This window comes from Chenopodium quinoa, unplaced genomic scaffold, assembly GCF_001683475.1.
Source record: "Chenopodium quinoa cultivar QQ74 unplaced genomic scaffold, ASM168347v1, whole genome shotgun sequence".
In the NCBI taxonomy this organism is placed as follows: domain Eukaryota; kingdom Viridiplantae; phylum Streptophyta; class Magnoliopsida; order Caryophyllales; family Amaranthaceae; genus Chenopodium; species Chenopodium quinoa.
Genome location: NW_018744718.1, coordinates 3,617,147 through 3,731,028, shown reverse-complemented (window position 1 = coordinate 3,731,028; position 113,882 = coordinate 3,617,147). Strand labels below are relative to the sequence as shown.

Below are 113,882 nucleotides of genomic sequence, written 5' to 3'. Positions count from 1 at the left end.
CTACTAGGCGACTTGTAGGTTTAAACGGCTTCTCACTTTTGCTAAAAGTGATCGTTCGGTTTATTGTGTATGCCTACCCTTTCTTGGTTTAACTTTTGCTTCAACCTTCTATAACAAGTTAGTTCCCTCTATTTGTTTTGTCATGACTAGTTTGCTCGAGGACGAGCAAAAGCTTAGCTTGGGGGGATTTGATTAACTTGCTATTTTATGCGGTTTTAGGGCGTATTTGAACCTAGTTTACCTGAACAAATTTGTGTTTTGGTTCACTTTTACCCTATTATTATGCAATTTTTGTGTATCCTATGCTTCACGGGTTGTTAGTGTTTTTGTTGAGATTTTAGGTCCAAAGACGACCAAATGAAGCCCATGGTTACCAAACCGAGGTTAGAAGCAAGGAAATGATGGAAAGAATCCAAGTACAAGAGCATCGTAGAAGAAAACACGAAGAAAAGGGCCCAGAAGACCCTGCACGGCCGTGCAAGATGTTGCACGTCCGTGCAGGAGTGCAGACTTGAAGCCATCTTTCTGCCAAGGCCTGCACGGACGTGCCAAAATATTGCACGTCCGTGCAGATGATGCAGCACGGACGTGCTTCCGTGATTATGAGGCAGCACGGCCGTGCAAGATGTTGCACGTCCGTGCAGGAGTGCAGACCTGAAGCCATCTTTCTGCCAAGGCCTGCACGGACGTGCCAAATATTGCACGTCCGTGCAGATGATGCAGCACGGACGTGCCAAAGGTGCACGCCCGTGCTGCAGCAGGTCGTCTTAAACTGAGTTTCTGCCTTGGTCTGCACGGACGTGCCAACTTCAGCACGTCCGTGCAGACCTACAGTTTACCCGTTTCTTGTTTTCACCGTCCTCTTATTTTAGGGGGTAATATAAATAGCCCCTTTGGACCATTTTAGAGGGGTTCCCAATTTTTCCAGATTTTCATACTCCTCTTAGTTTGAAACACAAAAATCCTCAAATTAGCATAGATTTTAGTTCTTGTTTTGAAGGTTTTTCAATCCAATCATTGTAGAAGACAAGTTCCACCATTGTTAGTCAATTATTGAAGCTTCTAGTAATTTTTTCTTACTCTTTCTTTCTCTCTTCTATCTTTAATTCTTGCTTTTTATTAATTGTTTGGTTGTTCTTTGCATGTTTAATTGTTAGATTCTACTTAATTCTTAGTTTTAATTTGTTCATGAATTCCTTGAAATCTTTAATTGCTTTAACCTCCATGGATTGTGAGTAGTCTAAAATTCTAGGGTTTGGGTGAACCCTCAATGTATCACCAACACTTGTTGCATGAACTAATTTGTTGTGGGGTGTTAATTAGTTGAGTTTAAGTGGTTTCATTGTTAATTCTTGTATTGGCCATTGCTTGAATTATTTATCTAGCTTCCTCAACGAAGGATCGAGAGATGAACTTGAAGCTCCCTTATGCTTGATTGACTTGATTTGCCATGAGAATAGGAATTTCTAGTCAAGGGAATTTATGTTATCGTGAGGATGTTTTAACACTTGTTTCTTGCCATAATCACGAGAGTAGGTTATGGTTTTGATGTCAAGTAATCCCTCTAGCTTGAGAGAGTAGTTGGGTGCATTTGATAACTTCCCCTAATTTATCCCCTAAATCACCATTTCTATGCATGCTACTTGTGGTCCGTGATGAAGTTTAGTGGTGTAACCCATGCCCTAGGCCTTCTTAATATTGTTAATCACCTCTTAGAATTAGTTGATTTGAATTAGAATAGTGTGACGTAATACCAACTTAAAACCCCCGACTTAATCTAGCTTGTTTAAACAATAACATTTGGTGGTTGATTCAACGCCTCTCATGGGTTCGACCCTTTCTTGCCCTTGCTACTAGTTGAGTAGGATCGAGTTAGGTCTTATTTCTTGATAGGTTGACGACGTCCTATCAAGTTTTGGCGCCGTTGCCGGGGAGGCAAAGTCACATTGAATAAGTTATTGTTGAATGAGTCTAGATTTGTGTATATGTATATAATCTTCTTATTTTGTTTTTGTTTTAAGCGTGTTTTACTTTGTGATAGTCATTGCTAACGTTTTTCCTTAGCTTTGTTTGACTGTGCATGACACGGAGGAGTAAGCAATCACCGCTTATCCCCGTAGATCCGGAGTTAAATAGAACTTTGAGGAACGTAAGAAGGCTCCTACAAGGCACGCCGGATATTTTCTCTAGCTTATACGGATTCCGAGTCGGAGGATAATCTTGACAACGAGCAAGAGATGGCCAACCCACCGCCTCCTCCACTTCTACAAGACTATGACCACCCCGATGCATTCCAACTTCGGAGTGGCATACTTCTTCCCACCACCAATGCAAACAACTATGAGTTCTCTCCTCAACTCATAAGGATGATCCAAAGTGAACAGTTTGGGGGAGTGCAAATGAGTGCCCTCTAGCTCATTTAGACAACTTCCTTGAGTTGTGCACTACCATCAAGCAAAACAACCTCACGGAGGAATTCATTTGGATGCATATGTTTCGGTTCTCTCTTAGGGACAAGGCTAAGTGTTGGTTGAGGTCCGTGAAAGAAGGATCCTTAACAACATGGGAAGAGGTTACCAAAGCATTTCTTGGGAAGTTTTGTCCGCCTGAAAAGACCGCGGAATTGAGAAGGAAGATTACAAGCTTCACTCAAGAGGATGATGAAACCTTAGGTGAAGCATGGGAAAAGATTCAAGGATCTAAAGAGGAAGTGTCCACACCATGGGTTGCCTTTATGGATGATTATTCAAAGCTTCTACGACGGTCTCACTCCTACCTCAAGGGCCAATCTTGACAACGGAGCCGGTGGTAGTCTTAAAAAAGCTACCGGTGGAAGAAGCCGAGAATATGATTGAAGAAGTTGCAAGGCATTACGCCTATAGATATGATAGAAGAGAAAGTCAACCGAAGAAGAAAGGTATGCATGAGTTGAGTGCAATAGATCTCATTGCCTCAAAGTTTGATATGCTAGCTCACAAGCTAGACCAAGCAACCTCCTCAAGCGGTACCTCCTCTTCACAACCACAACCACAAGTCATGTCTTGTGAGACTTGTGGGGGTAATGATCACATGGCTTCATATTGCAATGCTACTAATGAGCAAGTTGCGGCCATGAACCAAAGAAATGAGAAACCTTTCAATCAAGGTTGGAGGCAACAAAACCAAGGGTGGAGACAACCCAATCAAAACCAACAATCCAACTACAACAACCCTCCTCAAAACATCTACAACCAAAATCAACAAAATCACCAAGCCCCATACCGCCATCCAAACCAACAAAGACAGCAATTCAACCAACAACCTCCTCCACCCCAAAAGACTTCCCTTGAGGCCGCTCTTGAGTCTTTCATAAATCAACAAGGGAAGAGCAATGCAGAAATGAGCTCCAACATCCAACAACTTCAAGCGCACAACAAAATAATTGAGAATCAACTAGCTCAAATTGCACAACAAGTTGGGAGTTCTACCTCCAATGCTAGTGGTCAATTTCCAAGCTCAACGGTTGTGAACCCAAAGGAGCATGTCAAGGCTATCACATTGAGGTCCGGGAGAGGGTATGAAGGTCCGGTAATGAGTGAAGATGTGCCACAAAAGAGAGATGAGGGTGTGGAGGTGAGAAGTGAGAATGATGTTGAAAATGAGGTGGTAGAAGTTGAGAGAAAAGAAAAAGAAAAGAGTGTTGAGGGAGACACAAAGAAAGGAGAGGGAGTTGAAGTTGAAGTGGAGAAACCCCCAATGAGAGTCTACAAGCCACCTATTCCTTTCCCTCATAGGTTGGTAGAGAAAAAATTGAATGAGAAGTTTTCAAAGTTCCTTGAGGTCATGAGAGGGCTCCAAGTGAACATTCCCTTTCTTCATGCTATGTCACAAATGCCTACATATGCGAAATTTTTAAAAGATCTCTTGTCCAACAAAAGTAGGCTTGAAGAGAGTGCAACCATCTCCCTTCCAATGGAGGTGAGCGCAATCATTCAAAACAAGCTTCCCCGAAAGCTTGGTGACCCGGGTAGCTATGCAATTCCGGTGAAGATTGGAGATATGGAAGCCATGGATGCTCTTTGTGATCTTGGGGCAAGTGTAAGCTTGATGCCCTTATCAATTGCGAAAAATTTAAAAGTTGGTGAGATGAAGCCAACAAGAATCTCAATACAATTAGCCGATCGTTCGGTTAGGTCACCAATGGGAATACTTGAAGATGTACCGGTACAAGTGGGAAGAGTTTTTGTACCTTGTGACTTTGTGGTGATGGAAATGGAGGAGGACAACAAGGTTCCTCTCATTTTGGGAAGGCCGTTCTTGAACACGGCGGGAGTGGTAATTGATATGAAACAAGGCAAGCTAACATTGAATGTGGGAGATGAGAAAATTTCTTTCTCATTCTCGCAAGCCATGAGGAAGCCTATGTATGAGGATATCAATAGAATCGATACTCTTGACCGAGAAGTGGAGGAATTGAAGATGATGAACAATAGCAAAGATACTCTACAAGCGATCCTCACGGAAAGTTTGTACAATGATGATGATGAAGCTAAGGGGTACAAGTTGTTGCTAGACCAACCCCTACATGGCAAGGCAAGGGAGTTTGAAGCACTTAAGGTGGAGGTAAAAGAGGAGAGGTCTACGCCTCCTCCTAAGGTTGAACTTAAACCCCTTCCCCCTTCACTTAAATACGTTTTTCTTGATGATAATGAGACTTATCCCGTTATTGTCAATACCAACCTTGATGACACTTCCCTTGAGAAACTCCTAGTTGTGTTGAGGGAGTATAGGAGTGTCATTGGGTATGCCATTGATGACATTAAGGGGATAAGTCCCACGATATGCATGCACAAGATTTTGCTTGATATTGATCATGACTCCTCAATTGAGCACCAAAGAAGGCTCAACCCCAACATGAAAGAAGTTGTTAAAAAAGAGGTTTTGAAACTTCTTGAAGCGGGCATAATCTACCCTATCTCCGATAGCAAGTGGGTTAGCCCGGTTCAAGTTGTTCCAAAAAAAGGGGGCATGACCATTATCAAGAACGATAAGGGTGAGACCATTTCTACAAGGTCGGTCACCGGGTGGAGAATGTGCATAGACTATCGAAAATTGAACAAATCCACTCGGAAGGACCACTTCCCTCTCCCCTTTATCGATCAAATCTTGGAAAGGTTGGCATCACATAGTCACTATTGCTTCTTGGATGGGTATTCGGGATTCCTCCAAATCCCTATCCTACCCGAGGATCAAGAGAAGACTACATTCACATGCCCTTTTGGCACCTTTGCTTATCGAAGGATGCCATTTGGATTATGTAATGCACCTTCTACATTTCAAAGGTGTATGATGTCTATCTTTTCCGACATGCTTGAATCATCAATCGAGGTATTTATGGATGACTTTTCTGTTTGCGGTTCATCTTTTGACACTTGCCTAAGTAATTTGATTAAAGTGTTAAAAAGATGTCAAGAGGTGAACCTTGTGCTTAATTGGGAAAAAATGTCATTTCATGGTTGAAGAGGGTATTGTGTTGGGACATGTTGTTTCTAGTAGGGGCATTGAGGTTGATCGTGCCAAAATTGAGGTTATTGAGCGCCTCCCTCCCCCCACTAATGTGAAGGGTATAAGGAGTTTTCTTGGACACGCGGGTTTTTTACCGCCGGTTCATTAAAGATTTTTCCAAAATCGCTAAGCCGCTCACTCAATTGTTGGTAAAGGATGCCCCTTTTGTGTTTTCTAATGATTGTTTGCTAGCCTTTGATAGGTTGAAGGAAGCTTTGATCACGGCTCCCATCATTCAACCACCGAATTGGGAGCTCCCTTTTGAACTCATGTGTGATGCTTCGGACTATGCCGTTGGATCTGTGCTTGGGCAAAGGAAGGATAAAAAGCTCCATGCCATCTATTACACTAGCAAAACTCTTGATGAAGCACAAAGAAACTACACAACGACTGAAAAAGAGCTCCTAGCCATCGTCCATGCTATCGAAAAGTTTAGGTCTTACTTGGTGGGCTCCAAAGTTATAGTCTTCACCGACCATGCGACTTTGAAGTACTTGCTGTCCAAGAAGGACGCTAAACCAAGGTTGATTAGGTGGGTCTTGCTCTTACAAGACTACGATATAGAAATTCGGGACAAGAAGGGTGCCGAGAATGTAGTAGCCGATCATCTCTCACGGCTACCGATCGTAGAAGGTGAAATTGAAGCTTTGCCAATTGATGATTCATTCCCGGATGATCAATTATTCGCAATCATTCAAGCCCCGGCCCCATGGTTTGCGGATATTGTAAATTACTTGGCTTGCTCCATCCTTCCTCCCGACCTCACCTATCAACAAAAGCGGAAGTTCCTCCATGATGTCCGCCAATACTTTTGGGATGACCCCTTGCTCTTCAAACAAGGTGTTGATGGTCTTTTTAGAAGGTGTGTACCCGACGATGAAATTCATGAAGTTATCACAATGTGTCACTCCTCACCTTGTGGAGGACATATGAGTGCTAACAAGACATTGGCGAGAATATTGCAATGCGGTTTCTATTGGCCCTCTATGTTCAAGGACGTATGGGGAGTTGTTAAAGCTTGTGACCGGTGTCAAAGGACCGGTAATTTGTCAAGAAAGAATGAAATGCCTTTGAATAACATTTTAGAGCTGGAAATTTTCGATGTGTGGGGAATAGATTTTATGGGACCTTTCCCATCCTCTTTTGGGAACAAATACATTTTGGTGGCCGTCGACTATGTATCAAAGTGGGTTGAAGCGGTTGCATCTCCTACAAATGATGCTAAGGTAGTAGTCAAGTTGTTCAAGAAAGTCATTTTCCCTAGGTTTGGTGTGCCACGTGCCGTAATAAGTGATGGAGGATCGCACTTTGCAAAGCGATCTTTCAAGGCTCTCCTTGAAAAATACGGAGTGAGGCACAAGGTGTCATTGGCTTACCACCCTCAAACAAGTGGTCAAGCTGAAATTTCAAATAGGGAGATTAAGTTGATACTAGAGAAGACGGTGAATAGGTCAAGGAAGGATTGGTCATCAAGGTTGGATGATGCTCTATGGGCCTACCGCACCGCCTTCAAGACTCCTATTGGCACCACCCCTTACAAGCTCGTTTATGGGAAATCATGCCATCTACCGGTGGACCTGGAACATCGTGCGCACTGGGCTATCAAAACCTTGAATTTTGATATCCAATCCGCCGGAGAAAAGAGGATGCTTGACCTCCATGCCTTGGAAGAGTTGAGGTTAGATGCATATGAGAGTGCAAAGATCTACAAGGAGAAGACCAAAGCATGGCACGACAAGCACATCAACAAGAGAGAGTTCAAGGAGGGTGACAAGGTCTTGCTATTTAACTCCCGGTTGAAGTTGTTTCCGGGAAAGCTAAAATCAAGATGGAGTGACCCTTTCACCATTACAAAGATATTCCCATATGGCGCCATTGAGATTTCCAACGACAAAGGTGAACCATTCAAAGTTAATGGCCAAAGGTTGAAAGCATACTTCGATGGTTTCGTGCAAGAAGAAACAAAGGTAGTTCATTTAGTTGAATTTGATATCCCTCGTGATTGAAAACGTAATATGGTCAAGCTAGTGACAATAAAGAAGCGCTTCCGGGAGGCAACCCGAGTATTTTATTAATTTTACTCAAAAAAAAAAAAGGAGAGTAAACGTGCCAAAAGCAGCACGTCCGTGCCGATTATGGCACGTCCGTGCTTTTACAGGCAGAAAGTTGAGAAGTATTCTGCCAAGTTAAGCACGTCCGTGCCAAAAACAGCACGTCCGTGCCAAAAGCAGCACGTCCGTGCCAATAATGGCACGTCCGTGCTTTTACAGGCAGAAAGTTGAGAAGTATTCTGCCAAGTTAAGCACGTCCGTGCCAAAAGCAGCACGTCCGTGCCGATAATGGCACGTCCGTGCTTTTACAGGCAGAAAGTTAAGCACGTTCTGACTTGAGCTGCACGTCCGTGCCAATGCTGCACGTCCGTGCATACCAAGTATTTAAGGCCGAAACTGCTCGAAAAAAAAGAAAAAAAGCCACAATTTTTTGTTCTTCCTCTCAAACCCACGGTTCTCCTCCTTCTCTCTAACCCCTCTTACTCCTCCTCTCAACCCTCAAACACTCAAATTCTCACCCAAAATTCAACATTTCCCACCATAATCAACACTCCTTTTCAACAAAAACGCAAAATACTACTTCTTTCTCCAATCTTCAACCCAAAAATCACCCATTAACCGAAACCCTAAGAAGAAAAAAAATCAATTTGGGGGTTTTCTTTTGGATTGAAATTTTAACAATTGGTTGAAGGAAAAGGTTCAAGCAAGGGAAAGGAAGGCTAGGAAGGTTCATTTGCGGGTTTTACACCCACGTTAAGCTCGGTATAATCGTTCCTTCCACTTACTATTTCCATACTTGAAACTTGTTGTTTTGTGCTTATTTTTGCTTGCAATCTTGGTTGAATTGATAGTTGTTGAGTATTTGTGCTTTATGTAAAGCATTATGGGTTTAATTGAATATTGTGAGGATTAATTGTTTAGGTTTTGTGAGTTTTTGTGATTGTGTGGATTATTCTTTGTGGTGTCCTTTGGTGTGGCTAAGTCTTGGGTTTTTGACCTTAAAATTACTTGGTGAATTGGTTTAGTGTCTTGATCTCTTTGTGTGGCGGGTTTAGTCATTCTAAATAAAACAAAATAAAAACAACCATGCCAAGAAGAAACCAATCCCGAAACACCTCTTCCCTTAGATTTAGGAACCCATCGCCTCCTCCTCCCGTTGATCCACCGCAAGTGGACACAATGGGAATAGTTTTCGCTGACCAGGCCTTTTCGGCCAATTTCCTTAAAATCAGTAGGAGGCGGGTCAAGCCCACCAAATTCTATGATAGTGAGGTGGCGGACGCCTTAGGGGTAGGAGCTGACATCACAATGTTATTCGAGGGAGCCGACCTAGGTTCTTGGCTAGAGTTACATGCCTTAACCTATAGGAGACTGACCCTAGAATTCCTCTCCTCCCTTTGTGTGCACCGTGACACCACAAGATCCCCCCGTTACATGACCTTCCAGCTCATGAATGCCCAACATAGAATGTCCGTAGCGAGAGTTAACCAAGCTTTCGGGTGGCCTGTTTCTGGAACTATGGGGCCTAAGGATAGGCAACCCCGTAACTATATGGCGGGTGAATTTTGGAGAAGAATCACAGGGCTGTTTGGGTATAACCCTAGAACTGATAAGGCCACAGCCATTATTCACCCTGCCTTTAGGATCACCCAGCGTACCATAGCGAACACAGTTTTTGCTAGGGGAGACAGTTCAGGGGTCGTGTCTACTCGAGAGCTTTACTTTCTATGGAATCTGAGTGAGGGTAGTACGAGTTTAAATGTGGGGTCTTGGTTTATGGACCACCTAGAAGATGTTGCCATAGGATCAGGCAACATCACCATAGGTGGTATGATTACTATAATTGCTGCTGCTCTTAACCTTGATTTTGCAGAAGAGCAGGTTGTTCCAGGTCCAACACAGTTGGATATGCAGTCGCTGAGAGCCATGAAATGGCTCACGGATGTAGAGGGGAACCACCCCTATTTGTGGTTGGTGAGTAGGCGCCCCTATGCCTACTTACCCGACCCCGAGGCCACCGCCATCTACAACCAAGCGAACTGGATCTTTGAGAGGGACTTCCCTTGGGCTCCCGGTCAAGAGGGAGAGGAACAAGGGCAAGAGCAGCAAGAGCAACAACAACATCATCAACAACAACAATTTCAGCAACAACCAGAATTTCACCTGCAGTACGAGTTCCAACAAGGGTACCAAGAGGGGTACCAAGGTCAGGGCATGGGTGAAGGCAACCCATTCCTCACCTTCGAGCAGCAGATGGCTAATATAAATGCGAACTTCGCCCGCATGACTTTCGAGTTTGAGACAATGAGGAAGTCAAATGAAGACTTGAGGACTTCTTTTGACGGAATGAGGTCAAGCTTTGAAGGTCTTCGAACGGAATTGGGCGACTTCCGCAGTGTATATCACCATCTCTACCCCGGGGGTTCGAGCTCCCAAGGGGGCCCGAACCAATGAGTTAGTATCTCCTTCCCCTTCTCTTTGTGCTTATATTGTTTCAACATTGGGGACAATGTTTATGATAGCTTGGGGGGGGGAGTATTTTCTCATTTACCATTGGTTCATGCTGTGTTCTCGTACGTATATGTTGATTTGCATGCCCCTATTCCCATTTCCCTAACATCCAAACCCTTTGAATCCAAATTGCTTCCTTTGAAATCCAAATCCCTTGAATTGTGAATACTTCTCCTATCCCTTATTTAGATGTATAGTTATTTTATGCCTAGTAAAAAAAAAAAAAAAAAAGAGAGAAAAAAATGAAAAAAAAAATGATGAAAAAGTGCCCAAGGATGAAACTCATATGACGATTATATGTTTTGCTTGCTTGACTCTTGAGTGATGAGTAAAAGTTTTTTTTAGAAGAGTGTGTGCACGAGTTGAGGGTCATTTAGAGGTCTATTAATCTTGATTGCATTGGAGTATATGAAATGAAAGCCAATGAATGCTCAATTGCACGCCTAGTATAAGATATTGTCTAATTTGCTCAAGTAGGATATGTTTGAATAAATTTGTGGTCCCTTGTGCCCTTGATGTGTCCCCTTTCCTCCCCGAAATGAAACTCTATTAGGGAATTGGTTCTACTTGTATCATGTGTAATAAGTGGCGTAATAAGCCACACGTTCTCAATAAAGAAAGAGCCGCTCACAGTTAAAAGAGGCGAGGGCATTGAAAATTGAAAAAAAAAAGAAGAGCATAAAAAAAGGGGAGAACAAAAACTACCCCAAAACTTCTAAAAAAAAAAAAAAAAAAATTCTCTTCTTTAGAGGTCAACTCGTGGATGCCTCCCACACCTTGTTTGCATTGTTGTTTCTTATGAAATTCCCGAGTTAGAGTGTAGTTAAGGGGCCTTGGGTGTGCATTTTGGGAGGTGGACTAGCATTTTGAGATTTTATAACCGAAAGAGGGCTTGTTACAACTTTGGAATATCTAGGTGTGCTCTAATGAAATAGTAAAAGGCCAAAGGAAGTATCCTAGTGCAACCTTGTTTAGTTCTCCTCTCTACCCCCAACTCATGTGTACATTTGTATGATTGGTAATTCTTGAAAGTTGTTCACTTGTCTTGCTTTTGAATCACATCCCGATGAGTTGACTTGGGCTATAAAAAAAAAAAATCGTGTGTTGTGTTTGTGGGAGTTGTGGGTGATTCTCTTTGGAAACCCTCACGAGAGATGGACTCGTCCTACTAGGCGACTTGTAGGTTTAAACGGCTTCTCACTTTTGCTAAAAGTGATCGTTCGGTTTATTGTGTATGCCTACCCTTTCTTGGTTTAACTTTTGCTTCAACCTTCTATAACAAGTTAGTTCCCTCTATTTGTTTTGTCATGACTAGTTTGCTCGAGGACGAGCAAAAGCTTAGCTTGGGGGGATTTGATTACTTGCTATTTTATGCGGTTTTAGGGCGTATTTGAACCTAGTTTACCTGAACAAATTTGTGTTTTGGTTCACTTTTACCCTATTATTATGCAATTTTTGTGTATCCTATGCTTCACGGGTTGTTAGTGTTTTTGTTGAGATTTTAGGTCCAAAGACGACCAAATGAAGCCCATGGTTACCAAACCGAGGTTAGAAGCAAGGAAATGATGGAAAGAATCCAAGTACAAGAGCATCGTAGAAGAAAACACGAAGAAAAGGGCCCAGAAGACCCTGCACGGCCGTGCAAGATGTTGCACGTCCGTGCAGGAGTGCAGACTTAAAGCCATCTTTCTGCCAAGGCCTGCACGGACGTGCCAAATATTGCACGTCCGTGCAGATGATGCAGCACGGACGTGCTTCAGTGATTATGAGGCAGCACGGCCGTGCAAGATGTTGCACGTCCGTGCAGGAGTGCAGACCTGAAGCCATCTTTCTGCCAAGGCCTGCACGGACGTGCCAAATATTGCACGTCCGTGCAGATGATGCAGCACGGACGTACCAAAGGTGCACGCCCGTGCTGCAGCAGGTCGTCTTAAACTGAGTTTCTGCCTTGGTCTGCACGGACGTGCCAACTTCAGCACGTCCGTGCAGACCTACAGTTTACCCGTTTCTTGTTTTCACCGTCCTCTTATTTTAGGGGGTAATATAAATAGCCCCTTTGGACCATTTTAGGGGGGTTCCCAATTTTTCCAGATTTTGATACTCCTCTTAGTTTGAAACACAAAAATCCTCAAATTAGCATAGATTTTAGTTCTTGTTTTGAAGGTTTTTCAATCCAATCATTGTAGAAGACAAGTTCCACCATTGTTAGTCAATTATTGAAGCTTCTAGTAATTTTTTCTTACTCTTTCTTTCTCTCTTCTATCTTTAATTCTTGCTTTTTATTAATTGTTTGGTTGTTCTTTGCATGTTTAATTGTTAGATTCTACTTAATTCTTAGTTTTAATTTGTTCATGAATTCCTTGAAATCTTTAATTGCTTTAACCTCCATGGATTGTGAGTAGTCTAAATTCTAGGGTTTGGGTAAACCCTCAATGTAGTCACTAATTACTTGTTGCATGTGCTAATTTGGTTGTTGTGGGATGATGATTAGTTGAGCTTAAGTGGTTTAATTGCTTAGTTCTTGTATATGGCCATTGCTAGAACTATTTATCCAAGCTTTCCTCAACGAAGGATCGAGAGATGAACTTGAGTTAGCTCCCTTATGCTTAATTGACCCGAAATGCCATGAGAATAGGGATTACCGGTCAAGGGAATGTTTATGTCATCGTGATTATGCTTTAACACTTGTTTTATGCTATGTAACACGAGAGTAGGTTATGGTTTTGATGTCAAGTAATCCCTCTAACTTGAGAGAGTAGTTGGGTGCATTTGATAACTTCCCCTAATTTATCCCCTAAATCACCATTTCTATGCATGCTACTTGTGGTCCGTGATGAAGTTTAGTGGTGTAACCCATGCCCTAGGCCTTCTTAATATTGTTAATCACCTCTTAGAATTAGTTGATTTGAATTAGAATAGTGTGACGTAATACCAACTTAAAACCCCCGACTTAATCTAGCTTGTTTAAACAATAACATTTGGTGGTTGATTCAACGCCTCTCATGGGTTCGACCCTTTCTTGCCCTTGCTACTAGTTGAGTAGGATCGAGTTAGGTCTTATTTCTTGATAGGTTGACGACGTCCTATCAACTGTCTAATTGGGTGAGCTTTCATTTTATATTAGACGTTAAACGTATTATAAAAATATTGTTTTAATTCGAATTTGTATTATCAAGATATGAAAATCAATTACTTTCATTGAATTATTAATCATTATTAGAACTTATTTTATATAGATTGAAAGATATGCTAAAAAAGATTATCGAGATCTTAATGTTTGTCATAAAAGTCCAATTTCTTCTTAAGGGGTGCTATTCCAGAAGTTGACTTTGGAGTATTGTATAGTTGTACTATGGCTTATGGGAGAGTCCATTATGTTTTGCAAGGTGGGTTTATTCAGGAAGTTGACATGGGAGACCATTTTGTTATCTTATTATCTGCTCTTATTAGGAGTGCACTTTTAAATTTTAATAGATGATGTAATAATGCTTTTATATAACTTTTGTCTTTTTAACAATATATAATTGGAAAATAATTTTCTGTAGGAGCATTATCGCAGGCATATTGTGTTTGTTCCTATCTTCCAAGTCCTCTTACATAAAAAACATGTGGTAAAAATGCAAAATGCACCCAACCTAGTTATCAACTAATCCACATTAGTACAAACTACAAATGACATTTCCCTTTCTCTCTTCTTGATTTGATTGCTAATATCAATTTCTATCTGATGGCTCAAGTTATTACATAATTGCCAACTTATCGTGCTATGGTCCGAAGTTTAATAGTTATATTGTACGGAGTATTTATTTTCATATACGGTATATTTAGATTTTTGAAGTGGAATACTGTCCTAGTAACTCTATCACCTTTATATCATAATCTCTTATTTCATGCTTACTCTCTCTTTCATGTCATGTCAAATTTGCATCCACATTTCTTTAAGTTGTGACTTTGTGTGGCCTACATTACAATTCAACAACGCACTTTCACTCTCTTTTTGCACTTGAGTTTTCTGTCAAATCATACCTTCTCGACTAGACTATTTTGCACTTGAGTAAAGACACTTTCTACAGTTTATTTTTAATTTATATTCACTCATAATTGTCTTGCATTAACTCTTCCCCTTTATTTCCTTTTTAGAGGATTTTATTTTATTTTTAAGCCTTTCCTCTCCTTTTCATATTTCCTCCTGATATTAAATACAGAATATACTTCACTTTCTGAAATTTAATTACTGTGATGTCTATGAAGCTCTGATTAATAAATATCTCAAATCTAGCTACTTGCTATTTATGGTAATGTATCTAACATTTCTTTAAGGTTCAGTATTTTAATTTTTTTTTTTTTAAAAAAAAAGTTTTATGAAAAGTGTTCAAAAAAAAAAAAGTTTTATGAAAAGGTTATAATTCGGAAACATGCATCTGGTTTAATTTTGAAGTAATTGAATTAATAAATGTTTGCATGAGTTGTTTATTCTTCTTGTCTTATAATATGAACTTTATCCCTTGAAAATTAAATAAAAATTTGAACTTTATGCATTTATTCAGTTTGCTGGGTATTCTAAACCACGTGCTTCTCTGCTATCATTTCTCTCAGATTTAATAAACTTTTCTTTTATTCCTGCAAATAATAACTGGGTTTTTATGAGGTTTAGTGATTTTATATAATTGTCTATTTATTATTCTTATTAGTATTGTGCAAAAAGGTGGATAGATTTTTTGCTGATCCACCATGATTTTTAGGGTGCTTGGATTTTTGATGTTATTTAGCTTATTATTATTGCAAAATGGGCAATTTTCTGCAAATGGGGTTGATACAAATCCTTCTACAAGACCTGAAATTGTCAACATTGGTGCAATAATTTCATATAATTCCACAATTGGTAAAGTTGCAAAACTTGCAATTCAAGCAGCTATAGATGATGTAAATTCCTCCCCTCAAGTTCTTCAGGGAACAAAGCTCAACATCACAATGCATGATAGCAAACACAGTGGATTTCTTGGAGCTGTTGAGGGTAATCTACTAAAAACCCTGTTAATTTTAATTATTTATTAATATTATTTAATTATTTTTGTTTTTGTAATTACTGTTTTTGTTGCAAAATTGTTTGCATTTTACAAGCATTGATTTTGATTGGAATTGTATATTTGTTGTTGTTTATATTGTTTCAGCAATGACCATTATAGATAGTGGTGTAGTGGCAATAATAGGTCCTCAATCATCTGTGATAGCTCATGTAGTATCTCAGGTTGCAAAGGGACTTCAAGTCCCTTTGCTCTCCTTTGCCGCCTCAGACCCAACCCTTAACTCACTTGAGTATCCTTTCTTGGTTCGAACAACCCAAAATGATCTTTTCCAAATGGCTGCAATAGCCGACATTTTAAGCCACTATGGATGGCGGGAAGTAACTGCTATTTACACTGATGATGATTATGGGAGGAATGGGATTGCTGCTTTAGGTGATAAGTTGGCTGAGAAGCAATGTACTATAAGATATAAAGCACCTATGAGCCCTGACTTTAACTTAGAGGACATAAGGAATGTTTTGTTTGAGGTGTCCTTACAAGAATCTAGGATCCTTGTTCTTCATACTTACAATAACTATGGCCTAGAGGTGCTTGAGGTTGCTCGCTCTCTTCGTATGTTGGAAAAAGGCTATGTTTGGATTGCTACAAATTGGCTCAGCGATATAATAGATACAAATTCACCTCTTTCTCCAAGTGAACTTAGCAATGTCCAAGGGTTACTTACCCTTCGTGTGCACACTCCCAGTTCGCAGCTCAAGAGAAATTTTATGTCTCGGTGGACACATTTGGTTAGGAGAGAAAATGGAAGTGGTTCATTTGGGTTAAATAGTTATGGTCTTTATGCCTATGACACTGTTTGGATCCTTGCTCATGCATTGAATGCTTACTTTGATCAAGGAGGAAACATATCCTTTTCGAATAACTCTCTATTAAGGCAGCTGAAAGACCCAAACTTGCACCTTGATGCAATGAGCACCTTTGATGGTGGAGATCTCTTGGTCTCCAGCATATGGCAGGTCAAATTGAATGGGTTAACAGGTCGCATACAATATGACTCAGATAGGAACCTGATCAATCCTGCCTTTGATATCATCAATGTGGTCGGTACAGGTCATAATACTATAGGATACTGGTCCAATTTTTCGGGTTTATCACTTAAGCCTCCAGAATCTCTACTCTCTGAAACACCTAATCAGTCCAGCTCAAGTCAAAAGCTGTCTGTGGTGATTTGGCCTGGCCAGACCGTAGAGAAGCCTCGTGGATGGGTTTTCCCCAATAATGGTAATCAGCTAAGAGTTGGAGTTCCAAGGCGTATAGACTACCGTGAATTCATTTCATATTCAGACAGCACAGATTCATTCTCAGGCTACTGCATCGATGCGTTCGTATCTGCTGTTAATTTGCTTCCATACGCAGTTCCTTATAGGTTGATCCCCTTTGGAAATGGGAAAAATCATCCAAACATCAATGAGCTTGTTGAGAAAATTAGAGCAGGGGTAAGAATAGTATGTTTTATGTCTTTTAACCTTTTGTTACTAAAGCATGAGAGGTACTACATGCTGATATACACCATTTCTTTGCCTTTTCAGGTATTTGATGCTGTTGTTGGTGATGTTTCAATTACTACTGACAGAACTAGGAATGCAGATTTTACACAACCATATATTGAGTCAGGTCTAGTTGTTGTAGCCCTTGTTAACACCGAGGAATCTCATGCCTGGGCTTTCTTGAGACCTTTCACTCCAATGATGTGGTGTGTTACTGGTGCATCTTTCGTCGTTGTGGGAGCTGTAATTTGGATTCTCGAGCACAAGTTTAATGATGAATTCCGGGGTCCACCCAAAAAGCAAGTTGCAACTATGTTATGGCAAGTGCTGTTTACTTCTTTACTTGCCTTAATTTACATGTTTGGGTTGAATGTTTTTTAATACAAGTATATGATTATTCTTTTGCAGGTTCAGCTGTTCAACTTGGTTCTTTGCTCATAGTAAGTGAGACTTGTGCTAGTTAAGCAGTTATGCAGTTTATGCCTAACAATGAGTGTAGTGATAATGATTTTGATGATTGATACTTTTTTATCTTTTACAGGAGAGAATACTGTGAGCACACTGGGCCGGCTTGTGCTTATTATATGGCTGTTCATAGTTTTGATTATCAATTCTAGTTATAGTGCGAGTCTGACCTCCATGCTAACAGTGCAGCAGCTTACTTCACATGTCAAAGGAATAAATAATTTGATAGAAAGCAGAGAACCTATAGGATACCAAGCAGGTTCCTTTGCTGTAAATTATTTGAATGAGCAGCTCCATGTTCCTATGTCCCTTCTTGTCCCTCTTAATTCCGAGGACGAGTTTGCAGAAGCTCTGAGAAAGGGTCCCAAGAATGGCGGGGTTGCTGCAGTTGTTGATGAGAGGGCATACATGGAGCTCTTCCTTTCATCGAGGTGTGAATTCACTATTGTTGGTCAAGAATTCACCAAAAATGGCTGGGGATTTGTAAGTATTTCTTTCGATAAACTATTGAGTTTAGAGGATATGCTAATGCTATATGCTTGTCATACCTCTGCTGATGTACCTAATATAGTATGCTAACTACACTAAAATGCTTACAGTTAACTGCTAGTGAAATTTGGCAGGCAAAGCCTATGCTAAACCCATCACTTGTATATGATACATTGATACTGTCACAATTATGATCTCGACTAGCTTGTCAGCTTGTTCAGGCCCTATTTATGTTCCCAGATATTAGTGTCCAGAATTGCCTATATAACTTTCAATTCTTTTACTCCCCAGGCATTTCCCCAAGACTCTCCTTTGGCAGTAGACATGTCAACGGCCTTACTGAAGCTCTCGGAGAATGGTGACTTACAGAGGATCCATGACAAATGGCTTAGAAGAAAAGCTTGCAGCTCACAGGACACAAAACTTGAAGTAGACAGGCTTGAGCTGAAAAGCTTCTGGGGCCTTTTCCTTATCTGTGGCATAGCTTGCGTACTTGCCTTGATCATGTATTTTGCCCTTATCGTGAAGCAGTACCTCCGCCATTACACTCCTGAGGAAGAAGCCATTGGCCCGAGTTCATCTAGCTCAAAGTCTTCTCATTTTCAGACGTTCCTGTCATTTGTTGATGAGAAGGAAGAGGAAATCAAGAAGCGGTCTAGGAAAAGGAAAACCGAGAGGAAATCAAGGAGGGGTTATGCATCAAATAGAAGCCTTGCAGAATTGTCCATGAGTGCTTCTAGGATTAATCATATGGAATTTTCCCCTGGTCGAAGTAATGGTGGGAACACTGAAGTGTAGATACATAACCGAGCTATTGATATCAGCAGAAGGGAAGTTGGGTAAATATATGCATATAACTTCCTCTGTTGAATTTCTAGCCTCTTTTGCAGCTTTTGATCTAACTGTACTCATATAACTCTTAAACTGATGTTGACAATCAGCAAAGGTAAGTGCAGCAGTCCTAACTATTATGAAATTGTTTCATATGGGAAAAACTGTTGAAAAAAAAACTAATGTATACCTAAATTGATTTGTAAGTTTTTCTGAGTTTACGACTCTAATGTCAATCCTGCACGGCTGCACCCACTTGTAATTACATCTGGGTGTAGGATGAAAACTGTATTATTTAGACGTAACATTTTTTTTTTTCAATGAGAAGGAAAGTAGGTATCTCTCAATGTAAAAGCCATCCTTAAATTACATAATGTATATTTTAAACGTAACTTAAAAGTTGTGTTTGCCATTATATAATTGGTCGTTTAGCCTTAGTGTCTCTTGCATATTCGCTTGTTAAGTTGACAAAAGGTTCATATTATTTCAACCTATAAAATCTAGGTAATGATATCTTTTTTATTAGTCAAAGGTAATGATGATGATGTCTTAGTCTAATTGTTCAAAACTGAGATCACTCACTAGTAATGATCACAATTCACAATGCATGAAGTTTATCACTGTGTATACTGTGGTATGGGACAAACCAAGAAGGAAATTCTGTAAGTCCGCAATCTTAAAAGGACGGAGAGAGTACGAGTTAGTGTGGATAAAAAATTCCAGTCTCGATTTTTGACATTTGATCTGCTACTTAATCGTCAAGTGCCATTTAAATACTAGAAGTATTTAAGAGTAGCCAAACGCTTTTCCTAAATCTTGGGTTTTGTTCAGAAAATGAATTCTTCAGAGTTTACAAACTAAAAAGATTGAAATAATTAACTGAATGTCTGTTGTCCCATGTGATCTATGGCCTATGGGTTATGGAAAAGCAGATTAGCTTTAAAAAAAATGTTAAAGTAAATAAAAACTTAGTAAAGTCAAGTTTTGGCAGGATTTCTATAAACAAATCAACAACAGAGTATGTCAGTATTAAGAATTAACAAGTTGAAGACCTGGTGATTATAATTCTTAATTGAATGATTTTTTATTAGAGAATAGAGATCCTTTACAAACACCTTTGAGGAATAGTGTTAAAGGCAGACCTAAATCTCAATGCCAAAATTTCATATGAGATGGCATCTCAAAAGTACCTAACAATGAAACTACTAAAATATCGTAATTATTTCTATCTCTACTAAGCTACTGTAAGTCTATAACTCTTTCTATCTACTAAATCGCTATAACCCTTTCTATTTAAGGTGACTTTTACTGAGTTTAAATGACAACTTTTAGTATTACCATTCATACAAATACAATCATACCTTGACAAAAGATACATCAAAATCAATCTCGATTTAGCCTTCACTCAAATGACCGAAGTTGACCATACATAAGATGAATTATAGGTGTATGTGCAAAAGAAAATTCAACGTGAACTATTTTGTGTACATTTGTATGAGATGCAGGACCATATACACAATTACATCTGGAAACCTCCAAAAATTTGAATGTGAAGGAGGAATTTTCAGCTTATAATAATTTGAGTCATGAATGACTCTAATAATATGCATTGGTATTAAATTATATGGAGTACTTTAGATGGTATTATCATGATATCAAAATACTTATTCAGTGATACCAACAAATACAAAAATATTTTATTAGTATTGATATAATTCCTTTTTGGTATTTAAATCTAATTATTAGAGGTAGAGGATCCCACAGCGTGAAGTTAGTGCACACCTAATATTTCCAAATATCTTATGTTATTGTACTACAAGTCAATAAAAGTCATCCACCCTAAAAAAAAAAAAAAAAAAAAAAATTGTAAATGATTTATTACACATTTAAAGCTGGAGGAGTATCAAGAACAGTACAAGATGCTCTGCTTCCTTTCTTCTCCCTTCTTCCACCCGAAGTCAAATCTAGAATTACAATCTTGAAATCCAACATCATATCAATGTGGAAGTTGCTTTCTTCCAAGAAAAACACTGTTGTGCGACAGCGGAAGCAAAGGTCGAAAACAAACAAGAAAACAATAAAGAAATTCAATGCAAACAATAAGAACAACACCAAGAATTTACGTGGTTCACTATCGATGTGATAGCTACGTCCACGGGCACCGAGATCGAATGATTTCACTATAAACTGCAAAGATTACAAAGATGATTCTTGTATTTCTCAAGAACGGCTCTCACTCTCTCTCTCTTAACCCTTATACTAATATTAGGGAGGTTTTATATTAATCCCTAAAATAAAAGATACTTGGGCAAAAAGATAACATAAAAGATAACTTTAAATCGTAAAATCCGCGTCTCCGCATTTTTCCTTCTCCGCCCGGTCAGACCGGGCAAGGTCTGCCCGATCGGGCGCGAGAAGAAAACTCCATACGAATGCTTCAACGTATCCAACCCCCACCGCCCGGTCAGACCGGGCAATGTCCGCCCGATCGGGCGGACAAAGCTACGAAGTACGAGTCACCTAATACTTATCAACAATCTCCACCTTGACGAGAACTCGTAGTCAGCAAACGACCCCATCAAGACATAGTGGAAAAACATCTCAAGCCAAACCCGATGCAAGACTCATGCATAAGCCATACATCCCGATAAGTCTTCAACCAAGACCCATCACATACTCGTCTCCAAGTATAACAACTCATAATGCTCCACCTGCATCACAAGCCCCGGGCAAGCTCCACCTTAAGGCCAACACACCTACACCAGGAGCTCCCCAACTTCGCCCCTCAGGGCCTACTACATCACGTAGTAATCAATATTTAGCAAGTCTAAGCAATGTTTAAACTTGCTAAACGGAACAGGCTTAGTGAAGAAATCAGCCGGGTTGTCAGCAGTCCCAATCTTCTTCACCTTAATCCTCTTGTCAGTACGCAAGAAATGATACCTGACATCAATGTGCTTCGTCCGATCATGGTGTACTTGATCTTTAGCTAAGCAAATCGCACTTAGACTATCACAATACACTGTAGCAAAATCCTGTGCAATACCCAGTTCACCTACTAGGCCTTTGAGCCAAATAGACTCCTTAGCTGCAGAAGTTAAAGCCATATACTCAGCTTCAGTAGTTGACAACGTAACTGATGACTGCAATGTAGACTTCCAACTAACCACAGAACCACCCAAAGTGAACACATAACCAGTCACAGACCTCCTGGTATCCACATCAGCTGCATAATCAGAATCACTGTACCCAGTGACCAAGCATTCCCTACCATTCCCGTACACAAGACCAATATCAGTTGTCCCTCTCAGGTAGCGAAAAATCCTTTTCACCCCTTGCCAGTGTTCCCTCCCAGGTCGAGCCATAAACCTGCTTACAACACTAACAGCATGCGCAATATCCGGCCTAGTACAGACCATAGCATACATCAAACAACCAACCGCGTTTGCATATGGAACTCTAGACATATAAGACAACTCCTCCTCTGATTGAGGTGACATAGACAAAGACAACTTACAACTAACAGTAGTTGGCGTACTTATAGGCTTCGATTTTTCCATCCCAAAACGAGACAAAATCTTTTCAATGTAGCTTTTCTGAGTCAAGAAAAGCTTACCTCTAGCCCGATCCCTGTAGATCTCCATACCCAAAATCTTCCTAGCTGCACCCAAGTCTTTCATGTCAAACTCCGAGTTAAGCATCTCCTTTAATCTAGCAATATCAGATTTATTCTTTGTGGCAACCAACATGTCATCAACATATAACAAAAGATAAATCATGGAACCATTATCCAGCTTACTATGATACACACAGCAATCATATGAATTCCTGTCAAAACCTTGTGAAACCATAAAAGAATCAAACCTTTTGTACCACTGTCGGGGGGATTGCTTAAGTCCATACAATGACTTTAGCAATCTGCAGGCATAGTGTTCCTTTCCAGGAACTTCGAATCCTTCGGGCTGCTTCATCAGAATCTCCTCCTCCAAATCGCCATGAAGGAAAGCCGTTTTAACATCCAACTGCTCCAGCTCAAGATCAAAATGTGCTACAATTGACAATAACACACGGATAGAAGTATGTCGAACCACAGGTGAGAATATCTCAACAAAATCAACCCCTTCTACCTGACTGAACCCCTTAGCAACTAGCCTAGCCTTAAAACGTATTTGCTCAGTTTCCGACAACCCTTCTTTCTTCTTGTAAATCCATTTACAACCCACAAGCTTCCTCCCTTCCGGTACCTTTACCAGTTCCCACACTCTGTTCTTGTAAAGAGACTGCATCTCTTCACCCATTGCGGCAAGCCATTGCGCAGACTCACTACAACTAATTGCTTGTTTATATGTGGCAGGTTCAAATGACTCTACATCATCAGCTACACTCAATGCATAACCTGTCATCGCATCAACACAGCAATTTCTTCCCTCCATCTCTTCAATCAATCTAACAGGCTTCTTGATAACTCGTTTAGGCATCTCAAGAATGGTGTCAGGTTGACTAGATGACCCCTGATTAGATTGCTCCACCTCATCCCCAGAGTTAGAATGAGTAGGAGTAATCTCAGGTTCAGGAGTACCCGGCACTGGAACATCAGCATCATCATCAATATATTGTACCCGAGGTAAATCAGCAATGGTAGACTGATGTACCTCAAGTACCCCATCTGTCTGTAATAAATTGTCTCCTTCCCTTCTCAAATCTGAAATCTCTGCATTTTTAATTGAATACATGGTGTTTTCATCGAAAGTAACATCCCTACTAAGAATGACCCGACCCTCCGAAGGTGAAAAAATTCTAAACCCCTTCACACCATCCCCGTACCCAACAAAACACCCCTTCTTGGCTCGTGGATCCAGCTTACCCTCAATAACATGATAATAAGCAACACAACCAAAAATCTTCAAATTCGAAAAATTAGGCAACTTACCACTCCAGATCTCAAACGGAATTTTGGAATCAATTCCAGAATGAGGACCCCTATTAATGACATAACAAGCTGTTAACACAGCTTCACTCCAGTACCTCCTCCCAAGCCCTGCATTAGAGAGCATGCATCGAACTCTCTCTAGCAGTGTCTGATTAACCCGTTCTGCTACACCGTTCTGCTGTGGTGTCTTCCTGACAGTATGATGCCGACCTATACCCTCATCTGCACAGAACTGATTAAACTCGTCTTTGCAAAACTCTAGCCCATTGTCCGTTCGTAGCTTCTTGATCTTCCTTCCTTGTCGATTTTCCACCAAAGCTTTCCATTGCTTGAAAACTTTGAAGGCCTCATCCTTTGACTTAAGCAACCTAAGCCATGTGTATCGGGACTTGTCATCAACAAATGACACAAAATAGTGGTAACCTCCCATACCTTCAACTCTAGATGGACCCCAGCAATCTGAATGGATGTAATCGAGCACTGCATCAGTAATGTGAGCACCCTTGCTGAACTTTGACCTGTGTTTCTTACCAAACACACAATGCTCACAAAATTCAAGGTTGGCAACCTTGACCCCGGATAGAAGACCCCTCTTGGACAATAGCTGCATCCCCTTCTCCCCCATATGACCAAGCCTCATGTGCCAAATCTTAGTCATCTCCTGGTGAGATACAGATGCGCAAACCGCAGAACTAGGCAGTGTAACACCCTCAAAAACATAGAGGGTGTTCCTTTTGATACCCTTAAGTACCAACTCAGAACCTCTGAAAATACACAACTCCCCATCTGAAAACACACCATTGTACCCCAAGTCATCCAGGGTACCCAATGAAATCAGATTCTTTCCTAAAGCAGGAACATGCCGTACATTAGTCAAAGTTAACCTCCGCCCATCAACAGTCCTCAACCTCATGGAACCAATACCTGTGACCTTACATGGAGCATTGTTACCGACTATAACCATACCCCCATTGCGAGGTTCATATGTATCAAACCAATCTCGACGTGGACACATATGGAACGAACACCCCGAATCTAGAACCCAGTTATCAGATAAATCATCAGACCTAGCAGAACTGACTAATGCTAAATCTTCCTCTGAATTATAGCTCTCATTCGGTTTCTCTTCAACTACAGCAGCCTGGGACTTGTTTTTCCTCACCGGACAATTATTCCTAAAGTGACCCGGTTCTTTACAGTAATAACATGTTTTAGTAGTAGTTTTACTAGATCCATCCTTGCCGTTTCCAGCACCCGACCCAGCATTGTTCCCCTTGTTAAACCCCTTATTCTTTTTAGACTTTCCGGACTTAACAAACAACCCACTACCATTATCCCCATTATCACTCGTAGCTTTCATTCTGAGTTCCCTAGTATGAAGTGCTGCCTTCACTTCTTCTAAGGTTATAGAATCCTTACCAACAACAAAAGACTCTACAAAATTCTCAAAGCTAGACGGTAGAGATACAAGTAAAATCAACGCAGCATCCTCATCATCAATTTTAACATCTAAATTACGTAAATCAAGCAAAATAGAGTTAAGTTTTTCTAGATGTTCCCGTAAGGAAGTACCTGACTGCATCCGGAGGCTAAACAACCGCTGTTTCAGTAATAATTTGTTGGTCAACGACTTAGTCATATACAATGACTCCAGCTTCAGCCACAATCCAGCCGCCGTTTCCTGATCAGCCACCTCCGTGATGATTTGATCATCAAGACTAAGTAATATGGTAGAGTGTGCCTTCTCTTCCATAACTTCTAACTGCGGGTCAGTCGGTCCATCTTCTGACTCCGAAGTAGTACTCTTTGGAGCCAACGGACGCCATATCTGCTGTTGTTTTAACAGAGCCTTCATCTTAATTTGCCATAGCCCGAAACTATTTTTCCCGGTAAACTTCTCAATTCTTATTGTTGAATCTCCTGCCATTGTTATCTTCAAGAAACTCTCCAAGGATTGAACCTGAGCTCTTGATACCAATTGTTGTGCGACAGCGGAAGCAAAGGTCGAAAACAAACAAGAAAACAATAAAGAAATTCAATGCAAACAATAAGAACAACACCAAGAATTTACGTGGTTCACTATCGATGTGATAGCTACGTCCACGGGCACCGAGATCGAATGATTTCACTATAAACTGCAAAGATTACAAAGATGATTCTTGTATTTCTCAAGAACGGCTCTCACTCTCTCTCTCTTAACCCTTATACTAATATTAGGGAGGTTTTATATTAATCCCTAAAATAAAAGATACTTGGGCAAAAAGATAACATAAAAGATAACTTTAAATCGTAAAATCCGCGTCTCCGCATTTTTCCTTCTCCGCCCGGTCAGACCGGGCAAGGTCTGCCCGATCGGGCGCGAGAAGAAAACTCCATACGAATGCTTCAACGTATCCAACCCCCACCGCCCGGTCAGACCGGGCAATGTCCGCCCGATCGGGCGGACAAAGCTACGAAGTACGAGTCACCTAATACTTATCAACAAACACCTTTTGTTGTTTTACAACTTACAAATATTCCACCACTTCCTCCATTACTGGACCCACTTTTATATGCCCTTCATTATTCTCCAATTTTCTTTTGCTTTCATCTTTGCAATCACATGTACTTAGAATCTACTTTACTTGTTTAGATTTTCTGAATTAAACTTTTAACCAAATTTGGCAATTTTTTAAGGTAAATGTAGCAATTTTTTCTTTTTTATTTGGTACTGGTACTCTATTTATTTGGGTTTTTTTTTGTTTTTTTTTTTTTTTTTTTAATTATTTATGTATTCTTGGTGATGGTATTCCTCTCTTTTCTTAAGTCTAATAAATATGAAAAATTGCAGGTGAAGAACTTGATTTTTTTTTTTTTTGTTTTTTTAATTTTCATTTGTGATTAGATTAGTGTTTAGCTATATTCACCAAGATTATGAGGGTATTGTGGGTGTTTTTGCTACTATTGGTGTTGAAATTGGAGCATGGGTTATTTTTTGCAAGTGGGGTTGGTACTAATTTTTCAAAAAGATCTAAAAATGTGAATATTGGAGCAATTTTGTCCTATAATTCTACAATTGGTAAAGTTGCAAAAGTTGCAATTCAAGCTGCAGTGGATGATGTTAATTCTTCCCCAGAAATTTTGAATGGAACCAAGCTCAATATTTCAATGCAGGATTGTCAGAGTGGCTTCCTAGGGATTGTTCAGAGTAAAGTTTTTATACTCAATTTGATCTTTTGTTGGGTGTTTGTTTCTTGTTTTATTTTGATTGTTTATCATCTGATGTTTTTTATGTGTTTTTTCAGCAATGACATTCATGGAGAGTGATGTAGTGGCAGTAATAGGTCCACAGTCATCTGTAATAGCTCATGTAGTTTCTCAGGTTGCAACAGGACTGCAAGTCCCTTTGCTAACCTTTGCAGGCACAGACCCGACCCTGTCGTCTATCGAGTATCCATTCATTGTTCCGACTACCCTGAATGATCTATTCCAAATGGCTGCTATAGCAGACATTGTGAGCTACTATGGATGGCGGGAAGTGACTGCAATTTACACTGATGACAACTACGGAAGAAATGGGGTTGTGTCGCTAGGTGATGAATTGGCTAAGAGGCAGTGTAGGATAAGCTATAAAGCACCTATTAGCCCTGAGCCAACCATAGATGACATTAGGAGTGTGTTGTTTAAGGTGATCTCAGAAGAGTCTAGGATTCTTGTTCTTCATACTTATGACAAATTCGGTCTACAAATACTAGAGGTGGCTAGCTCTCTTGAGATGTTGGATAATAATTTTGTTTGGATTGCTACACGGTGGCTCACTGATGTCATAGATACAGATTCTCCCCTATCTGCCAATGCACAGAATGATGTTCAAGGGATCATTACCCTGAGACCTCACACACCCATTTCACAACCTAAGAAAAACTTTATGGCTCGGTGGAGCAATTTGGTCAGAAAAGCAGATAGAAATGCCTCCTTTGGATTGAATACTTTTGGTCTTTACGCGTATGATACTGTTTGGATTCTTGCCAATGCTCTAGATGCATATTTTGATCAAGGGGGAAACATATCATTCTCAGATTATTCAACCGTTAATCATCAGAAGGGCAACATCAATTTGCACCTTGATTCCATCCGTAGTTTTAATGGTGGAAACCTCCTACTCTCCAGCATATATCGAGTCAATATGACAGGGTTGACAGGCCATATTCAGTTTGACAAAGACAGATATTTGATCAATCCTTCTTTTGATATCATCAATGTGGTTGGAACAGGTCTTTACACAGTAGGATATTGGTCAAACAATACAGGTTTATCAGTTAAGCCACCAGAAGATCAACACTCTAAACCACCTAACCTAAGTCATCGGCTATTAAGTGTGATTTGGCCTGGGAAAACCACCGAGACGCCTCGTGGATGGGTTTACCCGAACAATGGGAAGGTTCTCAGGATTGGAGTTCCTCGTCGTGTTACTTACCAAGAATTCGTATCATGTTTAGATTCGACGGAACGCACAAATTCATGCACAGGATACAGCATTGATGTGTTCACTTCTGCTTTAAATTTGCTTCCGTATGGTCTTTCCTATACTTACATACCTTTTGGAGATGGGAAGAATAACCCAAAAATCGACGATCTTATTGAGAATTTGGCTAGAGGAGTAAGTGCAAAATGTTTGATTTCTCTTAACTTTATACCAATATACAAAAGTACATGGTCTTAAAGCCTTTTTTATTTTGTCTTACTGCAGGTGTTTGATGCTGTAGTTGGTGATATTGTAATTACCACCAAAAGAGCAAGAATAGTAGATTTTACACAGCCTTTTGTTGAGTCAGGTCTTGTTGTTGTGGCTCCTGTTAAGACCAAGGACTCCGATGCCTGGGCTTTCTTGTGGCCACTAACTCCAAGGTTGTGGTGTGTCACTGGTTTATCTATCATCATGTTGGGAGTTGTCATATGGATTCTGGAGCATAGGTTCAACGATGAGTTCCGTGGCTCACCTCAAAATCAAATAAAAACAGTGTTATGGTTAGTGCTATACAATGTTCCAAGTACTTCTTTTTAGGGTTATTGAAGTCACTTTGGGAGTTGTCTCTCAATGCCACTGTTAAACAATATGTTTTGAGTGGGAAAAGGCTTGTTTTGTTTCCACACAAGGGAAATGAAAGTAAAAAAAAAACAGGAATGAAACGAAATTAAAGGTCTTTTTATGTCTTGCATGTTTCTGTTATATGACCAGAACTTAGTAATCAAATTGGATTATGCTTTTGAATGCAGGTTCAGCTGTTCAACATGGTTCGGTTCCCAGAGTAAGTGAAATAATTTGACAGTTTAGTAATTATGCCTTTCAGATATGACTAAAATAAGAGCCCAACTAACATATGCTTATATTCTACCTTGTGCAGGGGAAACTGCTCTAAGTGTGTTGGGTCGTATCGTGCTATTCATATGGATGTTTGTAGTTCTAATTGTCAAGTCAAGTTATACTGCAAGTCTGAGCTCTATACAAACAGTGCAAAAACTTGATTCCCCTGTCAAAGGGATTGAGAGCCTAATGAGGAGCAAAGATCCCATTGGATATCAAAATGGTTCATTTTCTGAAAGTTATTTGCATGATGAGCTTCACTTTCCTAAGTCTCGGCTTATTGCTCTTGGAAATGACGACGAGTATGTGGAAGCTCTCAGAAAGGGTCCTAAGAATGGTGGGGTTGCTGCAATAGTTGATGATATGACGCGCATAGAAACCTTCCTTGCAAAGAGATGTGATTTCACTATCAGAGGTCAAAAGTTCACCAAAAATGGAAGGGGATTTGTAAGTAACTTCTCCAATGACCATATACCAAAATTGCTAGGAATAGTCCCTCTGTTCTTTCTTAAAAGGCAAGCACAGTTTTTAAAATACTTTGATTACTAATAATTTTGAAAGTATGTCAATGAAATTAATTAGTAAAATTGATATTATTAGATCTTATTTAATTAGCACTCCATAATATATCTTGTAGTTTTTATCTATTTGTGTCAAAAAAAAAAAGTTCTGATCTGAGTTAATGACTTAATGATATTGAGAATAGTTCAACCTGAGAAACAGTGCTTGTCTTATAAAAGGATACAGATTTAATATGTGCTAGACAAAACTGCTTATTTCTAGTGCTATCTGTTGGATGTGGCTAAATAAAATTCCTTTTCTCCCCTCAGGCATTTCCGCGAGGCTCTCCCTTGGCAGTAGACATGTCCACGGCCATATTGAAACTGTCAGAGAATGGTGACTTACAGAGGATCCATGATAAGTGGCTGAAGAAAAGTGCTTGCAGGTCACAGGATACTAAACTTACAGTAAACAGGCTAGACCTGAAAAGCTTCTGGGGTCTCTTCCTCCTCTCTGGCTTAGCTTGCTTTTTCGCTCTCATTTTATATTTTGGGCTTCTAGTGAGGCAGTACATGCGCCGTCAGCCACCCAAAGTGGACGAATCAGTTAACCAAGTGGACCACATCCAACAGTCCACCTGTCTCACGACGTTCTTCACATTTGTCAAAGAGAAGGATGAAGAAACCCAAACCTGTTAAGAATAGCTAGGTAGACAAAGGCAGCAGCAACAACAGGACCCTGGTACATATAATCATTAATGTATATACCTGATATTCTAGCTCCTCATTTTTTGATTCTACTGTGATCATGTAAAGTATGAATTATCTAAGAGAAGGTTTGGCAAAAGTCAAATAACAAAGTAGTAGCAGCAGTTATGTATTATAAGATGCAAATTTTTCATGTGAAAGAAACTGGTGCAAGAGATGCAGCCATGTATATCAAATTCGAGTTTATTAGAACAACACACATGACATTAAGTCTGATCCATACTCTTTGAGATGCTTCTTTCCTTATCATACCTCATCAGAGAAAGAAGATATCCAATAGTAGAGTTTTGTAAAGAAGTAATAAAGCTATCTAGCTGACTATTACTCTATTAGGCACCTCTGAGAGTAAAATTAAAGAGTTCGTTTATTTCTTACATACCCTTTACCTTTTGGCCATTCTTGGTCAATGAACAAAGACGATATATATAAATCCAAAATTTGTTGGGGGGGTGGGGGGGGGGGGGGGGGGGGGGGGGGGGGAGGGGTAGTATTATGTTCGCATGTAACCTAGGACAATGACAAGATGTACAAGTTAGATTGGTTTAAAACGCGAGAAAAGTTTGTGAGCCACAAAATTATATGTAATGTGGAGTAGCATTTCTATCAGTTGGCCTATGAATTATAAAATTATTCTTGTATTCTACTTGCCCTGATATCTTAATTTTATGCAGAGGTGGAGACAAAATAAAACCACTATACTTGCCCTGATAACTTTGATTTTATGCAGAAGTGGAGACAAAACAAGTGGAGAAATTGAGAACAAGTGACAAAGCTCATCTTCTGTCAAAAAATGACCTTTCAATTTCTGAAGAGCTCAGCTCTTTTTCTTGTTTATTATTGTGTGTGTGTGTGTGTGTGAGAGAGAGAGAGAGAGGGAAGAGCAGGAGAGATCTACTAGTGCAATCCGCAGATTTATAACAGATTGTTATGTTAGTCGTCAGTATTACACGAACAAAGCCATTTTCCGGGCATCAGCTATAATACCCATGCCCTTCATCAATTATACGATTAATTTCCCTGTCAAAATTCTTTTACTTTCTGCATTGTTATTTAGAATTATAATCCATAAACTACACAGAAACACGTTTTCTGAAACATACAAATACACGAAATTCTCTTTATACAACAGAAAGGGCCACAAAGAGCTCATACTAAAAAAATCAAGTAATCAACTAATATACACATGACAATGAGATTTAAATCAAGATAACATAAGAATTAACACACTATAAAAGAATTAACAAAGATAATATATATGAGAGCGTGTATGTTAAATGGATAGTCTGATTAAAGAGTGAAGGAAACTGCGTACCTGCAACTAAACTGACTGGAAAGTGAAAACTCCTGCAGAAGACCTGATGCTGCTTGCAAGATACAAATTTTGCACATATAGCAATTACCTTCATTTTTACTTTGCTGACCTTAACATTAATTAGAGGCACTAATACAACCATAAGTCCATAACTACCGAGCATGAATCCCATCACTGCGTTTATCAATGGGGTATGTGGAAGATAAGACGTACACAACCTTACTCCTTACCAAAAGAAGCTGATTGAGAGAATACTTATGAGAAGAAACAAGAGTTCTGAAAGAGAATTGGTTTTAAAATAATGACTAAAACAAGCAAAATAACAGTGAAACAATTTCTTCAGGGGTTGCATATGGTCGCCTAGAAATGATAATTTTTTCATAACTTCAAAACAAGGGCTCCAAAACAACTTGAGTGGCAGATGGCAGAAAGAGAAAGTGCTGATCAGATGGTCCAACTAGCAAAATGGAACACTCTTTCAAGTCTTCAGAAAACAGATAACAAAAGGAATAACAAAAGAATAGGTAAAGGTTGTACTCCAAATTGACATAAATAATAAAAATAAACCATTACATTACATCTGCTATGTAAATAATGTATTAAGGCGTATACATTAAAGGGCAATAATATCAGGAATTTCATTTACATCTGAATTGTTTAAAGACAGTTGAATAAACACACTGATGTGGGCATGTACAGGCTACAACACTTGAATCCACTGTAATGCTAGGCAGCTCAAAGCACACTGTCTTGAATATATTTCTGAAACCATTTCTCAGATCTGCAGAATTTACTAGCCACCTTATAAACTTCAATCAATAGTCTGGGAAATCTGTTCATGAAGTACTCATCAAATCCATCAGGGACTGATCCCAGAAGTCCCTGAAATATCAATTTAAGAAGAAATAAGTACCAGAAAATATTATAGAGGAGCAGAATTTCAGAATTGCAGAGTCTATTCAGTAAACAGATAAGAACTGCAAACCTCTTCAAAAAAAAAAAAAAAAAAAACACTATGAGTATCAAAAGGCAGACAAGGCCACGAATAAAGGTGATCAAAAGGCAACTTTCACCATCTCAAAAATGAACAACCAATGCAATTCTATCTGAATAATGCTTCAGTCCCATCTATGATCAAATCCTTGATTTGTCTTCACAACTGAACACAACTACTCCACATGATCAAAATCCTACTAGGGTGTGTAATCTAATACTATTAATTTGCTCACACATGACTGCATAAATTATTTTACTCTGGTATTGTAAATTCATAAATATATTATAATATAGCTAATATCTCTCTCTCTCCCTCACCCCCCAAAGAAAAAAAAAATGATGCATGAATAGACATCAAGAAAAAAGGATGAAAACTATATTTCATAAAGTGGAAGCTGTACCTGAATTTCAGCAGGCAGCTCTCGATAATGATTCAGCTTATTTCGTATGACACGCAGCAGGTCTCGGACACTCTCATACTTGTAACGTCTGTAACGGCCAATATCATTGATAAATTGTGGCTCCAGCTTTATATTCCATTTGGTACCTATAGCTGTAGGAGCAATGCTTTCCAAATCTTTTAAGATACTTGAATTTGCCTCTCTGTCTTCTAGTTCAACTCTATCACTAGCGTCATGTAGAAATGATAAGCGCATTTCACAATTCCAAAAAAATGGATGGTGTAGAACCTCTGATGCTATAGGCCTGACAACAATGAGAATGTAACTATGTAAGAGAAAGATCAATCAAAAGATAAAAAGTAAAAGGGGATAAGACAGGTCCAAGATAAGGTTGATTTACTAATTATCTTCCAGCTTTGTACCCTTGTATAATTCAAGAAAGAATAAACAAGATCTGTGTCTAATTTGGAATCATTTAGGAAGCTAGAAACGAGGTGAGAACAACACATCCCTTCTTTGTGTTTGCTTAAAATTTTGTAAGATCTTACTAGGTCATAACCCATTACCATAAGTCCTACCACATTCCCCAAAGTTCTTCACCCCCACTTTGAAGTTTGGGCTGAGGGAACCCATCATCGCCAAGGAAGCCAGCACCCATCACAACTAAGGTACCACTTCCACATCTCAACATTATAATCACCTAAAACCACAGCACTACCTTAAGGAACCACTATCCAATCACAATCAGTGACAAGTGACAATCACTACCCAACAATCCAATCCAATCCCAGCTTCAACCCAAGATTTTTGCATGAACTTAGGAGTTGGAACCAACAATGATTAGAGATAGTAGGTGGATTCCATACAACATCTACCATGTTGGATCCTTTCAGTAAGTTAAGTTGGATCTGAAAACTTCTTCTCCCTCTAACCAGGTGGACATGGCTGTGAAGAGTATTGATGGACATGCAGAATGGGCAGGGTGGTATGAGGAGGTGGTTGGACCATACAGGATGTGTGACATGCTTCTCTGCTATCATCTATGGTGTTGGTCCTGGCGGCTGTTACACTAAAGATGAGAATTATGAAGATGGGAAGGCAAGTAGACGGGGGGGAGGGGGGAAAGAGTTTTATATCAGTATGGGTTGGTGTACAAAAAAAATCTCATAAAGAATAAATAAGGGTAAAAATATTAATAATTATTAACTGCTCCCCCATTTGTTACTGAATTCAGTTTTTCAACAGTAAAAGCATAGTACTGAAAACCAAGTTACTGATGCAAGCTTGAATTTACTTACTTTCAATGTCGAAGCATAGTATCAATGTCAAAAATTTACTTACTTTCAAGGCAACTTTTATCTAGAGATAGCAATCTATTTCAGATAAACTTTATATGTGGAATATATATGTACGTCACGAGAAAGGTAATTGTAAGGTCAAAAGACATTGATTGCCCACAACAAAGTGAACAAACAAAGGATTGTAAGTTAGGCACATGTTAAAATCCCACCATAGTCAATAGAAAATAATCCAAGGAATACATGTTTGGTGGAAGTGCTAAACCAAATTGAACTCACCTCATTTGAGGGTTTGGTTGCAGTAAACGAGAAAAGAGATCATGTGCTTCTGGCATATCCTCCACCAGATTAAAATCCACTCGGTTCCTGATTATATTGATATCACGTTCAAGTCGATCACCGAAAGGATGTCTGCCACCAGTAACACAGTAAAAGAGGACACAGCCTAAGCTAAACATATCCAAAGCCCGTGTTTGGCGTTCATGAAGTAACTGTTCTGGAGCTTGCCAACCGGAACTTCCATTACCTAGTCATTAGGCATTAGTCAGAAAAGACTCAAGTAAGTTTACGAACAAATGCTGGATATGCAACATAGTTTACTCCTAGAAAATCAACTTAGATACAATCCATATAGATTCAAGGGGAATTCCTCCTAAAACCTCTACACGATTATCAAATTCTTTTCAATCCGGGGCATGCTGAAAAAGTATACAATAAAGGTCTCCAGTAGCACCATTAAAGATAACAAGTTGAATAAACATGTTCATATAGTTTGTAGAGCTAACATTTCATGCAGTAAATACTCACAACAGTGCATGTGTGGATATTATGCCAAACACATTATAGAGTTGATCAACTGGCTCTATGACTTCTAATTGAAGTAAATGGTAATGATAATGAAATTCCCAAGTAGATAGACCTATCCCACAATCTTTTTTGGAGATGATGCATGATACATATAAAGCAAAGTCAATGCAAACACTACAGGAGCAATAGACCAGACTTCCTACCAGTAGCATGATGACCTAAAGAAGACATATCTGCAGGAAGCCTCTTGCTAATCCCCATATCAGAAAGCTTTGCACAAAGGGCTTTTTCCTTGTTTATCAGTACATTTTGTGGTTTTAAGTCGCGGTGAATTATTCCCAGTTCATGCAAATGAACAAGCCCAAAAACCACATCCCTGCATTAGAAACCAACACATAACAGAGAATCCAACGTCAAAAATCAAATAAAATGCAAAGATGTCGGAAAGTTACTAGATCACACCAAACTCCTAAAAAACTTGATCCAAATTTCATTATTGAGCTAATGCATCAAATTGCAAATCTGTTGCACAATGGCTTTCTCAATTATCCATGGTATACAAAAGGTGGTTATTGGTAGCAGAATCCTCAAAATATTATGCAATAAGTTTCAACTTTCAGTTAAGATTAGGTTCTTAGAGCTCCTTAAGGTGAAACAAATATCAAACCAAACACTTCCTATTAATGAAAAACTACCACTCATGTCTAATGCAAACCAATTAATCGATACTCAATATATGACTGAACTTCGCACGGATCACAGCATTTAAATATGCATAATAGGCAAGAGTTAGTTCCAACCTCATTAGTTTTATCAATAAGGCAGAAGGATAGCCATTGCCTTTCCACAATTTAATGTCTTGCATGGTCGCCTTCACGGAAATCAACTTGGCTTTGTACTCTGCCCTTCCACGCAATGATTTGTCATAGATAGACATAGAGTGATAGGAGGGATCCGTATATGACTCAATAAGATCATTTAAACTGCAACAACAAAATTCGAGAGAAAGATACACAAAATCATGGTCATGCTCCACGCCATGCCATCGAACAATATTCGGATGATGGTCAGATGCAATAAAGTTTTGAATTTCTTTAAAGGCCACATCATGATGAGCCTGAACCAAGCGCTTCACAGCCACTTTCCTTCCTTCATAAGCCCCCTCATATACAACAGTACCATTGCTTCCTATCGCAATTTCTCTATTAGATACAAACAATTTACCAATTTTGTGTCCATCTGTCTCATCCTGCAAAAGATTATTGAGATTCGGCCAACATCTAACAGTCTTCTCATAATGCAGACCTTCCTCTAAGCCCGCTATGTTCTTCACTGATTTACGAGATCTTTTCTTTTTGGAAGATACCGGCTGAGGAATCAAACTAGACTCTACATCCAACTCAATATTTCCTGTTGCCACTGCAAATATTTTATGGTAAACAAATCCAAAGAAAAGGAGAGCAAGAAAGACACAATACCATAGAATATATCTCCCTTTTAGTATCCATAAACTGTCATGCCTCCCATGAGTTCTCCAATTAGACTCAAGAACTTCACGCGATGAGCGTAAATGGCTACGAGTTGGTAACAAGATCCCTTCCTTATGAGTAGATGAGAGTTTATCATCATTAAGCTGTGAAGGAAGCATTTGACTTGGAGCACCAACTGGAAGCATATTATGATCGTTTATGGGACCAGATAAGCCATCTAGTCTAAGAAAGTACTCAAACATACTCTGCTTGCGAAAACGGTGTACGGGAAATTCATATTCGCAAGGAAATGAGACAGTCCTAAGAGCATCAGAACCAGAACCCAGTTTACGGTCCAAATTCATCAAAGCTCCGTCAAGCAACTGATTAGTCCCCCTACATCGAACTTTGGCTTTAAAAAAGCCAACCGTTAGATTCCACAGTAGTTTGTCAAATGCTTTAGTTGAAAGTGAATAATCTATTCTTTCAACGTATAGCTCCACATCAGAACCTTTAGCACTTGAAGAGCTAGAAGTTTCTAAATCACTTCTTCCCTCAGCAGAGGAAGTCTCTGCACCCCATTGTGGCACCTTTCTGGATACAGATTTTCCATAATCATGAATGAGTTTTCCAGACCAAGGATCAACCTTGAAAACTGTAGAATGCATGGATCCTATAGTAACTTCATCATCCTCATATATTGGTGTTTTATTCACATAATCTTGGATAGTACCTTCAAGTTTCTGCACAGAGAAAAAAACTTTGGCTTTCTGTGTGAATTGATCAGTTATGCCATGATATATAAGGTACAGTAGTATACAAACAACAAGAAGCAGTAAAATTTGAGAATTGCAAAACCTTATCAACAATTTATGCTTCACTTATATCTGGGTTCTTGATTGGGAGAAATATTATTACATAACACATTGTTGGATTGAGAGAGTTGGAGGGAAAGGAAGAGAAGAGAAAAAAAGGGATTCATCCTCCCTTCTTTGGATAACTTTTGATAGGAGGGAAGGGAAATGGAAGGAATCATTTTCCCTCCCTCTTTAATATACCAAATCCTTCTAATGTTGGAAAGATTTGGAGGGAAAATGTAACCTTATCTTCTCCCTCCCCTTCCATTCGTCCCCCTTCCTTCTTCACCCCTCCCTTCCCTCTTCATCCCTCCTTTCCCTTTTTCTAGACAAGTAATCCATGCTTTGATATCAGATATTAAATAAGGAAGAAACGCCTAGTAGAATTTGGGTCTTCTCCTTCCCATATATCTCTATCTTGAATTTCAGTTTGGATTGGAAAGGCTAAAGCTTTTCAAGACCTTTCAATTGCCAAATGTTTGGCAGCAATAGGGGCATTGTAAAAATTCAATAAATTCTCAGCAGCCACCTTTGTATTACTTTGAAGATGCAGAATTGAATGCGGTGATGCAATTTCCTTGATTCATATAAATTCGCACATTCTGGCTGCCGCTGGTTCTTCGTACTATTTTCCACTGAGTTACATAAAGAGAGATATAACCTTGAGACCTTAATTACTATCATAAACCTCACCTCAAACTTCCCAATAAAATAAATAAATAGATAAAAACACGAGTATTTTTGCTTGCAGAATAGATCTTTGGCAGCCATAGCGTCATCATCATCATATTATAAAAGTTCAGAGCAAACGAATGTACAAAGCTCTTCAGTTTATATCGCTAAAGAATCAAGTACAACTACAAGCATTTACCATCAACCTAGAAAAAGATTTAAAGTGAAAATCCATGTGACATACTATATGATATATAACTGGGGATGCCATAGTGGTTAAACAAGCACATTTATATAACATGAGAAGGCTAATGAGGGTTAGAAAATGTGACCAACCAGTTTTCCATAGTCATAATTCAGATACAATTCCCAGTCATCTCCACAGTCCATAAAAGAATATCTACTGCGTCCCACTGCTTTATTGTTTTCACCATCTTCTTGGATCGGAGTGTGATAAGACACATAAATAGGAGGCCCTGATAATAAAGACCAAAGAATTTTTCTAGAATCACTATCTATCAAATAGACAGTGCCATTAAGGGCAGCTACTAACTCCACATCTTGTGTCCTGCAAAAATATGATAAAAAAACATAAGAGATATTTGAGGAAAAAAAAGTAAAAGGAACTACTAGTATTAGATGGTGAAAAATTTCCGTTCCCATTCCTTTTGGTTGTCTTTTAGGAAGGGTTCAATACTAAATGGAACACCATACGGGAGGTATTTTAATTTATAAGCCCGGGAAGAAACAGGTTTTCATTTAAGTGTTCTGCTGAAACAACAAGTTAATTCAGCATCATTGCAAAAATGTCAACGGATATAGTAATGCTAGTTATACTAAACATAATGGCAAGTGGAAGAGAAGCAACAGTAATAAAAGGAAGCAACAGTAATAAATGGAGCCTGGTCATATGTTAAGAAAATTGTCATGATAAACTGTGATGATTTACAAACTAACATGACTACTGAGATGTTTGTAGATAACAAGTAGAACCAAACAACATATGCAGATAGTCTCCTTGTTCTAGAGTTCTTATATTACCAAGAGCATTAACCTATTTCAATTTCCAACATGCACTTAGCCTCATCAAGAATACAAGTACAAGCATCACGTTTGCATAAGCCGAGACCCTACCTCGTTCACTGATATAAGCTAAATAGCTATACTACATTTCAGTGCAGTATGTTGTCAGCTAACAATCACTTGATTAGTGAATAGGGTGCAGCCTTACTTGCAGCTTGTAATTTCGAATCACAAACCATCAGTTTGACATACTGATCACAACTCGCACACCCAACTGACAGCATATAACAAGAAAACAACTACTTCTGTTTTCATTACAATTCCCTAATTTCTCCAATGAAATAGACCTGACCACGGTAAAATGTAATCATAAAGCCGAAACGACTTATATATTCAATTCCATCGTCGATCATGTTCAAATTACACCGAAAAAGTCACTCCTAAGCAAAATTTTATGATCAACCATAATTACTCAACCTCTATTGGGTTCATATAAAAGGGTTTGTCTCAAATTTTGAAATTGTCCATAATCACCCCCACATAGGATGATTAGGATCATATCACAACCCTAATCACAAAATTCATTCTTAGAAAAACTCAATTAAAAATATAATGAAACTATTTAATCATGCAATATTCTAAAATACACATACATATAGCAATAAATCAGATAATAATCAATACTAGAACAAAATGCGAGGAGAGAGAAACTAACGGAGCAAGAGAAAGCGGTTTGCGTCCGGCAGGACGGTGGAGGGATAACTCATTAGCAGAAGAGGATAAAACGACGACGGTTGACAAAGAAAGAGCAACGATGAAGAAAACGAGGAATTCAAACCTCTGTTTCATTGAAAAGGGTTTAACACTGATCAATGTTGGTGGGATTAGAGGGATAATTTACGGAAATTTTCATAGAATTGGGGGTTTGGTGGGGTTGAAGAAGAAGGGGGGAGAAAAGAGATTCGAAGCTTGATTATAAAATTCAAAGGTTGCCTCGAAATTCAACGATTCAAGGTTGCCTCGAAATTCAACGTTTGAAGGTTGCCCTTTTGTGTTAGTTGTCGTAGCCAAAAGTTTCCTGTGTTTCTTTTGCGTTGCTTTGTTTACCTTTGGTGTTTGGGTTTAAGTTTTTTTGAGAGAAGACAAGCACGTAATTTCATTCAAAGATTCTTAATTCGGATAACGTCTATTGAGCTTTGATGGATTAATTGTTAGATTTGTTACATATATGGATTACGACTAGCCCCGTTTTTTGCTGTTGGACGAGGGGTAAATAAGGTCTTGTTTTATTGTTAAGTCATCTTGGGTTGATCACTTTGTAATTTCGGTATCGTACTGTTAAATCTTATGTGCTTTAGGGTGAGGATTCATTACCCCCACTTTCACTTTCAATTGTCTAATTTTATATATCCGTATTAATAAATCATAAGGGTTGATGTTTGATCAGACATGTAATTTTAACTTTTTAATCAAAGATTGTTAATTTGGATAACGAGTACCGAACTTTGATGGATTATTCATTACGTATATGGAATATGACTCCCCGTTCCTTGCTATGAATCTTATGTACTTTAGGGGGAAAATTCATTACCCTTCACTTTCACCGTTAAAAATCTAACTCGCAAATCTAGTTTTATATTGTATTAATAATAAAATCATACGGATTAATATTTGATGTTTTTCTTAACAAAATAATCTGTGTTATAAAAAATAATAATACAATAAATTATTGTTGTCAACATGGATCCTGCTTGATTTTGGGCGGACCAAGGGCATAAAATTGGGTTAGGTCCAGCACGACAACACGGGCTAAAATTATTATTTTTTTGGGCGGGTCTTGGACAAATACAATACACATTTTTACTAGTTTTTTGGCCTGGCCTGAAATGGCCCGAAAAGGCTGCTAGCTCCGCCAAAATTTATGAATTTGGACAAACATTTTCGATCTAAACCTTGGTCTAGTCTAGTGTTAACTATGGCTGATTTTTAGTCATAGGCCCAGACCGGCCAGTCTAATGATCACCTTTGAAAAAAGTGATATTCTAGAGGTTTCTGGTGAACACTTGGTATCAGACAGTTATAAATAGGAAGGGAAGCTCCAGATAATTCCAGATTTCCTCAATTTTGTAGAGAAAGAGAAAATGTCATACTTGCTGCCGCACTTGCACTCAGGCTGGGCCGTCGATCAGGCCATTCTCGCCGAGGAAGCGCGTGTTGTCATCATCCGTTTCGGCCATGATTGGGATGACACCTGTATGCAGGTAATTCCTCTCTTCCATTTTTCTTTTCTTTTTTTTTTTTTTTTAACCAAATTTTCTAGAAAATTAGTTACTAATGTGATCAGATTAGCATGTTAAAGTATTGAAATCATAGTTTGTTATTAGTATTTCACATCAATTTTGTTAATTCTAAATTCGTTCGATTGGTGTGACAAGTTTGATTTGTTTAGAGTTTGAAAAAATTGATTAATTAAATGTAAGCTAATTTGGGTATACTACTACTACAACAACAACATCAACAAAGTTAGGGGTTGTTAACATGAACCGTCGTAACACCCATTTGCAAAAGCTATAATCTAATTTATACGAAGTACTTAGTGGTTGAATTGGGAGAATACTAGAACAGAGCAACCTGATTGCAAAAGATGAAATTTAGGTTTAATAAGTGGAGGAGTTTGTTGACATGGGCATAAATTAAACCTGAAATGTTGATTTGGGCATTTATTAACATTGCATTCTTTGTTGCTAACTTGCACAATTATTGTATATTGATCATGGTTATGAGTCTCATAGGATAGCTGCCTAATTGTCCATATTAAGCTGGTATTTTCCGATAATGCAATACGAGAATGAGATCGATTTCATGGGTATAAATGTACGATATTAAGTACTATTGCTGCTGGTCTTGTTAAAGCCGTCTATTGATGTCTTTGTGGACGTTTTTATATATCTTATCGTTTCTTTTTCAGTGGCCTTGATTAAAGAGAACAGCTGATCTTCAACGGAAGGTAGACTCTTTATATATGTTTAACAGTGTTGTTATAATTTGGGGAATTGTCTGGTGGTGTTACATGTTTCTGAGGTTAGTAGAAAGATACAACATTAAATCATTTTGTTGTGTGAACTTATTTGGCCTTGTTTCCAGATGGATGAAGTGCTGGCTGCTGTGGCGGAGAAAATAAAGAACTATGCAGTGATTTATGTAGTGGACATAACAGAGGTGCCTGATTTCACCACAATGTATGAGCTCTATGATCCATGCACTGTCATGTTCTTTTTTAGGAACAAGCACATAATGATAGACCTTGGTACTGGTAACAACAATAAAATCAACTGGGCTCTTAAGAACAAGCAGGAGTTCATTGACATTGTCGAGACAGTCTATCGTGGGGCAAGGAAGGGTCGAGGATTGGTGATCTCACCCAAAGACTACTCAACCAAGTACCGCTACTAATTTGGTTAGGTTAGGTGCGCATTGGTTCTTCTGTAGCTTGTAGTGATCAAAATTGGGCTTTGTTTCTGTAGTTTAGGTTCAGAGGCTGGGGGTTTTGTAACCTCACAAACTGTTACGATTGTGGTGCTCTAGTCTCCATTCTATATTTTTTAATTATTGTAATTGCTAATCAATAAGTCAAGTTTATCGCATAGTATACTTGATTTAGTTGGCAAAATTTGTGTACTATTTATGGAAATTAATATTTCTCTCCTCTCGTTATGACATGTCGTATGGCTGGCCATACTCTTGAGGAGTTTTTTCCTTGTAAACAAATAAGCAAATTTCTGATTCAAAGTATAAGGTTGATTTATTTGGTAGAAAAGGCTTTGTAAGTAATATTTTGAAACATTAAATAAAATGCCTAACTCAAATTCAGTAGCATATGGCAAGTGGAAAGAGAAGCAACAGTAATAACTTTATTAATCGACTGAAGGATCCATCTTAACTTGATTAGAGGATAATTACTTGCAAAATACTGAGGAAAGAAACCCTACAACTTTGAGATTGTAGCCTTGTAGGTTCAATTCTTATTCGGGCAACTTTCAAGTGTTTCTTATTTTTTGGTGCAACTGATTCCTAATACTCTACGAGTATACAACTTTACATTTTTAATTCGATCATCTAATTCAGAGCTTGTTATAAATCTTATAATCGTCTAATAAATCAGAGAGCTTGTTATAAAATTACAAATACTGTATTAGAGTTTGTCGTGTCTCGCCTTCCACGTCCACCCACAAAAACATTCAAATACCGATTAATACTTAAATACTTTATAGTGTGTTTGGATAAAGAAAGGGGAAGGAAAAGAAGGGGAGGGAAAAGAAGAGGAGGGGAGGGAAAGGGATGGGAGGAAAGAATGGTGAGTTTTCCTTTCAAATCTCTCTATTGTTGGAGGGATCAATTTCCTACAATTTACATTTCTCTTCCCTCCAATTCCCTTCCTTCCTCATTTGTTATCTAAATGAAAGATGCTCAATCTTTCCATTTCCCTTCCCTTCCCTTCCTGTCCCTCCAATTCCTTCAATCCAAACACACCAAAGTTAATACTTTTATCTTACTAAAACTACTAAAACACGTGTGTAACCCAACTTTAAATTAATATAAATTATAGTATAGAGTGTGTAAATGTGTACTAACATAATGAACGTTAAAAAAAATACCAATTAAAAACAGAAATCGGAGGTTTGCAACAGAAGTAACAGAGTGGGATGCAATTAAATAAATTTATTTTTTATTTTTACATTTTCTGAAACCGTTAATAACTGATTCCATTTCTGTTACAAAGTAGTTGTTATTATTTTATTATTATACTACTATTTTTAAAAAATATTAAAAAGTGAAAAAAGAAAGAAAGAGATAGTAAACCCAATTAAGATGTCGGGTGTAACGTGTCTATATATACCTGATATGTACACTTCAGAAAGTGAGATCGAAATTCAGCAAAATTAAAAGAAATTATTAGCAGAAAATACCCAACTAAAGAAAATCGATAACGAGCTCACTGTGATGGCGGATGAAGAAATTGTTAATATCTTTGGTATATACTTCATTTCTTCAACTTCTCTTATATTTATTTTCTTTTTAGTACGCATTTCATTCATTTCTTCAATTCTTTTAGAATTTCATTTCTTCAATTATTTATTTTTTTCTTAGTATTCATTTCTTGAACATATATATTTAATTTCTGTTTCGGGTGAAAACAATGGGACCTTGTCGAAGGTCCGATGAAGTGGAGAAGACTGGATTCGGTCCAAGTGATGTTGGGCCGAAGGTTTCCTGCACAGTAAACACACGTAAACTAGCCTCGGGGGTGTTGCCGAGGAAGGCCCCTCCGATGCTAAAGTCAGTACAGTGTGTAGAAAGAGAACACAGAGAATTAATTGCTTGAGGCTTTTCTTGAATGAATGTACAAATGTAATATTGATGGCTTTTATACCTTTGCATATATGGAGAAGTTGGGCCTTAGCCCAATTGGCTTGCCTTGAGGACTGATCTTTGACTTTAGCACAATTGGAGAGATGAACCTTGACCTTGGGCTTTTAATTGGATCATTTAATGCCTAGGCCCAATTGGACTAAATTGGACCCAAACAACTTGCCCCCCAGACCCGATTTGGAAGGATGACGGGTCGGGTTTGATTTAATCAGAAAAGGAGGGAAGTGAATGATTTAATTAATCCAAAAATTTGAATTTAAACCGTAATTAAACCGTAATTAATGAGATAACAACAGTTAAGGCGGATAATTGTGGAAGTTGGACGGATAATGGGCAGTTTAATCGCAAGGTCGTGTGTTTAACGGTTACTTAGTGGGGTATTTAAGAGAAATTGAAACGCGGACTCCCCGTATTCCCATTTCTGGAGATATAATTAGAGGCGCGTCATCTCTCCTCACTTATTCACCAACACAAACCCAGAATTCTCGAGAGAACCCAAGAACCCGCATCAAAACTTCGCAAATTCCCCGAGCATTAAGCTTAGAAACTGAGACTCGCCACTACCAATTCGTAAATCGGCAACTTTCGCTTCAGATTAAGGTAAATTCCTTTGATTTTAGTTTATTTTTCTTCGAATTTTAACTCCTTCCCCTTTTTTCGACTTTTTTCTTCGAAATTATCAATGGCGAGAGGAGTTAGGGGTAGAGCCCGTGCTCCAAGAAGAGCAAGGCCAATTCCCGATCCCAGGAACAGGATTGGGACCTAGAATGGACACATAGCAGAGTCTGACCCTGCTGAAGGGATTAGGGCGACTCCAATTTCCTCGGCTCCTCCTCAGAGAACGGAGGGGTCGAGCGCTTCTGGGCGGGACGATGAAGTTCCCGCTGTCCTTTGGGATATCCTTCCCGGGTTTTCAGAGTGGGAGGATGTCGAAGTAGCTTCGGCCATGATAAAGAACCGCCCCTACTCCTGGTGGGTGGAGAATGCCGAACAGTATCGGTTTGCCGAACAAATTGAGTTGCATTACGGCATCCTTGAAGCTGATGGGTATTGGTGTCGAATGCCCGTGGCATCCGATAGAATCCATCGTCCACCCCCGGGGTATGTGGGGGTGTACACAAGACAACTTCAGTATGGGCTGAGGTTCCCTTTGAACGTATTCGTCCGAGACTTGCTGATCCATTACAATATTTCCCTATGTCAGCTAACTCCTATTAGCATCCGAAGGGTGATGACATACTTATGGGTCTGCAAGTTCTTCAAGTATGTGCCGAACCTGCACTGCTTCAAAAAGCTTCATCGGCTAGTGCCAAATATTCAAAGTGGGCACGGAAGTCATGGTTCTGGGTGGTACCGGATTGAGTCTCGGCCCTAGTACCTAACCATGTGGCCGAACGACTCTTCAGACAAGGACTGGAGAGGTCAATGGATTTGGGTTAGGGCACCCACGGACCCGGGCCACCCTTGCGTCTTCAGCGCTCCCCGGTACCTTGCTGAGCCTGATCCCGACATGGGAAGTTTAGGTCCCCCCGCAGATAACAGCCCAGATCCGAACCTTAATCAACAGAATATCTTCGGCAAGCTGCCGAACCGGGGGGGCAGCGGCCGAATGCAGCATATCCCGGAGACTTGGCTCCCCGATACGCATTATGTTTTCCAAGAGAACATGCTAGCAGCTGTCGGCCTCAGCCGAAAGTTTAAGGATGGTAAGCTGCTTCGGCTGGGGCCGAGGCCTTTTAATTATCTCTTTTTCTCCTCTTTCACTTCGCTTTTTTATGTTGTGCCAACCTAACTGAACTGACCTTTCCCCTTTTCTTTTTCAGAGCGGGACGAGACCAACGTCAGCATTAACTACGCTCGTCTTGGCGTCAACCGAGAACGAGTTGTAACTGATCGGGCCCCCTCTATCACTGAACCGAGGCATAGAGAAGTTCATTTAGACTCTTCCCACTTCCAAATTGAGGTTGTTGCTCTGTATCAGAGGCAGAAGCCTTGGTGGAAGAAGAGAGATCCCTGGTTTCAGCTGCTGGACGAAGAAGCTGAAGCTGCCCGTACGGCCGAAGAGGTTGCACGGGTTATTGAAGCTTGTGAAGGAGGAGAAGGGTCCTCCAGGGCTGCTGAAGAAGAAGCTGCAGCTAGGGCAGCTGAAGAAGACGAGGCTTTGCTGAATACCTCGGTGAGCTTTCAGACTTAATTTTGTCTGTTTCTGTTTGTTGTTTTGTTGTTTTTGTTTTTTTTACTCACATTCTTCCTCCCCCTGTCTTTTACAGTCTGAAGAGAGTAATAGACACAGAGAAGGGAAAGCCCCTGTTCGTCCCGAAGACCAGATACAAGAAGAGTCCTCAGACTCAGACATGGACGAGCAGCCGCTTCAGAAAAGGCGCCGAAGAATGGCCATCATCGGCCCCCATGACTTTGAGCGGAGGCCGATGATCATCGGCGTCGAAATAAGGGAACCCGAGGAAGGCAATGGATCGCCGAGGGTTCCCCGGCCACCACCTCAATCACCTCCAAAGACCCCTCCGCCACCTCCCGAGATGGAGGTGGATCAGAAAACTCCCGAACCTAAGGGAGAAGTCCAAGAAGAAGTTCAAGAGAGTGCTGCTGAGCACAAGAATGAGGATGCCGTGATGCCCAGTGCTGAGGGTTTCACGGCAGACATTGCAAGAGAGGTTGAGGCCTTCGTCCTCACCCATGAAGAAAAAGAAGTCATAATAATTGACTCTTCTGAGAAGAAGGAGGATGCTGAGCCATCCAAAGTTAAAGAAGCTCCATCGTCATCCTTTCCTTCCTTCCAGACTCTGCAATCTGGAGAAATGGGTTTCTCGGCCCCCCGAATTCCAATCCCAGATCACATCTGGGACCTCATATGGGGTCAGAACCGAGAAGGTGTTGCAGCCTACTTCGGCGATTTTGCTGGCATGTCCGAAGTAGATAGGGCAAGAATCTGGTCGCTGAAGGCCACTGCTGGGATGGGCGAATCCAGCAGATCAGTTCCTGACCCAGCCAGGTCTAACCAACTGCTGATGATGCAGGTGATTTTCCTTGCCTTTATCTCCTTTAAAATTCAGCTCTTTAATTATCATTATTATTATTATTTTTTATTTTAACTTGTGCTCCTGTTTTCAGTTCGTGCACAATCAAACTCTCACTATAGAGCTGATAGATACCCTACAAGATAGGGTGGACGCTGCCGAGCACGACAAAAAGGTAGCCGAAGAGGAGTTAAAGCTTGCTAAGCTGTAGCAAGCAGCAGCTGAAGAGAAGCAGCAGAAGGGTGAAGAATATGAGAAAAAAGCTGCTGAAGCCCTCAAAACCTTCTGCGATGCTATGGAGAAGGAAGTTTTTCCCCCACTGATGGAAGGGGAAAAATTCCTCCAAGAGCACATGGGAGTGGACATCTCCAAATTCAAGGCTACCATTGAGAGCCGAATCCAGGAAGGAGCTGCTGCACAAGCTGAAGTGAAGCAACAGCTAGAAGCTCTTGAAGCCAGCAGAATGGCTGCTGAAGAGATGCTCCAAGCCAGGGATGTCCAACTCTCAGAGGCTGCTGCTGCTGCTGAAGCTCAGAGAGCTAAGCTCCAAGAAATTGAGGATCAGCTGATGGCCAAAAAAGAAGAACTGACCCAGGCTCAGACAGAGGCTTCCCAAGTTCAGCAGGAGCTGAATGAGCTGAAAGGTTCCTCCTCCAAGCTCGCCGGTGAGCTGAAGAAATCCAAGGAAGACTTGGAGGAGACAAAGAAGAAGTTGGCTGATGCTGAGGCTCTACTCAAAGTCCGTGTCTATACCAAGGAAGAATATGAAATGGGTTTCAGAAACGGGTTCAGAGTGTGCCGAAGAGTCTGCCTTCATGCTGAGCCGAAGTTGGACTGGTCCAAATGTGCTGAATGGGTCCAGGATCCCAAAGACCCTCATATGAAGTATGCAACTCCATTCGAAGCTGAAATCCTTAAGGCTGAGGAAGCCGAAGAAGAAGCTGAGAGAATGGAGTTGGAGGCTGAACAGAGGGAAAGGGAGGCTCGGCAGAGTGCAAAGCCTGCTTCTTCTGCTGCTGGGGCTGAGACCACCATGGGGCCCAACAATGCTGACAAGTCTGTTCCTCGGGCTGAAGCATAGGAACTCGGGCAGTCGTCTTCAGAATCTTGCGGTTCATCATGCGCTCAACTTTAGACTTGCCGCTTTCTGAATTTTTGCCTTGTTTGTTTTTTGCTTCAGCTTGCCTTGTCGTACAAAACAGTTTATTTTTTTGCTTCTGTACGTATTTCGGCAGGTGTTATTTTCCGCTTGTGGGCGGCTGCCGATATAGTTTTTTAACTTATTTGAACTTGTAGCTCAATTTTTGAGCATGAATTATTAATTTGATGTTCTTTTCTTCAGCTGCTTTGTTTTTGAATGTTTTACTGTTTCTTCAATTCTGCTGAACATAAACTTGCACTAGTAGTGCTTCTTACCCCCCCAGAAATTGAAGTATGGCTTCAGCTGAATAAACAATTTTTTTATTTCTTAAAAATGGGTATTCGAAACACAGGGCCAACTGAAGGCAATGCTTCGGATAATGGCTTTCTGGGATACAAGGCTCAGTTAAGGCAATATCCCAGAATTGTCCATTGACTCATGCCTTTGGAGAACAAATCTTACTGAAGCTTGACTTCAGCTGAAAGACTAGAGTTCTTTAAAAAGACGAGTTTGTCAGCAATCTGAAACCCAGTTACCCGAAGGCGAAGGTTTCAGACGAGGCTGAATAAACAATTTCCAACAGTTGCTGTTTTCCTTGATTTTCTGTCTATCATTGAAAAATGGATATCCGAAACACAGGGCCAACTGAAGGCAATGTTTCGGATAATGACTTTCTGGGATACAAGGCTCAGTTAAGGCAATATCCCAGAATTGTGCATGGACTCATGTCTTTGGAGAACAAGTCTTACTAAAGTTTGACTTCAGCTGAAAGACCAGTGTTCTTTAAAAAGACGAGTTTTGTCAGCAATCTGAAACCCAGTTACCCGAAGGCGAAGGTTTCAGACGAGGCTGAATAAAAAACCCTTAAAGAGTAGATAGAACCAAGAAAACTTTGAAAGGATAAAAAGTTGCAAATATTTATATAAATGGCGGCTCCAAGGCCTTTCATTAGTTCAAAATGTACTTACAAATATTGTTCTGCCCCAAAGGGTTTACACATGATATTTTTTCAGTACATCAGCGTTCCAGTGATTTTTCAACTCAGTTCCATCCAACTGCCGAAGTCGGTATGTCCCTGGCTGAAGCTCATCACAGACTTCATAAGGCCCTTCCCATGCAGCTGAGAGTTTCCCATGGATTCGGCCTTTCTGAACTGCAGCAGCATTCCGAAGGACATGGTCTCCAATTTTAAGAGGCCTTGCATGGACCCTTCGGTTATAAAATTTGCTGATTCTCTGCTTATAAGCAGCCATTCTGTCTCGGGCTGAGTCTCTTACTTCGTCGAGGAAATCGAGAGATTCCCTCATCAGTCGCTCATTCTCAGACGAGAAGTGGTGCACTCGTAGGCTCTCATGGCCAATTTCCACTGGAAGAACGGCTTCGGCACCATACACCAGTTCAAAAGGTGAATAGCCCGTTGCCTCTTTTTCAGTTGTCCGAAGGGACCAAAGGGTTCCAGGGAGCTCCTCCAGCCACTTGGACTTTTGATCTTCCACCCTCTTTTTGAGGGCATTTAGGATCTGTTTATTTGCAGCTTCGGCTTGTCCGTTACTTTGCGGGTGGCATACCGCTGAATATGCCAGTTTGATGCCGAACTGATCTGTATACCGCTTCAGTGGTAAGTTATCAAATTGCCTCCCATGATCGAAGACAAATACTCTCGGGATGCCAAAACGAGTGATGATATTCTGCCAGATAAATTTTCTGATAGTTTGCTCTGTAATGTTCGAGGCTGCTTCGGCCTCGATCCATTTACTGAAGTAGTCAACACCAACTATCATCCATTTTTTCTGGTACACAGCCTCTGGAAATGGTCCTAGTATATCCAGTCCCCATTGGGCAAACGGGAGTGGATTAAGGATCGGCTAAAGATCCCTTGCTGGCTGGTGGATAACTGGAGCGTATTTTTGACATTTTTCGCATTTCCGGACCAGCTCCTTAGCATCTGCGATCATGGTGGGCCAGTAATATCCAGCCCTCAATGCCTTGTGGGCTAAGGTCCTTTCCCCAATGTGGTTCCCACAGATGCCGAGGTGAATCTCCCGTAGGATATAATCTGCATCTTTTGGTCCCACGCATTTCAGCAGTGGGGCTGAGAAGGACTTTTTCAGAAGTTCCCCCCTGAAGACAATGAACCTTGAGCTGGTTCTCTTCATCTTGGAGGCCAAAGCTTTATCTTCGGGAGTTTCTCCCCGAAGTTTGAAAGCTAGGATAGGGTCCATCCAACTAGGCTCTGGGTCAGCGCAGCACACTTCAGGTGCTTCGTCGACACTTCTCTCTTGACGCACTTCTACATATACAGATCTGTTCAGCTCGGTAAGAGTTGAACTGGCAAGTTTGGAGAGTGCATCGGCTTGAGTATTCTGACCCCTTGGGATCAGCTGAACCTCAAAAGTTTTCAGCTTTGCAATGACTGATTTGGTCTTGGCAAGATAAGCTATCATGGAGGGCTCTTTGGCCTCGTAGCTGCCGCTAATCTGATATGCAACTAGCTGAGAGTCTGTTTTCAGGCAGACATGATCGGCTTCCAGGGAGATGCACAATTCTAGGCCGGCGATTGCTGCCTCATATTCGGCTTCGTTGTTCGAGGCCTTAAAAGAAAATTTTAGTGCATACTCGAAGGATTTGTCTTCGGGAGAAGTTATCACTACTCCTGCCCCCGAACCGTTTTCGGTGGAAGATCCATCCGTAAACACGGTCCAGACTTTCTTTTCATTGTCTAGCGCTTCTTGGTATGAGCATTCGGCCAAGAAATCCTCTAGAGCTTGAGCCTTAATGGCAGCCCTCGGACGGTAGCTGATGCTGAATTCGGTGAGCTCAAAAGCCCACTTGGCTAGCCTACCAGATTTTTCAACCTTGCCGAGAACTTTTTCCAACGGCTGATCAGTTAAGACCACTATCTGATGGCAATCAAAATAGGGCCTCAGCTTCCGAGCAGCTACTACTACCGCGAAAGTGACTTTCTCGAGTAGAGGGTAGCGAGTCTCGGCATCCGTCAGTGTATGACTGACAAAGTAGATCGGTTGCTGACTTTTGCTTTCTTCCTTCAGCAGTACTGCACTGATGGTGGCTGGGCTAACGGCCACATACAGGTACAAAGTTTCTCCTTCTGCTGGGCTAGCCAGCGTTGGGAGTTGAGCCAGATGCTCCCGAAGCTGTTTAAAGGCGTCTTTTTGCTCTTCCTCCCAAACGAGCTCTTTTGTTTTCGGGAGTTTCAGGGCTTTGAAGAAAGGTAACCCCTTATCCGAAGCTCTGGAAATGAACCTCGAGAGGGCTGCCATTCTTCCGGTGAGCCGCTGAACATCCCGCTTTGTTTTCGGCTCAGGAAGGTCGAGCGCTGCTTTGACTTTGGAGGGATTGGCATCAATCCCCCTCTTGCTGACTATGAACCCAAGGAATTTCCCTGACTTCACGCCGAAGACACACTTCTTCGGATTCAGCTTCATTTGATGCTTTCTTAAGGTGGCGAAAGTTTCAGCCAGGTCCTTAACATGGTCCTTAGATTTTTTGCTTTTGACGATCGAATCGTCGACATAGACTTCCATGTTTCGGCCCTTTTGATCGGCAAAAACTTGATCCACCAGCCTTTGATAGGTTGCCCCCGCATTTTTCAATCCGAAGGGCATCATTTTGTAATTGTACACCCCAGCGTTCGTGACGAATGCCGTCTTTGCTCGATCGTCGGGGTGCATGAAGATCTGATGATACCCCGAGAATGCGTCCATGAAACTAAGCAAGGCATGGCCACTTGTCGAATCGACTAGCTGATCGATCCTCGACAAGGGATAGAAATCCTTCGGACAAGCCTTATTTAGGTCCGTGAAGTCAACGCACATCCTCTAGGTACCATTGGCCTTCTGAACCATCACCACATTTGCCAGCCATTCTGGATATTGGCAAGGCTCGATGAAGCCTGCCTCCAGCAATTTTTTGACCTCGGCTGCGATGTCTCGGTTCTTATTAGCAGAGTAATTCCGCTTCTTTTGCTTAATTGGTCGACACGTTGGGTCAACATTAAGCTTATGGGAGATGAGGTCTGGACTTATCCCGGGCATATCAGCTGCCGAGAAAGCAAACACATCTCTGTTGTCCCGAAGGAGCTGAATAAGTTCACAACGGGTGTTCGGATCAAGGTCCATCCCGATTGTTACACATTTCTCAACGTCTCCTTCGGCCAACTCAACTGTTTCAGTCTGTTGGTCCATGTCCATTGCTGATGGACTGGACTCTTCAGAATCTGGCCTACTGCCTATGTTAGCAGGTGTCCCAGTCTTTTTGTTCTTCGGCTGGCTCTCTGAGTCTTGCTGTTCAGCTGAAGAGCTAGCCTTTTCCCTTTCGGGCCCTTTACCTCTGGGTACAAATCCTTGGGCCGAAGCACTTAGGCCTTTCGGCTTTTTTGTGCTTGGCTCTCTTTCTTTTTCTTTCTCCTCCTCATCCTTGTCGTCATCTGGGCGACTACTGGATGGCTTGAGGTAGTTGCACCTTCGGGCGTCCTTTTGGTTGCCCTGTATCCTTTCGGGGAAGCCAGCGTCTGAGACGTAAATCATCAGTTGATGATAAGTTGAGACGACCCCTTGGATCTCATGAATTATGGGTCTCCCCAAAATCACGTTGTACACTAAAGGAGCGTCAATGACCAAAAATTCAATCATGATGTTCCTGACTGCCTCATCGCAGCCGATGGTGATAGGAAGTGTCACCTTCCCATCTGGATAAGTTGAAGCCCCGTTGAACCCGGATACCGGGTAGGGTACCGGCGTAAGGTGCTTGGGCTTCAGCTTGATTTGATTGTAGGCCTTTCGGAACAGAATGTTTGCTCCGCTGCCACCGTCAACAAGGACCTTACTGACGTCGTGGTTGGCCACCGTGGCGATGATCACCAACGGATCCTCGTGAGGGAACGTTACCCCCCGGCAGTCGGCGGCTGTGAACGTCATGTTCGGCACCGGCGATTGGGGAGACTGAATGTCAGCGTTGTTCACCTGGTGAGTCAAAGCCCTAAGGTGTCGCTTGTGCTCCCTCCGAGAGCATATTCCACCCGAGATAACATTGATCGGAGAGAATTTCCCCTCTGGCTTTTTACTGTTCTTCCGGGGGAAGTCGAGGTCTTGCCGAGAGTCCTTTGCTGACTTCTCGAACTCTTTTTTCTCGCGGTGATCCGCGATGTATTTTTTCAAGTATCCCTTCCGGACCATGTCCTCTATCTGGTCCTTCAGTTGGATACACTCCTCAGTGTTGTGTCCCGGAGATTCGTGGAACTCGCACCACTGATTTTTATTTTTTCGCTGATACCACTCTGGGAGTGGTCTCGGCTTTCGGTAACTCTGCTCCTCCTTCGTCACGCTGTAAATTTTGGCGCGTGGAAGAGAGAGCGGAGTGTAGGACTCGTATCTGCCTGTGTATGAGGCAGATTTTTCCTTCTTTGGGTCGCTGGCCGAAGATTGCTCCGAGGCCTTTGAATTTCCCTTTGCCTTATGGCCTTGGCCTTCAGACAAGGGTATTTGTTTTTGTTTCCCTCCCCCGAATTGAGGTTGGGTTTTCGCTTTGTTCCATTCTTCGGCTCGGATGAACTTATCCGAGGCCACCGTGGCGATGATCACCAACGGATCCTCGTGAGGGAACGTTACCCCCCGGCAGTCGGCGGTTGTGAACGTCATGTTCGGCACCGGCGATTGGGGAGACTGAATGTCAGCGTTGTTCACCTGGTGAGTCAAAGCCCTAAGGTGTCGCTTGTGCTCCCTCCGAGAGCATATTCCACCCGAGATAACATTGATCGGAGAGAATTTCCCCTCTGGCTTTTTACTGTTCTTCCGGGGGAAGTCGAGGTCTTGCCGAGAGTCCTTTGCTGACTTCTCGGACTCTTTTTTCTCGCGGTGATCCGCGATGTATTTTTTCAAGTATCCCTTCCGGACCATGTCCTCTATCTGGTCCTTCAGTTGGATACACTCCTCAGTGTTGTGTCCCGGAGATTCGTGGAACTCGCACCACTAATTTTTATTTTTTCGCTGATACCACTCTGGGAGTGGTCTCGGCTTTCGGTAACTCTGCTCCTCCTTCGTCACGCTGTAAATTTTGGCGCGTGGAAGAGAGAGCGGAGTGTAGGACTCGTATCTGCCTGTGTATGAGGTAGATTTTTCCTTCTTTGGGTCGCTGGCCGAAGATTGCTCCGAGGCCTTTGAATTTCCCTTTGCCTTATGGCCTTGGCCTTCAGACAAGGGTATTTGTTTTTGTTTCCCTCCCCCGAATTGAGGTTGGGTTTTCGCTTTGTTCCATTCTTCGGCTCGGATGAACTTATCCGAGGCCACCGTGGCGATGATCACCAACGGATCCTCGTGAGGGAACGTTACCCCCCGGCAGTCGGCGGCTGTGAACGTCATGTTCGGCACCGGCGATTGGGGAGACTGAATGTCAGCGTTGTTCACCTGGTGAGTCAAAGCCCTAAGGTGTCGCTTGTGCTCCCTCCGAGAGCATATTCCACCCGAGATAACATTGATCGGAGAGAATTTCCCCTCTGGCTTTTTACTGTTCTTCCGGGGGAAGTCGAGGTCTTGCCGAGAGTCCTTTGCTGACTTCTCGAACTCTTTTTTCTCGCGGTGATCCGCGATGTATTTTTTCAAGTATCCCTTCCGGACCATGTCCTCTATCTGGTCCTTCAGTTGGATACACTCCTCAGTGTTGTGTCCCGGAGATTCGTGGAACTCGCACCACTGATTTTTATTTTTTCGCTGATACCACTCTGGGAGTGGTCTCGGCTTTCGGTAACTCTGCTCCTCCTTCGTCACGCTGTAAATTTTGGCGCGTGGAAGAGAGAGCGGAGTGTAGGACTCGTATCTGCCTGTGTATGAGGCAGATTTTTCCTTCTTTGGGTCGCTGGCCGAAGATTGCTCCGAGGCCTTTGAATTTCCCTTTGCCTTATGGCCTTGGCCTTCAGACAAGGGTATTTGTTTTTGTTTCCCTCCCCCGAATTGAGGTTGGGTTTTCGCTTTGTTCCATTCTTCGGCTCGGATGAACTTATCCGAGGCATTCAGAGCTTCCTCCAAGGTCTGCGGGGTATGCATGACCATGAAGTCTAGGAACTTCCCGGGCTGAAGGCCATTCTGCATTGCAAAAACGGCTAGCCCCTGGTCCAGCTGAGAGACGCTGGATGACTCGTTACTGAAATGGGTCAGATAGTCTCGGAGGCTTTCGGTTTCCCCCTGTTGCAGACTCATGAGTTCTGCAGTAGTCTTCTCTCGGCGGTTTGCCGTGGAAAACTTGCTCCTAAATTTGGAGGACAGATCATCCCACCCTGTTATGGAGCCTTGCATTACTCCTTTGGAGATCCACGCTTGCGCGACCCCCTTGAGAGTGGTTGGGAAATATTTGCACCAAGTCGCTTCGGATCTGGGGCAAAGATGCATATGAGTCTCATACGAGGCTACGTGGTCCTTCGGATCCAAGGTCCCGTCATATGTGATGTGCGACGGTATTTTAACCGTGGGCACGTGCTCTTCCAGTATCCATTGCTCGAATGGCGAACTGGCGGGTAGCATAACGGCCTTGCCCTTGTTCCTGGCCGAAGGGACCGCGCTTCGCCCTCTTAGAGAGGTAGGAGTGGTTTTCGTCCCTGGCTGGGAAGTCTGGGCCTCGGCCGCAGGGAACGAGAGGCGACTGTGCACGCTCGGTTCCTTGCCGCCGAGTCGGTCGAGGACGCTTCGGCGAACAGTCTCAGGTTGTTCTCGGTGAGTAGATTCTGGCCGAGAAGCTGAGCTGCTGCTCTTATGCGTTTCTGGTCGGGAGGATGAGGATCCTTTGAAAAATTGAGGGTTCTTTTTCCTCTCTTTTTCAGTTTTCCAGGTATCCTCTTCCCACTCTTCCAGTTCCCGGGAGGAAGGAAGCTTCCCACCATCATGGTCTAGCTTCCTCCGTTGATGCCGGGTATGCGGAGGAGTTCGATCACGAGGTGGTGGCATATTTTGTGCCCTCATTGCCTCCATGAGCACTGCCAGCGCTCTTGCCACCTCCTCCGAGCTGGGCCCCGTCAAAGGGGTCCTCGGCCGAGTATGGGAATGAGAGCGCACAGTCGATGGTTGGCTTTGGGGCACTGAATGTGTCCTATGATCGGACTCACCCCTGCTAGACCGAGAGTGACTCGGCCTATGATGAGAGTTATGAATTACGGGAGAAAGGGAATCCTCCCTGTATGATCCTTCCCCCGAGCTGGCACCCTTGGGAGAGTTCCGGTCCGGCGAGGGTGATGGTGTAGGGGTTTTAGGCTTTTCGCCTGCTCCTTGACGGAGGCCTTTGCTCTTGCGGTTCTTAGCCATTGTTACTAAGATAATTGCAAGATGATCTTGGTTAGAAATTTGGCTTAAAGATTTTTGAAAGTCCTCCCCACAGACGGCGCCAAATTGTTTCGGGTGAAAACAATGGGACCTTGTCGAAGGTCCGATGAAGTGGAGAAGACTGAATTCGGTCCAAGTGATGTTGGGCCGAAGGTTTCCTGCACAGTAAACACACGTAAACTAGCCTCGGGGGTGTTGCCGAGGAAGGCCCCTCCGATGCTAAAGTCAGTACAGTGTGTAGAAAGAGAATGCTATGCAAGAGAATTAATTGCTTGAGGCTTTTCTTGAATGAATGTACAAATGTAATATTGATGGCTTTTATACCTTTGCATATATGGAGAAGTTGGGCCTTAGCCCAATTGGCTTGCCTTGAGGACTGATCTTTGACTTTAGCACAATTGGAGAGATGAACCTTGACCTTGGGCTTTTAATTGGATCATTTAATGCCTAGGCCCAATTGGACTAAATTGGACCCAAACAATTTCTCATCATTTTTGTTTGTTTTCAAGTAGCCTCTAAGCAACACCCTCTACAACGAAACGTTCTTCCTGGACCGAAAGGAGCATTTGAGTTAAAGGAGACCGAAGATGGTTTTTACATTTGTGTAGACATGCTGGGAACGATTCAGAGAAGTGTTAACGTTGATAAGGATAAAGATAACACTAGTCATGACTCACGAGGTTCATATTCGAGGCTACTCCATGAATATTGATGATTATTGTTATTGGCCTTTCAATGAACCACGTAGGTTTTACATTGGTACTATAAAAGTTGAATGTCACGCTCACTCACATGAGAGCTCATTGGGCTTGAAGTGTGGATGTAGCATGGGCTCCGTCATAACCAGCGTTTAATATGAACCTTTCATTTTATTCATGACAAGTGTTATGTTGATAAGGATAAAGATAACACTAGTCATGACTCATGAGGCCCAAGATTATGATAGACATGCCGGGAACGATTCAGAGAAGTGTTAACGTTGATGGTTGAGGCCCAAGATTATGTTCTATACTCTATCATTTTTATTTAATTTCATTGAAATAATAATCTTGAAATGCAAGTATAATTTTGTTTGTCCTAACATTATTTATTTAATCGGATCGTATTTTTCTTTGATGAAGGATCTTTTGAACCTGCTGTGATTGAAAACCATCTTAATAATCCGGACAAAGCTCGAATTGGTAATGAAGTACTTATATATATATATATAATAATTAATCAAGCATGCATTTTTTATTTCTTAAACCATCGTACGTAGAGGGAGTGCAAGATGTTTTTATGCACAGCGTGAATTGTTACTGCTGCAACGGCCGGAGCGGGTGTATAACTTTTAATGGTAATATAATACTTATATTTTTCATCTTCGTTGTTTAAAAGTTATTCATATATGTAGCTTGGGATTTAATTACGTGTCGTGTTATGATGCTGTATTGGTACGGTGGTGCAGGGCCATGGAATGAAGAGGATGGTCGTATTTGTTAAGATACGTGTAAATATTTTGTTCTGCATACCGCCTCTGTGAAAGGAACATACCACCCTTGTACCTAGTGACAGCAATACCAAGAAAGGAGTTAAGAGGACCCAAATCTTTCATAGCAAACTCTGAACTAAGAAGAGCCATTATGGAACGCCGGAGAGTATCCGAAGAAGCTGTGAGAATAATATCATCAACATACAATAATATGTAAGCCATATCGGAACCCTTCCTGAAAATGAATAAAGAGTTGTCCATTCTACTGTTGGTAAAACCAAGAGACAAAACAAAGACTGCAAACCGTTTGTATCAAGCTCGGGGAGCCTGCTTGAGGCCATATAACGACTTACGCAGAAGACAAACATAATCAGGATGAGTGCGATCCCTGTAACCCAATGGTTGATGCATATATACCGTTTCTTGGAGCTCACCATGCAGAAACGCATTTTTCACATCCAACTGATGAATGGGCCATGCTTTTGAAAGAGATAGACTGAGAACCGTGCGGATGGTCGCCGGTTTGACAAACGGACTAAAAGTCTCCCCACAATCAATGCCAACCTGCTGAGTTTTGCCATCACCTACAAGACGAGCTTTATGCCTCTCAAACACACCATTAGAGTTAACTTTATGAGTAAAAATCCACATAGACCGAATAACATTAGCATCAATCGGACGAGGTACCAACTCCCACGTCTTATTTTTAATTAAAGCATTATATTCATCATCCATGGCCATTTTCCAATTAGGGTCACGAAGAGCCTCAACTGGAGTACGAGGTAATGGGGATCTCGGCACAGTAGTGTGCAAAGAATGCTGAGTGTATTTGGGATTTGGTTTAACAATCCCATTACGACTACGAGTGACAATGCCAGGTTGTTGAATAGGATTAGGGGCTGGTGGGTCAGTGGGTAACTGGGCCTGTTGGATAAAGGGTGTAGAGGAGGGAGGCGGCCTTGGGCTAGAGGAATGAGGCGGCCCAGCACTATGATGCTGGACAGAATCCGGTTGGGCCGTAGAAAAAGAGGGAGGGGTAGGCAGCCTTTTCTCGAACAAAATGAATATCCATCTCAAATGTGGTTTCTGAGTCGTGTTGGCTACGAAACCTCCTGTTAGAGTTGCATTGTCCGATTAGAAAAGCTACTCTTGTGTACTGTGACAATGTTAGTGCTGTTTATTTGTCCGGCAACCCAGTTCAACATCAACGTACGAAACACGTTGAGATGGATATTCATTTTGTTCGAGAAAAGGTTGCCCGGGGTGAGGTCCGTGTTCTACACATGCCGTCTAGATATCAGATTGCGGACATATTTACAAAGGGTCTCCCGCGAGTTCTCTTTACTGATTTTAGGGACAGTCTCAGCGTCCGACAACCTACCGCTTCGACTACGGGGGTGTGTTAAGATATGTGTAAATATTTTGTGTATATTTTCGGTTTCCTAATGTTAGCCTTTAGCATATTTAGTTACCATGTTTATAGCTAAATTAGGGGCTTAGCCTTATCTGTGTATATTGTATATATTGATAGGAAAGCAATGAGAATGATTAAGGAAAAAAATAATTCTTTCAGTATTAACCCGTTCATTGATAGAGGAATGAAGGGTGTATTCGAGACCAAATTCAATCCGGTGGGCGACGACTATTACATGTACTTCCGTTTGGATATGCCGGATTGCTCTGATGATTATTACAATGTGCAAATAGGAGAAAAGTGTGTTGATATTTATGGGCCTAGGGACTCAACTGCAGAGTGTATACTGGATGATAATGGTGGACGTGATTACCGCTGTAGGATAACATTGAAATGCAAATGTTGTTCATTTGATGTTGATCATACGTGCAACATGCATCTACTCCGAGACGGGGTTTTAAGGTTATTAGTCAAGATTAACGAGAGCAACAATAATCTGGTCATTCTACAGGAAGGTCCATCAGCTCCCGGCCACATTCGGTTGGAACGTGATGAACGGGACTGGGCCGCACCTGCCATGAGTCTCCTCCGTCCTTATTATGACCCCTCTCCCACCTCCGACGACCAGTGTTACACTACAGCTACAAACAAGATGAACCAGATACACCTACGTCGACGCCGCCACTACGGTGCCAAGAGGTGACATGTAGTTTGTTAAGCGCAAGGCCTGCATCCGGCCAACTCAAATATTCCATTCTGCTAGGTGATTTTACTACAGCTTTTTTTTAGGTGGTAATCTTTATGTAGAGACAAAACTCTATTCTTCTACTCCGTATGTTAGTAGACCTGTAACAAACAATAAGAAATTATTGGTGTTGCGTGCTATTGTATTATTTTGGTTTCGTATTTGTACATACTCCATAACAATTACTCCGAATCAAAGTAATTGACTGGTTTGTGATAATGAAAAGCTAGTTCAATTCTAATAATAATAAGTTGATTTCGTGTAATTTTACTTGTGGACTAATACGTCTTTTATAAGTTATGTATACTATTTAATGATAAAATGCATTGGAAATAAATGAAATACGTGACTAAATTAATTAAAGTAATAAATGTATGTGATGATGCACTTGTCGTGCTCTCTATTATAATTATCTTTATTTCTTGCAAGTATTCTGCAAATACACGATAGAAGTTAATTGCCAAATCATTATATTTTGCCTTTAGTAAAAACAAAAATTCTTTTATACTCCGTATATTTAGTAGAAGTTGCATACAATGCAAAATCTAGCACGAGTAGCACAGACCTAGGTATTATAACTAACAATATACTACCTTTTTCTAGGAGTTGTGCTAGTATATTAAGAGTAAGAGTCTTATTTACTCACCTTATTTTTATTTATTTCAGGTTAAATAAATTCAGTTCAGGAAAAACAAGTTATAATAAGGGTTGCCCAGGTTCAAATTACAACTAAAATAAGTTTTAATAAGGTCTAATAATTTCAGAAAAGTTCAGATAAGTAAAAATCAGGTGAATAGAATACACATTTAATTGTAAAATTAGTTATAAATGCTATCTTATATGTACTATTAAACTGGTACGAAAGAAACCTTCAACCTTGGGCACTTTGAATTAAGAGTTCATTTTTATGAGGAGCACTACTTCAAGGATGGAGATCCCCTACCTTTTATGTTCTCAAAGTGTTAGTCAACTAACCTGAACGAGTTAAATTGCAAAAAGTTTTAAACTAGTATTTCGGTAGGATATTCTTTTTACCTTAAAAAACAGAGGGAATATTTAAGTTAATCCATAAAAAACAAAGTGAGTATTATTTGATTTTAAGATAATAGTAATACATAAAAAAAATAAAATATGGTCAAACTTAATGCTTGAGTAATGCAAAAGTCAACTTCGAAGACCAATAGTTAGACCTTGGCTAAAAACACTTAGCTTGGACCATGTTTAACTCCAGGAAATCAAATTAGCAACTGTCCTCTGCAGTGGCGCAAACAGCTAAACCCTAAAACCCTTGCAAATTTCTGGGTTGAGAGAAAAAAAGAGAGTATTTTTTAAAAATTTAATTTTGATTCTTCTCTTCAATAATTCAATCAATTCGACGAACTTCTAATACTTTGATTAATCAATGATTGATTAATTAAAGTTGTAATTTGTAATAAAGCTGGAATAAATTTGCTCTCAAACAATGTTGCAGAGCAAGTCCTTCGTCAAGAAGACGAAGGGAGGCAAAGTTGTCAAGGTTTTCTCTCTCTTCTTTCTCCCAATTATCGAAATCTAAACCCTAATTTTACCCTAATTTTTCCGTAATTTTGTGGTTTTGTGCTTAATACAGGTCGTTCGAGAGCATTATTTAAGAGATGATATTTATTGTGGTGCTTCAATTTGTAAAACTTGTGATTCTTCGGTTGCTCGGTTGAGCTTAGATGCTTCTACTATACTTGTTCTTGATACCAATGTTGTTCTTAATCAGGTTTTGTATTTGTGTTTGAATTTGATTTTGCGCTTAATTCTGATTTATGTGTGATGAATAATGTCAATTAATGTTGTTAAATGTTATGTTTAATTTGGGTTATAGATTGATTTGCTTGAGAATTCCGCAATTGATGAAGTGGTGGTGTTATCAGTGGTGTTGGAGGAGGTTAAGAATAAAAACCTTTCGGTTTACAACCGGCTTAGAACTCTTTGCAGCAATTTGCAAAGGAAGTTTTTCGTTTTCTCAAATGAGCATCACAAGTAAGTTCTGAACATCAATTTCATGCTTTCATGATGCGAGGGCGAGAGGTGGTGAAATGCTGAAACTATAGTGAATACAATGTGAAATGAGTTGTAGTATCTGTTATAGGACAATGCACTCCCCTCTACTATATTTTACCATCAAATGTCTTAAGTAGCTGTTGTGAAAATGTGAACTTCATTTAGTAAATTGTCATCAAATATCGAGTATGGTAACTTAAGTGATTGGGTTATCTTGATTTTGGGTTGACTAGTGGTTGTTCATGATCCAAACATATTGAGTTTGGTTGCAAATTGATGTAAGACATATTTAGATCACAAAGATTGTTATTATTTTAGGCTGTTTCAATGATTATTTTCATAATTTTATAATTAAAACCATAATTTTGATCTTATTAACTACTGTGAAAGTGTGAATATTAACATTTAATATGCTTGAGATGTACAATAATGAGTAAGTTAACACCTTTAACTTTGAAACCCCTCTACTTTATATACCATATTTCGCAAGATTGGTTACGTCAGTTACATGTTTGTCAAGTTGGGCACAGTTTGTCCAACTTCCAGTGCAATATATAGGTAGGAAAGGTCATTTGGATCCTGGAAAACATTTGTTCTTAAACTCAATGTTTTTGGGTCAGGTTTCATTTCATTTTTGGGTTCAGATCAAAAATTTTCAATCTGTGCAATCTAGAGGATAACCATTTATTTTTACGACTAGTTGCAATAGCAATCAAGTTAGTTTAGTGAACTTTTGGCAGTTGGTTTTCTAAAGTAGAGCTCATTACTTATTCTCCAGTTTTTTATAAGCCCATTACCAATCTCAGTGTACTGTTGTTGTAGATTTTCATCTTTTTATATTTTGTCTTTCAGTGGTAGTGTCGCATAAACATGATAAAGTGTGTAACTAGCTTCCCTAGTATGTACTTCATATAAGATTTACTGCACACATGAATTGTGAAGAAATTAGCTAAACATATTTTTTGTTCTTATACTTATTCCGGTTTTTAATTGCACAATTTGCTTTGGGCACGAGATTTAAGGCAGGAAGTAAAAGGTGGGGGATACCTAGAATGCCCATGTGACTACAAACAAAGGAGAGAGAGAAAAGGTGGGGTGATGGTTATTTTCAAATGTCTATAAGGGTACAATAGGTATTTGGTGTGTGAACACATGCTTAAAGTTTATGAAAGCATACCATAAAGGGAAATGGTGCAATTAATATGCAACTTCCGAAAGAGAAAATTGGTGCGATTAATTAAAAAACAGAGGAATTATATTGTGTAGGCTGTAATAGCTATTTTGTCAATTATAAGATTCTAGTTACTCTATCCCTTTCTAATATTGATTTTCTTGACCGTGCCTTTGCTTATTTACCTTCTTTAGGGAGACCTATGTCAAAGCTATGGTCAATGAAAGTCCAAATGATCGAAATGACAGAGGTACGTTCTATGTCGTACTTAAATTAATTTTTATCCTATATTTAGGCAAACTTTCAAGAACTTCCTAGTTTCTCAGCACTTGCTTTTATTTCCCTAGTGACATTTTCAATCTTTTCTTTTCCTGGTTTTGAATTATAATATGTGATGAATGGCTTTACAGCAATTCGTGTGGCGACTCAATGGTATCAGAAGCATCTGGGTTCAGCAGTGCAGGTCTTACTGATTACAAATGATAGGGAAAACAAAAGGAAAGCAAATGAGGAAGGCATATCTGCTGAGACAGGTTTTCTTGAAAGTGTCCCTTATTTCCCTCGTGGAGAGTAGTGATAATACTTGACTAATTGAGCCAAGTTTGCATAATTATTGATTAACTTACAGTATTTTGTTTCACCTTTGTCAAACCTGACAATAATGTTCATATCATGTTTCAGTTGAGTCATATGTCAAATCACTGGGTCAACCAGAATTGCTTGATCTGCTTGCACAACCTGCATCCGAGGACATGGTGATAGATAGTGTTGAAGACATAAGACCTTCAAAGAGGAAAGTTGTTTACAGTGAGGTAAAATTTCTGAAATTTTACGCCACCACACTGATACAATAAACTTTTAAAGTGTTTGTCTTGTTAATCTCTAATCACTAGATCTAATTTATTATCCGCTTCCTCTTTTGTACAGCATAAACCAATGTCTGAGATCACTACTGGTTTACATCGTGGCATTTATCATCAAGGAAAACTCCGTGTGAACCGATATAATCCATTTGAAGCATATGTTGGAAGTGAGAGCATTGGTGATGAGATTGTCATACACGGACGAACAAACATGAACAGAGCTTTTGATGGTGATATAGTGGCTGTGGAACTATTGCCTCAAGATCAGTGGCATGCAGAGAAGTCCAGAATAGCAGATGAAGGTATGCACTCATAGTTAAAATTTCCCTTGCCCAAAATCTCCTTTGAGGTGCTGGCTGGGTTAATGTCAATGTCAATGCTGTACTCCCTCATCATTGTTGACTCCCTAGGACTCTTTTGTTTAGCTCAGGTAGTTGGCTTTAATTCCTTTGCCTCTTCTTTCACGTTCCTTTGTAGAAAGGTGAATGCATCTATAAAGGTTTCAGTGAAGCTTAAGCATACCATGGAAACTTTTCGTGAAAATTAATCAATCAAACAGTATACCAATAAACTGGTGAAAGGCATCAAAACACACCCTTTTTAGTCACTTGGAGAATTTAGAGGTCTAAGCATTATATTATTTGCATACGCTATCTTAATAAAGTTAACCAACTAGTAAAAAGATCCATCAGGTTGCCATGCTGTTCATAAAAAACTCCGCTTGGCAGCTATCCAACAGTATATCTTCTATATCATGGTATGCTGAGGTTCCTTGTCCTTTTTAGCTGTTTATGTTGCAAAAAATGTTTTGACTTTCTCTATTTTTGTTTCAATACTGAAACAAGTATCTTTTTTTAACTGTCATAAATTGTGATGTATCTTTTAGGTCACACAAGAGCTGACTAGTGGAGGAATCCAGCTTTATCATATTTCCTTTAATTTTACGTAACATGAGATAATTTTGTGATTACTTTTTTGCAGAGGATGAAGAAGATGAAAGCGTGCATCTTGCTCCAAGCAGTACTGATGATGCGCCTAGAAATACAAATGTCCAAGGATCCAGTGCAGATGCAACTCCTAGTCGTCCATCTGGATGTGTCGTAGGTGTCATTAAGAGAAACTGGCACTCGTAAGTTAATTTTGTTGTTGGAACAGAATCCCTCAGACAAATTAATTTCCTTTGTGCAGAATATTTCTTCCTTGCTCCAACATATTTTCTGTATGCTGATCAAAGCGAATTTTATTAGTTGTGTCTTGACATATTCACTTTATCTTTTGTAGTTATTGTGGATCGTTAGAGCCAATGCCTATGCCTGCTGGTAGTGGTGGCATTGCTAATGCTTTATTTGTTTCGAAGGATCGAAGAATACCTAAGATACGTATTCAAACTCGACAGCTTGGAAATCTTTTAGACAAGAGAATAGTTGTGGCCGTTGACTCTTGGGACCGTTTGTCTCGCTATCCCTCTGGTCACTATGTCCAAACCATTGGAGAAATTGGTGATAGGGAAACTGAAACTGAGGTATGGTAGTTCGTGAATCTTCATGCATGGATTTCATTCTCGGGTTATTTACAAACAAGTATTTCTGTGTTTTTTGACTAATGCTATTCATCTTCCATTTCTTTTTATTGTTTGGAACCTCCTTTTTGAGATGTTATTGACTAATTTGGATGATGCAGGTTGTACTGATTGAGAATGATATAAATTCTAAACCATTTTCTTCTCAAGTGTTGGCTTGTTTGCCACCATTGCCGTGGTCAGTGTCTCCTGAACATCTTTCTGATCCCAACAGAGAGGATTTAAGACATTTACAAGTTTTTAGCGTTGATCCTCCAGGTACTGCATATCTTGCTGCTATGTAGATTTCTAAATCATGTATCTATGTCTTAATTATCTTCTTTCTACGTTGATATAGGTTGCCGGGACATTGATGACGCTCTTCATTGTACACTTCTTCCAAATGGAAATTTTGCTGTGGGAGTCCGTATCTTTTTATTGTCACTTTGAGATTGCCAAATATTTGCTGACAATGTTTCTATACATGTGTTCTTACTTTGAAGCTTGTGTATTTCACAGATCTTCATTACGGCAGTTGTTTCATTTAAACCACTCTATAATGTATTTAGTACATATATAGCCAAACAGGCTATACATCTGTCATATTTGGCATTAACCACATTCCATTTCGTAATATATATATATATATATATATATATATATATATATATATATATATATATATATATTTTTTTTTTTTTTTTTGAAATGAATAATGCCATTCATTTAATTTCTTTTATTCCCATTTCATTCCATATTTATCAGTTCCATTCCATTCCATTCCGTTTCTAATTCAGAATCGTGGCTGTTTGTTAATTGGTGTCATTTTTCCTAAATTAAGTATATACTTAAGGTTATTTTATTTAATAAAAAAAATGTCTTCTTTTATTAGGAATTCATCTTTTAATTTTCTTATATGAGACCAACAAGCAACCTGAAAAGGCAAAGAAACTGTAAAGCAATGTTTAGCAATCCAAAAAAGCTCCTATAATTCGCTGTTATTGTGAATTAATTTATTTATGGTTCTTGATGAACTAAGGGTGAGATATTTGGGTACTTGGTACCATTTTCTACTTCATCCCTAAACCTTAAGTCTATGCAGAAAAAAAAAAAAACACCTAAAATAAGTACTTTATTTTTCTTACTGGATTTTGTAATTGAAAAGGAATTTAATGATTTCCTGACCTATTTGTCTCTTCATTTTTTGCTTCTGCGCTGAGTTTGGTTTGTAGTTGCATAGTGCTTAGAATTTTTGGTGTTGACACCGTTAATGAAAAATATTTGAGTTTGCATGTATAAGGTTGCAGGATTTCAAATTGTACTTTTTGCTGTGTTTACGCGAGTAATACTTGGCTTTGCACAGTTGAAGTGTACATGCTGTACTTTGTTTGCTGAACTGGACTGTAATTCCTGGAGATCCTTGACAATAGATTTTTTTCAGACATAGCTGATGTAACTAATTTTGTGCATCCTGGAACTCCTCTTGACGATGAGGCTTCACAGAGAGGGACATCGGTGTATCTTGTGGAGCGGCGAATTGACATGCTTCCAAAGCCTTTGACAGAAGGTTAATACAGTTTCTGTAATTGACAGTGTTTCAGAAATTAGAATTTTAGTGCCAAGATGTGGTTACATTCTTTGGCTTTTGCAGATATTTGCTCTCTTAGGTCAGATGTCGAAAGGTTGGCCTTTTCTGTTATTTGGGTAAGTCCATATTTTTTTGCATAGTATCTACATGCTATCTTCTATTTTGATATGCATGTTCCCTAACATTCCAATGCATCCTTCCGTTTGCAAAATTTGTCATGTAACCAAGTATCTAAATATGTACTGAATTCTAATTCCAGGAGATGACACCACAAGCAGACATCATATCTTCTAGATTCACAAAAAGCATCATCAAGTCATGTGCAGCAATGTCTTATGTTGAGGCTCAAGCCAGGATGGATGATAGGTTGTCTTTTATCTCTAACATGCTTTAAAGCCTTTAATTATTGCATCACAGCCTGGTTATGTTAGATCTAGTGGTGTATCAGTTATTCCAGTATGAGACTTTGAAGTACTTGCATGAGCGTAGCAAGTATAATTTGTGCTTCTGATGTTTCTGCAGTATGTAATGAAAGTAATGTTCCTGGAAATAACTATTCACATGGTTCAGCAGGTTGTTTGTTGACCTTTTCTTGGTGGCTGAGACTGCAGTACCTGCTTTTTTTTATATTATTTTTGTTTAAGTTTGTTTACAAAATTTTTGAAATATCTGGCGTTTTGCCCAAAAGATTTATAGAATATGCTGTGCTTCAAAGAAATAACATCATTAGAAAAGTACTCAGAGCCAAGAGAAGTTTATTTGGAGAAATCACTCTTGAAGTAGTTTTTCTTTTTCCTACCCTCATGTTGTAGGGAAAATGTCAGGAATCTTTGGGAGAACTTTATAATAATACTTATGTTTCAAATCCGGAGCCAGAACTACTGAAGTCTGTAGACTCTGAACTAGATAGGAAGCTTTTTATTAATTAATGATTTGTCTGTTATATATATTAATAAAGGTCTTAGAAAACTATTTTCCCTGTGAGCCATCGGTTTGCATGAATAAATTTTTGTGTGATTTTGATTGGATCAATTATTATACCCTTATTGATTAAGTCTTTAAGCCAGGACTAAATACATGTGTAGATAGATAAACGTAAATAGACTTTGAAGTGGTTGTTTAATTGCTTTTCTTTATACTGGTGATTCTAATTATATATTGGTCAGGGATGAGGCATTAGGTGCATGGAGAACTTGATAATTAGTGTGGGATTGCTGTTTCATTACAGATGACAATGAGAGCATATGAATTTCATTTTTTTTTTTAAAATATCCACACCATAAATAGTACACATAATAGGTCGGTCAAGTTCTAACTGAGACTAGCTTATTTTATTGAACTGGCCCCGGGTAGTTAGATTCTTGTGCCTTGTCTGAAAACAATTGTTATGAGGTTATGTTGTAGTCTGCAGATTGAATCTCAATGTGGAAAAGTTGTTCTCAATATACTGGATTTCATTAAGAATAGCTGGTTAACATAAGTTGATGGCCTGCGTCTAATAATAGCCGCTACTTCATATAATGAGCATTTATTCATTTCTTGCTATCCTTGTCAACTGCCTAACTACTGCATGTAGGGATTCTTGTATGGCTGTCATTATAAAATGATCACTAATGCCTTTTTTTTTTTTACTTGCAGCCGCCTGGTTGATCCACTAACTACTGATCTGAGAAACATGAACTCTTTAGCAAAGGTTTGCTTTACCAACTTCCTATATCTTGCTATCTGCACCTGTATTATATACAGATGCTTGACATTCTCTGCCTATCTGATTAACAGGTGCCTTAATTGTTATCCTTTGCAGATAATGAGACAAAGGCGTATTGATAGAGGAGCCTTGACACTTGCTTCCGCAGAGGTCAAGTTCCAGATTGATACTGAGACTCATGACCCTCTTGATATTGGTATATATTTCTATTTATCTTTTTAAGAATTATGCATCCATGCTGAAGAACAAGAAATGATACATTCATGACTTAAACTATTTCCTATGCAATATTGTGGGGCTACACCAGAATTCCTCATACCGAGTTGGCCATTGAGTAAAAGAAGCACGCTAAGGAGCTAGCTTTTGCCTGAATAATTGCCAGACACAATAGGACAGTTAGGTACTCCGGAGATGAATCCGTAATGCTTGAGAGTCTTGTGAGACCCAAATTCCCTTCATTCTTCTTTTTTATGTCTCCCATACATCTCAGTCCTCTTTATTTCTTTACCTCCTCTGGAAAGTTCCCCTTTGTTAAAAATAATATAATAAAGACAGTAATCTTATAATATAGGGAAGTCAAGAACTCAAGATACTCTATATGACTTTTTGCAAAAATGTGCTCTTTATGTGAATGATGTGTGCTCCTTCGCCTCATGATTTTCTTTTTAGAAATGAAACCTTTTTTCACAATAATCAAGAGATGTTACAATTTTGAATTGTTGTGCGATTATAACTATCATGATATGTGCAGGACCTCAGACTTATTGTGATTTTGTTTTGGCATCTGACTGGACCCTTGAAATCTTAATGTTTACAATTATTAATAGCTGTGCAATATGTAATCAAAGTCTTTCTTGTGGCAATTGTCCAATAAACAGACTTTCCCATGACTTAATTTTAAATTCAGCATGACACAGTTTTAAGTGATAAGTTGTTTTCATATCAATTGTGATATGATTGGAATATTAGATGTGAAAAAGATAGTGGGGTTTTATTACTGCACATTGATAAAGTGGATGTACTAGGAGATAGTAAGGTTCATTTAACTGAATGTGAGTGTAAGGGTGTGGTACCTTAACATTTTACTAGTGGAAAGGGAGATGTATCGATTAGTGGGGCCTTTTCTAACATGTAAGTGTAAAATTTAATATGGGACAAATTAAAAAGGTAAGTGTAAATTCTTATCTGGGGTAAGAGGTGAAGAAAATTCATCATGGATATGTGTCAAATTGATGAGAACCGAAAATGATAATTTACAAGCATGCCAATTTTATGGAATAGAATATATCTAAGTATTTCTGTCATGGTACCTTTTTTTGGTGACTGTAATTACTCCCTTAGCTCAAATCTATGAGCTGACATGTTACACTGACCTTTCTACTTTTCTAGCTCTAACTCCACTAATATCACCAGTTTGCACTGATGTTTGTTTTCCTTTTCACTGTTGTAATAGGAATGTATCAAATTCGAGAAGCTAATCAAATGGTCGAGGAGTTTATGCTTGCTGCCAATGTTTCTGTTGCAGAAAAAGTGTTGAAACATTTTCCATTTTGTTCATTATTAAGGTACAGTTATGTCGTAGGAACTGCCTATTTAGTTAGAGTGATAATGGTTGCTGCCAATGTTTCAGAAGTGTATAAGCAATAAAGTTACCATATACAATTATTTTTTTGTCATAATAATGAAATTGAGTCCAAGAGACTTCAGCTGCATCTGGATTTGAAAGCTACTTTTTTGTTCAATAAGGCCGGTGATTGGTGAAAATACTTTGATATATATCAATTCTTGATGTCACTGATATTCTAGATTTATTTTCATCTGGAATATGCTTGTAGGCGTCACCCTACTCCAACAAAAGAGATGCTTGAGCCTCTTCTACGCACTGCTGCTGCTGTTGGCCTTAATCTGGATGTCTCATCATCAAAGGCACTTGCCGATTCATTAGACCGGGCTGTGGTAAGTTACTTATAGTTGCTTTTCTGAGTTTTCTCTTCCTTCTTCCCTTTACCCCAGACCCTAATGGCCAAAACACAAAAAATAACTAATGGAGGAGAAAGGCGGTGCATGTTGCTGACAAGCTTTATTACTGGTTAATTAACTTCAAACAATATGATTTACTTCTGCATGTCCAATGCATATACCTTCCAAATCAAGCAAGGAGGAAAGGAGTTTGTTGCTGACCATCACAGTTTTTGTTTTCTAGGGTAATGATCCTTATTTCAACAAGCTGATTCGGATTCTGGCAACAAGATGCATGTCGCAGGTGAGTACATGGTATTGTTGATATAATGTCATGCAATGGAGATTTGATGTCTAACTTGCAAGGTGGTGGCTTTTTTCTTCTTCTCCAATATACAATTTTAGGCAGTATATTTCTGCAGTGGAGATCTCAGCCCTCCAGAGTATCTTCATTATGGTCTTGCTGCACCTTTGTACACTCATTTTACATCTCCTATCCGAAGATATGCAGGTTGGTACATAATTTGAGCCTCTCATAATTAGTGTACATAACAGTGTCATATTAGTCAATGCTACTAGTTATTTACAAATTCCCATATTTTTTGTTATTGCAGATGTAGTAGTACACAGGCTGCTAGCTGCATCCATAGGGATATCCAAGCTTCCAGAAATTTTCCAGGATAGGCCTCAACTTACTAGTATTGCTGACAGTAAGTATACATTGATATCTATGCTTAATCGTGGAGGATAATATCGTCCAATGCAGATCAAAGTCTTTCTATTGGAGTTAGATGTCTAGGACATAGATGGAGTGGTAAACTGAGAGAAACATATAATCCTACCGAGGGACAAATAATATGAAACTTGTGATGTTAAAATTTGAAATTTATGTGAAATATCCAGTCCTTGATCACTAATTTTTGTGAAATATCCAGTCCTTGATCACTAATTTTTGTTTTTGCTATAGCTTTGGATTTGAGTATATGGATCGTTGTTGTGTGTTAGTTCTTGTTGCATTAGGAATGGTTGGGCTATTGCTTAGTGCTGTTATGTCATTATAGCTTATTCTACCAAATTGCTATTATTGTTTATCTCATCAGTGCTGTGTGATTCTCCATTTGGCTATATGAACTTTTTGCCACTGTTCTTCTGTACTTTTTTGGAAAAAGATTATTGACCAAATTATTCTACTCCCTCCTTCCCATTTTATTTGACAGCTCTGGTACACTTCTTGAGGTACCAAATAAAATGGATTAGGGGAGTAATTCGTACCTGTTTTTCATTTATTGTCTCTCTTCCGAAATTCCTAAGCTCGTCTTTGATTTGAATATATTCCTAAACTCCAAGAATAGGCTTTGAATAACAAAATTAAATAAGACTTGTTTCTCTCTGCAAGACTCCGAGAATAGGCTCCTTATTATCGTTGAATATATTTGCCACTAAGACCTGTCTAGTTAGTTACATGCTTGTGCTCGTTAGTGTCGTTACTAAATGTCATACCATCTCGATTGCCTTCAGATTTGAACTACCGACATAGAAATGCCCAAATGGCTGGTCGGGCTTCAGTGGAGCTTCATACATTAATATACTTCAGGAAACGGTACATGTCTTCTTCAATCTTCCCTCTGCACCATCTGGGTCTATGTTACAGATGTGTATTGATACATTTTAATCTCTTTTACTCTCTGCAGGCCTACAGATACAGAGGCCAGAATAGTGAAGATAAGATCCAATGGATTTATTGTATTTGTGCCCAAGTATGTTTTCTACTCTCCTTATTTTGGCTTCTGGTAATGCTTTCTTACATTTTTTGTTGAATTAGTTGCTTGGAGATCTACTAGACACCAGACCTCTCTACTTTTTCTTTGATAAGAAGATCGTATCTTTTTGTCTAAATGATGTCACGATTCATGTCCAAATACAGTGCAGTAGTTCTAGTAACTTACAGATGCTATTTTAGTCATGCAATTTAGAGTATTAATATTGATAGTACCCTGGAAAAAATGGGCTGATGATACTGGGCCAAGCCGAGGCAAGGTATGGCTCCCGTATTTCTAGGCTTTGGGTCGGTCCTGGTCCACATTTTCATTGGATAAGTACTGCTTGGCTTGAAATGATGGGCAAGACAAAGCACACAAAATAACTGAAATTTATCCTAGGACCTAGGCGTTTGCGGCCTGACATGAATTGCGATGGGTACATAGACCTAGGTCGTTCTTGGGCCACTCTTTTGAAACCCCAGGCAAGTGAGCTCGACACAGCCAGGTGCCATCTTTTCCCACAAAATTTGCAAGCTTATTAGTGCCATATTACACCATTTGATCTGAAGCTCTGTGGATGATGATCTTGACATATGTTATGGGCCTTTGGCAATGTCTGAAGCTAATTGACCTTTTTCCTCATCCTATTTAGGATAAAATGAAATTCTTGGACAGGTGTCACATGCTCTGGCAAGTGAGCAGTAATGTCATATAAAGCTAGACTGCACTGCAGTTCAAGTGACTAAGTTTGGGTATGCATAGAATGAAATAAGGCGACTACTTTCAAGCTGATGGACAAAAAAAAAAAAAAAAAGTGAAATTGAACAGTGAAAATATCAAATTACTACTAAAGATGTTAAACATCTCGAGTTGGTGAATAAGTCTTATTACCTTGACATGCATATTCATGTACAAGCCCTGCATTTTGCATCATATTGTTCTTAACTTCTAGGGTAAGACATTTTGCCCTTGGGTGTGTCATTTGAAGCACTAGACCAGGCCAGTAGTAGCTATAAACGATGCCTGCTGATAAATGGGATTGAGACTCCACCTTGCACATCTGTACATGAACACCAGGAAGGGATGATCTGAGATGGACCTTTAGGTCCAACTCATCCAAGTCTCCTAAATGACAGGAAACAGCCTGCCAATATTACACGAGTTCTTAGTTAATATCTGACTTGTACTAAATTTTGTGCCTGTAAATATTAACAAGCGAGCATGCATTTTTCTTGTTATGTTGACTGGCTGTGAACACTTCATATATATTCTACTTGCTCTCTCTCTCCCCTGTGTTTTTACTCTGTATCCCCCTCCCTTTATTCATCCTCCACCCTCTGGATGATGTCTGACATGCTGGTTCATTATATTTATAGGTATGGTATTGAAGGGCCTGTTTATTTAACTGCAAGAGGTGATAATGGGAGTGGAGAGTGGACGGTGGATGAGCAGCATCAGCAGGTTAAAAAGGCAGATGGTAGCCTTTGTTACAATGTTCTGCAAATGGTGCGAATTCATATGGAGGTTGTAGAACCCCAGCCTAACAGGCCTAAACTTGAACTGACTCTTACAGAATAAAACAGATATCTCAACCTTCTTGTTCGTTGGAATATATAAAAAGCAATTTGTACCATACTATCCTATTCTAGTTCTTTCCATTTAATTTCAAGTGTGGGATTTTATTTTCATTTGTGCTGTTATTATTCACGGTATATGTCGTAAAAATGTCAGTACAAGCCTTGTATGACCTGCAATTACTGGTAAAATTCATTACTTAGTAGTGCTTTCTGTACACTGGTACTTATATCATTGATACAAGGCACCCAAAAAAATCCAATTGACATGTGGTTGGTAGATTTATATAAATACCTTCGTATAACTACGTACATAAGAAAGTTCCTATCTTTACTCCAAAAAAAATAAATTGCAGTTTTCTGTTATTTGCATAATACTTTGCACGTCACTGTGAAATTGAGGGAGCTACTCTGATTTTTTTTTTTTTTTTTTTTTTTTTTTTTACAAAGAGAACTCCTAAAGAAACAAACAACAGACAAGGCTAATAAAACAAAGCTATTAAAAACCAAAACAAAGCAACGAACACCGCCGAGCTGCGCCATCCAACCTATGAGCAACTAGGCCTGAGCACGGATCAGATATCCGATCCGGATATTCATATCCGAAAATCTGGATATTTGATATCCGTATCCGATCCGAAAATCCGGATAAGACGGATATCCTATATCTGATTTTTACAAATTCAAAAACATAATTCTCAATGCCAATAACCATTAAACAAAAAGTAGTAATTCTCAATGCTTGTAACCAGAAAACAAACTCAAAATCATACAGCAGTAGCATTATACCCCCACCGAATAATTTCTTAAACCAATATTACCCACAAATGACTAACTACATTCTTCATTCAAATCAATTCCTGAATGAAAAACAATGTAATTCTTCTTCTTTCTCTCATTGAATCTAAATTAAGATAATCCACTCTTCTTGGTCTTCACCATTCTACCCTTTTATAGACTTGATCACCTTCCACTTCACAAGTTGTTAGCTTTATCTGTAGAGTCAATCAATTCTGGATAAAATGGGTTGTTCACCAGCTGCAGACATATGAATCTGTTGAAGGTTTTCAAGTGCCCCATTTGATTAAATAGCAAGAACAAGAAGAAAAAGAGAAGGGTGAAAATCGAATTGAATTTACTCCTGATTCAAAGTAATATTTTGTTGATTTTAATACCCAGAAAAACCAAACCCCTTATTGGTTGTATATTGTAGAGAAGCGAGAAGGCGAATTCGAGTGAGCGAAAGAAGGTTACGTTCAATTTTGAGTTAGTTTAAAACCCTAGAAATTAACCCAAAACCCAGATTTCAGAAAGGCGCTCGATTTTTTTGGATTGATGTTCTTCGCAAAATGCATGCTCTCAGCTCTCCAATTCTCTGAGTTCAAATTTTCAGAGGAAAGAGAAAGCTCGGAAATTGCCAATGACGGCCTACAGAGCAGAAGACGAAAAGGGGGATTTGAGATAGAGGGAGAAAATAGAGGAGAAAGAGAAAGAGGCGGATTACTGGAGACTTAGGTCTTAGGGTTTTACCCGGTTAATGGGTTATCCGGAATTTTTTAAAATGGTAAAAATAGTGTTTTTTTCGGATATTTGGATATCCGAAATCGAAATTTTTGATATCCGATATCCGATCCGATATTTGAAATTTTCGGATCGGCTATCCTTAAATTTCGGATTGGATGCGGATCGAAATTTTGGAATTTCAGGTTATCAGATAGTTTTGCTCAACCCTATGAGCAATAGCAACGTCCGCCCGGGAAACCTTATGAATGTGGCATACCTGAAACGCAGAAATAATTCCCTGAATTTCTTGATAAGTCCAAATGGTAGAAATATCAATAGAATGGTGTCCTCCCAGAACTGCAGGAATGCCACTTCAATCAGTCTTGATTTGCAATCGAGTGATATGACGACGAACAACATGACGCAGACCTAACAAGCAAGCCAGAAGTTCAGAATGAAAGACAGAACTAGTAACACAAGCCCAAGCACCCCCGCCTAAACTTTGGGACGAGCAGATATCTGTAAACACCCAACCCGCACCTGTACTGTTATCCCATGGATCCCAAGCAACATCAAAAGACATACAAATATCACACACTGCAGACGGATCCCCTTTCAAGCAAGAGGAAGAAATACGGAGGCCCGGAGGCCGAACCCTGGAGAAACACTGCAACTCATGGAAACCAGGCAATCAAGAGCCGCTGCACATCTGGCTATCCAACCACCCAAATACCATCTGCGGGGAATAAATCTCATAACGAAATCTCAAATTATTTCTTGTAATCCAAAGCGCTCAAATAAGGCCAAAGACACAATCTAAGAGATGCCAAGCCTTAGAATCACTAAAACTGGACACTAGATCCCTCAACCAGATTTGAAATGGAATAGAAAAAGGAACATCCACAACTACACCCCAAGGGCGACGGTTCCATAAAAAGGCCACAAAGGAACAATCCCTAAATTTGTGAGAAACAGTAATGATGGCAAAAACCACAACAAGGATCAACAGACATCCCCTTCTGACACAACTCATCAGCCGTAGGAAGAGAATTATGAAAAGTCTTCCAACCGAAAACCTTACATTTAGGCAAAAGAGGGAGACCCCATAAACGCTTCCACCAACTGGAGGAAGGCAAGGAAACCAATGGCACTGAAGCATAAAGATGACCAATAACAAGGGCATAAGCCGATTTTGTAGAAAAATTGCCATCCCGAGTATATTTCCAATAAACAAAATCATCAATCTGTTGTCTAGGTCGTTCCATAGCCAGAATGAGCCTAGCAATAGACAAAGGGAACAACCTATGAATCTTAGCAGAATCCCACATATTAGTGTGTGGACTTAGAAGGTCGGACACCTGAGAAGGAAGATCCGACTCATTGATCATTGAGTTAAAGCAAACTTGAGCACCTGGTACCCAACAATCACTCGGAATATTAACCACAACACCAGACCCAACCTTCTTAGCTACTCTGATTGTTGATCCATTTTCAATGTTTCGAAACAATTCATCTCTTGCTGAAATGTATTTTTCTCTTTTGGGATTTAGGAAGTGATCCATTCATATGAAACATAATGTGGTGTATAGTCCAAAGTACATGAATTGATTACTGGATTGAGGTTGTCAGATTGTCCATGAACCATGAGAAAAAATAGATTTCAGCACTGCATTATCTACATTTTAAATTTTTAACTACCTAATCAAAATATTAAGTATTAAAATTAAAAAAATAAAACAAATTAGGTTAAAATTTAAAATAAAATAAAATAAAATAAAATAAAATAAAATAAAAAACTGGTTATAGATTCTATCTACTCGAATATTTTTTTTTCATTCGAAGAAAAACTATAATATTAAAGAGACAATGAAATAAAAAATACTGTCAGAAATTGCAAGGCAGAAAAAAGAAATAAAATTTTCCACCTTAACCAGTTAAAACTCAATAACCTCAATGTCGACCTCTTCCTCGGCCTCTTCCTCTACCCCCTCCTCTACCTCCTCCTCTACCTCCTCGGCCTCCTCTACCACCTCGGCTCCTCCTCTCATAATTTGTAGGCTTAAGACCTAACGACTGAACACCCCTCTTATTACGTTGTGGATCTTTATTATCTTCATCTTCCTGGCACTTTGCTTTACTTCTAGAAACAAAGGAAATCTCTCGTGACCCTCCTCGTCCTACTTTAACATCACCATGCAAACGAGATGCTCTTTGATCATCATGCAAAGCAGCCACTCTCTCTCCTAAAGGAAGAGCGTCTTCATTAGCAAGTGAGACACTTTCCAAGAACGCTTGTGCATGCCTTTCATCCTTCACTTCATACAATCTGAAGAATATGATAGAGGTTTAACAATTGTAAATAAATAAAAAATTGAAGTTATTTGCTTCTTAATTATCTTTTATTCAACTCGCTGAAATAAATGGGAAAAGAAATTAGCTCACCTAGGAGTCCGCGATTTCTTATCCAGCCTGCCTTCATCATCAGAGGAAGCATCACCTTCACTCATCTCATCCTCCATGATAGGCTCAAAGTGCTCATCCAGCAAAGCAGTCTGCTTCTGGGGAGCTATAGGATGTAATGCCATATATTCCTAGGAATTCTCGTCAATCTCAAATTCCTGGGCAAAGAAAATAGAAAAGAAAAGGTTGTGTTATGAGACGAAGTGAAGAAAATTATACTGTAGCCTTCTTTTAGGCAGTCCTTGAGGTAAAACTAGCGAGTTCTACAAAATTTCAGAACAAAATGGAAATGATGTATCAATAGCATTTCATGTATCACATAACAGTTAAATAGAAGAAAAACTGAAAAACACAAGATACCAGCCTCACAACTTGGCCTTGATGCTAAAAGTTTGTTACTTAACTGATGGGAATATATTAAAATAGAAGCAATGTAATTTGAATGACAAAACTGACCGTTATACGTTCACGATGCATGGCCTCCAGCTTCTCCTTCTTACGCTTCTCGATGTAAGCATCATATGCAAATGGATCCGTTATAGACTTTGCCTGCAATTATCACCAAAAAAAATTTCAATCAGATGTCCATAAAACAAGGGGTATCCAAAATCTATTCCACAGCCAGCACGATCCAAATATAAAGCCAATGTCTATAATACAGTAAACAGGTTCAGAAATACACATTCATGCTTTAACAATGCAATAAGCTTGATTCCACCAATTAGCAGCAGCATTAACAATGCTTGCAAAAATACAACACAGGTGACAGCTTAGTTAACAAGTCCTTTCAAAAAAAAAAAAAAAAGTTAATCAATCGCCATACGTTCCTCTTACTCTCACAGAATTATTGCACAAAAATCTTGTCATGCTTAAGACACATGACTATTCACTTGGGCTACTGCAAAACTTGGCAGAACAACCCCACCTCCATCCCCCCCCCCCCCCCCCCCCCACACACACACACACAAAAACAAATCTAAGTGACCATGTGCTAGTGCACCTCCTTGTAATATGTATTTAACTTCAAGACAGTTCCAGACTACTAATTTCACATAAGTGAACCAAATATGTCCTTCCAAATATGGAACAAAAAGGTGATCAGATGATCACTACAATGGTAACAGTTTCACAAAAGCTGCATCTTGCATGTAGGTTACTTGGCATGCATCGCAACATATTATCCACATCAAAAGTTCCCATTTTATCTTGGTAATTCAAGAGTTTTGGAAAATATCGTTTTAGAACAAAAAATTGATGCTCCTTGTGGAATTTATGATGTATGAAACAAGTATGTAACCTGATGTAAAAATATAATATGAATTACAACAAGGCTATGTCCTTTGCTTTTATCCCCCATGAAAGAAAATCCCACAAATTCTAATCAGGAACTCCAACAGATTCGCATACATCAAACAAGGCATTTTGAGTTCACATCAGCACATGTAAGGCTTATGCATAATAAACAGGTAGAACAGTAGAGCCCAACAAAGCCAAAATCAGAATACAATGGCAACATATTAGACCATCTACCTTCTTATATAACCGATAATCAATGAAGTACCCATGCATATAAGCTCTGAGAAGGTTGGTTCCGATTAAATTGGTCAGGTTAAGTCTCTCAAGTTCTTCTTTAGTTAAGAACTTGTAATCGTCGTATATACTTGTCTGAGCATTCTCTTCCAGCTCTTCTTGAAAAGACAAGGCAAAATGTGGTAAGATACTACAGCAGAGTATAAGGAACACCGCAAGACAACTCAAGATATATTCAATTAATTCAAATCTCACAAACAGAAATCATCGCACAGTATAAAAGGACTAGACCAAGTACTTACAGTCAAGTTTTCCAAATAAGAGCACCACTTGGGGGCAGGCCCAAGAGCAGGAATGAAGTAAGAGGGTATATGGGTTGAATCTAGAGCCAATAACATTAGCCCAGTTTCACGAATCACACATATATCATTAATTGCGCCACCTGTTGGTTCGATACTGGTCATCCCTTCACCCTGCAATTAAAGAAACATCATTTTAAGAGCTATAAACAGCTTAAGCAAAAGCTGATACAAAATTTGAGATACAATTGAAGGTCAAAGCTTCCATTTGTCAAGCAACAAGCTTAACTTCAGCTCTATAGTCAAGCTTAATTTTGAGGCTACCTATTCCAGCTAATCTCAGCTTGCCTTCTTCTAATTTAGAGCACGCAGAAAATTAAAGGGAGAAAAAAGACTCCCAATCTTCACAAAGATAACATGTATTAACTAGCAGTGGCGGATCCAGGAATTTCCGACTGGTGAGTCACAATTGATAACCAAATATGTAAAAAGAAAAAATTTACCAAAATTCCCAAGAAAAATTATTTACAAAGATCATCCAAATAGAAAATTGACAAGATTACAGTACTAACTAATAATTAACAAGCTTAAAATTGACAAGACTAAAATTAACAAACTAATAATTAACAAGCTAATAATTGACAACATGACAAGCTTAGCTCTCTAATAATTAACAAACTAATAATTGACAAGATTAAAATTTGTACAAGCATTAGGTTCACATTTCATCAAAAACCCAACAACATTAACAAAAGGTTCAAAGTTAGTATTTTTTTTTTAAAAAAAAAAACTTAGAAAATAATTTATTTTTTTATTTTTTTTTAAAAAACTTAAAAAATATTTTGGGCCCTGGTGAGTCATTTGACCCACCAGGCATAAGGCCAAGTCCGCCAATGGTATTAAGTAAGGTGAAAGAAGCTCACCGTCTCAGGATCCCAAATTCTGACGATATGATTATCTGTGCTAATTATCTTAGGATGTTCTGAATTCAAAGTCTGATGCCACTTGATATCCAAAATTGGGCTTCCATACCTATTACACAGGACGACAAAACATCAGAAGGAATCTTTACCTTTCCCATTAAAAATCAATAAGCAACACCGTGAAAATTGCATGCTTACATGTGATCCTTAACTCGAATAGGATGGGAAGATCGTAAATCGTAGATCAGTACCTGTAGCATAGAATAACACATATTGATCATATTGTCAAACACTTACAACAAAACTGACACATATCTGAGAATAAACAACATATGTAATTCACTTTTGACTTGTTATGTAATTCACACAAATGTACTTTACAGTTTACACAGATGTATTCAAGATTTTAATGTAATTCACTTTTGACTTGTTATCAGAAATGACAGTTTTTCAATATATATTACTAGCTTTTTAGGATGCTAACGAATTAAAGCTTGTTTTAAATGCAACCAGGGTCATGTAGGAAGTAAATTAGGTGCTAAAATAGTTACTCCAACGTGAATCTGGCTCTAGTTGAACAGTTGCAACAAACCTGATGAAAAAGACTATTGTCCAAGAAATTTAGAGATAAAAACATCCACAATTACACGTTACCTTTAATACTGATCTTGCACGATGCAAATATCCCAGCTAACCATATCCAAACAAATCAGAAATTCTAATCTAAAGGTATGCTAAACGAATTGCTCAGGGGAACAAAATTATAGAGCTGCTAAGAAAATTCATAGCTTACCTTTCCCTCACTGCTTCCTACAGCCATTTGAAAGCCTCCTTCATCATCAAACTCAATAGCAGTTACCTGCAAGTGATGCAGCAAATAGGTTGGCGGATATTTCAAACAATTGAGGTCCTAATCGAGTCAACTTACTGATTGAGATAAGAAACTGATCAAAACTGAATTCTGTATATTTAATTGATTTACTAACTAAACCGATTTTTAATATATTCAATTTATTTTATTAAAAATAGGAAAAAGATGAAGAAACCCAACGATAAAACTACATAACCCAAAGAGAATAATAAATTCCATATAGTTCATCACTGACATTTCTACAGCGGTGGTTTACTAAAAACAAAATATGGAAAATTTTGACAGCCAAGTCCATTGTCGTAAAGAGGAAGGTCCTTTTCATATACAGTTCAATTTTGAGCATTAAGCGCAGAAAATTAGATTTTGCTGCATGTACAAGCTAAAGGCATTCACATTGCATCAATCAATCAAAGCCTTAATCCCATAAGTGGGGTCGGCTAACATGAACCAAATTTGATTATTCCGTGTAGTCATCGACATAAAAGGCATTCACATTACATCCAGCAAATTAATGAATGCCAAATAGTTTAGGTTGAATTAGGGATCAAATCTCGTCTATGTCATTTGCCCTTTGTTGCTCTATGTCCACCAAAAAAAAAATTTGCCAATAAAAAATAGTATCTGACCATCGTCCTCAGCAGCAGCGACAGCATTAATTCTACCAACAGATGATCTTGCTCTCATATCAAAGCATTCAACAGCCCCATCCTCACCACCACAAGCAACTAATCCATGAAGATTGCTGATCCAAAGTAAAGAAAATTTACAGATCTCAGAACAAAGAATTATTTGAGCAAGATGGACCAAAGACTAATAAATTACGGATAGAATCATTACCTTCTAGATACTACATTTAATCCAGGAGATTGAGTAGTAAGAGGGGCAAGAAACCGACCCTATAGGGAAGAATCATATGTAGTGTTAAAAATGTGGTTATCTGCTCAACAGATAGCAAACTAGGCCTGACATCTGAAGCAATATAGAAAAATATCTGAAGGAAAACTTTCTAATTAGCAAGCATCCATTTCCAGGTACAAAATTCAAATCAATACTCCAGTTGCTAGAGCTCTAACCAGGATAATAAGTCCAGTTCTACCTCTGCTCATTTCAAAAACCAAAGAGAGGTATACTTGGATATGTAAACATACAAAATTGAGAAAAAATCTCAGGAGAGTAAGGAATAGTCTTTAATTTAAATTGGATTGCGAAAAAATAAGCCGAAATTTTATCTCAATCGGACAAAAAAGAGCAATTTCATTACCCAACAAAGAAAAATAAAATTTTACAGATTTGTTTTTAACAAAAGCATGGACAGTCATATCCTCTACATACAATAAACTTACTAAACACATAAAGAGAGAGCCCGATGTAACTTGAGGGTTCTTTTAATAGATAACAAAGAAAAATATTAAGACCAAGAGGCCAACACCAATCCACACGAAGATTATTGCAGGAGAAAAGTATACAGAAAGATAAAACAAAACTTGGTGATTATAAGAATGCCAAAGATTGCAAAACGTCAATCTTCTTCAGGCTTATCTACTAAACAATAAACTGGAAAAATGCAAGATCTGCCCAAATTCCCTATAACTGCCAGAGTTGTTCAAAAGTATCCAAAATTCAAAGTGATATTCCATAACATGATACCTGAATTGAAATTTAAATTTCGAAATAGGTTGCAGACTAAAGATATATTACTTCCTCCATTTTTTATTAGAAGCTTATATTCCAATTTTGCCCTTGTTGTAATTTAATCCTTTACACTCTTAACTATATAATCATCCCTACTGTTTAATTTACAACCATATTCTACCGTATTCAACCTTTCATCCTATTTAATAACCAATACTATACAAATTCATGGACAATAATGAAGAGCACTACAACGATTTTTTGAGGTATGAAAATTATGTGCTGTAATTTTTTTTTTTTCCGCAAAATCTAATTTATAGATGAATAATCAAACAAAATAAAATTTCCATCTTGTACAGAACGTTTTATTCGGGAGCATGTAACAGGGTGCCGGGTATTGTTTCCGGGGGGTCAACAATACCTACCGGTTTTGATTTCCAGGGGTCAACAGTACCTACCGGTTTAGATTTCTGGGGTAGATATAATTTCCGGGGGTAAACAATACCCCCCGGATATGATTTCCGGGGGTAAACAATACCCCCCGGATATGATTTCCGGGGGTAAACAATACCCCCCGGATTTATTTTCCGGGGGTAAACAATACACATAAAAATTACCTTAGATAGGAGGGAAGATGAATGTGAATTTCGTGGGATTAGCACAAAATTGTGGGATTAGTAGAGGTAGAACCGTAGAAATGGAGAATTTTTTAGGTTGAATTTTACGTTCAAGTTAAAATGGGATATTGGAATCTAAAAATTGAATAACGGTATCTTAGTCTTTTGTTATTTCCCTATTATTAATAAATTCCTGCATTTAGGTTATTTTGTACTGCATTTAGTACTTGTGTTCTAAAAATAGAAGTTTTAACTTAAATGCATCACTTTTTAAAAATAGAAGTTTTTCCCTCATTCTCTCTCTACTCCAAAAATTGCCTAGGAGTCCGCAATTATATAAGTGATGCATCTAAATAAAAAAAAAAAGAGGAAGTATTAAAGTACAATCAGAATGTAAACCCATATATTTGCTACAAAGATATAGAATTATAAAATGTTAAAATATGGAGTATTGTTTGTATTATCCTTTTTTTTTTTTTGTTACTCGCATTTATAAGTGTTTTCTATTTTCGCAGTTTTTTTCCCCTTCATAGAAAAAGGATGTTTAAGACATACTCCCAACGTTCCAATTTAGTTTTCCTACTTTCCTTTTAAGTCCATCCCAACCTATTCCTATTTTTGGCAAGGGCCAACAATTATTGTAGTACTTCTCCCCTCTACCCTTGGCCCACCAGTTATCTCTCTTGTCATATACTTCGAATAAATTTATACCCCACTATCTCCCATCACATCTAGTTTTTTACTAGAAATAATAATTGAAAATCAAACACCTCCTAACAATATGTACTTTGATAAGTAGGCATACTAAATTGGAATGTAGGGAGTATATCAAATACAAGAATCCAATACGCAAGTATATGAACTTTCTGGTATTGGATGTTAGTATTCATTCAACATATACAGTTATACACAACTCTGCTTAAGAGCAAGATAGGTAGATCAGCTAGACAAGAAAAGCTAACCTTTCTATACTAGATAGATTGTTTTTCTAAAGCATCATCAGCTTTCCAATTACAAAAATAATTTCATCATTTAGGGAATGTAATGGTCACTTGGTCATATACTCATTGTGCTCAAGCATTCTTCATCCACAAACTTAAGCAATACCCTAACTTCCTCTCTAAATGGTTTACATGAAGCTCTGAAAAGTGGCACACAAGCCCTGCCCCGTAACAATTCCTTAATAAAATAACTTACTATAAAGCATAAGTAAAGTGATATGGTCAGGTATTCATGTGATTATTTTGAAAGAAGGAACCATGAACCAATCATTGGAAAAAGCTTGTGTGGCTGATTATTCAACAAGCAGTCTAGTAGATACTAAGCTAAGGGTGAAAAACAAATACGAAAACAAACCAAAAAAAATGCCTTGACATAAAAAGTAAATGTAGTTCAAATGTGGTCCTAACATACATCCATTTCATCCATTTCACGCCTCTGTAATTAATCACCTTATTCGAGTCTAGACCATAAACCCAGTCTCTGAGAGAAACTTCGCAATCTATGGTCACCGGTTGTTTGGGTGATATTGATGGTAGGAAATGCAATCCATATAAGGATTCTCCTCATTACAAATAATGGCAAATGCAAAAGTACATTTTAAACACCAGTTACAGTAATAATTGACACTGAAATTTACAATGAAGCAAAGGCAGCCTGTCAACCACATATCAATTAAGGGTAATCAGGGCAAACCTGCGATAAATTTATTCTGTAAAGATCTGTTGAGGAGGCAGCACAGAGCAAATCGCAAGACCATGAATCATATGCCATATCCCTTCCCATCCTATTCATAAGACGCAATGAAGTTTAGCTATATCCAAAAATAAACATATTAACATATGAAAGTCAATGGAAACACAGTGATCAAGTAACTGCAATTTGTTTTCACATGTGTAGTTAAAATGATAATGAAAGAAAATGAGACATTCAGGTGATGTTCCTTCATAGAACTTCAAATGGTGATCAAAAGATGAAGGCTAAATTTGTCAATAAAAGGTTGAACAACATTAACAAAATGCAAATCAGCAAAAACCCAAATTATTGCACCCCAGTTAAGTAGTTAACAAATGGAAACTCCAGCTGACTTTGCCCGTTAGAAACCATAAGTTAGCAATGTAATTGATATTTGATTATTTTTAATATTATTCCCTCGCATTAAGACTTGTTTCTTTTCATGTACCATGCCAATAGTGCCGAAAATACCAAAATATGATTTTATGAATTCATTCAACGAAAAAGATACATGCAATTAGTAAGAGGTAGCTTACCTAGGAATCCTCACTTTTCCATATTTAGCATGTAGACAGATAGAGCGATCAGCACACATAAATGCAATCTTAGAGTAATCATCAAACAGCACCTGTTTCGTTTCAACCACGAATATCATCCCAAGTATGATTTATTACAACGGTGTTCATATTCATATTCGATAAGCTAAACAATATGCAAATGAAGCAATGGAAAAGTACCTCAAAATCAACAATTTCAGAAACCAAGTGTCTTTCAAACTTCAAGGAAAGTTCCCTTAACTCATACACCTTAACTTGTGGAGGGTATATACCTATAATTGATTTTCAACAACATTAATAAATTCAATCAACAACAACAAAAGCCTTAGTCCCGATATGATTTTGTGTCCGCTAAAATTAATTAATTCGATCTACAAAAACAAAGACATAGTCTCAAAATAATTTGGGGTCAGCTCACATTAATTAATTCGATCAATGACGAAAATTCCATTCCAGTAATGCAATTCCTAGATGACCTACCTTAAGCAAGAAGAAATTCTCCATCAGGTGTGGCCTTGATTTTGGTGGTTGCGGTTTCGAAGTTCAAGTCCTGAATCAACTCTACTCTTTGCAAATACTCTGAACAACAAATTTTGCAAATTTAATTAATACAACAAACATATTCATCAACAATTCAAATAATAATAACATAAATTATGCGAATTTCACAAATTTAAGATTGAAGAGGTACCTGTGTCTTTGCGGAGAGCACGCTGTTTCTTGGGGTTAAGCTAGGTTGCAAGAGAACATTGATGGCCAGTTAAAGAATAGACTTTGACGCCATTAATGGAGGTTGATTTGAGTGTACCTCCATGGTAAGCTATTCTATTGTTGTTCTTCTTCTGGGAAACTTTTGTCAAGTAAAAGGGTTTAACTTCATTTTAATTTTAGGGTTTTGCAGAGAAGAGGAGTGCTGAATACTCAAGTTGGGAAAGAAAGGCCGAAGGGGGGCTTTTGCTTCTTGTTGCGGAGTCGCAAAAAAGGTGTGCATGGGTTGGGCAAGCCCATGTGAAATGCTACCGGGTTGTGCTTAAATTTTTTAATTTTTGGGACGGAATTGTGCTTAATTAAAGTCGTAAGAAATTCATAATATGTTATGTTTGTGTTGATCTTTTAAACCTAGTTTATACGCGGCATGATACCTTGACCAATGTGTTTGTACGTGTCAGCGGACATTTTTTAAGTTTAATTTTGACATGTTACGAAAATTAATAAAAAAACAAAGCGATAGTCCACTATGTTAACGTCATGCCAAATTTTGAAATTGATATTTACGAACGACCCATGGCTTACCTTGCATTGTCCTTCGTTTCGTGTTGGGCTCAGTGAGCTTGTAGCAAATTAGGACATTTTTGTGTCTTCATGTCGACTCATGCTCAATTGTAGTCACAAATGCATTGCCTTATCATAGTCAAAGTGTTTTTATTTTAACTTTTTTGTGAGACGATTACCTTTTAGATCTAGTATAGAGAGTAGAAAACATAAAAATTGGTTAGACATTTTACAAACCAAATCAAATTGTATTACATGACTAAACGAAACCAAATTGTATAAGTGTATAAAATGATTTAGTTCTTTATGTTACGAGACTTAATCTTAATCCGAAAGAAGAAGAAGAAGAAGAAAAAAAAAACAATAAGAGGTTCCGCCTAAAACCCTTGTCGTCCTCCAAAAGCATGGACCAAAATTCGGGCCTTTAATCAATTCTCCAAATAAACCCTAGCTAAACCCCCATTTTTATTTTATCCACCATTTCTTATTATCCGCCCTCATTTCTCCATAAACCCTAAACTTTGTTAAAATTTGTTAATTTTCTTTCTTCTGGGGTTTCCTTGATTCTGCACAGTCGTTGTTGATTACTGAAATTGAAATCTTTTGTATTCAAACATTTGTTCTTCTCTGCATTTTTTTAAAAATTTTATTTGTGTACTATCATTGCTTAATTAGCACTGTATAATCTGATTATTTTTCTATATTTCTCCCCTTCTTAATTACCCTTTTCCCAATTGGACCCATTTTTGAAAAGTTCAGATTTTTGTAGTTTAAAGTTTCTAGAATTATATAAGCTTAAAATGTAAAGGAATTGATTTATGTAGAAAATGCCGAGGCCGTTGGGAGTAAAAGCTGGTAAGAAAAGGAAGAAGAGAGAGGAAAAATATGATAAAGAGGAGGATGAGCAAGTAGAAATGGTACAAGAGGATGTACCAGCTGCTACCACTATTGAGGAAACAACTGAAGATGATAAGGTAGCGGAAGATTTGGCCGATGATATCCCCGGCATTCCGATTACTATTACGAAGCAGAAGAGCCAGCCTGGGGCGGTTTTCGTGCTCGAAAGGGCTTCCCTTGAGGTTGGCAAAGTAGGGAAGGTATGTCAATCAACAATCTTTAAGCTCTATTGTTTTCCATTATGTTTATTTGTTTGTGTTGTATGTTGCTTGGATTGGATTGGATTGGATATGTTGCAAAGATTAATTAGAGGGTTGGCCTAGATAACTGTGTTGATGGTGTTTGGGAGGGGTATTAATAGATGAACGGGAATTTTGCTGCTGTTGTTAACTGAATTCTGTTGTCATATTCTTATGTAATTGCAAACCTACCAAATTTTGAATTCTGAGGACCATGCCAATTTTTTGATGAAGCACAAAAAGAATCCTGCAGATTACAGGCTAGACATTGTTCATCAGGTTTATAATACAACTTTTATGTTACGATACACTTCATTCTATTTATTATTTTTGTGCTTCTGTTGACATTTTCAGAAGGTTTCAAAGATGTATGCTATTATTGTCTTGTGTATTTGGCCGTTTTTCTGAAGTAGTTGTGATTAAGAACGATATTTCAGGCTCTTCTGATGATTTTGGATAGCCCCTTGAATAAGGTTGGGAGGATTCGATCTGTGTATGTTAAAACTGAGAAAGGTGTACTTTTTGAGGTTAAACCTCGCGTTCGTATTCCAAGAACATATAAGCGTTTTGCTGGCATTATGTGTGAGTTATAATTATTTTGTCATGCATCTTCTTTCTATCAACTTCTATGTGTCACTCTAATCACGTGATTTGCTACTGAAGGCATGACGTGTGGTTACTCCTTAACGCCCTCTCTCATTTATCATTGCAGTGCAACTGTTACAGAAGCTGAGCATATCTGCTGCTGGCAAACGAGATAAACTTTTTCGTGTGGATAAAAATCCTGTAACTCAGTATCTACCTCTTAATTCTCGTAAGATAGGTGAGCTTTACTCTGAACTAGTAATCCTGTCTAATAAATTTCAGAGTTCAGATCACTTTTATCTCTCTATTCCCCCCTCCATAGTCAGTGACATTTGGTTGTTCATATTTCAGGCTTTTCATTTAGCTCAGAAAAATTGGTTGACATTCAAAAATATGTGGATGTTGTTAAAGATGATTCCAATTTTGTGTTTGTGGTATGTATCAGAAGGGACTGTCATTTATATGGGTCAAAACTTAGGTGTCTTCTAATCCTTTGCTCCTTCAGGTAGGTGCTATGGCTCATGGAAAGGTTGATGATGAGTACTTGAAGACTACATATCAAGTAAGTTTTTCCTGAAGTTACTTATGTTGTCCGATTACTTGAGAAGCTATCTACCAGTGTTTAAATACTATGAATAATAGAGTTAATTGCAAATTTGCAACACGGAAACTGTTCTAAAGTTAGCATAATTTTATTTTTTTTCCTTAGTTTATTGCTTTTACTTGTAAGCAGATGAGGTTCCAAGTTCTATATTAATGATATTGGTTTGTAGGTTTGCCCCCCATTCCCCTCTGCCTCCTTTACCAACCCCTTTCTCACCTTTACCCTCAATCTCCAATGGTGCCTGGTGCTCACTCATCCTTTCTGAACCTATATTTAAATTCCACTTAATCCTTTCTTTTGCATTTCTACCTTCACTTGCTTATGATTACCTCCTTATCGATGCTCAACATCTATTAACTATTACTAAAACAAAACATGCTGATGTCATCAATTCCTAAAATGTCTTATGTGTCAAGCTCTCATTAAAAAATTTCCCTCCAAATTTACATATGATGTCATCTTTTTTAATTTTTTTTTTGCCTTTTCATTTTATTTGCTAGAAACTAGAACCAAGTTGGTATGAAACTAAAAATCCGAATCTGACTTTGACATCAATATTGTTGTGCTTCCACTGTAAATGTATAAGCTCATTAGATAATGCAATATTTTATACGAAGTATATTTTTTCTAACCATCATTTTAGTTTATTTTAGTATGTTTTCAATAACATAGTAAATATTATGATGTAGCATTAAATTATAATCATTAAAAAAATAAAAAGGATGATGTACATGTTTTTTTTTTAAAAATATTTATAGAGTAACAAACTTTATTTTTACAAAATAAAAAGCGTGCTAAGTCATGTTAAAAAGTTATCAACAACAAAAGATATAAAAGAAATATGAAAAAATTGCTTATCACCACCGTGCAACGCGCGGGTACTAATCTAGTTCTAAACTATTATTGAAAACCTTCTCTCTTATATATTATGTATGCTATACAATTCTACTTAGAATTAGTTCTTAAATCCTCAATAAGGTTTATTATAAGTTGGACTTTGGGAGTTATTGAGGCATCCATGAACTGTCATAAAAGTTAGTGGAGACATCGTTAAACTCATAGTAGTGAAGGGTTGTTGTATATTACTTCATTTTCCTTCTAATACACTCAAAATTTTATGTGCAAATGAGTAGGTTTTGGTGTCAAGTTGTCTTTCATGAATTAGACTTGCCAACCTCAATGATTAATAATTTGTGAAAGCCTAATGGATCAGCGTGGGAATGTCTTGGGTATAGTTAATAATACTTCGTATATAAATAGTACACTATTATTTTTACTAATTTTATGGTCTTTATATGATTTCCATTGTATATATGATATGATTCAAACTTATCCAAGTAATTTAAGGTTCTAGTTGTTGAAACTATTTTTTATTTAAGAAAACATAAATTAGAGCCCTCTCTCTGCATGCAAGATTGTTAGGTGCAGTGAGTCCTATCTCTACTTGTGACTAAATTAAATGTATAATAATATATAAATACTCCCATTTTTCGACTAAGCAAAATGGGCATGCTCTATTAGTTGTTTGCTTGTTTGATAATGTAGGAGCTAGTTTTATTGCACTCTTATATCATCAATTTGAAATAATTGTCAATTTTCTGCATAAAATTTGCAGTCTCAGTTTATCCGATGAGTGTCGCATGGTGTATTGCAAGAATTTGTGAAGGATTGCAACATAAATGGAGTTTCTTGTGAATTCCTTGCTGAGTTAGTCTTTTAGCGAATAGCTACTGAAAGTCTGAAATATAGTGAACCTTCTATTAATGAAATGAACATGCCTTAATTTTAAGCAGATACTCAATGATATCTCCATAACTGAATTCCTAATGTCACATTAGGCTATTCGCCATATTTTTGTTTCAACATGGTGCTTCCAATGTTAGTCGCATTCTGCTAGAAACCGAGTATGATGAGGTTCCGGAGAATTGTGGTTAAATTTTAAAAACCAACTCTGCCACTGCCCCTCTTCAATCTATAAAAAAATTATTATATTCTGTGATATCTTCATATCTTGTACAAGTATTTCTTTTAACCTTTTTCTTAGAGGATACTCGTATTAGACTAGCTCCTAGAGCGTATAACACATTATTATGGCCCAAATGTGGCCTTCAATTATACAATATGACGTATTATCAATGTCAATGATACACGACTCAAACAAATCACACCCCCCCCAACCCCCCCCCCCCCCCCAAAAAAAAAAAAAAAAAAAGGAGAGAGAGAGAAGGCTACAAAGAATGATGGGTGGAAAAAATGTATGGCAGATTAGCAGCTGAGGTACCTCGTGACAAAAGCTGCCTACTTAACTATGATAAGCTCGCAAATAATGTTGCCAAATGAAGAATTTAGGTGCTTCAACGTGACAAGAGTAAACATATATCAGCAACTTGTCAAAATATATATATCTCAACACATGTCATTGTCAAAATATGAGAATAAAAAGAGGAGGGAATTTGAATTTTAAACCAAATGTTTGGATATTAGTGGCTTTTTAATTTTTCATTCTAGCAATTTCATCTATATACTTCCTCCGTTCTTTTTTTATCGCATCACTTACTAGTTTAGGAAGTTTACTTTTTATTGCATCATTTCCTTATTTAGCAAATTTTTACCTACAAAATTACTTTTTTACCCCTCTTACAATAACATCATAACCCCACCTACTATTCTTCCTCTTACCAAATTAAACCCCTATATACACCACCCAATTTTTTTTCCCGATAAATTACGTTAAATACATACTTCATTAATCAGTCCACTTTTCGTTTTTTTTTGCACAAATCTAAGTCTGAAACCCTAGTTCTAGTGTGTTCTTGAGCTTTCTCACTTTCCTCATTCTCTCTCCTCCCTTCCTGCTTGAACAGCTATTGTTTCCTCCTTCATCCAACTCTATTCCTCTTTCTCTCTCCTCTTGAAAGGGTGTGTGTCCTGCTCCTCTCTGCCTCGTTTTGTTTCCTCTCTTCCTCCTCGTATAATGGATCTATCTCCCCTGTACGAAGCCCTCTTTGCGAGTGATGATGAAATTGAGCAGGGTTTCATTGTTGCTCTTGTTGAAGCTTTTGAAGAATGGGCTTCCTAGCCTAAATCGTTCTACATGTCAGGCAAAGGTGGCGACATTTTCAGCCAACGAACCTTTGCTGCGATTGGTAAAGTTCTTAGATTTGTTGAAGAAGAGGAAGGGTTGGTCAAATCCAACCCTGTTGTGGTTGCCGGAAAAAGTGGGTCTGGTTGTTCTTCGCAAGAACTGACTAATTATGAGGGTTTGGTGACTGATGTGAGTTCAGATCCTACGAAAGAAGTCGGACCTATTTGTGATATGGGTGGAAGATCTGGGTTGAGTCGTGCTAACAAACCCAAATCACAGTCCCAAACCCGACCCAGACCTAACAATTATCCTAAGATGATTCCTAGGGTTTCTCGAAGACGGTATGTGATTGGTGCTAAGATCACACCAATTTACGATGATGATGAGAAATGAGTCCCCCCCACTTGGTGAATCTGATGCTGCGCCTGAGAGTAAGCGTATGCGATTTGGTGAAGCTTCTAATTGATCTGACATTAAGCGAATGGAATTTGCAATGAGAGTAACAATTTTTGATCTAGCCCTTTTTGTTTAATTTTTTTTTTTTTTTTTGTTATATACTGGGTTGATTGGTGAAGTGTTGTTTGTGTGATTGCCAATGGATGCCAGCAACAAAAGTTGCTGGCCAGGGTGGTAGATTAATCTGAAGTTGCTGTTATGATTGGATTATGTTGATGTAAATTTTATGATTTGATTATGCCGATCTTGCTATTATTCATTGGATTATGGTGAAGTAAATTTTATGATTTGGGAAATGTAAAGTATTTCCACTGTTCAGTGTTTGTGAGTGGAAATAAGTCAGAAATTGAGTCCCCTTTTTGGGTAATACACGGAAACATTTCACCTAAGCTGACAGCAATTGTATAAGGTGGTGGGTCTTTTTTTTTTGTTATAATACAAGGACACTTTTGTAATTTTACCACTCCCAAATTTTGCCGTCAAACCTCCTATGATGCGATAAATAAAAAACGGAGGAAGTATATATGAAGAATTTTTACATAGTCAATCACGATTGATAAAATATATATGAGTCGTTGCATTATTGAGATTTGAGAAGTTGAGAAAATACATCTTTAGCATATTCATGATTCACAAGAGCTAGGTAGAGAGAACTCAAAAGTCAAACCGGAAAAGAAAAGGGAGAGAGAGAGTACCAAGAAAAAGGAAGAAATTAATATGGCAGAACCCATTGTTTCTGCTGTTATGGTGAAACTTTTACAGTTACTAAGTGAATCGGCTGTGGAAGAGATTGCCCCTTACTTTGGTGGAAGAGGTCAAATGAAAAAGCGAAACAGAATTATGAGGATGATCCAAGCTCGGCTCCTTGATGCAGAGAGACTACGTGAAGGGACTTAAGCATGTTGTTCACAGATTGCAGGACTTGTTCGAAGAGGTAACTATGGCTGATAAAGAAAATGATCAAAGGCCAGGAGGTAGGCTAACAAAACCATTTCGATTCCTGTTTTCATAAGCGAATTGCCCAAGAGGCTAAGGCTATTATGAACGAGTTAGATGATGTAGCAGCATGTATGCTTAGCCTCAACCTTAGGGTCCATGCCATAGAGAACCAACCTGCTGCTAATCTTACTAAAACAAGAGAGACACAGTCTTTTGTTTTAAAAGCAGAGGTGATTGGTCGATATGATGATAAAATGGCAATTATAGAAAGGATCATGAACTCTGATGATGTTGAAGGCAATGTCTCTGTCATCCCAATAGTTGGTATCGGTGGGTTAGGAAAAACAACTCTTGCCCAGCTTGTGTTTAATGATGAAAATGTTCAAAAACATTTCGAGCTAAATAGCTGGGCCTGCATATCTGAAATCTCTTGTTTGGAAGAATTAGTAAGTAAAATTCTTAAATCCATTGTTGAAGAAGATTATCGTCATTTGAGCTTGCAACAGCTTCAATCTCGTCTTAGGGAAGCTATTAATGGGAAGAAATACTTGTTTGTATTAGACGATATATGGGATGAAGACAGAGAAAGATGGCTTCCTTTGAAAAGTTTTCTGTGTGGCTGTAAACGAGGAAGCACAATAATTATAACCACCAGGTCCAGGGTAGTGGCAGAAAACATGGGCACAGTTCAACCCTATGAATTGGGTGGCTTGCCCGAGGGCCAATCCTGGAAATTGTTTAGAAACCTAGCATTTAAAGAGGGACAAGAGGAAAGGGATCCACATTTGACAATCATAGGCAAAGAGATAGTCAAGAAGTGTGCCAATGTTCCTCTCACAATAAGGACTATTGCGGGTCTTCTTTATTCTCAGGATACTGTGCAAGAATGGGAGTCTTTTAGGGACGCAGAACTTAGAACGATGGAACAACAGGAAAATAGTGTCACGTCTACTTTGAAGCTGAGCTACATTCACCTAACACCACAATTACAACAGTGCTTTGCTTATTGTAAATTGTTTCCAAAGGATTATGAAATAAACAAGCAGAACCTGATATACTGCTGAATGGCACAAGGGTTCATTGAGCCGATGGATGGAAGTCTTCAAAATCCCGAGGATATAGGTCATGGATACTTCATGGAACTACTAAGAAGGTGTTTTTTTCCAAGATGCTAAAAGAAATGTGTATGGTGATATAATCTGGTGTAAAATGCATGATTTGATGCACGACTTAGCTACTAACGTCTAACATGGCAGGCGATGAATATCTTTTGGCTCATAGGTCTATACATCACATCAAGGATGACATTCGTCATGTAAGTATAATTGCTGATGCATCATGGGCTCCGTCAGGGCTGCTTGCTGCTAGGCAGTTAAGATCTCTTCTTTTCTTGCCAAGTGATGCATATTGGTTAAGTATACTAAAAACAAATAGACTCTTTTCAAGTTTTAGGTACCTACTTCAACTAGTTCCACATTGAAGAAGTTGGACATTGAATCAATCCAGGGCCTAGAATCATTTATAATCAACCTTTCTTCACTAGACTCATTGACAATAAAAGGTTGTCACCAGTTGATCAAGCTGAGCACCGAGTCTCCAAATTCTCTTTGAAAACTTGTAATCAGTGAATGTGGAACATTGAGGGACATATCTGGTGCGCTGCAGCATCTCTCTGTCCTTGAGGAATTGAATCTTTGGCGTTGTGAAGAGTTGGATTTGTGGGATGGCGAAGAAGAAGATGATGGGGGAAGGAAATCAAGAAACACTAGCAATACTACAAGACAAGCAGTCGTTCCTTGAGTTTATACACTCTTTCGAAATTGGAGTCCCTTCCACAGGACCTTGGCTGCCTCACAACACTGCAGGAACTATATATTGATGGACTAACTCAGTTGAGAGGCCTGCCTGAGTGCATTGGCTACCTCGCTCAGCTTCGTCAGTTTTCAGTTCGGCATTGCCATAAATTGATGGCACTCCCAGAATCTTTTCAAAACCTCACGGCATTACAAGAGCTTAATATTCGGGATTGTCCTGATCTTGACAGGAGGTTAGAGCGGAAAGATGGTGATGACTGGCCCCCTATTCCATCAACTGGTATGTAATATCTTCTCCTTTGCTTATACTACTCAATGAAAAAAAAAAAAAAAAATCATTCCAATGTTGATCCTGTGATTACCTAGATATTTCATTTCACACACAATGTTGATCATTGCATTATACCTCGTTCAGAAATGAAGGCTAATAAATGTACAACATTTCCTAATTTGCAGTTTCCATATCTCGGTATTAACGTCAGCATTTCTAGGATAAATTGTTGGCTACCTGCACCATATCACAGTTTAAGTGGCTCCATCCCTTGTAATGCTTTCATTGTGTGGTGAATGATGATGACTGCGAGAGTTGACAGACCAATTCCATAGCTTTTTAAAACTCAGGAGTCAGGAGGGCTTTAGTCTGGATATCTGGTTGTGTTCGTTCTACTGCATCTCAAGATGTTTCCTTCATGCTCAGCTTAATAAGGAGTCAATATTCCAATTTCCAGATTTGGTTTATTCAAGTAATACTTCAAACTCAGTTTTGATTATAGCTTATATCACATTATTATGACCCAAATGTGGCCCTTCAATTATACAGTATGAAGAATTATCTATGTCAATAGTACTTGACCTTGACAAATCATCCCTTCCTCTCTTAACCATTTTCTTTTCCCACTGAATAAATAAAAATTAAACAGAAGAGAAGGCTACAACGAATGGTACTGGAGTGAGTGAAGAGAATTTATATGCCTGTTCTTCCTTACATGTATAGCCACCGGGTTTTTGTATCACAAGCTTGCATTGGAAGTAGAGCTGAAAGTTATCCCAACAATCAACCACGATATAGAGTTGCATATCTGCACCATTTCGAATTCCTTGTCACTTTGAAAATTCCAGTTACTGATAACTTGACTGCATGGACCATCTGTGACAAGTTTTTTTTTCAGGACAAATGTATACTTCTGTGTGATTATGCTTGTCCTTATAATTCTTTGTTCAAGATAGGATCCACATAATACTGTGGACCAGAAAGTAAGTGCAAGTGCTGCAAAAAGAGATGTCCAAAGATATATCACTGAACACTCTTCTTGTCCCACATCAAATAACTGTGCCATGGTACCTGCAATCCCCATCCAAAAACTTGGTTAATCAAAATATAAAGAGGAAATTTTAGTTGAACTCTGAACCAGTCGTCCACAGTATGAAGCAAGATTGTAAGTCTTAAGTATTGATGACTGACCGATGCTCATGGCCTGAGGCAATGTGAATTGAAGCATCAGCACAAAGCTATATAAAGGGTCTGGTGGAAGGAAGCCGAAACAATCAGCAGCTTTTACCACTCCAGTTCCAATCACTGGAAGCAGCAAGTATTTGACAAATAAGATTCCCATGATCACAGTTGGCTTTACTTTTGATGAGCGTAATCCTGTTCAAGCCAAGTAATTAGTCATAGACCGTAATCCTGTTAAAATCTACTCGGTAGTATTTATTCAAATCACTAGTTTACCTTGAATTAGGTTTCCGCCTAGTACAACTGTACAAGGGTGGTACAAGGTATTGTTCCATCCCTGCAAGAAAGTTCATAAGGTATATCATAGTTTAGTTCTTTCTGAAGTATTTACCTTGAATTAGTTTTTGATGAATAAAACTTATTTTTACTGAAAGTAAAATGTTATGAACTGAACAAAACAGAGCCTTCACCAAGAGAGGTCCAAGACTTACCCAAGCAATTTGAGACAATCTTGAATCACTCGAAGTGGAGCGCCATCTCCTATAACAAGCTCCCTAAAACAAGTAATGGCTCCAAAGGTGAGTCCAATAACCTGTAACAAAATTATAAAACTGCATAAGCTAGTTGAAGACTACACAAAAAGCCACCTTGCCTGACTGCAGGGTTTTCTGGACATGGGATGCAGAATTGAGTGCGGCAAATCTGTTATACGGAGTAATATTTATATCCTAGCTAGTGTTGCAATGGTAGGCATGCATCAGTTGCCTGCTGTTTGGAACTGGCCTTGATCACTGAATTAAGACAAGCACCCATCCTAGGACTTTTGTCACCTAAATATAGCTTAATGGTGAAAGTTCGAAGTATACAGGATCCAAAAGAAGGTACCCCCAAATCATTCAGTAGAGCCATCTCTATCAGTTTAACTCCCTTTACCAATGATGCAAATACTACAATGTATTTGAACTTGAACCTACACAGTCTGTAAAAGTTACTGTTTATAGCTAATTGAGAGAAAGAGAGACTCACTGAACCGATAGTAGGAGGTGCCATTATTTCCTTTAAAATCTGATGTAGAAATTCTACGATCTTCTGCAAATGGAGCTCACTTTCCTTTTTAGGAGATGCCTACAAAATTTATGAAGGCCAAATTAAGTGACAGTACTATTCTTATTTTTCTGTAGACATACTATACAAGAAATCAAGTATACAGAAGAAAATAACTTACATGATGGTTTTGTGCATCATACCCTTCATTCTTCCCATTGAGAAGATGAGTTTTTACATCAGCTTCTATGTCCTTGTTTGGATCCCATGCAGCCTCCTCTTTTGCGGCTATTATTGCCTTAAACTTAATGGATGAACTCTTTACCAAGTGGAATGTGTATGTCCATATGAAAAACCCCCCTAGCTGCAATAACAACAGCACTAGGTGATTAAGTGCGAAAGCATGCTTAAGCGGTTAAGCCTATGATGCAAGCAAATTTGTCAAAATTCTTATTTAAAGATGCTCAATATATGTGCTACTGAAAACCAGTGGAGGGGTTATTTTGGCATACCGGCATGGAGAAAGAGGCGTAAGAAAGGCCAACTGAAGAACAAGCAGCATGGTCATCTCCAAATGGACTGCCATCCTCATGGCAGATTGCAGGGAGTACGACCAGAACAAGGGTTCCCAAGTTTGCTGGGTTATCAAAGACCAGAAAAGAATTATCAGAAATTTGACAATTATTGCTGAATTACCAAGCCTTAAAAGAACCTCTACTGAATTGAGTTTACCTGCTGAGCGAGAAGCAATAACTAAGCCTTCAAGGTGTAACCCAGGTTTCAGAATTTTTACTGCAATCCATCCAAGGATTCCTCCAACTAAAAACGTTAGGCCTACATTAACGGGCATAAACCACCTGCAGTTTGAGATATACCATAAACTTAGATGTAATTATAAGCAACAAATGTACAGTTAGTGCGAGTTTGCTGGTTTTTAGATGATTAACAATTAGCCAAAATGATAAGCTATTCGCGTATAGCCATTACAGATTGATTGACCTGGATGTGAAAGAGCAGTAGAGTAGCAAAGCGAAAAAAAACAACTAAAGAAGAGCAGACAGTCAAGTAAGAATCAAAATTAAAGATAGCTAACCATGAAATGATGTCTTGCAACGTTACAGTCTTGGCAAGACTTGCAAACATGAGCGCTGGAGTGAAAACCACGTAAACTATCTGCATTTCAACATTTGTTTTGTTGATTCGTTTCTTGTACGTTATATTCGTCCAAAATTAAGCTATAAAGTACACTAAAATGAATCTATATATGTATGTAATTTATCCTATATCACCTTCTATTTCCTCCCGATAGGACAATATAATTACTGGAAAGAAATAAATATGTATGAGTACATAAAATATAGTCACGGGACTTGCCTTATTCAAGGACCTCCTAGCATCTGCATTCAAAATATTACAATATCCAGTTGCCAAAAAGGCTCCTAATCCACTGATTATTAGCACTTGCAAAATAGGCATTGGTGACACTTCAAAGAGTGACAAGAAACCCATCTTCTTCTAGCTTCTTCCCTTGTATTTCCTTCTATTTTTTTCTCAAGTTCTCAAAAACTTCCAACTTTCTCTATGTTTGTAGAATGAATGAATTGAAGTTTGCAAGAAGTTCAGTAATCCAATTCGATCAATACTTGAATAAAATGGGTAAATGAAGTGTCACAAAACAAAGAAATGCATATACAAACTGACATCTAGAGTCTCTCTAAAGTTTAACCGATATTCATAAATTTAGCCATGAGCAAAATCATTTGTTTTTTTGTTGATCATTAGAAAACTGCAAAAACCAACAAAATAAAACGAGTTTTGGTAAGACCATAGGAATAATAACACGTACTAGTATGCTACCTCTGTGTCTTTTTGTTTTTGCGACAAAGAAATATTTTATACTTCTATCTCACAAATAATAAGAAACGGAGATAGTATAAATATACGTTAAATACGCTTCGAGGAAAAATAAAATAATGAGGCAATTTGAATCGCATCTTTGTCCCAGAGCCAATAATTCGATCTACCATAGGAGAACACATGTTTTAGACAAAAAAAATATAGTGATCCAATTGGCTACATATCACATATTCAGACAAATTGTACATGTGTACTATTGATCTATTATGTGTTAGTATACATTTCTTTTGACTGAAATAAGAAGATCTAATAAAAGGATGATCACATAATACTCCACCAGTCCACTACTTCAAAGTACTTGTTTTTTGTGTTTATTTCATGCTATTATTAAGTCTTATTATGGAATGGAGGGAGTACTTGAACATGCATTTGGAGTACTTGAACATGCATTTGGAGTACTCCATTCTATCCAATCCGTTCCTCAATAGTACACATATACGATTTGTCTGAATATCATTAAAACTATATATCCAATCCGATTTAGTTAGATTTGTCTTGATGCGTTGTTTGAAAATAGTATTTGATTGTTTTTTTTAATTGTAACGTAAACAATTAGGTGAGTATATTGTTGTTCAATTGATTATGGTAGAGTTAATAATATTTGTAAAAAAATTAAATTATCTCAAGAATGCATACATAGTTTTAATGATCGGGTGTGTGGAGAGAATATTTTCATAACCAATTCCTAGTATATAACATAAATATATATGACCCAAATGTGGCCTTCAATTTTACAATATGAAGTATTATCTATGTCAATGATACATAACTTCAATAAATCAACCCTTCCCCTCTAAAAGAGAAGGCTACAAAGAATGATACAGGTGTGATTACAGAGAATCACATATGGACTTGACAAAATTGTTCTTCATTACATATATAGCCACCGCGTTTTTGTATCAAAAGCTTGCACTTACACTAGAGCCGAAAGTACAGGGCTATCCTGATATTAAACCGCGATGTAGAGTAATATCATAATATGCAACATTTCGAATTCCTTGTCACTTCGAAAATTCCAGTTGCTGATAACTTGACTGCATGGACCATCTGTGACAAAAAAAAAAAATTTCAGGACAAATGTATAATCTGACTAATTGATAAATCATAATATTATGCTTACTTGCCCTTATAATTCTTTGTTTAGGATAGAATCCACATAAATACTGTGGACCAGAGAGTAAGTGCAAGTGCTGCAAAAAGATATGTCCAAAGAAATATAACTGAGCACTCTTCTTGTCCCACATCATATAATTGTGCCATGGTACCTGCAACAACCAACCAAAACAGACAGAGAAATTTAGTTGAACTCTGAACTAGACTTACTATGAAGCAAGATGTTAAAGCTTAGGAATTAGTTGATGACTAACCAATGCTCATGGCCGGAGGCAATGTGAACTGAAGCATCAACACGAAGCGATATAAAGGGTCTGGTGGGAGGAAGCCAAAAGTATCAGCAGCTTTTACTACTCCAATTCCAATCACAGGAAGCAGCAAGTATTTGACAAATAAGATCCCAATTATCACAGTTGGCTTTACTTTTGATGATCTTAATCCTGTTTAAACCAAGTAATTAGTCAGAGATTGTAATCCTGTTTAAATGGACTGTTAACTCAAATCATCTGATATTAATTTACCTTGTATTAGGTTTCCACCTAGTATAAGGGTGATCGAAGGTATTGTTCCATCCCTGCAAGAATATTTATAAGGTATGTTATAGTTTAGTAGATGTTATTTTGTATATAGGCTTTGTTCTCTTCAATGTAAATTTCTTTTGTAAAATTGAACTCATTTTTTCTGAACTGCACTTGTTTTTGATGAACAAAACTTATTTTTGCTGTAACTGAATTTAATAAGCTGAAAAAAATAGAGTTGAAAATTTCACCAAGACATACCCAAGCAATTTGAGGGAATCTTGTATCACTCGAAGTGGAGCTCCATCCCCTATGACAAGGCCCCTCAACCAAGTAGTAGCTCCAAAAATGAGTCCAATAATCTAGATCAAAAGCATAAAACTACATAAGCTAGTCGAAGGACTACATGAAAAGCCACGTACTTTGCCTAACTCCAGGCCTGTCTGGACTTTGGATGTACCATTATAAATATTTTACTCCTTACTTGTTATTGCAATGGTAATTGATAGGCCTATCTGGACTTTGGATGTACAAACCAATCCTAGGACTATTGTCAGCTAAATATTGAAAGTTCATAGCATATAGGATCGAAAAGAAGGTAGTCTTAAACATTAAGTAGTAGCATTTCAAGCAGATTAAGCTCGCTTTACCAATAATGCAAGGTGCTACATACATTTCTATTTCACCATACAAAGTCTGTAAAAGTTTATGTTTATAGATAGAAAGAGAGACTCACTGCACCAACGCTAGGAGGTGCCATTAGTTCCTCTAATATTAGGTGTAGAAACTCGATTATCTTCCTCCAAAGGGGCTCGCTTTCCTTCTTAGGTGATACCTGAGATATTTATACAGGTCAGATAAGTTACAATACTATTATTATATTCTGTAAACATACTATACAGAAGAAAAGAATGAACTTACAGGATGGCTTTCTGCATCATACCCTTCACTCTCTCCGTTGAGAAGACGGGCTTTTACATCAGCTTCCAAGTCGTCGTTTGGATCCCTTGCCGCCTCCTCTTCCGCGGCTCTTAGTGCCTTAAACTTAATGGATGAACTCTTTACCAAGTGAAAAGTGTATGTCCATATGTAAAACCCCCCTAGCTGCAATAACAACAGTATGCTAGGTGTTTCAGTGCGAAAGCATGCTTAAGCCTATGATGCAAGCAAATTTGTCAAAATTCTTATCTAAAGATGCTCATCAATATGTGTTACTAAAAAACCAGTGAAGGAGCTATTTTGGCATACCGCCATTGAGAAAGAGGCGTAAGAAAGGCCAATTGAAGAACAAGCAGCATGGTCGTCGCCAAATGGACTGCCATCCTCATTGCAGATTGCAGGAAGTACGATCAGAACAAGGTTTCCCAAGTTTGCTGGGGTATCAAAGATGAGAAAATAATTTTAGATCGAAACTCTGATAATTATTGCTAATCTAACAAGTCAGATAAAAAAAACTTAGAAACTGAATTTACTCATTTAGTTACCTGCTGAGCAAGAAGCAATGACTAAACCTTCAAGGTGTAACCCAGGTTTCAGAATCTTGACTGTAATCCATCCAAGGATTCCTCCGATTAAAAACGTTAGCCCTACATTAACGGGCATAAACCACCTGCAGTTTGAGACATACCATATATATTTAGATGTAATTATAAACAACAAATGTACAGATAGTGCGAGTTTATTTGCTGGTTGTTAGATGTTTAATAGTTAGCCAAATGATAAGCTATTCGCGTATAGCCATTACTCATCAACATGGATTTGAAATAACAGTACATCAGTGGCAAAACGAGGAGAAAAAAACGAAGAGCGGAAAGTCTTAAGAGATCTAGTAAGAAAAGAAATTGAAGATAGAGAGCTAACCATGAAATGATGTCTTGCAACGTTACAGTCTTGGCAAGATTTGCAAACATGAGTGCTGGAGTAAAAACCACGTACACTATCTGCATTTCAACATTTGCTTTATTATTATTTCATTGTTCCTCAAAATTAAGCTATAAAGTGCACTGAAATAATGTATCTATATATGTATGTAACGTATCCTATACCCGCCTTCTAAATTCCTTTAATTTGATAGGATGTCAATTTAGTTACCGGAAAGAATTCCGATCCATGTATGAAAAACAAATAAATATGTACGAGTACATAAAACATGTCGCGGCACTTACCTTATTCAAGGACCTCCTAGCATCTGCATTCAAAAGATTACAGTATCCGGTTGCCAAAAATGCTCCTAGTCCACTGATTATCAGCACTTGCAAAATGGGCATTGATGCCACTTCAAAGAGTGACAAGAAACCCATCTTTAATTCTTCTTCTTCCTTTCTAAGTTCTCCTCAAAAGCTTCCAACTTTCTCTATGTTTGTCTAATGAAGCAACAAAATTTCTGCAAAATTTCAATGATGATTAAATTCAATACTTTAAAATTTTAGCTAAATACTTTCTTAAATATGAAGGGTTTTTTTTTTTTTTTTTTGGGTGGGGGGGGGGGGGGGTCACAAAACCAAAGAAATGAAAATAAATGATTGAGCTTACAAATTGGTGCAAAAGTGCAAGAAATTTCCTTTCTAATCCATATTCATAAATTTAGCTATCTTCTACATATTTCTTCCTATTTCTTTTGTTTTTTTTTTTAGTTGTTGGTTCATTACTTGTTGGTTCATGAGAAATTGCAAAAACAACAAATAAAAACGAGTTTTGGTAGGACTATAGGAGTAATACCATACCGTGGTTTTTTTTTTATATATGTAAAGTAAATTAAGATACAATTAGGAGACCCAAAGATGAGGAAAACATACTCGTTATAATGAGGCAATTGGAATCAATTCATATCCTAAAGCCAAATTTGGTCTATAAATAATCATAAGAGAGCATATCTTATATTATACTTCCTCCGTTTTTCTTAATTGACACGTATTCTTTTTGAATTTTTTTTTTCAGTTAACCTGTTTCTATTTTGGGTAATATTAAATGTCACTTTTGCCCTCATCTCTATACTCTCCTCATCTCTCTTCCTTAACCCCCTCTTTCTTCTTCCAATTTTTTCTCTTTCCTCCCCATAGCCATCACCATCATTCCATTTTCTTACTCCGTTACCTCTGTTGATCAATTTGTCCCCCCTTCTCTCATCCCGTCGTTGGTGACCTTGTGAGCTTGATGCCTTGACGGGGTTTTCCAATTTTACCACTTGAAGGCGGCAGCACGAGTGGATCCTGCCTTCCAATCTTACCATCACCCGGCGGCGTTCGATCTGGTCATGGCGGAGAGGATCGCCCGACTTTCTGACACGAAGAGTAGGAGGAGAGAGAAAGTGAGCATCGTCCGCGAGAAACACCTCACTCAGGGGTAAGGTTGTGTCGTCGGAGTAGATAACAGTGAGGGAGGTGCGGCGGCTAAGGAGGTGCGGCTAACGGTGGGGAAGGTGTAGGCTTAGATTCAGACGACAGCTTGGGGTGGTGTGGGCCTTGGTCACTGTTTCTATTACCTGGCCAAAGAGAAGGGTAGGTGGTATAAGGTTGGGTAAGGGTATATGGGTCTTTTGCTTTCTCTTTCACTCCTCCTATGTGCGTCAAAATAAACCGTGTCAACTAATTAGAAACGGAGGAAGTAGGGGTGGGAATTCGGTTTGGCAGTTCGGTTTGACTTCGGTTTGAAACGGTTTCGGTTTGAAACGGTTCGGGTTGAAACAGTTTCATTTAAACGGCGGGTCGGTTCAGTTCGGTTCTGATTAGTCACAGGTCGATTCGGTTTCGGTTTATTTTTGTACGGTTTAAATTCGGTTCAGGTCATAAACGATTCGGTTTATAAACAGTTCGGGTCATAATCAGATCGGTTAGACACAAGTCAGTTCAGGGGCGGGTTTACTCGGGTCAATGCTGGTTCGGTTTTTAAACGATTCGGTTCATAATCGGATCGGTTTGAAACAGGTCGGTTCAGGGGCGGTTTTACCGGGTCAACGTCGGTTCAGGTTCATATCGGTTCGGGTCATGAACGAATTATTTTGAAACGGGTCGGTTCAGGGGCGGGTTTACCCTAGTTAATGCTAGTTCGATTCATATCGGTTCGGTTTATACTCGGTTTGGTGCTAAAATCATTCGGGTTAGTTTGGTAATCGGTTAAATTGGATCGGGTTGAAAAGGTTCATTTCTTTAGCGAACTAGATAAAGTCGGTTTGATTCGGGTTGAAATTGAGTTCTAAAAAGTGGTTTTGACCAGTTAGCGCGTTTTGTTTTATATCAAGTTGGGACTAGTATTTCCATTTCATTAGCAGGTCAGTATAGGTTGGTGAAAAAAAAAAATGGATCGAGTAGAAATTGGGTTTAAAGAGTTTTTGACCGATTAGCTGGTTTCGTTTTATATCAAGTTGGTATTTCGTCACTTTATTTTCAGACATCGGATTATATACAATTACACAAATCTTCATTTATTCAATTATTTTATATCATGTTAATATGTTATGTTTCAAGTTTGGTTATACTCTTGTTGTTGTTTATTAGATATTATCATATTAGTCTATTATAAATTTATAATATATTATTGTTATCAAATATTATCAGGTTATCAGCTTCTTGTTGGATTGTTTTAGATATCGTGTCATGACCATATTTTTATGAGTTGCTACTTTGAATATGATAAATCGATTCAGATATCAGATTATATAGAATTACAGAAATTCTCATATTCTATATCATGTTAATGTGTTATGTTTCAAGTTTGGTTATAGTCTTGTTGTTGTTTATTAAATATTAGTCTATTACAAATTTATAAGGTATTAATGTATTATTGTTTCATTATTGATTATTATCAGGTTATCAACTTCTTGTTTTAAAGATCGCGTCATGACCATGATTTGATGAGTTGGTACTTTGAATACGATAAATCGATAATTGATATTGTAATAAACTAATAATTTAATGTTACAGAACTATATTTGGATATTTAATTAAAATCACAATTATTCAATTTCCCATTAGTCTAATAAAGTAATAATTGACAATTGTTTGTAACTATTCCATAATTTTGGTGTTAAAGTTATATTGCTGAATTACTTTGTTCTCTTACCCTCTCTGATCACCTTTTAAGATTACGTGCCTACAAGGCTGCAACATATATATGTTGCAACTTGCAAGTTAAAGAAAACGGATGGAGAAGTAGAAATATTCAATTAGATCGATCATCAACTGTTTTAAGTTTTAATAATCAGATACATTTATTTATTATCTATTCATACCAATGATAGTATGATACCAATCGTACCATACATTATTATTTATTACATATAATAACTAATATACATTAAATATGTCGTATTGAATCAATTTGAATTTCCAAACATTTCTGTTTCTTACAATTGATAAGTTACATAAAGTTAATCATTTTTTAAGAGTACAATAGTGTTTTTATTAGTACGTAGCTATGAATAAAAAAAAACATACTATCCTAATCCATCATTCCACGATCCGTGTCACCGTCTTAAATTAAATATCAGCCATTGATTTGCATGTCATCTAACGGCCTATCATCGCACACATTCCAATTCATGATCTGTGTGTTTTCTTTTCCACTAATCAAATCACTCTTACCATTGTCTCTTTAGTACTCTTTGATTTCTCTTTCGTTTTCTCTCTCCTCTTCTGTAATATTATCAATTTTTTGAGCCATGGCTGCTAATATGCTCACTGCTCTCCCGTTTTCTCTCTCATCTCCTCTTCCATCTTCCTTTCTTCTTTTCCCTTCTTCCATCTATGTTCTCCTTCTTCCATCTCGTTTTCCGTCACCGTCCACCGGCACCACGCACGACGGTTTTTATGGTCAAATTCGACCACGAAACTCTAGATCTAGTTGTTGCATGATCGAATTTGGCCTTTTAAAACCAAATTCGAGGCCAAATTCGGGATTAATATAATAATATATAAGGTATTTTCGTTCTTCCTTTTTTTTCAGGTTGTGGGCGACGGAGGGGGCCAAGTTAGGGTGGGTTCGGCGGCGGTTAGAGTGGGTTCGGGTGGGAGGGGAGGGAGGATTTTTCAAGGGAGGGAGGGAGTTTTATGGTGGGTGAGTAGTTAGAGTGAGTTGGGGGGGGGGGGTTTCGAGGATGTTGGGTTTCGTGGGGATGGGTGGGGTGGGGTTACAGTGGGTTTGGGTTTTTTTTTTTCCGATTTTTTTCGTATGGGGTGGGGTGGGGTGTGTTACGGTGACGGTGGTGGGTGAGGTTGGGGTTGGGCCTGGTTTTTTTTTTTTTTTTTTTTTGTACAGTGACAATGGTGGGTGGGGTGGGTGGGGTGCGTTACGGTGATGGTGGTAGGTGGGGTGGGGTATGGGTCTGGGTTTTATTATTTACGGTGACGGTGGTGGATGGGGTGGGTGGGGGTTTGGGTCTGGGTTTTTTTGTATTTACGGTGGGTGGTGGGGTGGGGTGGGGTGGGGTGGGTTATGATAATTATGGTGGGTGGGGGTGGTGTTAGGGTGTGTCTGGGTTGATGGTGGTGGGGTGGGGGTGGGTTACGGTAACGGTGGTGGGGTGGAGGTGGGTTACGGTAACGGTGGTGGGTGGGGGTAGTGTTAGGGTGGGTCTGGGGTGACGGTGGTGGGATGTGGTGGTGATAGGGTGAGTCTGGGGTGACGGCGGGGGTGGTGTTAGGGTGGGTTACGGTGGTGGGTAGGTGGAGGGTGTTGGATTGGGTGGGTGGCCAGATTTTTTATAATTTTTTTATTCAATTTATAACTCCTAATTTAGTAATGCAAGAATATAATTTTAATTTTATAATAGCAAAAAAATTTATAAATTTAAATTAATAATTATACGTACAAAAAATTGTACTGTTAAACTACATTAAACATCAAATGTATTCGTGGAATTCTAACAAATTGTTAAAGGCTGTAAATAGTCCAATTTGAATGGAACGGGTTGTAAACGGTTTGTTTTAAACAGTTTGTAATCGGATCGGTTTAAACGGGTTGCGGTTTGAAAATAGTTCGGTTTAAACGGCTTAACAGGTTACAACGGTTTGGTGTAAACGGTTAGCGGGTTGTAAATGGTTCGATTTAAACGGTTTTTTTCCTACTATTCAAACGGTTTCGGTTTATAATCGGTTCGGTTTAAACAGTTAGCGGGTTAACATTAATCGGTTCAAACGGTTTCGGTTTATAAACGGTTTGGTTTGTTATCGGTTTACGGTTCGTAACGGGTTAACATTAATCGGTTTGGTTCGGTTTCGGTTTGACATTATACGGTTCAGTTCGGTTTTCGGTTTAAAACTAGCGGTTTATAAACAGTTCGATCCGTGATGGTTCGGTTCGATAACGGACGGTTTTACGGTTCGGTTTGAAAAGTCCCACCCCTAGGAGGAAGTAGATAAATAGTAAAAATACATGATCCAGTACTGGATATACATCACCTATTCAAACAAATTCCCAATGTAGACTTGTACTATTGATTTATCATACCTTTATATAAGTATTTCTTTGGTTGAAAAAGATTAGGAAATATAATCTCAACTGCGTTTTTTTTTTTAATAGGCCCAATTGGTTAACAACCTGTTATACCAGATTACCTGAACACGTATCAAACCGTAATTGATCTAAAAATTACTAAAAAAAAAATGAAAAATTAAAATTAAAAAAAAAAAAAAAAATTGCCCCTTCCCTTCCCCGCCGAAAAAATCCCTATGCCACCTCGAACCACCCCTCCCTTCCCCAACCCCCGAAACAATAATATCTATTTATTGATATACACCTTTGATAATTACAGAGTAGTATAACGATAATGAGAGGAATCGGAGTAATCAATAACCAAATCCCGTCGGTTTAACAAGTTTGATGACGACTAACCACCAATTATAGACAGGAATAATAACACTTAGCCCCAATATTAATTACGTTCATTCACATTGTTAAGCTAGTTCGTCCAGTGTAATTACAGCTCATCATTAGTATATTAAACGAGTTTCATATTTTTTTAGTAGTTGGCCAACCAATAAATAAATAAAGTTGGATCCAATATTTAATATTGGTCAATAATCAAGAGAAGAACAAGATCTATCTACGTGACTACGTCTACAATATTGGCGGCCTTGATCTGATTGCACTACTCCAATAATTTAATCCTATCCAATGAATTGGCTTACGTTTTCTTTAGCGTATCCTTGAAATAAATGCCATATTCTTTAGTAGCGACTGATGATATATATACCTGCCCACGTCCATATTCCTCTACAGTTTTTCCAGAACTTAGCTTGTTGGACCAAGGATGTGGACTTAACCTATTCAAGTATTCCACTTGAAAGTGAGAAGTGGATGAGATTTGAATCCGTGATTTTTGTGTCACGGCTTTGATATCATGTTAAAGAACTATCTCAAATTCTCAACCAAAAGCTTAAGTTTCTTATAGGCCAGAAATATATTTTATACTCTATCAATAACATTAGTTTTTTTTTTTTTTTTTTTAAACAATAATACTTTGTAAATAACTATGGTTTTTCTTTAAATGACCTTTTTGCCCCTACATTTCACATGGTGAATTGGTGACCATTTCCCACTTGTCTTAATTTATGATTTTTTTTTTCTTACAATACCCTCAATATGACCCCTACTTTTTTTCTTCTAAATAATTATTGCACTAAAAAAAGTGCAACTAAATAGAAAGGAAGGTAATGTATACCCAAAAGACTTTTATTTTGAAAAAAGTTGGTTAACAACTTGGCACAACTTGGCGAATAGAGCTATCAGCCTATCATTGCAAAACTACATATCCTTAACTCAAAATTTTACAAATTCAACATACTTCGCATATATTTTTTGAGTCTTACAAAAGGGGAAAAAAAAAACATATACTTCATATATTGTGAGGCTAATCGAGCAATATCATTTGATTATCGATAGCAAAAATATTGACCAGTGTAATAATTCTACTACGTACATGTTTCTATTTTTTCTACCGATGCATTCAAGGAAAAGGAATAACCTTAATTTCATGTATGATGAGATTTCATTTTTCTTATCTTCAAACAAAATACTGATTTTTTTTTTTTTTTGAATAATGAATTCTTATTTATTTATTTTGGTAGGAGCCTAGGAGGGAGAGAGTAGATAGGGAGTACAGCGTTGTTGGAGGAAGTATTGTTTTTAAGGATAAAGACAACGCTACGTTGTCAAAAGTTGTAATTCATTCATATCCAAAAAAAAAAAAGTTTTATTCCACGGAAGCACACTAAAAAAATAGCATGATAAGCATGTTTATATAGAACAACATGATTGCAAGTTTTCTCCATGGATTTTTGTTGTTGTTGTTAGAACGAAAAAAGATGCGTAGGCAAATTCTTATGGTTTCATAATCACTTAATTAATTAGTGTGCCTAATTCTCACTCACATTAATAACTATTATTTTGTATTAATTAGTGTGACTTATATATTGTACTCTCTCTGTCTGAATATATTATTTCAATCCAAACATCTCAATTTAAGAATTAAACTTTGATAATTAATTACTCCGTACAAATAATAAGAAAATTTGGCATTCTCTAATACGGAATATCAAATTTTTAGAATCACGTAATTATACACTCCATACTTCGTACTACTCATATATACAACTTTGTACTACTTATATGTACAAATTTAAATTTATTGGCCGAAGTCGCTAAAAAAACAGAATGTCAACACAGTATTAATTAAAAGTAACTCCGCATCAAATTAAAATGGAAAATGTCTTATATAAATTAGCTATGCTAAGTTCTATATGATTTAGATAATTTTATTGGCTCAATTAAGATGTTAAAAAAAATAAAAAATAAAAAAAAGTTACCAAGTTAAAATCTCACAATTGTTTTCTCAAAAAAAAAAAAAAAAAAAAAATATATATATATATATATATATATATAATTTCATCTATTGCGTTATGAATAAAAACCAGTAACAGCTAACAATTGGCAGAATCAAATCATTTAGCATTATTTAGTTTGCTGGTTTTATATCTCATCATACAAAACCGCAAGAAAACAGGAAAACGTAACACATAAAAAAATGATGCATAAAAACATAAACGCCTGAATAATTAGCAAGCAAAAACTGATAATCAAGCAGAAATAATTTGATTAAGAAGGAAAAAACGAACCTGTATTCACGAATCTGCACAAAAAAAGAATTGAAGTTGGCCTTCAAAATTTCATGCCATTCCTATTTTATTGGGGTTGGAATTTATATGTTAGGAAGAAGAAGAAGATAAATAATAATCTTATATATATAGTCGTATAATATATGAAATTTGTATATATATTATAAATTAAAATTATTTCTTTGGAGGTGGAGAAAACAAATTATTGAGAGAGAAAACTAAAGACCGTGGAAATAAAATGCAAAGCCACGTATATATTCCAAAAAACTGGGGTTCATCATTATTAATACTCGGTATTACCTTTTACGAGTCTTTTGTACAAGTACTACTAGTATTATTTTGTAGTTCTCTAGTTGTCGCTAGTTGGAGTTCAAATCCAACCAAACTTAAGTGTGGTCGAGACTAACTCGGTCGGCTAGGGATTACTTGGTCAATGGTTACTCGATCGGTCAGAGGTTACTCGATCGGTTAGAGATTACCTGATCAGAGATTACTCGTGTTAAAGGATAATCACTTTTTCTTGTTAATAGCTGTAGTTATCTCTTCCCTTTATTCTTAGCTTCTGTTTTATCTTCTAAGTTTATCTTTTATTATTAGTCAAATGTACTTTAGATTGTTACAGTTTCTAGCCTTGTACATAGTTGTACCGTAGCTTATCTCTTCTATAAATAGGATTGTAATCTCTACTTTGGAACTCAATGAAAACAGATTCAAAATCTTATAACTCGTGTGTCAGCCGGCCACACAGAAAATAAGTTATTTGTTTTTAAATAATTTCTTACATAAATCTCACCTACAACATTGTTTTTCTTGCATATGCCCAAGTTTTATACTCGTACTACTGAATGAGTCATGCATACTTTGTATACATCCTCTTTGGTTTAGATTGATAACATAGATGTAACTATCATCCGGATATAATGAGAATATGAGATTGTATAGGATCGTAGTTATCTTTATCCTCGTAATGTAACCTTCTCTAGTAAAACATGTAATCTTTATCCTCGTAATGTAACCTTCTCTAGTAAAACATGGTATAAAGTATGTACTGTATTAAATTGGATAGATATGATTAAATAAAATTGATTTTACTCATC

General features: G+C 38.5%; 8 protein-coding genes and 2 pseudogenes across 13 annotated transcripts; 6 read left to right on the top strand and 4 right to left on the bottom strand.

The window, feature by feature from the left end:
- The first annotated feature begins 14,059 nt into the window (after positions 1–14,059).
- LOC110703465 (glutamate receptor 3.6-like) lies at positions 14,060–18,880 on the top strand. Its single transcript, XM_021881283.1, has 6 exons — positions 14,060–15,120; positions 15,278–16,629; positions 16,723–17,000; positions 17,089–17,120; positions 17,222–17,628; positions 17,926–18,880. Exons 1-6 carry the CDS (start codon positions 14,838–14,840, stop codon positions 18,430–18,432), a joined length of 2,859 nt encoding a protein of 952 aa, XP_021736975.1. The 5' UTR covers positions 14,060–14,837; the 3' UTR covers positions 18,433–18,880.
- Positions 18,881–25,884: 7,004 nt separating this feature from the next.
- LOC110703464 (glutamate receptor 3.6-like) lies at positions 25,885–30,147 on the top strand. Its single transcript, XM_021881282.1, has 6 exons — positions 25,885–26,582; positions 26,680–28,034; positions 28,125–28,402; positions 28,652–28,683; positions 28,780–29,186; positions 29,570–30,147. The coding sequence occupies exons 1-6, from the start codon at positions 26,309–26,311 to the stop codon at positions 29,936–29,938; spliced, it is 2,715 nt and encodes a 904-aa protein (XP_021736974.1). The 5' UTR covers positions 25,885–26,308; the 3' UTR covers positions 29,939–30,147.
- A 1,693-nt stretch (positions 30,148–31,840) lies between these two features.
- LOC110703463 (serine/threonine-protein kinase/endoribonuclease IRE1a-like) lies at positions 31,841–39,973 on the bottom strand. Of its 2 annotated transcripts, XM_021881280.1 has the most exons (7): positions 39,558–39,973; positions 38,156–38,387; positions 35,622–37,033; positions 35,025–35,197; positions 34,294–34,540; positions 32,717–33,020; positions 31,841–32,201 (listed from the first exon to the last, which is right to left on the bottom strand). In XM_021881280.1, exons 1-7 carry the CDS (start codon positions 39,689–39,691, stop codon positions 32,055–32,057), a joined length of 2,649 nt encoding a protein of 882 aa, XP_021736972.1. In that variant the 5' UTR covers positions 39,692–39,973; the 3' UTR covers positions 31,841–32,054. The 2 variants fall into 2 exon arrangements, with proteins under 2 accessions (XP_021736972.1, XP_021736973.1); XM_021881281.1 differs by lacking the exon at positions 39,558–39,973 and having other exon boundaries at positions 35,622–37,050; positions 38,156–38,241.
- A 923-nt stretch (positions 39,974–40,896) lies between these two features.
- On the top strand, positions 40,897–42,659 carry LOC110703462 (thioredoxin-like protein YLS8). 2 transcript variants are annotated; one of them, XM_021881279.1, is made up of 3 exons: positions 40,979–41,103; positions 41,811–41,849; positions 41,987–42,659. In XM_021881279.1, the coding sequence occupies exon 3, from the start codon at positions 41,987–41,989 to the stop codon at positions 42,293–42,295; it is 309 nt and encodes a 102-aa protein (XP_021736971.1). In that variant the 5' UTR covers positions 40,979–41,103; positions 41,811–41,849; the 3' UTR covers positions 42,296–42,659. The 2 variants fall into 2 exon arrangements, with proteins under 2 accessions (XP_021736970.1, XP_021736971.1); XM_021881278.1 differs by lacking the exon at positions 41,811–41,849 and having other exon boundaries at positions 40,897–41,103.
- Positions 42,660–61,630: 18,971 nt separating this feature from the next.
- Positions 61,631–74,845, top strand: LOC110703461 (exosome complex exonuclease RRP44 homolog A-like). Its single transcript, XM_021881277.1, has 24 exons — positions 61,631–61,918; positions 62,012–62,149; positions 62,255–62,412; positions 63,799–63,854; positions 64,015–64,137; positions 64,286–64,416; positions 64,532–64,769; positions 65,449–65,596; positions 65,749–65,989; positions 66,148–66,304; positions 66,384–66,452; positions 67,467–67,592; positions 67,677–67,729; positions 67,873–67,979; positions 69,252–69,306; positions 69,418–69,517; positions 70,775–70,886; positions 71,157–71,277; positions 71,525–71,584; positions 71,686–71,791; positions 71,895–71,990; positions 72,799–72,880; positions 72,972–73,037; positions 74,417–74,845. The coding sequence occupies exons 1-24, from the start codon at positions 61,865–61,867 to the stop codon at positions 74,616–74,618; spliced, it is 2,799 nt and encodes a 932-aa protein (XP_021736969.1). The 5' UTR covers positions 61,631–61,864; the 3' UTR covers positions 74,619–74,845.
- Positions 74,846–74,944: 99 nt separating this feature from the next.
- On the bottom strand, positions 74,945–87,621 carry LOC110703143 (annotated as a pseudogene).
- A 1,218-nt stretch (positions 87,622–88,839) lies between these two features.
- On the top strand, positions 88,840–91,970 carry LOC110703171 (ribosomal RNA small subunit methyltransferase nep-1-like). The gene is made up of 7 exons (XM_021880912.1): positions 88,840–89,111; positions 89,337–89,427; positions 89,586–89,730; positions 89,861–89,971; positions 90,085–90,167; positions 90,239–90,295; positions 91,953–91,970. The coding sequence occupies exons 1-7, from the start codon at positions 88,840–88,842 to the stop codon at positions 91,968–91,970; spliced, it is 777 nt and encodes a 258-aa protein (XP_021736604.1).
- An 868-nt stretch (positions 91,971–92,838) lies between these two features.
- LOC110703460 (putative disease resistance protein RGA3) lies at positions 92,839–97,653 on the top strand. 3 transcript variants are annotated; one of them, XM_021881276.1, is made up of 3 exons: positions 92,839–96,911; positions 97,088–97,374; positions 97,552–97,653. In XM_021881276.1, exon 1 carries the CDS (start codon positions 94,919–94,921, stop codon positions 95,879–95,881), a length of 963 nt encoding a protein of 320 aa, XP_021736968.1. In that variant the 5' UTR covers positions 92,839–94,918; the 3' UTR covers positions 95,882–96,911; positions 97,088–97,374; positions 97,552–97,653. The 3 variants fall into 3 exon arrangements, with proteins under 3 accessions (XP_021736968.1, XP_021736967.1, XP_021736966.1); XM_021881275.1 differs by having other exon boundaries at positions 92,839–96,132; positions 96,264–96,911; positions 97,088–97,634; XM_021881274.1 differs by having other exon boundaries at positions 97,088–97,634.
- On the bottom strand, positions 97,623–100,637 carry LOC110703459 (annotated as a pseudogene).
- Positions 100,638–101,714: 1,077 nt separating this feature from the next.
- On the bottom strand, positions 101,715–113,043 carry LOC110703458 (protein PIN-LIKES 7-like). Of its 2 annotated transcripts, none has more exons than XM_021881273.1 (12): positions 112,786–113,043; positions 104,842–105,059; positions 104,537–104,616; positions 104,161–104,285; positions 103,925–104,049; positions 103,598–103,780; positions 103,413–103,511; positions 102,938–103,038; positions 102,680–102,732; positions 102,413–102,598; positions 102,170–102,310; positions 101,715–102,092 (listed from the first exon to the last, which is right to left on the bottom strand). In XM_021881273.1, exons 2-11 carry the CDS (start codon positions 104,974–104,976, stop codon positions 102,186–102,188), a joined length of 1,212 nt encoding a protein of 403 aa, XP_021736965.1. In that variant the 5' UTR covers positions 104,977–105,059; positions 112,786–113,043; the 3' UTR covers positions 101,715–102,092; positions 102,170–102,185. The 2 variants fall into 2 exon arrangements, with proteins under 2 accessions (XP_021736965.1, XP_021736964.1); XM_021881272.1 differs by having other exon boundaries at positions 102,166–102,310; positions 112,786–113,042.
- Between the last annotated feature and the right edge of the window lie 839 nt (positions 113,044–113,882).

Coding starts and splice junctions, on each gene's coding strand:
- LOC110703465 (XM_021881283.1), top strand. CDS start 14,838: ATGATTTTTAGGGTGCTTGGATTTTTGATGTTATTTAGCTTATTATTA. Junction 15,121..15,277: donor ATTTCTTGGAGCTGTTGAGG/GTAATCTACTAA, acceptor ATATTGTTTCAG/CAATGACCATTATAGATAGT. Junction 16,630..16,722: donor TTGAGAAAATTAGAGCAGGG/GTAAGAATAGTA, acceptor TTGCCTTTTCAG/GTATTTGATGCTGTTGTTGG.
- LOC110703464 (XM_021881282.1), top strand. CDS start 26,309: ATGAGGGTATTGTGGGTGTTTTTGCTACTATTGGTGTTGAAATTGGAG. Junction 26,583..26,679: donor CTTCCTAGGGATTGTTCAGA/GTAAAGTTTTTA, acceptor GTGTTTTTTCAG/CAATGACATTCATGGAGAGT. Junction 28,035..28,124: donor TTGAGAATTTGGCTAGAGGA/GTAAGTGCAAAA, acceptor GTCTTACTGCAG/GTGTTTGATGCTGTAGTTGG.
- LOC110703463 (XM_021881280.1), bottom strand. CDS start 39,691: ATGAAACAGAGGTTTGAATTCCTCGTTTTCTTCATCGTTGCTCTTTCT. Junction 34,541..35,024: donor TTTAGGTCATCATGCTACTG/GTAGGAAGTCTG, acceptor CCTAATGACTAG/GTAATGGAAGTTCCGGTTGG. Junction 33,021..34,293: donor CAACCAAACCCTCAAATGAG/GTGAGTTCAATT, acceptor CATTGTTGTCAG/GCCTATAGCATCAGAGGTTC.
- LOC110703462 (XM_021881278.1), top strand. CDS start 40,984: ATGTCATACTTGCTGCCGCACTTGCACTCAGGCTGGGCCGTCGATCAG. Junction 41,104..41,986: donor GGGATGACACCTGTATGCAG/GTAATTCCTCTC, acceptor CCTTGTTTCCAG/ATGGATGAAGTGCTGGCTGC.
- LOC110703461 (XM_021881277.1), top strand. CDS start 61,865: ATGTTGCAGAGCAAGTCCTTCGTCAAGAAGACGAAGGGAGGCAAAGTT. Junction 70,887..71,156: donor CCATTTTGTTCATTATTAAG/GTACAGTTATGT, acceptor ATATGCTTGTAG/GCGTCACCCTACTCCAACAA. Junction 71,585..71,685: donor CAACAAGATGCATGTCGCAG/GTGAGTACATGG, acceptor ATACAATTTTAG/GCAGTATATTTCTGCAGTGG.
- LOC110703171 (XM_021880912.1), top strand. CDS start 88,840: ATGCCGAGGCCGTTGGGAGTAAAAGCTGGTAAGAAAAGGAAGAAGAGA. Junction 89,112..89,336: donor GTTGGCAAAGTAGGGAAGGT/ATGTCAATCAAC, acceptor GTAATTGCAAAC/CTACCAAATTTTGAATTCTG. Junction 89,972..90,084: donor TCTTAATTCTCGTAAGATAG/GTGAGCTTTACT, acceptor TTCATATTTCAG/GCTTTTCATTTAGCTCAGAA.
- LOC110703460 (XM_021881276.1), top strand. CDS start 94,919: ATGAACGAGTTAGATGATGTAGCAGCATGTATGCTTAGCCTCAACCTT.
- LOC110703458 (XM_021881273.1), bottom strand. CDS start 104,976: ATGGGTTTCTTGTCACTCTTTGAAGTGGCATCAATGCCCATTTTGCAA. Junction 103,039..103,412: donor CACCTCCTAGCGTTGGTGCA/GTGAGTCTCTCT, acceptor CTTTTGATCTAG/ATTATTGGACTCATTTTTGG. Junction 102,311..102,412: donor GCCTCCGGCCATGAGCATTG/GTTAGTCATCAA, acceptor TGGTTGTTGCAG/GTACCATGGCACAATTATAT.